Source organism: Opisthocomus hoazin, chromosome W (assembly GCF_030867145.1).
Source record: "Opisthocomus hoazin isolate bOpiHoa1 chromosome W, bOpiHoa1.hap1, whole genome shotgun sequence".
Classification (NCBI taxonomy): domain Eukaryota; kingdom Metazoa; phylum Chordata; class Aves; order Opisthocomiformes; family Opisthocomidae; genus Opisthocomus; species Opisthocomus hoazin.
The window spans coordinates 28,805,289-28,949,467 of NC_134453.1; the positions used below are offsets into that span (position 1 = coordinate 28,805,289).

General features: G+C 45.5%; 1 protein-coding gene and 2 pseudogenes across 1 annotated transcript; 2 read left to right on the plus strand and 1 right to left on the minus strand.

Moving 5' to 3' along the window:
* Positions 1-12,919: 12,919 nt before the first annotated feature.
* On the minus strand, positions 12,920-16,413 carry LOC142365477 (uncharacterized; annotated as a pseudogene).
* An 18,116-nt stretch (positions 16,414-34,529) lies between these two features.
* On the plus strand, positions 34,530-78,861 carry LOC142365478 (uncharacterized; annotated as a pseudogene).
* A 60,535-nt stretch (positions 78,862-139,396) lies between these two features.
* Positions 139,397-143,815, plus strand: LOC142365653 (uncharacterized). Its single transcript, XM_075446663.1, has 2 exons — positions 139,397-139,411; positions 142,203-143,815. The coding sequence occupies exon 2, from the start codon at positions 142,340-142,342 to the stop codon at positions 143,615-143,617; it is 1,278 nt and encodes a 425-aa protein (XP_075302778.1). The 5' UTR covers positions 139,397-139,411; positions 142,203-142,339; the 3' UTR covers positions 143,618-143,815.
* The last annotated feature ends 364 nt before the right edge of the window (positions 143,816-144,179 follow it).

Here is a 144,179-nt window from a genome sequence, read left to right on the forward strand (position 1 = left end):
TTTTGCCTATATATGGATTGGGGGTTTGACTAATCAGATGCTGTAATTGCTTTTCTATATAAACCTTGTTTTTGCTGACTAATAAAGGTGAACGATCATACTCATATTGGGGTCACATCGTTACAACGGATCCGTAACCCATGCCAACAAGGCATGATTTCCCCTTAGTGAATACGTGATGACTACTCCTGATAATCTTCTTTTCTTCCACTTGCTTGATGATGGCCTCCAGGATAAGCTGCTCCATCACCTTTCCCGGGATGGAGGTGAGGCTGACCGGCCTGTAGTTCCCTGGGTCCTCCTTCTTGCCCTTTTTGAAGATTGGAGTGACATTGGCCTTTCTCCAGTCCTCGGGCACCTCTCCTGTCCTCCAGGACCTCTCAAAGATGATGGAGAGTGGCTCAGCAATGACATCCGCCAGCTCCCTCAGCACTCGTGGGTGCATTCCATCGGGGCCCATGGATTTGTGGACGTCCAGATCGCTTAAGCGATCCCTCACACAGTCCTCCTCGACCAAGGGAAAGTCGTCCTCTTTGTAGGCTTCTTCTCTTACCTCCGGGGCCTGGGATTCCTGAGGGCCAGTCTTAGCACTGAAGACTGAAGCAAAGAAGGCATTCAGTAGCTCTGCCTTCTCCGCATCCTCCGTCACCAGGACAGCCGCCTCATTCAACAGCGGCCCCACATTGTCCCTAGCCTTCCTTTTGCTGCTGATGTAATTGAAGAAGCCCTTCTTGTTGTTTTTGACATCCCTTGCCAGCTTCAATTCCAGGTGGGCCTTGGCCTTCCTCGTCGCATCCCTGCATGCTCTCACCACGTTTCTGTACTCTTCCCAAGTGGCCTGCCCCTCTTTCCACATTCCATGGACCTTTCTCTTTTGCCTGATCTCCGCTAGAAGCTCCTTGTTTAACCATGCAGGTCTCCTGCGTCCTTTGCTCGATTTCTTTCTCAGGGGGGTGCACTGCTCCTGAGCATGGAGGAAGTGTCGTTTAAAGAGCCACCAGCACTCATGGACCCCCCTGCCTTCGAGAGCCCTGGCCCACGGGATTCCTCCCAGTAGCTCCTTGAAGAGGGCAAAGTCAGCCCTCCTGAGGTCCAAGGTTTTGATCCTGCTTATCGCCCTGCTTCCTCCACGCAGGATCCTGAACTCCACCATTTCATGGTCACTGCAGCCGAGTCTACCTCCGACCTTCACATCCTCCACCAGTCCCTCCTTGTTTGTTAGTACAAGGTCCAGCAGCGCGCCTTTCCTTGTTGGTTCCTCCACCACTTGCATCAGAAAGTTATCATCGATGCTCTGTAGGAACCTCCTGGATTGCGCTTGCCTAGATGTATGGTCTTCCCAGCTGATGTCAGGGTGGTTGAAGTCCCCCCATTTCCATATACTCCTCCCAGTTGCACTTGCGCAGTGCCTCCTAGTGGTTGTTGTCGGGGGTCCCAAGATGAAGGCCCATCCTCTTCATCACGGTGTCTGCTGATTGACCTTTGTTTCTGCGCCAACTCCGTTCTCTCCTGGCTCCCATCCATACAGCAGGGTCAATCTTGACTGGTTCTAGGCAACTCCCAGCCCCTATCAGGAACTAACCCCTTTGTATGGAGATGCAAGACTCACTGCTTCAGTTAATTTAGACAATAGATAAGCACTATCAGTTTTTTAGATGCACAGCAACTATTAGGTAATGCCACTTGTATTAAAATCCCTTTTAACCCCTTCATTCACCCCCCTCCGGCTCGCTGGAGGATGGGACAGTCACCTAGAAAAGGAGCAAAGGCTCCATTAAAAGATTTTACAGAAAATTTTGAAAGAACAAAGTCTTGCAGCTTAAAATCCCTGAGGAAATCATTACTTTGAAATTAGTGCATACAGCTTTAAATGCTTTTAAGCCCGCAGAAACTCTCCTACAAGCGGCTGCTACTCCTCCGCCGTTATCTCAAAAGCAAGGACAGAGCAGCAGTCTGTTGAAATTTAACCCTACATACGATGAAATTCCTAACCCAACACGAGAAATGTGGGAGGTAAATCCGCCAAAACCTCACGATCCTTTAAATCCATAAAAAAGGGAAGTGGGGTGCAAAGTCCGGCATCCTGAAAGTGCACAACAGGATCTCTCTACAGCAACTGGCATACCCGACCTGAGATCAAAACAAGGTGAATTCCAACATAAAACTGCACAGTCCCTCAGACGCAGTACAGCCGCTGCGCCAGCAGCCACCGTATCGGACGGGTCTGCAAACCTTACACCTGGTAGGGCACACGGCCCCCCCCCGGGCAACCAGCGGTGCGGCCCACGCCCCCCTTGCCGATCCCAGCGCGCCAGCCTGGCCTGGCCTAACCCACAAGTGGCGCGGCGAGAACCATCTTTCTGACATTTAATGCCTTGGTTGGGAAAAAGTGTGCATAATTCAGTTACTGCAGATGGTCTATCTAGATGATGTTCTTCACTCTGTTGAAAGGTGAAAATATTGACATTACGACTGAAGAGTTGTCCCGGCTATTTACTTTGTCAAAAAGGACTCAGATTTGTTATTTTCCTGAAGATCAATGCCAAAAGCAAAAACTGTTTTACAAAAGGTTTCAGATAGAATTGCCATTACCTTTACCTCCAGAATTAATGTTAATTTGCCAACAAATTTGTATATAATTTATGAGGTTTTTTGTTTTCCAGCCTTATCCTCTTTTAGATCGGTGATGTGCTGATGCGCAGGAGTTGAAGACTCTGGAATGGATCTTTTAGTATCATATGGCCAAGAAAATATTAACCACTTCTCGGAAATGTAATGATTATGTATGTTAGCATGGCATAAATATCTAGTAGGAGTGTCTTTTCGGTACACACATTTGGGTAGAACTATTCCCTGTGCGTTCAGTACCGCAGTAAAGAATGCCTGCTTTCTAGAACTCCAAAATTAAGTTTTAGGAAGTTAATTATTTTGCTGCTTTCTAGTAATAGATTTTGGGTACCCAGGTAGGACGCTGCTCTTGAACATCAATGGTCCGAGTGATCGCAGGACCTCCAGCCGGCACCAAGGGATTCTCGGGGAGAACCTCTGATCCCTGGACCAAAAAGTTCTGAGCGTGAACCATTAATAAGGCAAAGGCATTCTTCCAGTATTGTTTCTTGTTGCCTGCTTGTCAGTCGTAGTGAAAGCTTCAACATTAGGCTATATCCCTGACGAGAAGGGAAAATGCCCTTCCTAAAACAGAATTGAAAAGAGAGTACTCTTCCTGAAACTGAAGGTTGGGAATTTGTCTGTTAAATGTTGAATATTGTTGTAAGTCCTGTCTTTGCAACATTTGGATTTATGCTGAAAACTTGGTGTGCCTGTGTGTGTGTGTGTGGTCGCGACCATGAACGTGTGGTTTTATGTTACCGTGCTTGTATTTCTGTGTTCTGATGGATTTATTTGGTTTCTGTGATTTAATGGATTTACCTGGACTAAGTAACAGGTTTTGTGTCTTTCGGTTTGGAATAAGTTCTGCAGGTATTGATTATTTTCTGGTTTTCCTTTTTTGGCTTTAGACTCTTGTGTTTGGACTCTGATTTAGCAGGACTGCAAGCATTTGATGCAACAGGGGTTAGATGTGCCGATGTTTGCAGCTTTATGCTTTTATATACATTAATTTTAGCTATACAAGGTTAATGAATCGCTAGTTGATTAATATGGTTAGCCAATACTGAATATTAGGGATGTTTGTATATGTGATAAGTATACCTATAACCCAAGTGCAAATTTGCTGAGCTCATATTATTGATACACTGTTATTTCGACACCTGACGCAGTGAGATGCATCCCCGCCAATTGACAATAATGATATGTTATGGTCAGGCGGTGCTTTGGTCCCACCATCCACACAGGAAGAAAATTGGATGCAAGTAAATCCAGAAAGAAAATTGAATACAAGTAAATCAATCTACACCCATATGCTAGGTAACAGATTTACCATCAGTATGTACCATTCTCAGGTTAATTTGATCTTTCTTTATACCCAGCAGGTTATGGTATGCACTTCACATCGTCTCTATGTCTTCAATTGGCATTTGTGTTCTTATGTGTGTTTTTAGTATTGTAGTTTGTGTGGGCCTCTGAGAAAGTGGCAGCAAGCTGAAGGCCAAAATTATGTCAGCTCTCATCATCATCAGCAACCTCATCAGCATCAGCTGACCTGGCGTGTAAGCTGGCTACGGATTGGACAGAAGTACAACAGAGACCCTCGTGCAAATAGCTGCCTCATCGGGATAGAAAGTTCCCAGGAACTAATGTCCGGGTACATGATTGTCTGCACAAAACCATGTTCAGCTGGAACCACCTAACTCTTCCGGCGTCTCAAGAATTGCCTCCTATCCTAACTCATCTTCTGTCATTACAGAATGCTGATATACGACCTAAGGCAAAGGTGCTGGCACGGGATTTGCAATCAGGAGCTTGGACAGGCCCATGGGAACTATTAATGTGCGGCACGAATATGCTTGTGTTTCCACAGATGTAGGACCTAAATGATTCCCAGCAAAGTGCATTAAGCCAGCACTAGACAAGCAACAGACAACCACAAAAGACTCTGAAGTGCCTGCTGAAGCGTCAGAAGACATTTTGAGTGATAACACACTGTTTGATGGAAGTGATTCATTTGAGACTGTAAGGAGTGGTGTATCAGGCCTCACTAGGCCGCAGATGTCTATGTGTTTAGTCTGTAAGCGCTGTTGTGGATATATTATTGCACATGGTATATTTTGTAAAAGGCATTTGATTTATTTTAATGGTAATCAACACATTTATCGTACCTTAACACCATTGTGCATTTGCTGTAAAAGAATCGATACCGTAAGTAAGATCTATTCAATCCGCTGTTTTTGCTGTAACACAGACCGGTATATAAGATGGAAATTATAACGATCCTCTTAAGCTTGACTGGGTGTATGCAAGCAGTATGGGTGCCACCGCAACCAAAATGAGTGTGTGGGTCACGCTAGCAAACCTGACAAAACCAGATTCAATTTGCCTGTCTGTAGCATCTCCAGGGAACCCTCCTTTTTCCACATGCCTTGTTGGTGTCTTTTTGGATGCATGGCCCATACCATCGGCACTGACCAGTGTGGTCCCTCCAAACAACGGCACAGTCACTGATATGTGGGACCTATGGACTGTTCAACCGCCGTTGGCCTAGTTAGAGCCTCAAAAGATAGAGTTACTTGACTCCATACCAAAGGATTTTTGTTTTGGTTTTTAGCTATACAGGGAGAAATCAAACACATGCATGGAGCGTTGATTTCGGCGAAGCCACCGAGGTGAAAGGCTCCGGAGTGGACAACCGCGCCGGGGAACCCTTTCCCAAAGCGGCAGTATCATGCAGTCAAAAGTGCAGGGAGGGAGAAGGCATGCCTGCCCCTCCTCCCCCTCAGAGCAGGCAGGAGTCAGCTGCTAACGAGCAGGCAGCTCTGACTCAGCGGGGGCGGAGTCAGCGGTGACGGAGGCGTGACCCTCCTGAGTACAAGAGCAAACCCTAGGGAGCGCGAGCGACCAGGAGCGCGGCGAACAGGGTGGGCAAACAGGGTGTGGCACGTCAGAAGGGAGTGGCGTGGCAGTTTGCGTGGCAGTTCGTGCAGGCAGGGCGTGCAGGGAAGGAGGAGGCTCCCGAGGCAAGCTCAGGCAACTCATCTGCAGGAAGGAAGCCCAGCCATGGCACCCCACCGTCAGAAGGATGCATCTTCCCTGCTGGTCAGAAAGAAAGCTGCAACCCAGACTGAGGTCCCTAGAAAGCACGCAGCTGTCCAGGTCTCTGGCTGCAGCAAGTGCCACCAGCTAGCGCTGGAAACGGACAACAGCAAAGGGAATATCTGCATAAGGTGCAACTAGGTGGACTATCTACTCTGCCTGGTGGCAGAGCTAAGAGAAGTGGTAGATAGGCTACGGAGCATCAGGGAGGCCGAGCAGGAGATCAACTGGTGGAGCCGTGCCCTGACAATCCAGGAGTGTACCCAGGAACAACCTGTAAAAAAGGCCTGGGACCAAAGGGCACTAGTAACATCCCCCCATCGGGCTGAAGGAAGGGACGCAAAGGAAAACAGCAAGTGGAAGCGGGTCCGCAATCGGGGCAGGAGGCGAACCCTTCCCTTGCCCACCACATCTCCACAGGTGCCTCTGCATAATAGGTATGAGGCTCTAGATGTGGAGGACAAGGCAGTGGATGGTGCAGGGGTTGACTCATCCACATTGGAGGAGGCACAAAGATCAGAAGGACCTCCCTCTCGTGTTACTACCAGCTCCACAAGGAGGAAGAGACGAGTCATAGTTGTAGGAGACTCCCAGCTGAGGGGAACAGAGGGTCCGATATGCCGGGCAGACCCTCCTCTCAGGGAAGTCTGTTGCCTCCCAGGAGCACGGGTCAAGGACATTGCTAGGAAACTTCCTAGACTGGTCCGACCCTCAGACTATTATCCTCTACTGCTCTTCCACATGGGTGTGGACGAAGTTGCAGTAAGTAGCCCGAGGGTAATTAAAAAAGAATTCAAAGCCCTAGGACGATTAGTAAAGGAATCTGGAGCACAGGTTATCTTTTCATCGCTCCTTCCAGTGGTGGGCAGAGACATTGAGCGACATAGGCAGACTCAATCTATTAACACATGGCTCCGTGACTGGTGTCACCGCCACAACTTTGGGTTCTTTGACCATGGGACGACATACACAGCACCAAGCTTGCTGGCATCAAATGGGAAACAGCTTTCTCAAAGGGGGAAGAGGATCTTTGCCCAGGAGCTCGCGGGGCTCATTGACAGGGCTTTAAACTAGAGGTGAAGGGGGAAGGGGAACCTATCAGGCTTGCCAGCGACAGGCTAGGGGAGGATACACAATGGTTAGAGGGATGGGGGGCTAGTAGGAACCCTCAACCTGTTGCCCAGCAGCATGTGAGGGACACTGCAGCAATGTGGAAGTCTTGCGGAAGGGAGATGGAGGTGCCTGAGGTATCAGGTGCCAACAAGAAAATACCCATGAAACACCTCAAGGGAAAAAAGGGGTGCTCTGCTATGAAGGTAACGAGGCCGACAGCTCAGATGAAATGCCTCTGTGCAAACGCACGCAGCATGGGAAACAAACAGGAGGAGTTGGAAGCAATTGTGCTGCTGGAAAGCTACGACCTGATTGCCATCAGGGAAACTTGGTGGGATGAATCCCATGACTGGAATGTAGCTCTTGATGGCTACAGGCTGTTCAGAAGGGACAGGCGAGGAAGGAGGGGCGGGGGCGTTGCCCTTTATATCAAGAAAACACTACAGGGTGAAGAGCTGTCCCTGAAGAACAGCCACGAGCAGGTCGAAAGCTTATGGGTAAGGATCGGAGAGAGAGGCAACAAAGGGAACCTAGTGGTTGGTGTCTACTACAGGCCGCCAGATCAAGAGGAGCTGACAGACGAAGCGTTCTTCCTCCAACTCCAGGAGACTTCGTGCTCGCAGGCTCTCGTCCTACTGGGGGACTTCAACCACCCCGACATCTGCTGGAAAAGCAACACGGCAAGCTGTAGGCAATCCAGCAGGTTCCTAGAATGCATTGAGGACAACTTCTTAAGCCAGGTAATAAGCACCCCTACCCAAGGGGATGCGATACTAGACCTGGTGGTCACCAATGCAAGTGAGCTCATTGGGGATGTCAAGATCGGAGGTAGCCTGGGCTGCAGTGACCATGCGCTGGTGGAACTAATGCTACTGAGGGAAATGGGAATAACGAAGAGCATAGTCAGGACCCTAAATTTTACGAGGGCAAATTTCCAACTCTTCAAGGAGATAGTCAGAAGGACTCCCATGGAAATGGTCCTCAGGGACAGGGGAACAGAAGAGAGCTGGCAGGTCTTTAAGGATGTATTCCACAGAGTGCAAGAGCTCTCGATCCCCAAGTGTAAGAAGTCGGGTAGAGAAGGGAAGAGACCGTCATGGCTGAGGCAAGAGATGCTGGTCAAACTAAGGAAGAAGAGGGAACTGCACAGGCAGTGGAAGCAGGGACTGGCTTCCTGGGAAGAGTATAGGGAAGCTGCCCGGTTGTGTAGGGATGGGGTCAGGAAGGCCAAGGCACAGCTGGAGCTGAACTTGGCAAGGGATGCGAAAAATAACAAGAAGGGTTTCTACAGGTATGTCAGCCGGAAAAAGATGGTCAAAGGAAGCGTACCCCCGCTCATGAGCGAGACTGGCAAACTGGCAACAGCAGATGAGGAGAAAGCTGAGGTACTCAACAACTTTTTTGCCTCAGTCTTCACTGGCAACCTCTCTCCTCACCCCTCCCGAGTCGATGGATGGCATGAGGGGACCAGGAGGGTAAAATTCCTCCAGCTGTAAGTGAAGACCAGGTTCGGGACCTCCTGAAGAACCTAAACGTACAGAAGTCCATGGGACCTGATGAGATGCATCCCAGAGTCCTGAGGGAACTGGCTGATGTAGTTGCCAAGCCACTCTCCATGATATCTGAAAAGTCATGGCAGTCAGGGGAAGTCCCCAGTGACTGGAAAAAGGGAAACATTGAGCCCCTTTTCAAGAAGGGTAGAAAGGAAGACCCTGGGAACTACCGACCTGTCAGCCTCACCTCTGTGCCTGGGAAGATCATGGAACAGATCCTCCTAGAAGATATGCTAAGGCACATGGAGGCCAGGGAGGTGATTCGAGACAGCCAGCATGGCTTCACCAAGGGCAAGTCCTGCCTGACCAACCTAGTGGCTTTCTATGATGGTGTAACAACAAGGGTGGACAAGGGAAAACCAATGGATGTCATCTATCTGGATTTTTGTAAAGCCTTTGACACGGTCCCCCACAACATCCTTCTCTCTAAATTGGAGAGCCATGGATTTGCTGGGTAGACCGTTCGGTGGATAAGGAATTGGTTGGATGGTCGCAGCCAAAGGGTAGTGGTCAACGGCTCAATGTCCGGATGGAGACCAGTGACGAGTGGAGTCCCTCAGGGGTCCATACTGGGACCAGTGCTGTTCAATATATTTATCAATGACATGGACAGCGACATCGAGTGTACCCTCAGCAAGTTTGCAGATGACACCAAGCTGAGTGGTACGGTTGAGACACCAGAAGGACGGGATGCCATCCAGAGGGACCTGGACAAGCTGGAGAGGTGGGCCTGTGTGAACCTCATGAGGTTCAACAAGGCCAAGTGCAAGGTCCTACACCTGGGTCGGGGTAATCCCCGCTATCAATACAGGCTGGGGGATGAAAGGATCGAGAGCAGCCCTGCTGAGAGGGACTTGGGGGTACTGATAGACAAAAGGCTGGACATGAGCCAACAATGTGCGCTGGCAGCCCAGAGGGCCAACCGTGTCCTGGGCTGCATCAAGAGAAGTATGGCCAGCAGGTCGAGAGAGGTGATTCTGCCCCTCTACTCTGCTCTGGTGAGACCTCACCTGGAGTACTGCGTTCAGCTCTGGAGCCCTCAGCACAAGAAGGACATGGAACTGTTGGAGCGGGTCCAAAGGAGGGCTACAAAAATGATTCGAGGGCTGGAGCACCTCTCCTATGAGGACAGGCTGAGAGAGTTGGGCTTGTTCAGCCTGGAGAAGAGAAGGCTGTGCGGAGACCTGATTGCAGCCTTTCAGTACTTAAAGGGAGCCTATAGGAAAGATGGGGACAATCTTTTTAGTAGAGACAGCAGTGACAGGACGAGGGGTAATGGTTTTAAACTAAAACAGGGAAGGTTTAGGCTAGATATAAGGAAGAAATTCTTTACAATGAGGGTGGTAAAACACTGGAACGGGTTGCCCAGAGAGGTAGTGGAGGCCCCATCCCTGGAAACATTCAAGACCAGGTTGGACGGGGCTCTGAGCAACCTGATCTAGTTAGTGGTGTCCCTGCTCGCTGCGGGGGGGTTGGACTAGATGACCTCTAGGGGTCCCTTCCAACCCAAAACTTTCTATGATTCTGTGATTCTATGATTAATACATTGAGCATATCTAAATCGATTAATCAACCACTTGCTTTACCCCATGGAGTATTTCTCATTTGTAGGGACCATGCTTAGCCATCCATCCCATCCCATGTAAAGGGAGTTCTCTGTAGTCTAGGGAGATAAATGCTTTTAACACCAAATCAGACCATGATACTTGGCCACCGAAATACACGATACCGAGGGAAGAGAGCAATTCATGCCTTTACCTCAGATTGCAAACACAATATCAAATTTTGGAATAGCGGTGAAATAATCACTGCATCATTTTTAGCCCCCAGGATTGCAGCCTTTCAGGCTCTAGTTGCCCCGAAGGAATTGGAATGTGGGTTAACCAAGAAGACTAATGTTACTTCTTAGGCCTTAGGTAGTTTGTTTTTAAATGTTGATTTGGTTAAACACTCAACTTTACAAAATTGTGTGGCAATTGATTTTTACTTTTAGCACAAGGACATGAGTGTGAAGATGTTAAAAGAATGTGTGACCACTCAAAATCGATACATCAACAATTTAGTGAACTACACAAAAATTTGAACATTATAGAGGTAGAGTCAAGACTGACAGACGGGCTCAGTCACCTGGGCATCAGTAGGTTTTGGATCTGGTCAAACAGGGAATAGCGATGTTGATTATGATTCTGATCATGCTAGGCATTTTTGGATGTTTGATAAGTTGTGCCATAAAGGTGGTTAAGAAGACGTTTAACTGTATCTGGGTTGCTCAAAAACAAAAAGGGGGATTTGTAGGGTTTCTGGAAGAACAGGGACATATTGTGAGCAACCCAGACACTCTGAATATGGACTCGATCGGTTTGTAGTAGTGCAGGCTTCAAGCAGCACAGGCCTCAAGGCCTTTCTCAGGCCAGCTGTGGGAAAACAAACCTTTCTGAGGCCGGTTGCGGGAAAACAGACCTTTCTCAGGCTGGCTGTGGGAAAGACAGTCATTCTCAGGCCAGCTGCAGGTAAACAGTCATTCTATGAATACTGACCAATCATAGTTTGAGTATTGCTTATGTAACCGGGGTGTTTTATTGACAGATGTTTTTATGTATAGTGACCAATCATAGCTGAGTATTGGACCGAGTGTTTATGTATAGTGACTAATCATAATTGAGTGCTATCTATATAATCCAGATTCTTTACTAATAAAGATGACTGTTATGGATCATATTGGTCAAGTCCTTGATGCCTCCGCAACACCTGGACATGAAAGAAAATGAATACAGTGTTTGTAGAGAAAAAAACCACCCTTATTTCATTTTTCCATTCTCAATGCTGAGGAGAAATCTTACGTAAAACTGTTTTAGGACAGTGAATCTTGTTCTGGTTGCTGATGAGAGATTCAGCAGGCACATTTGCCTTTAGGTTTGGGTCAAATCAAACGGAAGAGAAACAGATTCCTCTTCTAAGTCCGGCATTTTATAATACCTGGATACTGGTGATTTCACAGAATCACAGAACCACAGAATCACAGAATCACAGAATCACAGAATGGTAGGGGTTGGAAGGGACCTCTGTGGGTCATCTAGTCCAACCCCCCTGCCGAAGCAGGGTCACTTACAGCAGGCCGCACAGGAACTTGTCCAGGTGGGTCGTGAGTATCTCCAGAGAAGGAGAATCCACAACCTCCCTGGGCAGCCTGTTCCAGTGCTCCGTCACCCTCAGAGGGAAGAAGTTCTTCCTCATATTCAGACGGAACTTCCTATGCTTCAGTTTGTGCCCATTGCCCCTTGTCCTGTTGCTGGGCACCACTGAAAAGAGTCTGGCCCCATCCTCCTGACACCCACCTGTCACAATAATTTGGCAGAAAATAAACCCCCTTGCTTTCTAACGCTCTTCACCGAAGTGAGAGGCTAGGTGCGGCTAGGTTTAAATTCTGAGTGATGTCCAATTTGCCACTACCAGTCCAGTCGCGTTTAATATGTATATTAAATAACCACGATACTGGATACACTAATAGCAGTCTGCACCTTCAGTCCAGTCGTGCTCATGAACTAGCACGGCCGCATTTGGTCGCGTTCAGTGAGAAACTGTGACAACTGGCTACTTAAACAGTGCAGTTTTATTTGTGCAACAGGTATATAGGTTTTTTGAATTGCCGGTGATAGTGACTGTCTGCAAGAAAGCACGTGCAAATATAAAACGCGTGAAAAGGTTATAAATAATACAGCCTGTCTATAAACATTAGGGAGTAACTATTCCCAAGAGAAAAGCGCTTAGTTTAAGTCTCACCCAAGGTGTCCCAATTGGGGAGAAGCAAGGCTCAGCCCGTCGGCCAATCCCGGCTGTCGGAGGCAGTCTGAGGTGGAGTTTCCTTTGACTTGCTGACAGTGTTATCTTCTTCTCCTCCAAAAGTCTACGGTGTTATCTTCTTCTCCGAAAATCCCCCATTTCCTTGGCTATTTTTATATCCTTTCTACCTTTAAGGTGGAGTTTGAGTGACTGTAGTCATACATACCTTTTATCATGACTGATGTAAAATTCTCTCGCTTCACATTTAAAGGTATAGTTTATGAAAAATTGAGAGCGCAGACTCGAAGAGGGGTGATCGCACCTCGGAGGCGGGTAGCCTTTGGGATGGAGGTGTGTTTTGGTATTAAAATGATATTAAAATGAGCAAAGTTCACAAGAGGATAGCACTTTGGCAAGGTTTTGAAAACCTGTTGGCTCACGGGGCCAGATGAGCTGCTTATCGGTTCTAGAGGACCATTTCTTCCCGCTTTATCATCATGGAGCAGGGCCATGGAGTTTCCACTCCATTCCATACTCTATGGTATGTTGCAGAGAGTTGCTGTGTGAGTGGATTCCTCGCATGCCTGCTGCAGCTGTGTCCCATCCTCAGAGCTCCTTTTGATTTCATGCTTTTCCTCAATGGGTGAACACTGCTATGTTTTTCATATAAACCTTAATTTTCAGATGTAAAACCTTAATTTTACTAATAATTCCACATATTCCACCCCGTGACTGAAGTCACTCACACTTCACCAGGTTTGGGACTAATGTGGAATGTCACACGTGTTCCTATGGTAAGGGTTGTCAAGTACAAAGCAATTTTGGGGAGCTAGCAAGCGAGTTAACTTTTTCATCATAAGCCAAAGTTTAACATACAAAGCAAGTGTTAAAACAAAGCACAATATGATGAGTATTAATAAAACAACAACGGGATGCAACATCTTGTTAAAGAGTCCTGTAGCTGTTGGCAACCATCTGAAAAGAGTGTCCCACCATTTGTGTTCTCCGTCCTTTTTGACTCTCTCCAGTACCTGATGTATTTCTTTCACATCATGATGGACAGTAAGTAGAGTCTTTTGTCCGTTTTCTTGGGCCTCCTTTAACAGTCATTTCAAGTCATTGTGTTGTAGCAGCTTTTTCACCAATGTGATGTTCATTCCAATGGGGACAGGTAGTAAATCGTGAATTAGTGTATAGTTGATCTGTAACAGTTGGTGAGACGTAACAGGAGTCGAATAACTGAAATCGCATCCAACAATGTTAGTGAAATTGCAAACACAAAAATTGAAACGATTATCAATATCTGTGGCCATGTTATCTATGAATATAAAATTACAAGGAGATCTTATGCAAACACATCCCTTCCCAATATATACAAGCACAGTGTTGGGGGCATCATTGGGATGTATCTCAAAATGACAAACGTTTTGTTCGGTGTCGAGACAAATGTCTTGCGCTTTAAGGGTATTACTCTCACAAATAAAGCCTTGTTGTTCTCGTGTGATACATGCATCGACGTCAACAGTTTGCCATTTGTCACCATCTCTTTTGGCCCACACTCTATGCTCAATAGGATAGAGTACCGTTCCATTGTGATTTAATCCTAATGCAATGATTGGGTCTATGGTATATACCGAGGCATTTTGTATCGTTAAGACAAAAGCAGTGGTATTACTCTCAGTGGGGTCATAGGTGAAATTAACTACGTACCACCAGGACTGAAATTTTTTCTCAAAGTCAATTGCATTATCCCATATCACTTTTTGAATTTCAGTAGGTAAGGTGCCTTCTTCACCTTCCCTTATAATTGCAGCAGTCATCAATTGCATCCAAAGCTGGGCTTGGATACAGCTGAGTGCTAAAGAAATATTGTTTGGGGCTGCACCAAGTGCATTTGCAATGAGCTGATGGTCCTTTTCACTTGTTTCTTCTCACTGAGGTAATATATTAGAAAAAAAGCCATTGATGCTTTCCCAGAATTAAAAGGGAAGACCGTAGGGGGTGTTCTAACCTATTCAAATCACCAGTAGTTGTGACTAGTTTGTTAGCAAGTACTTCAGCATCTATACTGTTTAAGACTCCCAAGCTTGTTCCTAAGATACCAGTTACATCTCTCTTCAATCGTTGTGAGGAGGCAAGGGTTCGTTCATGTAACCATGCATACCATCCCACATAGGATGTACCTAGGAAAGGTAAGCAAATAGGTTTGATGGCAGAGACATTAATCTGCATTGAAAGTTCCACTCGCTTGAGACAGTAGGTCGGGTTAAACAATATTTGTTGTTGACCGGTATTTTTGATAACGTAAGGACCAATGTTAAAAATGTAAGGATTTAGACTTGTGGGTGTCTGAATGGATTCATTCTCAAAATTTTGTTGGGGTGACATCGTGATTGGTACAGGTATAGCCGTAGTTGAAGTCTTTTCCTGTGATATGTCTAACCCAAATTTAAATGATAGTGCTTTGTTTCCTCTGTCAGTGCTTCCTAAACAGACAACAGACAGTAAAATTGAACCAACAAACATCAGATGCACAATGCTTCCTATCTATTGTGGGTTCTGTTTTTTGTTCTGGAAATTTCCTGATAGTAACTTGGGCTGAAGGAGAGAAATCTTTTCTACTACTAGCATTAAAGGTTCGACAACCTATGTGGATTGTTTTCCCTATATCGACCTTCCATCTATGCATCGAATGCTCCCATTCTGATTCATGTATTTGCAATTCCCTGTTGTCACGTATGATGACAGTTGCTAAACTCATTCATACGTTTAGAATGAGGGACAAAATTCCTTGGATGCACTCGAGGTTAGCATAAGCCAATGCATCCGTCCACGTGCAGTTCATCCAGGATTCCTGTGAACACAAAAGGGAAGAAAAACATGCTCAGTCTTTCGACCGACGGGGTTAAAAGGAAAGTGAAATCCACCGGGTGCTGATGCAGTGTGTCTTTCTTGAGCAATCTTTGGCTTCTCATGCATAGGGATTTTTAGGAGTGACTAGTATCATTGGCACTGCTCCAGTTTGAGGAATTTTTATCAGCACAGGTTGTCTTGCATAAAAACTTGTAGGGTATTTCACCACTTCAGCAATATTTGGAACTGCGGCAGTTAAGGGTGTAGTATTGGCATTTACTTCTTTTTTTTTTTTTTTTCCCAATTCTACTACCACCCCGTCAGTACCGGTAAGTGCTGTTGTTGGCAATGGGTATTGCCGAACATTAGTGATTTTAGAGGGGGGGTAACGGTATGGAGGTTTCTAGCAGACTCAGTGCCACTGTGTCTAGCCCCTTTTCATGTCCTGCAAAGCTCCACACAGTTCCATCGGGGAGTTTCCACACTCACCCATGCAGCAAATCAAATCCTAAAAGATTAGTGTGTGCAGCACCCACTAACACTTCTTTCCTGGTCATTCTCTGTTCTCCTGGTAACCCGAGGGTAATTTTTGCAGTGGGGCATGTTTTTATCACACCATCAATCCCCATAAATTTGACTTTGCGTCGGGTGGGTTTTATGCCCAAAAGTTGTGCTGTGTTATTAGTGATTACTGACATTTGGGCCCCGGTATCAATGAGAAATTCGGTTAATATTTTCCGGGGTCCAATGGGAAGGGCAATAATAGGTTCGTTGATTTTACCAGGGAGCCATTGAATCGCTAGTACCCGCCGGGCAGGGTGGCTCACTGCCCTCCCCGGGGATGGGAATTTTTTTGCTGGGACTCTGACAAATCAATCAAGTTAGATTCTGGTGCAGAAGGCACAACACTGTCATAACCGAGAGATTCTCCGGTTGGACGCTTTACCCCAACCGAATTATTTTTTCTAGTTAAGGATTGGACTAGTGCATGGAGATCTTCCGTAGGGACACCGTGCAGGAGCCGTCGAGGTACTCCCAAGTCCAGGGCTTTATGCCACAACTCATTTCGCTCCTTATCAGGTTTAAATCTCCCGTCAGGTTTAGGATTGTGAGTATGCATTCGATCAGATTTGGAGTCTTTTATGTGGACCTGGCGAATCCTTTGGGTAGGATCGGGGGGCTTTTCACCAGTTAGGGTAGCCCAGCACATTTGGCGTCTGTATGTGTCTATTTCCTGTACAAATTCATTCCAAGTGGGTATATGGTTAAGCCGACCCCGACCGCGGTTAGGGTTATCACGAATCTCCCGTATGCGATTTCGAGTTTCAACCATAAATGGCTTAAGGCAATCGGGGAGACCACGGAGGAGAGGGGCTAGTCGGTCTGGGTCAATAGGAGCTAGCATCGGGGATTTTCAAAACTCCTCCCGGTCACATATAGCTTGCAAACAAGCTGCTTTTCGTACTGCTGCAGACAGGTCAGAGTAACCCTTAGCTCTAATCTCTAGCGGCTCTCCCCTCTCCTGCGGATCCATACCGCCTGCCCAGTAGGCTGCTCGAGCGGTTAGGGAATAACAATGATCTCCTGGCACAGTGGTTAAAAACACTCCAGGTCCCCAGGTGTCTCCCGCTTCATCCTCACTGAACATAATTCTATCTCCGCCCTCAGCAGAAACTCGCCACACATACTCAACAGCTGTCTCGCTTGGCTGCCTGGAGTATTTCTCTTTTATTCTTTCCAACTCTGTTGGTGTCCACGGCACGGTACATGCAGTGGTATGGATTTCATCATCATCATCAACAGCAATTTCAGTTTTAACCAGAGGTCGCAAGGGTATCACTTGGGATTTAAAAGTCCCTTCGACTCCACTGACTTCCTCATCATCACTGTTACACCAATAACCTTCAGAATGCATTCCTGAGCTCGGGTAATGCATTAACTTATGAATCTGCTGGACCTGGGCAGAAGGCTGCATTTTATCTAAAAGTCCATTCATGTTTTCCAACAACATCCTAAGCTGCTGAGCCTCACCCCTGAGTCTATCATTTCGATATTCTAAATTTCTATTTTCCGCCAAGACCTCATCAACTTGGTTTGTATGTTTACTAACCTCAGTTTCTAATTTTTCTCCTGTCTCCTTCTGGAAAGCTAATGATGATTTCAGCACCTCATTTTCTGATTTTAAAGCTGCCTGTTCTATGGCAGAGACCAGAGTAGGAGCAGGGGCTTCCTTAGCTTCTTTTTGTGCACAAGATAAACAGGCGCCTAACACCGCACAAATCACTCCTTTACCTTTACCCGTTCAGAGCTTGTGTGAAACCTGACACTGTTTAACACATTCGACTACTTTCTTTTCGTCCTTCCAAAACTTCTGGGCCCACTCCTTCCCGGCTCGGGAAGGGGCACAACCACATTTTTGCAGCAGTTTATCCATGGCAATCCTGTCCGTGATGCCAATTTTCTGTTGCGTTAATTTGGCAGAAAATAAACCCCCTTGCTTTCTAACGCTCTTCACCGGAGTGAGAGGCTAGGTGCGGCTAGGTTTAAATTCTGAGTGATGTCCAATTTGCCACTACTAGTCCAGTCGTGTTTAATATGTATATTAAACTACCACGATTCTGGATACACTAATAGCAGTCTGCACCTTCAGTCCAGTCGTGCTCATGAACTAGCACGGCCGCATTTGGTCGCGTTCAGTGAGAAACTGTGACAACTGGCTACTTAAACAGTGCAGTTTTATTTGTGCAACAGGTATATAGGTTTTTTGAATTGCCGGTGATAGTGACTGTCTGCAAGAAAGCACGTGCAAATATAAAACGCGTGAAAAGGTTATAAATAATACAGCCTGTCTATAAACATTAGGAAGTAACTATTCCCAAGAGAAAAGCGCTTAGTTTAAGTCTCACCCAAGGTGTCCCAATTGGGGAGAAGCAAGGCTCAGCCCGTCGGCCAATCCCGGCTGTCGGAGGCAGTCTGAGGTGGAGTTTCCTTTGACTTGCTCACCGTGTTATCTTCTTTTTCTCCAAAGATCTACGGTGTTATCTTCTTCTCCGAAAATCCCCCATTTCCCTGGCTATTTTTATATCCTTTCTACCTTTAAGGTGGAGTTTGAGTGACTGTAGTCATACATACCTTTTATCATGACTGATGTAAAATTCTCTCGCTTCACATTTAAAGGTATAGTTTATGAAAAATTGAGAGCGCAGACTCGAAGAGGGGTGATCGCACCTCGGAGGCGGGTAGCCTTCGGGATGGAGGTGTGTTTTGGTATTAAAATGATATTAAAATGAGCAAAGTTCACAAGAGGATAGCACTTTGGCAAGGTTTTGAAAACCTGTTGGCTCAGGGGGCCAGATGAGCTGCTTATCGGTTCTAGAGGACCATTTCTTCCCACTTTATCATCATGGAGCAGGGCCATGGAGTTTCCACTCCGTTCCATACTCTATGGTACATTGCAGGGAGTTGCTGTGTGAGTGGATTCCTCGCATGCCTGCTGCAGCTGTGTCCCATCCTCAGAGCTCCTTTTCATTTCATGCTTTTCCTCAATGGCTGAACACTGCTATGTTTTTCATATAAACCTTAATTTTCAGATGTAAAACCTTAATTTTACTAATAATTCCACACCACCCTTCAGATATTTATAAGCATTTATTAGGTCCCCTCACAGCCTTCTCTTCTTCAGGCTAAACAAGCCCAGCTCCCTCAGCCTCTCCTCGTAGGAGAGATGCTTCAGTCCCCTCACCATTCTCGTAGCCCTCCACTGGACTGTCTCCAGTAGTTCCTCCTCTTTCTTGAAGTGGGGAGCCCAGAACTGGACAGAGTACTCCAGATGGGGCTTCACTAGGGCAGAGTAGAGGGGGAGGAGAACCTCCCTCGACCTGCTGGCCACAGTCCTCTTAATGCACCCCAGGATGCCATTGGCCTTCTTGGCAGCCAGGGCACACTGCTGGCTCATGGTTAACCTGTCGTCCACCAGGACACCCAGGTCCCTCTCCACAGAGCTGCTCTCCAGCAGGTCCACCCCAAGCCTTTACTGGTGTATGGGGTTGTTCCTCCCCAGGTGCAGGATCCTGCACTTGCCCTTGTTGAACCTCATCAGGTTCCTCTCTGCACAACTTTCCAGCCTGTCCAGGTCACGCGAATGGCAGCACAGCCTTCTGGTGTACCTACCACTCTTCCCAGTTTGGTGTCATCAGCAAACTTGCTGAGGGTACACTTTAACACTTGTCTCTCTCTCTCTCCTTTCACCTCTTTTTTCCATGCAGTCAGTCATCTACGAGTACATTTTGTTCAGTTAGCACAGGTGTGTGATTACAAATGAAATTGAGTATAACGTGCAGTGGCAAAAATGTATTATGCACAAGTATGTACCAAGATTGAAGTGTAATGCTGAATGGCAGAACTCAGAGGGTTGTCATCAGCGGCACTGAGTCTAGTTGGAGGCCGGTAACAAGTGGTGTCCCCCAGGGATAAGTACTGGGCCCAGTCTTGTTTAACTTCTTCATCAATGACCTGGATGAAGAGTTAGAATGTACCCTCAGCAAGTTTGCTGATGACACAAAACTGGGAGGAGTGGTGGATACACCAGAAGGCTGTGCTGCCATTCGACGAGACCTGGACAGGCTGGAAAGTTGGGCAGAGAGGAACCTGATGAGGTTCAACAAGGGCAAGTGCAGGGTCCTGCACCTGGGGAGGAACAACCCCATGCACCAGTAAAGGCTTGGGGTGGACCTGCTGGAGAGCAGCTCTGTGGAGAGTGACCTGGGTGTCCTGGTGGATGACAGGTTGACCATGAGCCAGCAGTGTGCCCTGGCTGCCAAGAAAGCTAATGGGATCCTTGGGTGCATTAAGAGGAGTGTGGACAGTAGGTCGAGGGAGGTTCTCCTTCCCTTCTACTCTGCCCTAGTGAGGCCCCATCTGGAGTGCTGTGTCCAGTTCTGGGCTCCCCACTTCAAGAAAGATGAAGAACTACTGGAGAGAGTCCAGCGGAGGGCTACGAGGATGATGAGGGGACTGGAGCATCTCTCCTATGAGGAAAGGCTGAGGGAGCTGGGCTTGTTCAGCCTGAAGAAGAGAAGGCTGTGAGGGGACCTAATATGTACTCACAAATATCTGAAGGGTGGGTGTCAGGAGGATGGGGCCAGACTCTTTTCAGTGGTGCCCAGTGACAGGACAAGGGGCAATGGGCACAAACTGAAGCATAGGAAGTTCCATCTGAACATGAGGAAGAACTTCTTCCCTCTGAGGGTGACGGAGCACTGGCACAGGCTGCCCAGGGAGGTTGTGGAGTCTCCTTCTCTGGAGATATTCAAGACCCACCTGGACAAGGTTCTGTGCAGCCTACTGTAGGTGACCCTGCTTCGGCAGGGGGGTTGGACTAGATGACCCACAGAAGTCCCTTCCAACCCCTACCATTCTGTGATTCTGTGATTCTGTGTTAAGACCACAGATTTTTTTTTCTTTCGTTAAAATGGGTTTCTGTTACACTGGATGTGCACATATCTCCACTGATTGGGACTGGTGATAGGTATATGAACTGTTCAGGGAAAAAAAATTACTTGACCAAGTGGTTTTACTTCTTCATAGCCCACCAAGATGTTGGGAGTGCTTAATGACGTGAAACAGTACTATTACCAGGGTATGCTCTGTCCCTCCATCCAGGTCACTGATGAAGAAGTTGAACAAGACTGGGCCCAGTACTGACCCCTGGGGGACACCACTAGTTACAGGCCTCCAACTAGACTCTGCGATGCTGATGACAACCCTCTGAGTTCTGCCATTCAGCCAGTTCGCAATCCACCGCACCGACCACTCATCCAGCCCACACTTCCTGAGCTTCCCTAGGAGGATGTTACGGGAGACAGTGTCAAGGCAGACAACATCCACTGCTCTCCCCTCATCTACCCAGCCAGTCATGCCATCGTGGAAAGGTATCTGACTGGTCAAGCATGATTTCCCCTTGGTGAATCCATGCTGACTACTCCTGATAACCTTCTTTTTCTCCACTTGCTTGATTATGACCTCTAGAATGAGTTGCTCCATCATCTTTCCTGGGATGGAGGTAAGGGTGACCGGCCTGTAGTTCCCTGGATTCTCCTTCTTGCCCTTTTTGAAGACTGGAGTGACATTGGCCTTTCTCCAGTCCTCAGGCACCTCTCCTGTCCTCCAGGACCTCTCAAAGATGATGGAGAGTGGCTCAGCAATGACATCCGCCAGCTTTCTCAGCACTCGTGGGTGCATTCCATCGGGGCCCGTGGATTTGTGGACGTCCAGATCACTGAAGCGATCCCTCACCCAGTCCTCCTCGACCAAGGGAAGGTCATCCTTTCTGCAGGCTTCTCTTATCTCCAGGGACTGGGATTTCTGAGGGCCTGCCTTCGCACTGAAGACTTCTTGGCCATGAGCTGGCGGGGCTCATTGAGAGGGCTTTAAACTAGGTTCGAAGGGGGAAGGGGATATTGCCCAGCTCACTAGGGATGAGCCTAGGCTTGGAGTGCCAAGGCCAGGGGTGAGATTGACATCCCAGCTCAAGTGTGTTTACACCAATGCACGTAGTATGGGCAATAAACAGGAGGAGCTGGAAGCCATTATACAGCAGGACGGCTACGACTTGGTCGCCATCACAGAAACGTGGTGGGACAACTCGCATGACTGGCATGCTGTCATAGATGGCTACAGACTCTTTAGGAAAGACAGACCAACAAGGAGAGGTGGGGGAGTTGCTCTATATGTGAGGGAGCAACTGGAATGCATTGAGCTTGGCCTGGGGGCAAGTGAAGAAGGAGTTGAAAGCTTGTGGGTTAGAATTAAGGGACAGGCTCACACAGGTGACATTACGGTGGGTGTGTACTACAGGCCACCTGACCAGGAGGAGGAGGTTGATGAGGCCTTCTACAGGCAGCTGCAAGCAGCCTCACAGTCACAGGCCCTGGTTCTCATGGGGGACTTCAAACACCCTGACATCAGCTGGGAAGACCACACAGCTAGGCAGGCGCAATCCAGGAGGTTCCTACAGAGCATCGATGATAACTTTCTGATGCAAGTGGTGGAGGAACCAACAAGGAAAGGCGCTCTGCTGGACCTTGTGTTAACAAACAAGGAGGGACTGGTGGAGGATGTGAAGGTTGGAGGTAGACTCGGCTGCAGTGACCATGAAATGGTTGAGTTCAGGATCCTGCGTGGAGGAAGCAGGGCGATAAGCAGGATCAAAACCCAGGACCTCAGGAGGGCTGACTTTGCCCTCTTCAAGGAGCTACTGGGAGGAATCCCGTGGGCCAGGGCTCTCGAAGGCAGGGGGGTCCATGAGTGCTGGTCGCTCTTTAAACAACACTTCTTCCATGCACAGGAGCAATGCATCCCCCTGAGAAAGAAATCTAGCAAAAGAGGCAGGAGACCTGCATGGTTAAACAAGGAGCTTCTAGCGGAGATCAGGCAAAAGAGAAAGGTCCATGGAATGTGGAAAGAGGGACAGGCCACTTGGGAAGAGTACAGAAACGTGGTGAGAGCATGCAGGGATGCGACGAGGAAGGCCAAGGCTCACCTGGAATTGAATCTGGCAAGGGATGTCAAAAACAACAAGAAGGGCTTCTTCAACTACATCAGCAGCAAAAGGAAGGCTAGGGACAATGTGGGGCCGCTGCTGAATGAGGCGGGTGTCCTGGTGACGGAGGATGCGGAGAAGGCAGAGCTACTGAATGCCTTCTTTGCTTCAGTCTTCAGTGCTAAGACTGGCCCTCAGGAATCCCAGGCCTCGGAGGTAAGAGAAGAAGCCTACAAAGAGGACGACTTTCCCTTGGTCGAGGACGACTGTGTGAGGGATCGCTTAAGTGATCTGGACATCCACAAATCCATGGGCCCCGATGGAATGCACCCACGAGTGCTGAGGGAGCTGGCGGATGTCATTGCTGAGCCACTCTCCATCATCTTTGAGAGGTCCTGGAGGACAGGAGAGGTGCCCGAGGACTGGAGAAAGGCCAATGTCACTCCAATCTTCAAAAAGGGCAAGAAGGAGGACCCAGGGAACTACAGGCCGGCCAGCCTCACCTCCATCCCGGGAAAGGTGATGGAGCAGCTTATCCTGGAGGCCATCATGAAGCAAGTGGAAGAAAAGAAGGTTATCGGGAGTAGTCAGCATGGATTCACCAAGGGGAAATCATGCCTGACCAATCTGATAGCTTTCTACGATGGCATGACTGGCTGGGTAGACAAAGGGAGAGCCGTGGATGTTATCTACCTTGACTTCAGCAAGGCTTTCGACACAGTCTCCCATGATATCCTCCTAGGGAAGCTGAGGAAGTGTGGGCTGGATGAGTGGTCGGTGAAGTGGATAGAGAACTGGCTGAATGGCAGAACTCAGAGGGTTGTCGTCAGCGGCTCTGAGTCTAGTTGGAGGCTGGTAACTGGTGGCTTCCCTCAGGGGTCAGCACTGGGCCCAGTCTTGTTCAACTTCTTCATCAACGACCTGGATGAAGAGTTAGAATGTACCCTCAGCAAGTTTTCTGACGACACCAAACTGGGAGGTGTGGTAGATACACCAGAAGGCTGTGCTGCCATTCAGCGTGACCTGGACAGGCTGGAGAGCTGGGCAGAGAGGAACCTGATGAGGTTCAACAAGGGCAAGTGCAGGGTCCTGCACCTGGGGAGGAACAACCCCATGCATCAGTACAGGCTTGGGGTGGACCTGCTGGAGAGCAGCTCTGCGGAGAGGGACCTGGGTGTCCTGGTGGACGACAGGTTAACCATGAGCCAGCAGTGTGCCCTGGCTGCCAAGAAAGCCAATGGGATCCTGGGGTGCATCAAGAAGAGTGTGGCCAGCAGGACGAGGGAGGTTCTCCTCCCCCTCTACACTGCCCTGGTGAGGCCTCATCTGGAGTACTGTGTCCGGTTCTGGGCTCCCCAGTTCAAGAAAGATGAAGAGCTACTGGAGAGAGTCCAGCGGAGGGCTACAAGGATGGTGAGGGGACTGGAGCATCTCCCCTACGAGGAGAGGTTGAGGGAACTGGGCTTGTTCAGCCTGAAGAAGAGAAGGCTGCGAGGGGACCTTATAAATGCCTACAAATATCTGAAGGGTGGGTGTCAGGAGGATGGGGCCAAGCTCTTTTCAGTGGTGCCCAGTGACAGGACAAGGGGCAATGGGCACGAACTGAGGCACAGGAAGTTCCGTCTGAACATGAGGAAGAACTTCTTCCCTCTGAGGGTGACGGAGCACTGGCACAGGCTGCCCAGGGAGGTTGTGGAGTCTCCTTCTCTGGAGATATTCAAGACCCACCTGGACAAGATCCTGTGCAGCCTACTGTAGGTGACCCTGCTTTGGCAGGGGTTTTGGACTAGATGACCCACAGAGGTCCCTTCCAACCCCTACTATTCTGTGATTCTGTGATTCTGAAGCAAAGAAGGCATTCAGTAACTCTGCCTTCTCTGCATCCTCCGTCACCAGGAAACCTGCCTCATTCAACAGCGGCCCCACATTATCCCTAGTGTTCCGTTTGCTGCTGATGTAGTTGAAGAAGCTTTTCTTGTTGTCCTTGACATCCCTTGCCAGATTCAGTTCCAGGTGGGCCTTGGCCTTCCTCGTAGCATCCCTGCACGCTCTGACAACATTCCTGTACTCTTCCCAAGTTGCCTGTCTCTCTTTCCACATTCCATGGACCTTTCTCTTTTGCCTGATCTCCGCTAGAAGCTCCTTGTTTAACCATGCAGGTCTCCTGCCTCCTTTGCTAGATTTCTTTCTCAGGGGGATGCACTGCTCCTGAGCATGGAGGAAGTGACATTTAAACAGCAACCAGCACTCTTGGACCCCCCTGCCTTCGAGAGCCCTGGCCCACAGGATTCCTCCCAGTAGCTCCTTGAAGAGGGCAAAGTTAGCCCTCCTGAGGTCCAAGGTTTTGATCCTGCTTATCGCCCTGCTTCCTCCAAGCAGGATCCTGAACTCCACCATTTCTTGGTCACTGCAGCCGAGCCTACCTCCAGCCTTCACATCCTCAACCAGTCCCTCCTTGTTTGTTAGTACAAGCTCCAGCAGAGCACCTTTCCTTGTTGGTTCCTCCACCACTTGCATCAGAAAGTTATCATCGATGCTCTGTAGGAACCTCCTGGACTGCATGTGCCTAGCTGTATGGTCTTCCCAGCTGATGTCAGGGTGTTTGAAGTCCCCCATGAGAACCAGGGCCTGTGACTGTGAGGCTGCTTGCAGCTGCTTGAAGAAGGCCTCATCAACTTCCTCCTCCTGGTCAGGTGACCTGTAGTACACACCCACAATAACATCACCCATATGAGGCTGTCCCTTAATTCTAACCCATAAGCTCTCCACTTGTTCTTCATTCACCCCCAGGCAGAGCTCAATGCATTCCAGTTGCTCCCTCACATACAGAGCAACTCCACCACCTCTCCTTGTTGGCCTGTCTTTCCTAAAGAGTGTGTAGCCATCCGCGACAGCATGCCAGTCATGCGAGTTGTCCCACCACGTTTCTGTGATGGCGACCAAGTCATAGCTATCCTGCTGTACGATGGCTTCCAGCTCCTCCTGTTTATTGCCCATGCTACATGCATTGGTGCAGATGCACTTGAGCTGGGCTGTCAATCTCACCCCTGGCCTTGGCATGCCACCCCTAGGCTCATCTCTAGTGAGCCTGGTTATATGCCCTTCCCCCTTCGAATCTAGTTTAAAGTCCTCTCAATGAGTCCCGCCAGCTCGTGGCCAAGAATCCTTTTCCCCCTTTGAGAAAGCTGCACTCTGTCTGTGACCATCAGGCCTGGTGTCCTGTAAACCTCCCCATGATCAACAAAACCAAAATTCCATGGACGGCACCAGACTCTCAGCCACCTGTTAATCAGGTGAGTTTTCCTGTCCCTTTCAGTGCTCTTCCCTGCCACTGATGGGATTGAAGAAAACACCACCTTGTGCCCCTGATCCTTCAACCAGTCACCCCAGTGCCCTGAAGTCCCTTTTGATGGCCTTGGGAATTCTCTCCGCGATCTCATCACTGCTAACCTGCATTACCGAGAGGGGGTAATAATCAAAGGGCCTCACCAGACCAGGGAGTTTCCTAGCAGCATCCCTAACCCGGGCCCCAGGGAGGCAGCAGACTTCCCTGTCTGGTCAGCATGTGGGGCCATCTGTTCCCTTCAGAAGGGAATCGCCTATGACAAATACCCTCCTTTTTTTCTTAGCTGAGGCAGTCATAATATGTGGGACTGACCGACTCATCCTAGGCAACCCCCTGGATGGACCTTCACCCACATCCTCATTTCTCTGGCCCTCACATTCCAGAGCCCCGTATCTGTTGCTTAAGGGCAACTGGGCAGGTGAGGGAGGCTGGGAGAGGATTCACTTGCTGCCCCGAGCAGGGACCCGTTTCCATTCCCCCCCATCTCTTAGGTCCCCTCTTTCTGCTTGGTGGAAAGACTGTAGGGGGTCCTCCACTTCTTGTGGAGCCTCCATCTGCTGCCTTGGCCTCAGGGAGGGCAGGGTGTAGTTCCACCAGTCGATCTCCCTCTTACACTCCCTGATGCTCCTTAACCTCTCCCCTTCCTCTTTCAGCTCTGCCACCAGGCTGAGCAGGTCATTTACTTGGTCGCACCGAACACAGCTGTTGTCTCTGCTGTCCTCCGGTACAAGCGCCAGGCTCAGGCACTCCCTGCAGCCAGAGACCTGGACAGCTGTGTGTTTGTGCAGGACCTCCATCTGGGTCCCCATGCTCCTTCTAGCAATGGCTTTTGCACGGATGGAAACCATAGCCAAAACATCTCCTGGCAGGGCAATGTCCACTCTTTGGGTTGCCAGGAGGGGGAATGCACCCTGCATGCACACCTTCCCTGCACACCCTGCCTGCACAAACTGCTGTGCAAACTGCTGCGCCGCACCCTGGCTGATGCACCACACCCTGTTTGCTGGCCCTGGTCACCCGCGCTCCCTAGGGGCTGCTCTCTTAAGTGAGGGGTTTTAGCTGCTGTCACACTCATCCCCGCCCACACCGAGTCAGAACTGCCGCCGTTAGCATCTCCCTCTTTCCCGCTCCGGGGTGTGGGGGGGAGGGGCTGGGCATGCGGTCTCCTCTCTCTGCCGGCACTTTTGCTGCCTTGCCGCTGCGGTTTTGCCACTTCAGGAAGGGTCCCTTGAAGTCAGCCTCTGCTCCAGAGCCCTCCGCCTTCAGTGACTTCGTGTTCTCAAGCAGTTTATCTATGAGAACCACTTCACATCTAGCCTGATTAAGGCCTGAAGGAGGTGGTCTCTACCAATCAATGTTTTCAGTTACTGATTTGATCATTTAATTCCTGCCTGCATGTAAGATTTAAAAAAAAACCAAAACCCTTCGTGTTCACACCTGTTTATACAGTTCCCTCCTGCATCATGTAGGTTTGCCCTGAGTGGCTGTTGAGGCAAGCACAGAGTTTGCCTTGCACTCAAGTTCATTCTCAGTTGTCTCCAGATGAGCCACAGTATTGTGGCCTCTCTCTACCTGAGCGTGCATGAAGACCCATTTCTCACCATCTTTGTGCATTTCTATATTTGCATTTTTTGGTTTGGAACTCTGGTTCATGCAATAACTGATCTTTGATGGTGGGTTTAACTTTTAGTAAAGCAGGAGCTATTACAGGAGGACTAGCTCTGAGGTTCAGTTTTATGATTAAAATTACAGGTTACAATGCAAATAATAACTAGAAAATGTAATTGTTAGTCAATGGGTTTGAGTATAACTAAAAGCCAATATCAGGCATGCCCAGGTCCAGCTGACTGATGCTGAAAATGGATTCTCATTTGCTAATCTTTGAATTAAACCAGAAAAGTTGCCAAGAATAGACATAGGCTAGTTCAGCAAGAGGGGCACAGAAGGTTATTCCAATGTCATTGGAGATACAGGCCACCATTGCGAATGGCACTGAGACCTCCGGCTCTCTGATGGGAAGCAGAGATTACCATTTGCCTGAACCTATGATCTGTAGATGATAAGATATTTAATATGTGCGCCACAGAGCCTGCGGGGAGATGCCAATTTGAGGAGATACTGCTAGCATCTCTACCTCGCCAGATCATATCAACCTATGTCTTCCTCCAGAGAAGGGTTCAAATGTCCAGCAGCCACTGTCCCAGCAGAGCCTACTGCTCGCCAGTGGTACGGCTCTAGCATGAGATCCCCACGTAAGTTCTTATGAACTGCATGGGGTTCAAGAGCCACAAGCTGTCCATGCCTGGCTTACTGAGACAAGCACTTTTCAAGATGAAAGAAATACTGAAACGTGAAAATCAGTAATGGTGGCATGCCTCCACACCTGTCATGCTGTGTTACAATTTCAGTCTTTGATTGTTGTTCCCATAAAGGTGTTGTTTTTTTCATGTTATTAAGGCAATTACAGTTATTATACTAAATTTGTCCTTTCTCAAGAAGCAAGAACAAATGAGGGAGGATTTGCATATAAATTGAGCCTGGATGTGGGGGGATATCAGAGCAGGCCTGTTCCGCAGACAGATGAGGCAGTGAGGAGACGTAAAGGAGCATGGGCAGGAGCCACCCTCCTTTGAGGCCCTTTGCAGGTGACCCTTTGAGGAATGTCTCCTAACTGTCTGGCAGATTCATTTGAATGAGAGACAGTTTGGTGCACTGTCATCCCAGGTAGATCAAAGCCCGCTCCTTGGTTGGCTGGAGGAGACATATGAAAGGCCTCCTCTTCCCCGGGGCAAGACCTTTCCTCCAGTTCACCACTCAGACTTACCTACTGCTTCTTTCAGAGAAATACCTCCATGCAACTCTCCCCCCTGCACTTTCGGGTGTACCAGGTTGACTCAGTAATGGGAGCACCTGTGTTTGAGCACATGGTGTTCCCCTTAGAGGCAGCAAGCTAGGCCCTGGGAAGCTACAGCCGGGCTGCACTGTGTGTTGCATCCCGGGAAGGGTGTCAGATTGCTGGTGCAGGTGTCTGTAGTTCAGAAGTGCAAGGCGATGCAGATGATAGGTTTCAAAGCTGTTTTAAGTGACAGTGGAGTTAGCTTTTGGGCATGGGAAGCCATTTGCAGTGTGCCAATTTCCCACCATGCTTACCCTTGTGTTTCTTTAACTACCAAGGTTAACCTGCTCTTGCTGTCTGGGGACAGGGAGAGGGTGCTTCTTGCTAACAAAAATGCTATCGAAAACTTAGGAAACATTTTGATTTTTTCCCCGGATCTGAGTTTTATGCTCCAAGTCACTGCTGTTCAGAGCGTGCTCCCATGAAGATCAGTGGAGTGAAGGAAACGTGAGCACGTGACCCTCTCCAGGGGCTTGATAAGCTCAGAGCTGTGCCACACATGTAGTCACCTACAGCCTTACAATTGCTCCTAAGTCCCTGCTCACCATCATTCTGAAGCAATACATCATTTTGACTTCAAAAGTGAGCATTTGTAAGGGGGGATAACACAGGTGTGAACAATGAATTCTTAAATATTATTCCTATCTCTGACCCTTGCTTCCTCAAATTTCTGAGCCTCTCCATGGATGTGATACTGTTTTGCTGCTGCTTTGGACATAGATATGGGGCTTTGGGGGTGCATTAACTTTTGTGAAGTGCTCACATACACCAGAATGTGGAATTTATGATAGCTATGGGGCTCATGCCTTTACTGACATGTAAAGATATAGCCTATAAACTTTGTGCTAGACGTCTTCCACCCAGAGATGTAGAGAGAAGTTTCTTAGTACTTTGGATATTCCACAGCTGCGTCTTTAAAAGAGAAACTACTGGGTAACATGGAAACTAGAAGTTAAGTGATTACCAGCTTTTTACTGGGGTATCTTCCACCATAGCTGCAGAAAAAAATAATTTCCTCTTTTGCGCTATGCTATTTAAATATGAGAAAACAATTGAAAAGATAAGGCGGCAGGAAAGTTAATTTTCCTCTTCCAGGCAATGAAGAGAAAACACTTGGCAGGTAAAACATCCTGCACTAGAAATTCTGGTGGACTCACTGATTTACAAAGATCTATTCAATTCTCACAGTTATTAAACTAGAAGTATTAAGATTTGGAAGCCATTGCCAACTGGTCTTAGTTACAATGGAAGTGTCACCGAAAATCTGGGAATAAAACCTCGTAACACCAATGTAGTGTTGAAAGGCAGGCATTCTTTATTGCAGCGCTGGATGCATGGGTGATAATTCCACCAAACGTGCATACCTTATACCTTTTCCGTGTAGTTTATATAGATCAAAAATATACATATTCGTTAGGTTTCCTAATCCATCTATACATATGCATAACCTATCCCTTTTATATTCAAATCAGTTCCAAGAAGTCATTTCCATATACTCCTCCCAGCTGCGCTTGCACAGTGCCTCCTAGTGGTGGTCGTCGGGGGTCCAAGATGAAGGCTCATCCTCTTCATCACAGTTTCTGCGCAAACTCAGTTTTCTTCTGGCTCTCATCCACACAGTGGGGTCGTCTTGACCGGTTCTAGGCGACTTCCAGCCCCTATCAAAAACTAACCCCTTTGTATGGAGATGCAAGACACTCTGATTCAGTTAGTTTACACAATAAATAGGTACTATAAATGCACCTGCAACTACTAGGTAAAGCTGTTTCTATTAAAAATCCCCTTCACTACTATTGTTTAACATTAATGGTTACCTAGAGACTAGACCCTCTGTTCCCAGACCTAATGTCCAGGTGGGTAGGGCTGTACAAGGGACATAGCAGCACTGTTCATGTTTATGGTTAACTGATTCCATCACCTTGGTTATGGAAGTAATCAAATTTCTCTAATGTCATATTTTTGATGACTTTTTAAAACAAATAATCAAACTTTTACTTCTGACCACTCCATGGGTCAGTAACCTAATAATACAGAAAATAGCTCAGGCTTCTGAAACTCAGTGATGTTTGTGAATATATTTTTACTTATACAGTATGTGATCTTTAAAGAATACAGAAATATTTTTCTCTTTTTTAATCCATATTTTAAAATGTTTTACTCGCTATATTCATTGCTAATTTTGCCTTGGTGAGATTTTTTTCATAGATTACTCTCATAGATACCAAAGACGCTAATTTTTGTATTGCAACTGTACGAACTTGTTCAGAAAGAATTTTCTGCTGCAATCTCTTCCATCAGAAACCTGTTTTATTTCTTTTCATCTACATTTGTTGTCCAGTACTAACCCTCATATTGTGCCCTCTCAAGCATTCCTATTGCATATAAGGTTCTCCAAAGCAAACTCTTTCAAATATGTTTCTGTGTTCCTAGTGAAAAAAAAAAGATTTCAGGATGTTCAAATAACATACTATATGTTTTTATTTAATGCAAATATGTTTTTAATTAATGCAAAGAGATGGAAGAAAAAAAAAGAATCACAGAATCACAGAATGGTAGGGGTTGGAAGGGACCTCTGTGGGTCATCTAGTCCAACCCCCCTGCTGAAGTAGGGTCACCTACAGTAGGCTGCACAGGAACTTGTCCAGGCGGGTCTTGAGTATCTCCAGAGAAGGAGAATCCACAGCCTCCCTGGGCAGCCTGTTCCAGGGCTCCATCATCCTCAGAGTGAAGAAGTTCTTCCTCATGTTCAGGTGGAACTTCCTATGCTTCAGTTCATGCCCATTGCCCCTTGTCCTGTCGCTGGGCATCACTGAAGAGAGCTTGGCCCCATCCTCCTGACACCCACCCTTCAGATATTTACAAGCATTTATTAGGTCCCCTCACAGCCTTCTCTTCTTCAGGCTGAACAAGCCCAGCTCCCTCAGCCGTTCTTCATAGGAGAGATGTTCCAGTCCCCTCACCATCCTCGTAGCCCTCCGCTGGACTCTCTCCAGTAGCTCTTCATCTTTCTTGAAGTGGGGAGCCCAGAACTGGACACAGTACTCCAGATGGAGCCTCACTAGGGCAGAGTAGAGGGGGAAGGAGAACCTCCCTCGACCTGCTGGCCACACTCCTCTTAATGCACAGCAGGATCCCATTAGCTTTCTTGGCGGCCAGGGCACACTGCTGGCTCATGGTTAACCTGTCATCCACCAGGACACCCAGGTCCCTCTCCGCAGAGCTGCTCTCCAGCAGGTCCGCCCCAAGCCTGTACTGGTGCATGGGGTTGTTCCTCCCCAGGTGCAGGACCCTGCACTTGCCCTTGTTGAACCTCATCAGGTTCCTCTCTGCACAACTTTCCAGTCTGTCCAGGTCACGCTGAATGGCAGCACAGCCTTCTGGTGTATCCACCACTCCTCCCAGTTTTGTGTCATCAGCAAACTTGCTGAGGGTACATTCTAACTCTTCATCCAGGTCGTTGATGAAGAAGTTAAACAAGACTGGGCCCAGTACTGACCCCTGGGGGACACCACTAGTTACCGGCCTCCAACTAGACTCAGTGCCGCTGATGACAACCCTCTGAGTTCTGCCATTCAGCCAGTTCTCAATCCACCTCACTGACCACTCATCCAGCCCACACTTCCTGAGCTTCCCTAGGAGGATATTATGGGAGACAGTGTCAAAAGCCTTGCTGAAGTCGAGGTAGACAACATCCACAGCTCTCCCCTCATCTACCCAGCCAGTCATGCCATCGTAGAAAGCTATCAGATTGGTCAGGCATGATTTCCCCTTGGTGAATCCATGCTGACTACTCCTGATAACCTTCTTTTCCTCCACTTGCTTCTTGATGACCTCCAGGATAAGCTGCTCCATCATCTTTCCCGGGATTGAGCTGAGGCTGACCGGCCTGTAGTTCCCTGGGTCCTCCTTCTTGCCCTTTTTGAAGATTGGATTGACAATTCCGTGTCAAACCCATGTTTACCTCTCTCTACAGTAAGTTTTCTCAAGAACATTGCAAAACACATGAGCTCCCTTGGCTTATCCAACCTTTTCAGATGCATCATTCTCCTGAGTAGCTAGACAGATGTAGAGTCAAGTGGGAATACTGATAAGCATGCTGGATACCACCACTGTACTGAGATATGGAGGCCTCCATAAGGTAAGGTAAATGCCATATTTTTTTCCTCATTTTAAATTTTCCTATGAGGAAAGTTTGTTGTTTAGCCCTGTCTGTGGTTACAGAACAAAGGAAAGAACTTTTCTGTATGCATTTTATAAAATAGCTTTTTCATTTAATCATTTATGGGACATTATAGCTGGAATACATAAAATGCTACAATATTTATTTCTCCTTCAGAATTGTTACGTTTTTTCTTCATCTATGGAAATTACCTGCTCTTACTGAGCAGTGTCTGATCTGCAGGTCTGTGTTCTGTGGTCACTTTAACACCACAGTATATCATATTCAGTTTTTTGAACTAAAAATATAGGAAATTCAGAGAGAAAAATATTACCAAAGTAACTTCATTAGAGTGCTGTAGGGAAGATCAATGTGCATGCTCAAAATGGCACTCAGAGAAAATGTTATGTTGAAAAACAATAAAATATATTACATTGACATTTCAGAGGATGTAAATGTCAGATTCTGTTATCAGAATTGCTTTTGTGTCAGATATACTTACCTACAACTGAATTTATTTTGAAACTTTGTCATCTAGCCTCATTTCCCTTTGTAACACATCTTTCCCAAACAGCACATGGTCTGGATTTCCTTCTCAGTAAAATTTCCTATCCTCCTGCAGTTATCCCCAGTGTCAAAATTAGGGCATAACTGGCCCACCTTCATGCTAAAGCAGTTGATCAACCCTCTTACAGTGACTTACAGCTCTTGGTTTTCAGAACTATGAGGACCACAGTACTGATGATCTCACAAAACATTGGGAATATAACTTTTCCTCTCCATCTGTGAATTCTCTTCATATCTGCAGCATTTGCACAGCATGTAATGAGTCTCCAGTGACCTTCAATGGATGAAAAGACAGAGCAGAAATATTTGGGGCAAGGGAGCATTTCCACAGCAGAGTGACTGAGTGCAGGGTAAACATGACAAATCCACACAAACTGACTAGAGGGGATGATGAGTATCACCTTCCCTTACTTAGGGCAAATGTATTTCATAAACAGATAATTAGTTTCCGGTTCTAGCACTTGCAAAACAACCCCCCGATCCTTGGTCATGGTGTCCTGGGCTTGGGCCTTGAACTCAGGTAGAAGGGGTGAATTTCTTCTCTCACTTTGGCCAGCCACATCTCTCTACTTGCCTCCTTAACCCAGGGCAGACAGTTTTATTTATTTTCATCTCAAGGCCATCATGCAATTCTCTGAGCAGTTAGGTCTAGTGCTCGCACAGAAACTTTGACTGGTTCAGAACATTGATACTCATCTATTCAGCTAAAAATGTAGAAACCTAGTAAGCTTTCATTAATGCTTCACTTCTTGATCTTCAAGACCCTAAAAAAAGTCTTAACATCCAAACCAAAGGACTGTACCACTTTATTGTACAGCCCTAGTAGCTGTGTGGGAATTTCGGATATGCTTGGGACTATCAAACCCTTGCTCTATTTTTGGTTTTCCTGAATGTGTCCAATTAAACCTTGGTGCAGGTGTAAATGCTGTGGAATTAATTTAGTTTTTTTAAGGTATCGCAATGCAAGGAGTGCAAATAAAACCTCCTCCCCCACCACAGCTACTGCAGCCTCCATGGCAATCACTACCAATAATGCTGCTCCTGCTACAGCCGCTGCAGCCACTCCACCTCCTGTAACAGTCCCTACAGCCACTCTACTTCCAGTAAGAGATGCTGCAGCTATTCCACCTGTGACAAGAGCCCCTGTAGCCATTCCACCTCCAACAACACCCCCTGCAGCCACTCCACCTCCAGTAACAGTCCCTGCAGCCACTCCATCTCCGGTAACAGACTCTGCAGCTACTTCGACCCTGATGACTGGCACTGCAGCTACACCAACCTTAGTGATTTCCTCTGCAGCCATTCAAACCCCCACAGCAGGTACCATGATTACTGAGGTGCCAGCGGTATCGGTCGCCCCTGCAGCCAAGAGGGAATACAAGGGAAAACCAGATCAGGGAGATGGCACATCACCATCATCGACAGAACCAAAGATAATTATCTGCTCCTTATCCCTGGAGGAGTTGCAAGATATAAAGAAAGATTTTAGCCGTCATGGAGGTGAGTCACTTACCACCTGATTGGTTCGATGGTGGGATAACGGGGCTGACTGATTGATAGTTTTGACTTAGACGGCAGTTAGGATCTCTGGCCAGAGAGGGTGGCATTGATAAGGTGATTGGGCAAAAGGCAGAAAATCAAAGCCTCTGGAGGAGAATCTCATGGGCAGTGAGGAGCAAGTATCCCTATAAGAGCGATATAATTTGCCGCCTAAGCAAATGGACCACCATGGAGAAAGGCATTAAGTATCTGAGAGAATTAGCTGTGTGAGAGATAATTCACAGTGACTCATAGACAATTGTAAATCCTGACCAAGTGCCATGCACCCAACCTTTATTGCAGAAGGTTGTGCAATGTGCACCATTGACATATGTCCATTTATTGGCAGTAATTAACTTACTACAAGAGGATGAGGAAGCAACTGTGGGTGAAGTGGCCAACAAATTGCGACGGTTAGAAGACAGTGTCTCTTCCCCCCTACAGGCCTGTGTCTCAGCAGTGGAAAAAATAACTATGGCAGTTGAGAAAAATGAGAACTTGTTACAAAAAATACTTGACAAACTCGACTTTCAATGTACAGGAGCCTGTGTCGGAGCCGTTAGGAGAAGACGCCCTTTTTTGGGATCAGCTCGAGGGAAACAGAACACGTCACGGGGTAACTTGTGGTTTTTCCTGCATGACCAGGGGGAAGATATGAGGAAACGGGATGGAAAACCTACTGCTGACCTAGAGGAACGAGCAGGTGAGTTAAAAATGAAAGTGCCCAAAAGAAAAGTTACTCGGGTTTCCAGTGGGCAGTTGTCCAGATAGGGTAGGTGGAATTCCTGTTCCTCCCTAACAGACTCGAATAAAAGGTATTAGAGGGGCCCTGCCTCTAGCGAGGAGGAGGAGAGGGACAACTGAGTTTATTGGACTGTGTGGATTCGATGGCCTGGTACGTCAGAACCACGTGAGTATAAAGCTTTGGTAGGCACTGGCGCACAGTGTACTATAATGCTATCGAATCATAAAGGAGCAGAATCAATCAGTATTTGTGGAGTGATGGAGGGATCTCAAGAATTATAAGTATTAGAGGCCGAAGTGAGCCTAACTGGAAATGAATGGGAAAAGCACCCTATAGTAACTGGCCCAGATGCTCTGTGCATCCTTGGTATAGACTACCTCAAGAGAGGGTATTTTAAGGACCCAAAAGGGTATTGGTGGGCCTTTGGTATAGCAGCTGTAGAGACTGAGGACATTAAACAGCTGTCTACCTTGCCTGGCCTCTCGGAGGACCCTTCTGTTGAAGGGCTGCTTAAGGTCGAAGAACAACAGGTGCCAACTGCTACCACAACAGTGCACCGACGACAATATCTCACCAACCGAGACTCCCTGATCCCCATTCAAAAACTGATTTGACAACTACAGAACCATGGAGTGATCAGCAATACTTGTTCACCCTTTAACAGTCCAATATGGCCAGTGCGAAAGCCTGATGGAGAATGGACACTGACAGTAGACTATTGTAGCCTAAGCGAAATTACACCGCCATTAAGTGCTTCCGTACCGGACATGCTTGAACTTCAATATGAAATGGAGTCGAAGGCAGCCAAGCGGTATGCCATCACTGACATTGCTAATGCTTTTTTCTCTATTCTTTTAGCAGCAGAGTGCAGGCCATAGTTTGCTTTTACCTGGAGGGGTATCCAGTACACCTGGAATTGATTACCCCAGGGGTGGAAACACAGCCCCACCATCTGCCATGGACTGATTCATACTGCCTTGGAATAGGGTAAAGCTCCAGAACAGTTGCAGTACATTGATGACATCATCGTATGGGGTGACACAGCAGCAGAAGTCTTTGAGAAAGGTGAGAAAATAATTTAGATCCTTTTGAAAGCTGGTTTTGCCATAAAAAGAAGTAAGGTCAAGGGACCTGCACAAGAGATCCAGTTTTTAGGAATTAAATGGCAAGATGGGTGTCGCCAGATCCCAGTAGAAGTGATTAACAAAATAACAGCAATGTCTCCACCAACTAACAAAAAGGAAACACGAGCCTTCTTAGGTGTTATAGGTTTTTGGAGAATGCACATTCCAGATTATAGTCACATAGTGAGCCCTCTCTATCGAGTGACTCGTAAAAAGAATGATTTTCAATGGGGCCCTGAACAATGACAGGCCATTGAACAAATTAAACGAGAGATTGCGCATGCAGTAGCCCTTGGACCAGTCCAGTCAGGAAAAGATATCAAAAATGTGCTCTACACCACAGCTGGAGACAATGGCCCTACCTGGAGCCTCTGGCAAAAAGCACCAGAGGAGACTCGGGGTTGACCCTTAGGTTTTTGGAGCCGAGGATATAAAGGCTCTGAGGCCAACTATACTCCAACTGAAAAATAAATATTGGCAGCATATGAAGGAGTCTGAGCTGCTTCAGAGGTGATCGGTATTGAAGCACAGCTCCTCCTAGCACCCCGACTGCCAGTACTTGGCTGGATGTTCAAGGGAAAGGTTGCTGCTACTCACCATACAACCGATGCTACCTGGAGTAAATGGACTACACTAATCACATAACGGGCTCGAATAGGTAACTCCAATCACCCAGGAATCTTAGAAGTAATCATGGACTGGCCAGAAGGTAAGAATTTCACAGTGTCACCAGAAGAAGAGGAGGTGACGTGTGCTGAAGGAGCCCCACCATATAATGAAGTACTGGAGAACGAAAAGCAGTATACCCTGTTCACTGACGGATCCTGCCGCCTTGTAGCACAACATGATAAGTGGGAAGCGGCAGTAGGGAGACCTATAGGACAAATGATAGAGGCTGATGAGGGACAAGGTGAGTCAAGTCAGTTTGCAGAGGTAAGAGCCATACAGCTGGCCTTAGCCATCGCTGAACGGGAAAAGTGGGCAGTACTTTATACTGACTCATGGATGGTGGCCAATGCCTTTTGGGGGTGGTTAAAACAGTGGAAGTGGAGGAACTGGCAATGCAGAGGCAAGCCCATCTGGGCTGCCCCATTGTGGCAAGATATTGCTGCCCTGCTAGAGAACTTGCCTGTTAAAGTGCATCATGTGGATGCTCATGTCCCTAAGAGTCGGTCCACTGAGGAACATCTAAACAATCAGCAGGCGGATCAGGCTGCTAAGATTAAAGTGGCTGAGGTGGATTTGGACTGGCAACACAAAGGTGAACTGTTTCTAGCTTGGTGGGCCCATGATGCTTCAGGTCATCAAGGAAGAGATGCAACATACAGATGGGCTCGCGACTGAGGGGTGGATTTAACCATGGACACTATTGCACAGGTTATCCACAATTGTGAAACATGTGCTGCAATCAAGCAAGCCAAACGGTTAAAGCCTTTGTGGTACGGGGGTAGAGGTTGAAATACAAATATGTGGAGGCCTGGCAGATTGACTATATCACACTCCCTCAAACCTGCCAGGGTAAATGCTATGTGCTTACAATGGTGGAAGCAACCACCGGATGGCTGGAAATGTATCCCATGCCTCATGCCACTGCCCAGAACACTATCCTGGGCCTTGAAAAGCAAGTTCTGGGGTGACATGGTACTCCAGAAAGAACTGAGTTGGACAATGGCACTCATTTTGAAAACACCCTCATAAACAACTGGGCTAAAGAACGTGGCATTGAGTGGCTATATCACATCCCCTATCATACACCAGCCTCTGGGAAGATCGAACGATATAATGGATTGTTAAAAACTACCCTAAAAGCAATGGGAGGTGGAACTTTCAAATACTGGGATAAACATTTGGCAGAAGCCACCTGGTTAGTTAGCACCAGGGGATCAATCAATCGACCTGGCCCTGCTCAGTCAGACCTTTTACATACCGTAGAAGGGGATAAAGTCCCTGTGGTGCATGAAAGGAACATGTTGGGGAAAACTGTCTGGCTTATTCCTGCTTTGGGCAAAGACAAACCCATTCGTGGGATTGTTTTCGCTCAAGGGCCTGGATGTACTTGGTGGGTTGTGGAGTCCTGGCTGGACGAGAGGGGACATAGCTTGGTGCGTTGAGCAACCCAGGTTCCGATCCGGAAGTGAGCCTTGGGAGCGGCTGACACGGAACCCTGCTGGGAAGGCAGAGCGACGAGCTCGGGACACTGGAGCAGGGGGAACGTCACAGTTTCCTGCCACACTGTCACTTCCTTCCTGCCACGCTGTCGTTTCCTGCCACAGTACTGTTTTCACATCGAGATGCAGCTCTGCACCAATCACAACGAGTTGCAGTAGTTTTGCCTATATATGGATTGGGGGTTTGACTAATCAGATGCTGTAATTGCTTTGCTATATAAACCTTGTTTTTGCTGACTAATAAAGGTGAACAATCATACTCATATTGGGGTCACATCGTTACAACGGATCCGTAACCCACGCCAACATTTGGTAGCAGCGGATGGATGGTTTCCCTGCAGAAGTCCCTGAGTCTGCAGTGAGCAGCTAGAGAGGGGGCGTGGGAACAACGGCTGGGAGGGTCCTGCCTGGGTGCAGACGCGCAGGGCAGACACGGACGGCCGACTCCCAGGAATTTTCGAGCCACACTGGGGCTGCCTGGCGCAGCTAAATTTTAACGTGGAGGCCGTGGTCGCAGGCATGGAGGTGGATGCTGCGGCAACGTTGCTAGTCGGTATTCTCTCTAAGAGAGGAATAGACGCAACGGCAAAGCAACTGATGAAGTTGATTAAACTGGGGCAGCGATGGGGTCACTTTGCGGATACCCCACTACTGTTTTCCATCTTGGAATGGCAAGAGTTAGGAGAGACAATGTGGGAAAGCACAATAACGGGGGAGGAAAAGGAAGAAAAGGAGATAAAAGCCGTCTGCGAGCTCTGGCGAACAGTATTACAGACCTTAAAAGCCATGAAAGCTGAACGAGAGGTGGCGTGTGCTGCAGCTCAGATGCTAGCTCTGGAACCCGCGAAAGATCACGCGCCTAAGCCTGGGACATTAGCACGGGTTTTCGGGCTACCTGCCGTTAGAGGGATGGCTGGGATCACTTGTGACACAATTGCCGAGATTCGGGTCAGTGCGGAGGGTGGTTCCGGTCTGGGCGCAGAGGGGGGTGGCCCACCAGAAGTTGCCGCTAGAGAGATCAACTTGAAATGCGAGCCGGATGCGGTAGTACGACCGCCCCTGGGGAGAGGGGAGGAGTCGGGCGTGGAAGTGCGACTGTCTTCCGGAAGAGGGGAAGAGCGGCTAGTACCACCCGCAGAGGGGGAGGGAGAAGGGGTGCGGCTTACGACATCGGCCCCTCCTGGGGCGCGGCCTGCAACATCGGCCCCTCCTCTCTATCCACCCTTGCCACCTTCCAGTGAGGTGTCTCCACTCCCGACGCCCTCTGATGGCGGCCAGAGCGAATTGCAAGGAGAAACAGCGTGTGATCTTTTGCAGTCAGTTTTGCAGAGTCTTCAAGACATGAGCTTGCAGTTCCAGCATATGTCAATCGTTGCCAACCCCCCCCACCGGGACAATGAGGCTTCCTCTCCGAAATGTTTAGCTGGGCCTCCGGCACCGATCACACCTGCCCGCTGGAGCAGTGTTATAAGAGATGCCATCCTAGATGGATAGTGGAACGTTGCCACATGTATGGGAGGTACACAAGCCTTAGCCTGTCCTGTGGTACAGGTTAATGGACAAAGCAAATGGGAACCACATGACTGGAAGATTTTGCAATAGGCCCGTAGCACCATAACACAATATGGGGTGAAGTCTGAGGCCACTCGACAAATTGTTACCTGGATTTACTCCACTGACCTGATGTGTCCACATGACTGTTGAAGTTTAATGCGATTGTTACTCACCCCTACTCAGTTCTTGTTGTGGGGAGCAGCATGGGCACAACGGGCTATGGATGAGGCGATGCGACATCAGGACCAGCAAGATTCTTATCATGGAGTAACAGTGGACATACTTACCGGACAAGGAATTTATGCTAGCCTGGAACGGCAATTGACCTTCCCCGCCCATGTGCTTCAATTGTCAGCACGTCTTGCCCTGGAAGCTTTCCTTGCACTGCCTGGTTCGTCCGCTCCATCTTTCGGAACTGTAGTGCAAGGAGCCACTGAAACTTACAGCAACTTCATCGACCGGCTGTATAATGCGTTAATGAATCATCCAGATTTAAATGAGGAAAGCAAGCAGCAAATGTTTCGTGTGTTAGCCTTTGACAACGCCAGTAAGACTACAAAACAGCTTCTGGCAGGTCTGCCGCGAGGGGCAGGAGTTGAAGATATGCTGTCCAGGGTCGAGAGGGCTGGAGCACAAAAGCAACAGGCGACGGTCGCTGCTGCCGTGCAAGGCGCGGTCAGAGAAGTTGTCCAGCCACTTGCAGCTGCAGTGCAACAAAACAGTCCTCTGCAGGTGCAATCGTCAGTCCGCCATATTTGCTATCGGTGTGGGGCAAAGGGGACGTCAGACGTTGCTGCCATGGCGCCGTCTGGTGTGAGAACTGTCAAAAGGATACCCATGCCACAAAAGTATGTTCGGGAAACGAGAGGAGGAGCGCGGACAGAGGCCGCGTGTGGAAACAAATCAATCCTCCGAGCAAAGCAAGAGCTTTTCACAACAGCCTCAGGCCGCAACCAGAGGCAGCTTGGGAATCGACTTGGAGACCACAATAGACGTTGTCCTTAACGACACAACCGTACATGAGATCCCTAGCAATGCAGTCGGGCCAAGGATTAATTCAAACGGCAGAATGAAAGGTCTTTTAGTGGGACGTTCTTCTGCCGGCGTTAAGGGACTACTAATTGTTCCTAAGGTTATTGATGTAAACTATGTGGACCAGATTCATATTATGGTTTATACTCTTTGTCCTCCTTTGTTTGTTCCAAAAGGCAGTAAGATAGCGCAGGTTCTAGTGATAGGCAGCTCAGTCAACCATTCTTTAGCAAAGACTTCCCGTGAAAACCGAAGTCTTGATTCCACAGACCCTGCAGTTTGTTTCACTACGAAGATGGACGATCGGCCTAATATGCGCGTTGTGTTGAGTCAGAAAAATGCATCAGTACAAATCTATGCCATGCTAGACACCGGAGCTGACATCACAATCGTAAGTATGGGTGTTTGGCCGGAAGAGTGGCCACTAAGTGTTCCCACAACGGCTATCGCAGGTGTGGGGGGACACTCTGCTCCCATGATGAGCCAATACCCTGTGCAAATAACCTTTCCTGAAGGGCAGGAGGTCAGTTTAAAGGTCTATGTCATGCAGCTGCCCGAAACTCTTTCAGCCCTAATTGGCTGCGACGTTTTGAGTCAAATTGGAGTTGTACTAACTACTACCCCTTTTTAGTTATGGGCACTGGTGAGCAGTCGCCCAACCCACCGCTAACCTGGCTTTCCAACGAATCCGTGTGGGTTGACCAGTGGCCCATGACGGAAGAGCGACTGCAAATAACAAGGCAATTGGTAGCAGAACAACTCGCTGCAGGCCACATCAAGCCTTCAGTCAGCCCATGGAATACCCCCATTTTCGTCATTCCGAAAAAGAGCGGCAAATGGCGCCTCTTACATGACCTATGTAAGATTAATGAGCAGACGCAACCCATGGGAGCCGTACAACCTGGAATGCCATCACCTGCTATGCTTCCGTCGGGTTGGCAGGTGATCATTGTTGACCTAAAAGACTGTTTTTTCACTATACCTTTACATCTGCGAGACACTCAACGGTTTGCCTTTTCGATACCGGTAACCAACAAAGCAGCACCTTCAGAGCGATATGAGTGGGTTGTCTTGCCACAAAGCATGAGAAACTCACCCACGCTGTGTCAACTTTATGTGGCTTGGGCCTTAGCTCCACTCAGGGAGCAATGGCCGAATACAATCATTTATCAATACATGGATGACATCCTCTGCTGTCAACAGGAAGCATTCAATGACGATTCCTTGACACAGCTGAGTACTGTTTTAGCCAGCAAGGGCCTTGTTATTGCCCCGGAAAAGGTTCAGCGATCTGCACCATGGAAGTATTTGGGGTGGCGCATCTCTGACACTAAGATCCAACCACAAAAGGTGGAGTTAGCGACAAATTTGCGCACACTGACTGATGTACAGACTTTACTTGGAGATATCCAGTGGGTGCGCAACTGTGCTGGTATTTCCAATGCTGACATTGCACCATTGACATTACTACTACGTGGCTCACATCCCAGCACAGCAGTCACCCTATCACAGACGCAGCAAGCAGCTTTGCAACACATCGTACAGAAGCTTCAAACAGCCTGGACTGCTAGGCGATTGCTAACCCTACCTGTCTCCTTGCTTATTTGTAACCCTGCTGAGTCACCATATGCCCTTGTTTGTCAGTGGCAAAACAAGAAGGGGGAGACTCATTCCTGTACAGCATCGTTGAATAGTCCTGATTTTGCCACTGACAAGCCTATTAGGGGCGATGATCCATTTTACATACTAGAATGGGTGTTTTTAATTGTGCAGCCAAAGACTAGTACACAGACACGATCAGAAGCTGTGGGAGAGCTAATCAGAAAAGGTAGGACGAGGATAGTGGAAATAGCAGGGGAAGAGCCGCAGGACATCAGTATACCGGTCAAAGCAGCAGATTTGGAATGGTGGTTGAGGCATGCTCTACCCATACAGGAAGCTCTGTTAGGCTATGGTGGGAGGATACATTCCCGACAGCCGCAAGGGAGATTGTGGCAGTTCTTGAAGCATAATCTATGGCTTGAGAAATCCAGAGTTCAGGAGAAGCCGCTGGCTGAAGGAATCGCAGTGTATACAGATGCAGGCAGGAGGCTGCGTAAGGCAGTTTGTGTTTGGCAAGAAGGGGGCCAGTGGTGTCATCATACGATACAAGGACAGGATGGAGATTCGCTGCAAATTTTAGAGTTGACTGCCGTGGTCTGGGCTTTAACTAATTGGTTAAATGAGCCTTTAAATGTTGTAACTGACTCCCTTTATGTAGCCGGGATAGTGCCTCGAATACCGGATGCCTCGCTTAGGGAGGCAGTCAATCCTAGATTAGGCAAGCTGTTTATCCAGTTGCGGACCGTACTGTCTCAACGGGCCGTACCTTGTTGTGTCATTCATGTACGTAGCCACCAATGGGATCTGGGACTAGGGCACGGCAATCAGATTGCTGACAACTTAGTCAGTCCCGCATGCCCTATGCCTCCAGTAGACAAGTTTCAGCAGGCCAGACAGAGTCATGAGAATTTCCACCAAAATGCGAGAGGTCTGCGAAGGCAATTTGGACTGACAGAGAATGAGGCTCGTTATATTGTACAGGCCTGTCCTAAGTGTGGAAACCAAGGACCAGGTATAGGCCAAGGGGTAAATCCAAAAGTACATGCATGTCACAATAGACACCTTTTCAAAAATGGTATGGGCCACTGCTTTACCTGGGGAGAAAGCGCAACACGTTTGTAAACATCTGCTTTTGTGTTTCGCAGTGCTGGGGGTCCCTGAAGAAATTAAGACCGATAATGGACCTGCCTATGTCAGTCAAAAGCTGAGATCATTCTTGTTGACGTGGGGAATTAAGCACACCACGGGAATTGCGCATTCTCCGACAGGGCAAGGCCTCATAGAGCGCACTCATCGTGTGCTGAAAGACTACTTAGATAAACAGCGAGGAGTTGAAACAGAAGCGCAATCAAGGTTGCATCGAGTTCTTTTTACTTTAAACTATTTGTGCCTTATGGGTGATCAGGAGGCACCGCCTGTTGTGGTGCACCACCTGAACTTAAAATTCAATAGTGCAACGACTTTACCGCGGTTTAAAGTGATCTATAGAGACCCGACTACTGGAGAATGGGCTGGACCCGTACCAGTGATATTTAACGGTCGAGGTTATATGTGTGTTTCCACAGATCGCGGTCCAGTCTGGGTGCCTAGCCGAGCCGTGAAGCCTGCTTTGAATCAGCAAGACAAGTTAGCCGAGGAGCAACAAGCAGACTCTCACGAGCAGAGCAATCAAGTAGAAATAACCTGAATAGAGGGAAGAGTATATGAGTGGTTACCAGGAGGTACTTGTCACCGATACCGCCTGTGATGTTTTGTAAGATCTGTAAGCCTCGGGTTTTATGTAATTGTTACACTTGCTAACCATAGCGGCGGCGGCGAATATCGTTTGCGAAGCATCGGTGTGATCAGTGCCTTTAATAGGGCGCAGCGTAGCTCGCGCTTTAATTGTTACAAAGGTCAAGACAAAAGGGAGCGATGCTTATCTCTGTAGCCGCTCGAAGTGGGTAAGGTTAGCAAACCAGAGAGCTAAAACCGTAAGGGTAAGTAGTTCTTTTAATATAGCCAAAGTAAGTTAGTGCCTGCTGTTTGGACCGTCCCCAAAGCGGAGGGGGAAAGACGAGAGTGCGATGCTTACATCAGCTTTGAAGGGAATGGCGGGAAAACGAGTGGTTACCCTGTTAGCCGTACTGTTTACATGTTGTCAGATTATGGTAGGCGAAGAAACCCTTTACCGCATTGAGCCCCGACAAAATCTATGGGTTACCTGGGCGAACAAAACGGGCCAATCAGCATTCTGTTTGTCTCTTGCTTCCACAACAGAACCTTTTCGCACCTGTCTAATAGGAGTACCTAGCTATAATGTTGCTCATTTTGCTAATTATAGTGCAGGCAGATGTACAAATGAGATTCAGGTGAGTAGTTGCAGTGCCAAACTCATACAAGGTCTGAATCGCACATTGCCCTGGGATCCTCAAGAGTTGAACTTGCTAGGGTCGATGAGGATAGGTAACACGACCAAAAACTGGACTCAAACTTGTTTTGTATTTGCAGGGCCTGCTATTGCTAGGCCTAACCATCGCCATTTCTTCAACCAGTCAGTGTGGGCCAATGTCACTCCTGTTGCTTCTTATTATGACTATCAGGGCCACTCTAGAGCTGTCACCTTCTGTGGTACCAATGATACGAACAAAAGAAGCCTCCAAAGTCTGGGTGCCTACGGGATGGAAGGTGGTTCTCCCTTGTGGAATAATGCTACACCTAAAGCCTTGCCTCCTGACGTGTTTTTAATCTGTGGTGACAGGGCATGGCAAGGAATTCCTCGTAACGTCTATGGCAGCCCATGTTACTTAGGTCAGCTGACATTGCTAGCTCCAGATCAATAGTGGTGGAAGAAGGCAACAACTCGTCCCAAACAAGGTGTTATGGGTCTTCCTCCTAACTGCGATGATCGAATCACTCTCCCAAGTACCACCGAGCGAGTATTTCTGGCATTATTGGTGCCCGGTGCCGCCGCCGGTGCAGCGTTAAATCAGCTAGGGAAATTGACATGCTGGGCAGAGAAGCAAGCCAGTGTTACCACAAAAGTCTTGCAATCCCTGCTAGAAGATCAGAGTAGTCTACGACATGCGGTATTGCAAAATAGAGCCGCAATTGATTTTTTACTGCTGGCCCAGGGACATGGTTGTGAGGATTTCGAAGGCATGTGCTGTATGAACTTGTCCGATCATAGTAAGTCCATCCACAAGCAATTACAATGGCTCGAACAGCACGCCAATCAAATACAACAAAACCAGGGATTTTTTGATGGATTGCTCACCTCGCTCTTTGGTAATCTGCCCGCTTGGTTTAACAGTTTAATTATAGAAATTTTGCGCATATGTATCGTGTTACTTGCTGTTGGAATTATAATATGCATTTGCTTTAGCTGCCTTAAAAAGGCTCTCTCCAAGATGACGAAGCAAACCGGGCTTGCTCAAAAACAAGAAGGGGGAATTGTGGAGTCCTGGCTGGACGAGAGGGGACATAGTTTGGTGCGTTGAGCAACCCAGGTTCCGATCCGGAGGTGAGCCTTGGGAGTGGCGGACACGGAACCCTGCTGGGAAGGTAGAGCGACGAACTCGGGACACTGGAGCAGGGGGAACGCCTGCCACACTGTCACTTCCTTCCTGCCACGTTGTCGTTTCCTGCCACAGTACTGTTTTCACATCGAGATGCAGCTCTGCACCAATCACAACGAGTTGCAGTAGTTTTGCCTATATATGGATTGGGGGTTTGACTAATCAGATGCTGCAATTGATTTGCTATATAAACATTGTTTTTGCTGACTAATAAAGGTGAATGATCATACTCATATTGGGGTCACATCGTTACAACGTTTCCGTAACCCACGCCAGCAGTGGGTGATGCTGAAGGATGGTGAAGTCCGATGTGTACCTGAAGGAAATCTAATTCTTGGCGAGATTACTCAGTTTTGAACAGTATGATGCTAATTGCTGTATAATACTAACAGTGTTCAGTAAGTGTCTTCCAGATTAATGCGGTGGTGATGAAACCTGAGCTAGCTTCATTGAAACCTGAGCTAGCTTCAGTCTTCATTGCCAAGGCTGACCCTCAGGAATCACAGGCCTTGGAGGTAAGAGAAGAAGCCTGCAGAAAGGAGGACCTTCCCTCGGTTGAGGGGGACTGTGTGAGAGATATCTTAAGAAATCTGGACACCCACAAATCCATGGGCCCCCCAATGTGATGCACCCATGAGTGCTGAGGGACCTGGCAGATGTCATTGCTGAGCCACTCTCCAACATCTTTGAGAGGTCCTGGAGGACAGGAGAGGTGCCCGAGGACTGGAGGAAATCCAGTGTCACTCCAATCTTCAAAAAGGGCAAGAAGGAGGACCCAGGGAACTACAGGCCAGTCAGCCTCAGCTCAATCCCGGGAAAGGTGATGGAGCAGCTTATCCTGGAGGTCATCAAGAAGCAAGTGAAAGAGAAGAAGATTATGAGGAGTAGTCAGCATGGATTCACCAAGGGGAATTCATGCCTGACCAATCTGATAGCTTTCTACGATGACATGACTGGCTGGGTAGATGAAGGGAGAGCCGTGGATGTTGTCTACCTCGACTTCAGCAAGGCTTTCGACACAGTCTCCCATGATATCCTCCTAGGGAAGCTGAGTAAGTGTGGGCTGGATGAGTGGTCGGTGAAGTGGATTGAGAACTGGCTGAATGGCAGAACTCAGAGGGTTGTCATCAGCGGCGCTGAGTCTAGTTGGAGGCCGGTAACTGGTGGTGTCCCCCAGGGGTCAGTACTGGGCCCGGTCTTGTTCAACTTCTTCATCAATGACCTGGATGAAGAGTTAGAATGTACCCTCAGCAAGTTTGCTGATGACACCAAACTGGGAGGAGTGGTGGATGCACCAGAAGGCTGTGCTGCCATTCAGCGTGACCTGGACAGGCTGGAAAGTTGTGCAGAGAGGAACCTGATGAGGTTCAACAAGGGCAAGTGCAGGGTCCTGTACCTGGGGAGGAACAACCCCATGCACCAGTACAGGCTTGGGGCGGACCTGCTGTAGAACAGCTCTGCTGAGAGGGACCTGGGTGTGCTGGTAGATGACAGGTTGACCATGAGCCAGCAGTGTGCCCTGGATGCCAAGAAGGCCAATGGGATCCTGGGATGCATTAGGCGGAGTGCGGCCAGCAGGTCGAGGAAGGTTCTCCTCCCCCTCTACTCTGCCCTAGTGAGGCCCCATCTGGAGTACTGTGTCCAGTTCTGGGCTCCCCAGGTCAAGAAAGAGGAGGACCTACTGGAGAGAGTCCAGCGGAGGGCTATGAGGATTGTGAGGGGACTGGAGCATCTCTCCTACGAGGAGAGGCTGAGGGAGCTGGGCTTGTTCAGCCTGAAGAAGAGAGAGCTGCGAGGGGACCTAATAAATGCTTATAAATATCTGAAAGGTGGGTGTCAGGAGGATGGGGCCAGATTCTTTTCAGTGGTACCCAGCGACAGGACAAGGGGCAATGGGCACAAAATGAAGCATAGGAAGTTTTGTCTGAACATGAGGAAGAACTTCTTCCCTCTGAGGGTGACGGAGCACTGGAACAGGCTGCCCAGGGATGTTGTGGAGTCTCCTTCTCTGGAGATATTCAAGACCCGCCTGGACAAGGTCCTCTGCTGCCTGCCCTAGGTGACCCTGCTTTGGCAGGGGTTTTGGACTAGATGACCCACAGAGGTCCCTTCCAACCCCGAACATTCTGTGATTCTGTGATTAAGATGTTTTGTGCGATATCCTTGCAATCATGTGGTGTGAGCTCAGCGGTAAATATTGAGCGTAATTGTGACTGAGCATACGGGGATCTTAAGCCATGTTGCATGCATGTCGAACGCAATTCCTTGAAGACTCCCCACTGAAAAGGTTCCCATTCTGCTGCTGCATAGTTGGCCCGAGAAACCGGATGAGCGACTACTTCCCCCCCCATTGCCTTAGCTGTTTCAACATCTCCGTCGTCCCAGGCCTGTTGGCATAGGCGCTTCCAGAACTTAGCTGGGTCAGGACCAGCGGTAGTTATGCATACGGGGCAGACACTACACAACTCAGAAATCCCAGGTACCCTGGCCCTATTAATACAACATTTATGTTCCATCCCAGTACCCCCCGTATCAGACAAGTCAATCAGTGGAGGCTCAGGTAATGGGGAATGACGAGACTCAGGGAGAGGTATTGATGCAGCATCGACCAATTCCCCCGCATTCTGTTGAGCTCCTTCAGTAGGGGGAAGTTGTGGTGCCGTGGGCATGGGGAAGGTAGAAGGCGACACTGGCCAAGGAGAAGGCTCGGGGTTGGTAGCACTTGCAGCAGCAGCTTTTGCTTTTTTATCCACCCACAGCTGAGCTAGTGAGTCTTTAACCAATTGCCACATCGTCAGAGACTGGGTTGCAACCTGATCCCCTTCAGAAGCAGCCTCAAACAGTTTTCTTCCTGCTTCCTCCCATGTCTGTATATCAAAGGCAGTTTTAGCAGTAGCAGGCAGCTCATTACGCTTACACCATAGCAAAAGCGTGTGCACAGCTCGTTCTTCATACTTAATGCCCCGCTTTTCGAGTATACGCATTAGTATGTTCAGGATAGACCTTTCTTCTACAGAAATTTGCGCGTGCACCTCTCCAGGTGTCAAAATTGCCAGCTGGCTGCGGACTCTCCTCATCCATCCAATAGCTTCGTTGGGCTCTGCCGTCACCACTCACCCACCCCGGTCAATGCCTCAGCGAGATAGCCTCACATGGGACACCATTTGTGGCAGCACGCCGCAATAAGTTACGGCAGTCACAAAGCAAGCAAAAGCAAGCAGCAGCAGAAGCACTTTATTGGTTAATCATAACATTTTTATATCCCCTTGTCCCCCACCCCCAGAGTCTCATTGGTGAGGGTCTTTTGGCATGCAGCTCCTTTGTTCTTCTGATTGGTCATCATGCGTCCATTCACTTGACCTTCACGCTTATCGAAGAGTTGGATTTTCCCATCCTGTTTCTTCATTCTTTTCCTCCTGTTTTTCAACCACAGGTGCACACAATAATTAGCTCAAAGATATGGCTCTAATCCATCAAGACCGTCAAGGCTGCCTGCGGCCCAGCCAACCCCCACAGGTGGCAGCACACTTCTTCCAAATATTTTACTAGTTTGTCAGGATTCTGCACTTGTGCAGGGGTGAGTTTCAAAAACATCGGGGGTGCCCACTGTCCTAGATACTTCCCCATGCTATCCCACATACCCAGCCACTCATAGCTATTTAGCCCCAGGGCAGGTCTCTGGGTGATGTTTTTGATGAGTTGTTTAACCCTAAACAAGATCTGAAACTCATTCAGGAGACAGAACAATAGGAACATGCTGGCTTGCCCATCCCAAGCTGTTACGACCAGCCTGAAGGAGAGAGGAGGGGTGAAAGAGTGGGGGAAAGTATCCCCTCCAGTTTTCCCCACAGAGTGGGTTTGATTATTAATAAATTCTGAGAGATAGCACCCGAGGTACGGTAATGACTGCAGTGTTGCTCACAAATATAAGCCTAACTTCATGTCCAGTGACGTTATCATAAGTCGATATTACAGAGTACAGCAAAATCACAGTCCTGATCCTTTTCCCAGCAATGATGCACAGCACCGCAGAGAACACATACTGCAAGTAAGGGTTTACATACCACAACCATGTGACCAAAGACAGCAACATTTTGACTGGTGACTATTTAACTAATACAATAAATGTGTATAACAAATTATAACATATTAGAACAAAGTTGTTTTAACACACTCTGCTCAGCCCTGCTATTATCCCTACCCCATGTTGGGTGCCAAATTAAATGTTTGGCCGTGGATTGGCAACAAAGGGCCACGCGGTCGCTCTATTGCCCCTCCCCCCGTTGGTGTGGGGAGGAGAATGGAAAGAAAAAGGCAAAAAACTCGTGGGTCAGGATAAGGGCAGTTTAACAGAACAGCAAATGTAGCAAACAGCAACAAAAACATGATTGATAAGGAAAATATGCAAAACAAACAGCGAAATGCACAGAACAACTCTCACTGCCCGATGCCCCGCATGCTCCCGATCCTTGACCACTTCCCCCCCGACCAGTTTCCCACCCCACCCCCGGAACCCAGCATGATGGCACATGGTATCAAATACCTTGTTTTGTTTGGCCAGTTTGGGTCAGCCCACCCGGCTGTGTCCCCTCCTGGATTCTGGTGAAAATTTACCCTGTCCTGGCAGAACCCAGGACAGCTAGAAAAATAAGTTCTAGCTTCTAGGGATGAGGAGTACAATAATCGCTTCATCTAGATTTCTGTTCTAACTCCGTTGTGTAGGCAGGTTGGCAACATAGCAGAATTTGGTCTTCGGATGGTCATGCTGAAGGTGTGATGTTAAAGTCATAGCCTTCTATGCCAGATGGCATAAAAAGGTTCACTGCAATTTACCCATCAGTATGTTTTATACTGTTCAGAAAGCAGCATAAAAGATTGGACAAACTACAGTAGGGACCTTGCTCAGCTTTGTAAGATGTCACTCGCCACCTCCTATTATCCTCAGTCTTGACGCTTGGAGACTATAGGACACTTTGTTTTTTGCTTCCAGATGTAAAAAATCTTAAATCTACTTGTGGAACTAGAGGTTGAGTCAGCTATTTTTGGAGGAAGAACAGTAATTCCTACTAACCCAGCTCAGTCTATATGTTCATCTGCACCTTGATGGTGCTGCTGTGCACACAGCAATAGGAAACCTGTTCTTCCTAAAACATAAAAAATGCTGAGTAGGGCTAAAAGTGTTTTTCCCATGTATTATGAATTCCCTGCCAAACATACTGACTGACCAAAACAGATCTGTTATTTAAGAAAGGATCAGTCTTGTAAAGCCACCATGAACCAACCTGCTGAAGCTAATATGATATCCATTCCCTGAGCAGAATTGTGCAGATCCCTTAAAAGAAAAAGCATCTATATATCCTTATTTGTTATTGACTCATTAACATCTTTTTGGAGTTACAGCTCAGCTGTGGATAAAATGGGATGGGATGTAGAGAGAATACCCAATGCTGGTTAACAGTATGCAGACGTCAAACCAGCTGGATGCCCTCAGGGAAACATTTGAAACATAAGCTTATTTATTAAGCAGCATTTCAATCTTTATTTGTCTAGATGGTATGCATCACTTCTTATGACTGGATTAGTATTTGCAAGGTACCAACAGTGAAATATATAAACACTCACTCAAAGGAGACCAAATTGTTGCTTCTCCTACATTTGCTGTTTTATAAAAAACTACTTGTGCAATAAATCTTTACCTGTTGTGCATATGCAATATGTGCACAGTCAGAATACTTAATTCAGAGCTGTTAGATGGTCTTCATTGGAGTCCCAGGTATTTCCTTCACTTATAAGTCTGTTAAAAGCTTTATAATAGCAGGGTACTGCATACAATACAAAGAACAGTTAATTTGTGGAAATAATTCAAAGGAGAGAGAAAAGGTATCATGTATTTTACTCTTGGACATGACTCAGTGTCTGACTGAAGATTATAGTACCATTTTATCAAAATAAGCATACATCCTAGACTTGTTCCACAGGGAGCAGTGTTTCATATATGCATAAACAGGTGGCATAGCGCATACTCCAAAGATGAGAGTATTTCCAAAAGAAACTGCAGAAACTTTTATGGAGTAAATCTTTATCTGACTGGGGAGAAGGTTCTCATTTAGCTGTTAATGCAGAGTATTTGCATTAGCAATCCATATGGATTAGTTTTGGGAGAAAATGTGCAGCATTGCTTGCAAAATGGTTTGTTCTTTTACTCTTTCAACAAAGCCAGTCACCTCAATCAGGTTGTCAATTTTTTGGTAAAATTTAAGTCATCAAAAAGTGTTCTAACATATACAATATAAGAAGACTTTTTAAATGGTATTTAAGTGATTGACATGGAAGTCTACAAATATTTTAAGGAGCAATTTTACTTGGGGATTAAGGTAAAGTGGACCACTATTGATTCTCAAGAAGCAAAATTGAAATGCTCATAAAAGGTCCTATATTCACACAAAGATAATTTAAGTAACAAAAATAGTGAGTCAAAAAACAGTCCCCATTCATTTCACCTACAATACTGGAAAGGAAGGGTTCAATAACTGCAGAGTACACACACAGCAATTTTTTGAGACTATAACAAGCTGGATGGATTGCTGGTAAATACAAAGAACTCTTCAGGTTTCAGGGAAACAGGAGGAGAGCTTATTTGGATGAACATACATAAGACTGTAAATTTTATCAGCATCACTGCAGGCGAAGGTTGTGAGAACAGCCTTAAGTATACTGTAACAGGATCCTTGCACCAGATGTGCTAGAATGTTTTAGTCTCTGAAACAGGATGTCAGGCCAGAAATTCTTGCATATAACAAAGGCAAAATCTGGCTTCAAGAGAAATGGACGTGCCCAATGGCACATGACTGACTATTCTTAGATCCAGGCTTATTACTGTCCAAGGATTTCTCTAAAATTGAAACAAGTTTTACTGATTCCTGTTGATGCTCTGAAATCCAGAGTTTTCAAATTCAATTCTGCAGGATCACATTGGAAATTATATTTCTTTTTCATTCTAAGCCAAAATTTATCAGAGTTTGAGAGGCAGCATATTCTGTCTGTGATCTGGCAAAAAAGATACTCTAAATTAACTGGAAGCAAGTGGGGAAATACTATCTCTGAGGATCTTGCCTAGAAATAAAACCTGGAGCTTTTGAAGTCCCTTGCAAAGAAAAATTATAAAGAGCAACAGAGAAACAAACTAGAGCAAATAGCAGTCACAGCAGCTACCTAGGATACACAAGATCCAGATTCAAGTTCTGACTCCAAATCAGACATTAGGGCCTGGTTCATTCACACACGAGATGAATACCCTAACAGTATCTAGAGTCGTTGCCAGCTTCAGTCATTTCTTTGGAGCAGTCCTATTCTGTGCAGATAGCTGTGTATTAGTTGAGCCAGAAAAATGGAGAGGAATTCCTTAGCCTAACAGTTAGGGAATTCACCCAGGATGTAGCAGCAGCAGGTGCCAGTCCCTCAACTGTGCTGTCCCAGATATTGTACTTTCCAGCTATTGGCTAGTCTCATGCAAGTTCAGTATTTTTTATCTGAAATTATGCCTGGACTGCAAAATATTTCAAAACTAATGTTTGCTTAAGAAAGAATTTTCCCACAAATCACAATGATTTCAACAAATCAACATTTCCCAATATTACTTAATTTTTTACAGAGTATTTTCCAAGCTGCTAAGACTCGGAGAACTTTTTATGTTGCTGACAACTCAAACAGCAGGACTCTAATAGGTTAAAAATAATTCAAAAACTAAGCCCAAAAATAAAACCTTTTTGAGCTAGCCTAGTACTAGATTAATTATATGCCACAGATAAAAAGATTTTAAGCACCTAGACATGACTAGCAATTCTAATCGTAGGTGAGACAGTTGGCTGCCCTCTGCCATTTTATGCCCCAGGAGATGGTGAAGGTCACTCAAGTGCACAGGTATAGGATGCTGAGTCTACTGGCCAAAGAAAGAAATTCCAAACTCCAGAAAACATAGCACCAAGATGGAACACACACAACCACATTACTCAAGGACTGACTGTCAGTCTTTAAGGCAATGCCTATGGAAAAGAATAAAAGGCCAAACAGGTGTCAAGTAAGAATTTTTTGTTTCTGTGACACTATTTGTTTTCTATTATGGATATTTACATCTTAGGTTAACATTCCTCAGAGATAAGACCTCATATCTGATAACATTCATCCCCAGGCCAGGCCACAGATCTATGTCCCTGGCACCATAGAACTACTTCTGTCTGGAATCCAAAATACTCCCAAGAATCACATCACTTTGAGTTTCAGTTGTTTTTTTGTACAGAGACCCGGTCAGAAAAATTATCCGGGAAGAGAAAAATGAATAATGATCCTGAAAAGAGACCCTGAACATGTATGAAAGACCATATGGTAACGATCAAAGTTGACGATAAACAAAAAGATGCTTTCCACCTGCAAAACAGAATTGTCTGAAGATAGTGAAATGGGAATGCTTTGAAAATAAGTTATCATGCTATGTGGGAAAAGGAGGCAAGAAGCGAAACCTGATATTGAGACAATTTCCTAAGGTCCAGTCTGATTGGTGAGTGGGGGAGCCGTAAAAGTCAGCAGAAAAAGTGCTAATTATATTTGTTACCTGCTTTTCCTCATAACTTGCCTTCCAGTGGATAGAATTCAGGCAGGGGAGGAACTGAAAATGATCTCAGTTCTTTAAAAATATTTCAGGTAGTCAGTCATCTCCTCTTCCTGAAATGGGATTCCTATATTGACTTCCATGGTCTTCTCCTGTCTCTCTTCAGGAAGATAAAGGATGAAGTTCAAGCACGGGCTCTGCAATTTCTCTCTCCTGTGCTGCTTAATCGTTCTGAAATCTGAAGATAGGCAGTGATGGGAAGCGAGGATGCTTTTTTTGAGGTGACATCAAGAGAAGTGAGTATACCTAACTCTCTCCACTTCTCTATTACACTCACTGGTAGCATCTATGCCTCCTTCAGAAAGTATATGCAAGCTTGAGACATAGGCAGGACTTCGATACTGAACCAAACTATTAGTCTGGAGAAAAAAAAGTAAAAAAGGCATTTCTTAGCCATTCTTTGTAGCAGAGATGGCTGCTTCAGCCATCTTTTTTAAGGGACACAGAAAAAAACCTGGAAGGAACTTGAGATAATACGACAAAAAAAAAAAAAGAAGTCTGTAATTCAAACTTAAACTGTGCAAAGCATGGAGATTCAGATCTAAAGATATCACTTCAACAGTTTCAACATCCCTTGGTTAGATGATATTTTACTGATCAGAAATTAATCATATCTCAGACATGAAGAGTGGTATTGACGATTCAACTTCAGATGTTTACAGTGGAGATGGCAGCAGCCTAACTAGTCTCTGTTTATAGTCATATAAGTGGTTGTAAGAACATTAAGGTGGTTATAGTGGCTCCATGTAGCCCAGGTCCTGTTTCTGATGGGGAGAGCAAAATGTAGGCAGCCATCTAGCTCTTTAGGGATGCCTGATGAGTCACATACCTTCGAGCACTCTCACAGCCTCCAGCCATTTGTGCTTTAGGGACTTCTAAGCTGGAGGTGGCTTCTATGTGTTTAATAACCCTTAATGATTCCCCCCCTCCCCCCAGTAACTTGTTTAGTCTCTCTTTTGAGACATGAACATTCAACATTCACATTACACCTGTGGCAGTAGATAAAAAGATACTTCTAACAGTGAGTGCATCTCATCTCTTCAGATGTCTACACTAGCTAAATGAATCAAAAATCCATCAGCTATTAAAGGAATCCAGTTTAAGTGTGGATATCCACATTGTGGACAGTTTTCACATCCCTTCACTTTAAAGCAGATACCGTAGGATGTTGGCATTTGCAGTTTTACACCAAGTTAGCAAATGGGCTGTGGAAAAGTTGTTTTGAATTTACTGTTATTTTTAAAATTTGTGTTATATTCACAGTGGCAGGTTTTTCTTTTTTATAGCCTAGTTATTTAAAGTGATTTTTGTTTAAATAATTTTGCTTATATAGTTATTACACTTGCGCAAGTTACTAGCTACTGCACATTTTCAGTGCTGTGATTCAGTACTCCCTGTTAAGGCAAATGTACCTTTTGCTCCCTTGAGTTCTGTTTTATGTAGAGCTGCAAAGAGCAGTTGCAAACTAAGGATCGTGAAAGTGGAAATTAAAGAAAATTTATTTAGTTGAAGTGGTAAAATATTTAGTGACTTCTTTTACAGTGTTTCAGCAAAGCTTCTTCATTTGTTATAAATCAGATTTTATGTATGTTCTAGCTGTCGGATATTTGATATGTTTGAAGGCTATATTTTAAGGATATTGTATATATTTAAAGGCTATACTTTAGGATGTTGACTGGTAAAGGAACTTTGCTATCATTACCCTGGTAATAAACTGGAAATCTGTCTTGCTAGAGAAAAAATGCATCAGAAAGCTAAAAAATGCCATGCAATATGTTGATGAGTAAGACGGTCTGCAACGTGAAGGGTATGGTAACTGCAGCGTTTTCCCCAGCCATGTGTAACAATCAAAAACATTTTCTTAAGCACTGTGCAGACAACCTAAATGAGGCAATAAATGTGGTCAGGTAGGGGCAAAGGGGAAGGAAGCAAAAATAAGTTTTTTTTCTGAGCAGCTTCACAATTTTGATAAAACACCTATTTGTTAACAACATATCAGATCATCTGTAAACCGAAATGGTGAAACATCCAAGAACTGATCAGAAAAGGTGCTGTAATAAGCAGAGAATCTATTAGGGACTGCTTCTAGTAAATGGCTTGTTCAGGTTTTAAATTTACAGTATTTGTCAGTTTGGTATTTTACTTCCCTTAGCTGGTTAAGGCAGAAGGCAGCATATACAAGCTTGCATTCGATTAGAAAAATCATCTCAATAGACTGACTACAACTTTGCACACACATTCCTGTAACGGACAACCAAGGCATGCTAAAAGACAACTGCTTTACTTGATAGACATGTGAAGAATTTTCTCATCTTCTCTACCTAATACAGGAAAAGTAAAATGTCTTCCAATATTTATTGACATAATATTTGAGTAAACAATATCTTCAAGTTTTCTTCACTTCTTAGCAATACCTTTTTAAGAATAATAGTACTTATTTATACTGGAATGTTTTAGGATATGCAATATTAAAATAATTAATCTTAATTTAAATATTTCTGCAGTCTTTCTGAAATAATTTTGAATCTGTGGAATTTAGCCACGCATAGGTATCTGAGTATGGTAATATGTTCTAAAAAATCTGATGATCACTGATGATCATGATGGTCAGTAGTAAATCTCCACCAGTTTTGAAGTGGAAATTGTGGTCGTGTCTTCACTCTAAAGAATGTATTTAAGTAGTCATAAAACACTAGCAAACACAATAGCATGAAATGTTTGAATGCTATACTGGCAAAGAGTGCTAGGAAAAGCCATTCTGTGCTAGATCAGGATATCCACCTGAACAAACCCAGCTTTGGCAGTGGCTAATAGTGACCGCCAAAGAAAGACTATAAAAACAGGGCAAACTTCTAATGAGCTACTCCAAGGATACCCTTTCTCAGCTGTCAGCAGCCTTTAGCTCAAGGATTTTTCTGAACAGGATACTATTTTATATTTAATGCAATCTTTTATCACATGCATTATATTTGTCACCTTCTGTTATACAGTTAGAGAAAGTTTTAAGCAAAATGATTAAGCCAAAGATAATAGTTACACAATTTCAAATTTTAATTCCTTTAGGACTCTTACAAGACTACTGTCTGGCCTTTATATATATATTCTAATCAACTTGTCCAAAAAGGTTTTCATTCAGATTTTCTGTGTAGGAAGGTTTCAAGACAGGGACCTTTCTATGATCCCTCATGATTAACATGGATGTGAAGAACTGGTATTTTAAATCCAGTTGAAATCCACACTTGAATATAATTTCAAAATAATTTACTTTTTTATTGTTCTTGTTTTTCTGTATGCACATTTATTTCAGAAGTCTTCTGAGTGATATACTCTAGCATTAATCAAGTACCAATTATAAACAAATCCCTCTCAGAATGTAGGAATAAGAACAAGGAGTTCTCAAAGCAAGCTGCCTTACCAGACCTACTATAATTTACTATACAACTATCTAAATTTTTTTTATATATATTTTTTTAGGTTATTTCAGGTTTCTTCATTTGCACTTTTGTTCTTTTTGGAATAACAAAATATTCTGGAATGCCCAATACGAAACATAAGGTCAGATAACTGTATGTCTGGCAAAACCAAACTACACAAGTTCCTGGTGTGAAATTACAGGCAAAAGCTAAAATTAGTCCAAATTAGCTTCTTCTTTTCTACCACGTAACAAAACTTTTCAGATAAGGATAATTAATTTTTCCACTTTATAATATCATTTAATAGTCTGATTTGTTTTAAATTATCCATCAAACTGCACAGTTAAGGAATACACTGCTAGAAATTTGAAACAGCTTCCTGACAGTCTTTAGGTTCCATTACAACATTATGATTTTGAGAGTTGCAGGGCCTTTGTTATAATAAAAAAATTGTTTGTTGTAATTATGAATGCTAACAATCTTCAAAATAACTTAGTACCTCACAAATTTCATTACATGAGAACTATGCAAAATATATCAACGTATATGCAGATATGCACCCTCATCTTCCAGGGAGTCCAATACTGCAAAGGGTGTATTAGATAGTTATCTCTAGTCAAGCAATAGGATGGGGATCATTTACTTCCAGCATTTCAATTTGGCTTAGGTAAGAGAAATGCCATAAAAGATAAAGATTAGGACCATTCTGAGCATTCAGAAGACAGCTAAATAGGGTTGATTTTGGTTTTGTTTTTCTGTGGATCATCATCATGTGTCACTGAATTGATGTAAACAGGCATACATTTAACAGAACATAATTAATTGCAAGGAACTTGGAGAAAAGATGACAGAGCAGGGGAAATGCAAATGCAGGGTAAATGAAAAAAGTTGAACTCATTAGTAAAGTTAAAATTACACCAAAACATTTCTGTTTTTAAAGAGAAATTATAGTATTGGAGTGGCCAACTTTCCAAAACCCGTGTATCAAAATTTTCATATGGTCAAGAGACACACAAAAAAAAGATATGTGCCACATACCTTGTAGAGATGATGGAAGTAAAAGTAGTAGCGTATGGGAGGAAAAAGATTATATGTCTTCCTGCATGGCTCAATTTCTTCAGAGATTGTTTCTGGCTTGCAACAACACACATCTTTGGGACCACTAGTATCTCAGACAGCTCCACCAAGGTTCAGAGGAGATTATCTGACAGACACCAGGAGTTATGTGGAAAACTTTGGGAAGTCTGGAATTCTATGTATCCCTATGCCCACAAAATAAGACATACAAACACATGTAAGGCCACATGCTACTCCAACAGTTACACAAATGTCCGTGTCCAACCAGTGTATGTACACAAAATAATGAATTCCAAACTTTCTTAAAAGAAGGAACTTTCACCCAGACTTGATAGGAATAATTCAGATGTCATTGTGACATGTAGCTTGCTGAGACAGCAATGACAGATAATAACCTGTTTTCAGAAAACTGGTGATACAATGGACTAATTTTCTAAAACTGGGAAAGGACTTTGTCAAGTAGCAGAGTTCTGCCTCCAGAACTCCTTCACACAACAAATTACACAAGTCCAAGTTTAAACTACTTCAGATCAGCTCCTGTTAGTTTTTTGCATAAGGCTTTCCACAATAATGGAAGCTATAGAGCTGCAAGGAAAACAATATCTCAAATCTACACAGCTCAATATGAGAATGTAACCGTAATGTTGGGGTCGATGTAGTTTGAGAGTTAGCATGACTAGGCTGCTTAAGCAAAACAGTTAGCATAGCTGGACAGGCCGCTGGAAAGGACAGCTAAGAATAACAATTGAGAAAGTTCTGACAGTGTACATAATGTGGGTTAGCAAAAACAAGATGTATTCAAGGACGTGGAGGTGGTCTGTTGCTATTAGAGTTAGTGCATAGTTACCAATCATAAGGGAATGTGGGGTGCGTGAACAGCGCGTGATTGATTTCTGTAGCCTATCCGAATAAGCGTGATCGCGTGTACAGATATGAAAAATGTATATAACCACGCAAGCAGACCAATAAAGGGGAATCGGCTGTGCATTGTATCAATGTGTGAGAGTCATTCCTGTCCCTGCACGGATGCTGAAACTCAGCATTGTGGTGACCCCGACGTGATATCACAGCCGAAGAAGGCAGGGGACTGCCGACCGGCGAGGTAAGCCGGGCTGCCCGAGAGAGGCAGGAGCGGACCCGCGGCACGCCGGGGGGGTGTGAATATCGGCAGTATGGGTTCCACTGTATTAGTGTTGGAAAAGGCGGTGCAGAAAAGCCTGCCGGAATTGGCGGATCGAGCCAACGTGAAGTTAACTGAAGGAGAGATATTGGGACTATTATTGTGGTACCGCTGACGAAAGCTGATAGCAATGACAGATCGGTTGTTTGACTTGGATGTGTGGCAGAGAATCGGGGACTCTGTGCAGGTCGGCAACAAAGAGGAGCGACAATTAGCCCCTGTTTTTCGAGCTGTCAAAAGCATGATCAGCTGAAAGGAACGAAAGCTCCACTTAAAGATTTTACACAGAATTTTGAAAGAACAAAGTCTTGCAGTTTAAAATCCCTGAGGAAATCATTACTTGGAAATCAGTGCATACAGCTTTAAATGCTCTAAAACTCGCAGAAACTATCTTACAAGCGGCTGCTACTCCTCCACCGTTATCTCAAAAGCAAGGACAGAGCTGCAGTCTTCTGAAATTTAACCCCACATACGATGAAATTCCTAACCCAACACGAGAAATGCGGGAGGTAAATCTGCCAGAACCTGACGATCCTTTAAATCCAGAGAAATGGGAAGTGGGGTGCAAAATCTCGCACCCCGAAAGTGTACAACAGGGTCCCTCTACAGCAATTGGCTTACCCGATCTGAGATCAAAGCAGGGTGAATTCCAGCACAAAACCGTGCAGACACAGCACAGCCTGCAGCACCAGCGACCACCACACCAGATGGGTCAGCGGACCTTACACCTGGTGGGGCACACGGACCCCCCCCCGGGCAACCGGCGGCGTGGCGCGGACCCCCCCAGGCCCCCCCCTCCTCCCCCCCCCTTCCCCAATCCCAACGTACCGGCCCGTCCCGGCCAGCCCAGAAGCGGCACGGCAAGAACCATCTTCCTGACATTCAAGGACTTGGTTGGAAAAAGTGTGTATAATTCAATTACTGCAGTAGAATTCCTTGTATCCTTATCGCTGCAAACTGTTCTAGCTGATTAGGATATTAATGTATGCTAATGAGTTCTCGAGAGTGCCTGCTTTCTAGGGCTCCGGAGTTAAGTTTTGGAGAGTGAATTATTTTGTTGCTTTCTGGTAATAGATTTTGGGTACTCAGGTAGCACCCTGCTCTTGAACATCAATGGTCTGAGGGATTGCAGGACCTCCAGCCGGCACCGAGGGATTCTCGGGGAGAACCTCTGATCCCTGGACCAAAAAGGTTCTGAGCACGGACCATTAATAAGACAAAGGCATTCTTCTAGTATTGTTTCTTGTTGCCTGCCTGTTAGTTGCCTGCTAGTCACAGTGAAAGCTTCACAGCATTGGGCTATATCCCTGGGGAGAAGGGAAAGTGCCCTTCCTAAAACAGAATTGAAAAGAGAGTACTCTTCCTGAAACTGAGGCTTGGGAATTTGTCTGTTAAATGTTGAATGTTATTGTAAGTCCTTGTCTATTCATAAGTCTTTGCATTGGAAAAAAAATCATAAGTCTTTGCAATATTTGGATTTAAGTTGAAAACTTGGTGTGCTTGTGAGTATGCGGTCGCGACTATAAATGTGTGATTTTATGTGTTTGTTGTCATAGTGTTTGTACTTCTGTGATCTGATGGATTTATTTGGTTTCTGTGATCTAACAGATTTGTCTGGACTAAGTAACTGCCTTTGCGTCTTTGGTTTGGTGAGTTCTGCAGGTATTGTGGATGGTTAATGAGTTATACCCTTAGATACATTGATTTTAGCCTAGGTGATTAATATGAATACAGGTTATGGTATGCACTTCACATCTATATATCTTTTTATTAGCATTTGTGTTCTTCTGTTTGTTTTGAGTGTTGCACTGTAGCGGGGCTGTTACTGGACCATAATGCCAATAGTGATGCTTAGGTGTGTCAATGTAGCACTTGCTTTAAGTTCATTAAATAAATAATGGGGAGATGTAGAGGAAGCAGTGATTATATTGGTTCTGTGTATAATACGCATAACACAAAAGGCACTAGAGGCAACTGTAAAAAAAAAAATTTTGTGATGCAACTAACACCAACTGAGTAAATATTTTTAAGGCAATGATAAGATAGCTTAGCTTTTTTGAAAAGAAAAAGGGGGAGATGTTGGGGTCGATGTAGCTTGAGAGTTAGCATGACTAGGCTGCTTAAGCGAAACAGCATAGCTGGAGAGGCCGCTGGAAAGGACAGCTAAGAATAACAATTGAGAAAGTTCTGATAGTGTACATGATGTGGGTTAGCAAAAACAAGATGTGTTCAAGGACGTGCAGGCGGTCTGTTGCTACTGGCGTTAGTGCATAGTTACCAATCATAAGGTAATATGGGGTGCATGAACAGCACGTGATTTATGTCTGTAGCCTATCCGAATAAGCGTGATCGTGTGTGCAGATATGAAAAATGTATATAACCACGCAAGGAGACCAATAAATCGAATCGGCTGTGCATTGTATCAATGTGTGAGAGTCATTCCTGTCCCTGCATGAATGCTGAAACTCGGCACCGTAACATCTATGTAAGGCTGCTTTACAGCGCTGGCATGCAATTGCCTTGTAATTCTTTAATACTCAACTCTTTTGGGTTTTATTGCTTTATAAGGTTGTAAGCTACCTCAGATATTGCAAAACCTGTTGGGTAAATGTCACGTTTTATTTGTTTGGGAACTTTACATTTTTTCTTTCCCCATGAAGGAGTTTGATACTTCCAGTAGTTTGAAATATTACTACGAGAAAAAGCTTTGATAACACACAGCTACATCTACCACCAAGATGACTGTCTAATCTCATTCAGCATTCATATTAACTTTGAGTCCTCAAAAACCACTTTAGATTTCAATATTTAAATCTATGGTTGAGGATACTAAATAAACTAATCATGGTAGTTTACCTGTTATGTCTGATTTTGACATATTCTAGAACTGGGAGCAATTTTATCTGTCATAACACACTATAGTTTAGATAAAAGCTAGAGTTCACAACTGAAACATTCACTTCTGAAGACACTTGACTAAAGATGGTCAGATCGTCTTGTACAATTTCAGTTCAAGCCTAGTGCTGTGGTATTCTGATAAGTTAATGAAAGGAGAATGATGTTTGATATATAGTAGATTTTTTGATCTCTAAAATATATTCCTATTGGCACTGATCTTTTGTCTTCTGCAAGCTCTTGCGTTATATTTCACTTCTAGGGTTTAAAGACTATAGTGACGATAATCAACTCTTCCACTGTCAGCATGCTCATTCTCAAGAAGCCCTACATCCAACAGCAGAAAAAAATCCATATCTGATGAATGGGCTCGGAGGAAAAGAAGGTCTAGGACTTAACAAATTCTCCTTTGAATATTTCCATTATCTTAGCTGGACAAAAAAACCAAAGAAACTGTGCTCTATGTGAAATTGATTCTAGTTACAAGAAGTATAGATTAAATTACAGCAAATTCATATATTAGATGTCCAAAGATAGTGATAGATATCTAATTGTGATAGTGATAGCTATCTAATTTGACGGTTGGACTTGATGATATTAGTGGTCTTTTCCAACCTATGATTCTATGATTCTATGATTAATATTTATCAGTCATTTCCCTGGACTATGTAATTTCAAAAATAAAGCTGTGCATCTGCTGCATTAGATACCAAAGCACTTTTCAATTTTAATGTTGGCAGCTATCTAACAAAGCTTTAAGACCATTGAAGTAAGATCTTGATGCTCTTCACTTGAAAAAGATGAACGAAAAAAAATAGCTCACTGGTTTTTCTTATTACTGTCTCCTTAGTAAGATCAGCATATTAAGCTTAGCTGGAATACAAAGAGATGCAGTAGATTCTGGACTGTTAAGTTTCCAGTCTGGTGCACTTTGGTGTTCCTGGAGAACATTAGGCTCCACTGCACAATGAAACATTCAAAATTCAATAGGAAGATGAATTGGAATAACAGTTCTTTTCTGTGATAGGAAAATAGCAACATCAGCCAACTGGTTGATTACAGTGAAACTGGGTCAAAAACAATGCTTTAAAAAAATGTTAGCCAGCATATAGGGCAGCTGGTCAAAACTGAAACAAGAATATAATCAAATCTGGGCAACACAAAGTAGTTTTATGCCTTCTTTTAGCTAGAATTCAGTGCATAGCACATATACCATTCTTGTGATACCATTCTCCCCAGTTCAAGAAAGATGAGGAGCTACTGGAGAGAGTCAAGCGGAGGGCTACGAGGATGATTTTCAGTGGTGCCCAGGGACAGGACAAGGGACAATGGGCATAAACTTTAGCATAGGAAGTTCCGTCTGAACATGAGGAAGAACTTCTTCCCTCTGAGGGTGACGGAGCACTGGAACAGGTTGCCCAGAGGGGTTGTGGAGTCTCCTTCTCTGGAGATATTCAAGACCCACCTGGACAAGGTCCTGTGCAGCCTACTGTAGGTGACCCTGCTTTGGCAGGGGTTTTGGACTAGATTTTTTGCTTTAACACCTCGGCCCCCTTTCCCCATTTGCATGGCAGGTCATAAAACAGTGGCTATAGCAGCCGCATGTATTCTGGCCTTCTCTCTTTCCTCCGCTAAGCGAGGTAATCGGGAACAAGTCTCCACGTACTGACTAAGGGTAGACCCTCTAGGCAGGGACGCAAGTATCTGTTGACATTGAGTGTTGGCATTTTGAAAAGCTAAATCCTTTCCTACTGCACCTTTTGCTTCACTTGGCAAATTAGGTGCCGCATCTAACGCTTCCTTTAATCGGTCTATAAAGTGCATGTACGGCTCATCAGGACCCTGACGAATCTGCGTATAAGGTAATACAGGCTTCCCAATCTGTGGTAACTCAGTTAAAGCGGCCAGGGCTAAGCTCTGTGACTGTTGCAGTATTCGAGGGTGTAGCGCTGCTTGAGCCGCCCCGTCGCGGAAAGCGCCAGTACCCATGAGCTGGTCTAGTGTAACTACACGCAAAGGATCATCAGCACCTAGGTGAAGGTTTTGCATCATTGCAACCTCACATTTATCCCGCCACTTATCCTTCCACAACATAAAGGCAGTGGGGGGCAACACCAATTCTAACAAGGCTCGGGCATCAGCTGGCACTAATATCTGATTTTTGTAAAAGGTGGTAACCAGCGTCATAACTTGCTTGTTACCCAAACCACAGTTCATTACGGTTTTTTGTAACTGACTCACTGTTTTCCAATCAAAAGCAGCCCATATCCGTTGATTCCCCTGCGTAAACACCGGGAATGCTGTTAAACTGTTTGGTAGCATTTGTCCTTCAATTACAGCATTTTCTATTACCCCTCTCCATCGTTGTCCCATATTAAAACTAGGGTCGCGTATCGGGGGCGTCCCGTCTCCACTCCGACCTCCAGCGGCCACACCCCTCCCCCTGTACCGCCGGGTCCCTGCAAACCACACCCACCATGCACGCAATCAGGCTTTTGAACACCGGATGCCCCCCCTCCATGCTCTCTCCACGCCCCTCTTCCACGCCTCACGTTCGTCATCCCCCACCCCCTTACCGTATTTACTGTGTAAATAGTGATCAGCATCAGCTAAGCTCATTTCCCCGTCTTCCAGCATTAGCCTAACCCAGCACCGTTGCGAATTTTCTGGCGGTGCACTTTCGTTAATGCTTCCATTATTTGACCCCCCTGAAATCACCTCCCCCATCCCGTCCGACTCCCCACATATGTGCTGCTCGACCGCTCGCAAACCGTCCGTTATGGCCTCGTGAGCCTTTCAATATGCCTGTTTAATCATGGCGTTACGGGATCCTTTATCTAGTCGTTGCATCTCGTCCAGCAGCTTTGTCATTTGATCCTGTTGCTTTCTCAATGTGTCCGTAAGTTCACTTTTATGAATCTTTGGGTATAATAGCGATGTTGCTCCTTCGGGCAAGTCAGTATCCATTTCTTGGAGTTGCACATTCTCCGGCAGTGGTGGGGCTGTAGGTGGGGCCGGTGCCGAGTCCCACAGTTCTATACACGGTCCTTCCCAAAACTCAGTTTCACTGGAACGAACGGGGTACTTGTGCGGCGCCGTACAGGGATCTTGACACTCTCCTGCGGGTTGACTGATTGCATAAACAGCTCTCGCGGCGGCTGCAGCCACAGTAGCATCGCCCTTCATATCGGCAATCATATTTTTAACAGTTCGGAAAACAGGGGCTAATTGCCGTGCCTCTTTGTTTCCGACCTGCACAGAGTCCCACAAGTCCATTCCAACTCTGTGCCACGCATCCGGATCGAACAGCTGATCCATTGTTATCAGCTTTCAGCTGCGGCACCATAATAATAGTCCCGATACGTCTCCTTCAGTTAACTTAGCGTCGGCTCGATATGCCAATTCCAACAGGCTTTTCAGCACCTTTTTTTGTGACACTGATACAGTGGAACCCATGCTGCCGATGTTCATGCTCCCCCCAGCGTGCCGCGGATCGGCTCCTGCCTTTCTCGGGCAGCCCGGCTTACCTCTCCAGCTGGCAGTCCCCTGCCTTTTTTTTCTCTGGCTGCGATAATAAATCCGTAGGGTCACCAAAATGCCGGGTCTCAGCATCTGTGAAAGGACGGGAACGACTCTCACACGCATTGGTAAGATACACAGTCGGAATACTTTATTCTCCCGCTTGTGCAGTTATATGCATTTACCATATCTGTACACACGATTACGCTTACATCGGATAGGCAACAGACATAAATCACACACTGTTCACGCACCCCACATTCCCTTATGATTGGTAACTATGCACTAACGTCAATAGCAACAGACTGCCTGCACGTCCTTGAACACATCTTGTTTTGCTAACCCACATCATGTGCGCTATCAGAACTTTCTCAATTGTTATTCTTAGCTGTCCTTTCCAGCGGCCTATGCTATGCTAACTGTTTTGCTTAAGAGGCCTAGTCATGCTAACTCTCAAACTACATCGACCCCAACACGTGTGAAAAGGTTATAAATAATACAGCCTGGCTATAAACATTAGGGAGTAACTCTCTAGAGAGATTTCTAAGATTCCCAAGAAAAAAGCGCTTAGTTTAAGTCTCACCCAAGGCATCCCAAGGAGGAGAGAAGCAAGGCTCAGCCCGTCGGCCAACCCCGGTTGTCGGAGGCAGTCTGAGGTGGAGTTCCCTTGACTTGCTGACAGTGTTATCTTCTTCTCCTCCGAAGATCTTCTCCTCCGAAAATCTACGGTGTTATCTTCTTCTCCGAAAATCCCCCATTTCCCTTGCTATTTTTATATCCTTTCTACCTTTAAGGTGGAGTTTGAGTGACTGTAGTCATATATACTTTTTATCATGATTGGTGTAAAATTCTCTCACTTCACGTTTAAAGGTATAGTTTACGAAAAATCGAGAGTGCAGACTCGAAGAGGGGTGGTCGCACCTCGGAGGCGGGTAGCCTTCGGGATGGAGGTGTGTTTTGGTATTAAAATGATATTAAAACGAGCAAAGTTCACGAGAGGGTAGCACTTTGGCAAGGTTTTGAAAACCTGTTGGCTCAGGGGGCCAGATGAGCTGCTTATCAGTTCTAGAGAACCATTTCTTCCCGCTTTATCATCACGGAGCAGGGCCACAGAATCTTCACTCCGTTCCGTCCTGTATGGTACATTGCAGGGAGTTGCTGTGTTAGTGGATTCCTCGCATGCCTGCTGCAGCTGTGTCCCATCCTCAGAGCTCCTTTCGATTTCATGCTTTTCCTCAATGGGTGAACACTGCTATGTTTTTCATATAAGCATTAATTTTCAGATGTAAAACCTTAATTTTACTAATAATTCCACAGATGCTATCACATCTCTTGTTAGGCAACAGGAAACCTCAAGTCAGATATACATGCAACTATCAATACAAAAAATAGAATTATAAAATCAGTATATGCTGATGCTCTGTGAGGCACTCGACACTTCTGACAATTTGTGAATATTTAACTGGCTTTGTTTCACTTATGAAGAGCATCACAGAGAAATAATTGCAATCTCGATCTTTTGGACTAAACCTCCCACATTCAACACAAAAAACAGTGGTTTCTATTCGAGTCATGAATGCTTCTGGAATAATGAAAATATTAATTTGGACAGGAAGGAACTTATACAGCATGCATTTATACAGAATAGTCTAAGTTATACTCGAATGTTAAGTTTTGTATATCATACTTTTCTCTTCAGTTAACAAACTTCTCTTGTATATAAAAAGAAAGAAAAGAACCCAGCTTCTTTTGAGAGAATTTGTATACGCCAGGCTGACAAGTTTAAACAAGATAAGTGCCTCCAAAAGAGATTCGCAACTGCCAGCACAATGATGTGGCCATAGCTATCCTAAATCCACAAAAAAAATAAATCCAGAAAAGTAGTTACATCCAACTTTCAATTGCAAGATGCAGCCATATGTGATAAGGTTTCACACTCTGCAACAGCCTCCTTGAGTTAGGCACCTTCAGTTGTTCATGACAGAGAGCAGAGGTCACTTTTATAAAAAAGTACCACAAAGGTGAGGGAAGTTATTCTTGCCCAGAACCCTGCCATACAAGCTAAGTGGATAGAAAGCAGATTTCATCGCCTCTGGAAGAACACCCTCATCACCTGACTAAAGGTTCTTGTGGAGTAGAAAAACACTGCATCGTTGTTGTTAAAGCTGTATGGTTTTTAGTAACTACCTAAGTGGAATTGGACAGGACAAAAAAATAATTTAAGTCCACAGGATAAACTTTTAATTTCATCCAGTTACAAGTGTTTCCTCCTTGTTTTGACTTCAGATCATCCTCAGCTGTCATATTTTGGACAGAGGTCACTCCTGTTACTGTATTCAGTGCTGTTACTACTATGTTAGAAAACACATCAGAAGGGACAGACAGAAAGATAGCTTGCCTCAGGTTCCTGAAGTTCTTAGGTGAGAAAGAATTGGTAGGTTTCCCAATTATATCAAAACAGGTGCAATATCTAGGATTTGCAGAAACATAAGTTGTATTTCTTAATAATTTTGTTGTGGAAAACCTGGATGGTTCATACGAGTGAAAATTAAGTGCATATTGAACTAATAAACATTAATACTAAGTCACAGCCTGTAGAATTATTAGTAAAATTAAGGTTTTACATCTAAAAATTAAGGTTTATATGAAAAACCTAGCAGTGTTCACCCATTGAGGAAAAGCATGAAATCAAAAGGAGCTCTGAGGATGGGACACAGCTGCAGCAGGCATGCGAGGAATCCACTAACACAGCAACTCCCTGCAATGTACCATAGATGACGGAACGGAGTGGAGACTCCGTGGCCCTGCTCCGTGATGATAAAGCGGGAAGAAATGGTTCTCTAGAACTGATAAGCAGCTCATCTGGCCCCCTGAGCCAACAGGTTTTCAAAACCTTGCCAAAGTGCTACCCTCTCGTGAACTTTGCTCGTTTTAATATCATTTTAATACCAAAACACACCTCCATCCCGAAGGCTACCCACCTCCAAGGTGCAACCACCCCTCTTCGAGTCTGCACTCTCGATTTTTCGTAAACTATACCTTTAAACGTGAAGTGAGAGAATTTTACACCAATCATGATAAAAAGAATGTATGACTACAGTCACTCAAACTCCACCTTAAAGGTAGAAAGGATATAAAAATAGCAAGGGAAATGGGGGATTTTCGGAGAAGAAGATAACACCGTAGACTTTTGGAGGAGAAGAAGATAACACTGTCAGCAAGTCAAGGGAAACTCCACATCAGATTGCCTCCGACAACCAGAATCAGCCGACGGGCTGAGCCTTGCTTCTCCCCTCCTTGGGACGCCTTGAGTGAGACTAAACTAAGCGCTTTTTTCTTGGGAATAGTTACTCCCTAATGTTTATAGCCAGACTGTATTATTTATAACCTTTTCACGCGTTTTATATTTGCATGTGCTTTCTTGCAGACAGTCACTATCACCGGCAATTCAAAAAACCTATATATCTGTTGCAGAAATAAAACTGCACTGTTTAAGTAGCCAGTTGTCACAGTTTCTCACTGAACGCGACCAAATGCGGCTGTGCTAGTTCATGAGCATGACTGGACTGAAGGTGCAGACTGCTATTAGTGTATCCAGTATCGTGGTAGTTTAATATACATATTAAACACGACTGGACTGGTAGTGGCAAATTGGACATCACTCAGAATTTAAACCTAGCCGCACCTAGCCTCTCACTCCGGTGAAGAGCGTTAGAAAGCAAGGGGGTTTATTTTCTGCCAAATTAACGCAACAGAAAATTGGCATCACGGACAGTATTGCCATGGATAAACTGCTGCAAAAATGTGGTTGTGCCCCTTCCCGAGCCGGGAAGGAGTGGGCCCAGAAGTTTTGGAAGGACGAAAAGAAAGTAGTCGAATGTGTTAAACAGTGTCAGGTTTCACACAAGCTCTGAACGGGTAAAGGTAAAGGAGTGATTTGTGCGGTGTTAGGCGCCTGTTTATCTTGTGCACAAAAAGAAGCTAAGGAAGCCCCTGCTCCTACTCTGGTCTCTGCCATAGAACAGGCAGCTTTAAAATCAGAAAATGAGGTGCTGAAATCATCATTAGCTTTCCAGAAGGAGACAGGAGAAAAATTAGAAACTCGGGTTAGTAAACTTACAAGCGAAAATGAGAAATTAGAAAACCAAGTTGATGAGCTCTTGGGGGAAAATCAGCAGCTTAGGATGTTGTTAGAAAAGATGAATGGGCTTTTAGATAAAACGCAGCCTTCTGCCCAGGTCCAGCAGATTCGTAAGTTAATGTGTCACCCGAGTTCAGGAATGCATTCTGAAGATTTTTGGTGTAACAGTGATGATGAGGAAGTCAGTGGAGTCGAAGGGACTTTTAAATCCCAAGTGATACCCTTGCGACCTCTAGTTAAAACTGAAATTGCTGTTGATGATGATGATGATATCCATACCACTACACATACCGTGCCGTGGACACCAACAGAGTTGGAAAGAATAAAAGAGAAATACTCCAGGCAGCCAAGCGAGACAGCTGTTGAGTATGTGTGGCGAGTTTCTGCTGAGGGCGGAGATAGAATTATGTTCAGTGAGGATGAAGCGGGAGACACCTGGGGACCTGGAGTGTTTTTAACCACTGTGCCAGGAGATCATTGTTATTCCCTAACCGCTCGAGCAGCCTACTGGGCAGGCGGTATGGATCCGCAGGAGAGGGGAGAGCCGCTAGAGATTAGAGCTAAGGGTTACTCTGACCTGTCTGCAGCAGTACGAAAAGCAGCTTGTTTGCAAGCTATATGTGACCGGGAGGAGTTTTGAAAATCCCCGATGCTAGCTCCTATTGACCCAGACCGACTAGCCCCTCTCCTCCGTGGTCTCCCCGATTGCCTTAAGCCATTTATGGTTGAAACTCGAAATCGCATACGGGAGATTCGTGATAACCCTAACCGCGGTCGGGGTCGGCTTAACCATATACCCACTTGGAATGAATTTGTACAGGAAATAGACACATACAGACGCCAAATGTGCTGGGCTACCCTAACTGGTGAAAAGCCCCCCGATCCTACCCAAAGGATTCGCCAGGTCCACATAAAAGACTCCAAATCTGATCGAATGCATACTCACAATCCTAAACCTGACGGGAGATTTAAACCTGATAAGGAGCGAAATGAGTTGTGGCATAAAGCCCTGGACTTGGGAGTACCTCGACGGCTCCTGCACGGTGTCCCTACGGAAGATCTCCATGCACTAGTCCAATCCTTAACTAGAAAAAATAATTCGGTTGGGGTAAAGCGTCCAACCGGAGAATCTCTCGGTTATGACAGTGTTGTGCCTTCTGCACCAGAATCTAACTTGATTGATTTGTCAGAGTCCCAGCAAAAAAATTCCCATCCCCGGGGAGGGCAGTGAGCCACCCTGCCCGGCGGGTACTAGCGATTCAATGGCTCCCTGGTAAAATCAACGAACCTATTATTGCCCTTCCCATTGGACCCCGGAAAATATTAACCGAATTTCTCATTGATACCGGGGCCCAAATGTCAGTAATCACTAATAACACAGCACAACTTTTGGGCATAAAACCCACCCGACGCAAAGTCAAATTTATGGGGATTGATGGTGTGATAAAAACATGCCCCACTGCAAAAATTACCCTCGGGTTACCAGGAGAACAGAGAATGACCAGGAAAGAAGTGTTAGTGGGTGCTGCACACACTAATCTTTTAGGATTTGATTTGCTGCATGGGTGAGTGTGGAAACTCCCCGATGGAACTGTGTGGAGCTTTGCAGGACATGAAAAGGGGCTAGACACAGTGGCACTGAGTCTGCTAGAAACCTCCATACCGTTACCCCCCCTCTAAAATCACTAATGTTCGGCAATACCCATTGCCAACAACAGCACTTACCGGTACTGACGGGGTGGTAGTAGAATTGGGAAAAAAAAAAAAAAGAAGTAAATGCCAATACTACACCCTTAACTGCCGCAGTTCCAAATATTGCTGAAGTGGTGAAATACCCTACAAGTTTTTATGCAAGACAACCTGTGCTGATAAAAATTCCTCAAACTGGAGCAGTGCCAATGATACTAGTCACTCCTAAAAATCCCTATGCATGAGAAGCCAAAGATTGCTCAAGAAAGACACACTGCATCAGCACCCGGTGGATTTCACTTTCCTTTTAACCCCGTCGGTCGAAAGACTGAGCATGTTTTTCTTCCCTTTTGTGTTCACAGGAATCCTGGATGAACTGCACGTGGACGGATGCATTGGCTTATGCTAACCTCGAGTGCATCCAAGGAATTTTGTCCCTCATTCTAAACGTATGAATGAGTTTAGCAACTGTCATCATACGTGACAACAGGGAATTGCAAATACATGAATCAGAATGGGAGCATTCGATGCATAGATGGAAGGTCGATATAGGGAAAACAATCCACATAGGTTGTCGAACCTTTAATGCTAGTAGTAGAAAAGATTTCTCTCCTTCAGCCCAAGTTACTATCAGGAAATTTCCAGAACAAAAAACAGAACCCACAATAGATAGGAAGCATTGTGCATCTGATGTTTGTTGGTTCAATTTTACTGTCTGTTGTCGTTTAGGAAGCACTGACAGAGGAAACAAAGCACTATCATTTAAATTTGGGTTAGACATATCACAGGAAAAGACTTCAACTACGGCTATACCTGTACCAATCACGATGTCACCCCAACAAAATTTTGAGAATGAATCCATTCAGACACCCACAAGTCTAAATCCTTACATTTTTAACATTGGTCCTTACGTTATCAAAAATACCGGTCAACAACAAATATTGTTTAACCCGACCTACTGTCTCAAGCGAGTGGAACTATCAATGCAGATTAATGTCTCTGCCATCAAACCTATTTGCTTACCTTTCCTAGGTACATCCTATGCTGGATGGTATGCGTGGTTACATGAACGAACCCTTACCTCCTCTGCCGAGTTTCAGCATCCATGCAGGGACAGGAATGACTCTCACACATTGATACATGCACAGCCGATTCCCCTTTATTGGTCTGCTTGCGTGGTTATATACATTTTTCATATCTGCACACGCGATCACGCTTATTCGGATAGGCTACAGACATAAACACGCGCTGTTCACATGCCCCATTTCCCTTATAATTGGTAACTATGCACTAACGCCAGTAGCAACAGACCGCCTGCACGTCCTTGAACACATCTTGTTTTTGCTAACCCACATCATGTACACTATCAGAACTTTCTCAATTGTTATTCTTAGCTGTCCTTTCCAGCGGCCTCTCCAGTTATGCTGTTTCGCTTAAGCAGCCTAGTCATGCTAACTCTCAAGCTACATCGACCCCAACATCTCCCCCTTTTTCTTTTCAAAAAAGCTAAGCTATCTTATCATTGCCTTAAAAATATTTACTCAGTTGGTGTTAGTTGCATCACAAAATTTTTTTTTTTACAGTTGCCTCTAGTGCCTTTTGTGTTATGCGTATTATACACAGAACCAATATAATCACTGCTTCCTCTACATCTCCCCATTATTTATTTAATGAACTTAAAGCAAGTGCTACATTGACACACCTAAGCATCACTATTGGCATTATGGTCCAGTAACAGCCCCGCTACAGTGCAACACTCAAAACAAACAGAAGAACACAAATGCTAATAAAAAGATATATAGATGTGAAGTGCATACCATAACCTGTATTCATATTAATCACCTAGGCTAAAATCAATGTATCTAAGGGTATAACTCATTAACCATCCACAATACCTGCAGAACTCACCAAACCAAAGACGCAAAGGCAGTTACTTAGTCCAGACAAATCTGTTAGATCACAGAAACCAAATAAATCCATCAGATCACAGAAGTACAAACACTATGACAACAAACACATAAAATCACACATTTATAGTCGCGACCGCATACTCACAAGCACACCAAGTTTTCAACTTAAATCCAAATATTGCAAAGACTTATGATTTTTTTTCCAATGCAAAGACTTATGAATAGACAAGGACTTACAATAACATTCAACATTTAACAGACAAATTCCCAAGCCTCAGTTTCAGGAAGAGTACTCTCTTTTCAATTCTGTTTTAGGAAGGGCACTTTCCCTTCTCCCCAGGGATATAGCCCAATGCTGTGAAGCTTTCACTGTGACTAGCAGGCAACTAACAGGCAGGCAACAAGAAACAATACTAGAAGAATGCCTTTGTCTTATTAATGGTCCGTGCTCAGAACCTTTTTGGTCCAGGGATCAGAGGTTCTCCCCGAGAATCCCTCGGTGCCGGCTGGAGGTCCTGCAATCCCTCAGACCATTGATGTTCAAGAGCAGGGTGCTACCTGAGTACCCAAAATCTATTACCAGAAAGCAACAAAATAATTCACTCTCCAAAACTTAACTCCGGAGCCCTAGAAAGCAGGCACTCTCGAGAACTCATTAGCATACATTAATATCCTAATCAGCTAGAACAGTTTGCAGCGATAAGGATACAAGGAATTCTACTGCAGTAATTGAATTATACACACTTTTTCCAACCAAGTCCTTGAATGTCAGGAAGATGGTTCTTGCCGCGCCGCTTCTGGGTTGGGCCAGGACGGGCCGGCGCGCTGGGATCGGGGGAAGGGAAGGGGGGGGGGGGGGAGAAACCGTGCCGCCGGTTGCCCGGGGGGGGGTCCGTGTGCCCCACCAGGTGTAAGGTCCGCTGACCCATCTGGTGTGGTGGTCGCTGGTGCTGCAGGCTGTGCTGTGTCTGCACGGTTTTGTGCTGGAATTCACCCTGCTTTGATCTCAGATCGGGTATGTCAATTGCTGTAGAGGGACCCTGTTGTACACTTTCAGGGTGCCGGATTTTACACCCCACTTCCCATTTCTCTGGATTTAAAGGATCGTCAGGTTCTGGCAGATTTACCTCCCGCATTTCTCGTGTTGGGTTAGGAATTTCATCGTATGTGGGGTTAAATTTCAGAAGACTGCAGCTCTGTCCTTGCTTTTGAGATAGCGGTGGAGGAGTAGCAGCCGCTTGTAAGAGAGTTTCTACAAGTTTTAGAGCATTTAAAGCTGTATGCACTGATTTCCAAGTAATGATTTCCTCAGGGATTTTAAACTGCAAGACTTTGTTCTTTCAAAATTCTGTGTAAAATCTTTAAGTGGAGCTTTCGTTCCTTTCAGCTGATCATGCTTTTGACAGCTCGAAAAACAGGGGCTAATTGTCGCTCCTCTTTGTTGCCAACCTGCACAGAGTCCCCGATTCTCTGCCACACATCCAAGTCAAACAACCGATCTGTCATTGCTATCAGCTTTCGTCAGCGGTACCACAATAATAGTCCCAATATCTCTCCTTCAGTTAACTTCACGTTGGCTCAATCCGCCAATTCCGGCAGGCTTTTCTGCACCGCCTTTTCCAACACTAATACAGTGGAACCCATACTGCCGATATTCACACCCCCCCGGCGTGCCGCGGGTCCGCTCCTGCCTCTCTCGGGCAGCCCGGCTTACCTCACCCGCCGGCAGTCCCCTGCCTTCTTCGGCTGCGGTATCACGTCGGGATCACCACAATGCCGAGTTTCAGCATCCGTGCAGGGACAGGAATGACTCTCACACATTGATACAATGCACAGCCGATTCCCCTTTATTGGTCTGCTTGCGTGGTTATGTATATTTTTCATATCTACACACGCGATCATGCTTATTCAGATAGGCTACAGACATAAATCACACACTGTTCACGCACCCCATATTCCCTTATGATTGGTAACTATGCACTAACGCCAACAGCAACAGGCCACCTCCACGTCCTTGAACACATCTTGTTTTTGCTAACCGACATCATGTGCACTATCAGAACTTTCTCAATTGTTATTCTTAGCTGTCCTTTCCAGCGGCCTATCCTAATTGTTTTGCTTAAGCGGCCTAGTCATGCTAACTCTCAAACTACATCGACCCCAACACTCCTCACAACGATTGAAGAGAGATGTAACTGGTATCTTAGGAACAAGCTTGGGAGTCTTAAACAATATAGATGCTGAAGTACTTGCTAACAAACTAGTCACAACTACTGGTGACTTGAATAGGTTAGAACACCCCCTACGGTCTTCCTTTTTAACCCTGGGAAATCACCAATGACTTTTTTCTAATATATTACCTCAGTGGGAAGAAACAAGTGAAAAGGACCATCAGCTGATTGCAAATGCACTTGGTGCAGCCCCAAACAATATTTCTTTAGCACTCAGCTGTATCCAAGCCCAGCTTTGGATGCAATTGATGACTGCTGCTATTATAAGGGAAGGTGAAGAAGGCACCTTACCTACCGAAATTCAAAAAGTGATATGGGATAATGCAATTGACTTTGAGAAAAAATTTCAGTCCTGGTGGTACGTAGTTAATTTCACCTATGACCCCACTGAGAGTAATGCCACTGCTTTTGTCTTAACGATACAAAATGCCTCGGTATATACCATAGACCCAATCATTGCATTAGGATTAAATCACAATGGAACGGTACTCTATCCTATTGAGCATAGAGTGTGGGCCAAAAGAGATGGTGACAAATGGCAAACTGTTGACGTCGATGCATGTATCACACGAGAACAACAAGGCTTTATTTGTGAGAGTAATACCCTTAAAGCGCAAGACATTTGTCTCGACACCGAACAAAACGTTTGTCATTTTGAGATACATCCCAATGATGCCCCCAACACTGTGCTTGTATATATTGGGAAGGGATGTGTTTGCATAAGATCTCCTTGTAATTTTATATTCATAGATAACATGGCCACAGATATTGATAATCGTTTCAATTTTTGTGTTTGCAATTTCACTAACATTGTTGGATGCGATTTCAGTTATTCGACTCCTGTTACGTCTCACCAACTGTTACAGATCAACTATACACTAATTCACGATTTACTACCTGTCCCCATTGGAATGAACATCACATTGGTGAAAAAGCTGCTACAACACAATGACTTGAAATGACTGTTAAAGGAGGCCCAAGAAAACGGACAAAAGACTCTAGTTACTGTCCATCATGATGTGAAAGAAATACATCAAGTACTAGAGAGAGTCAAAAAGGACGGAGAACACAAATGGTGGGACACTCTTTTCAGATGGTTGCCAACAGCTACAGGACTCTTTAACAAGATGTTGCATCCCGTTGTTGTTTTATTAATACTCATCATATTGTGCTTTGTTTTAACACTTGCTTTGTATGTTAAACTTTGGCTTATGATGAAAAAGTTAACTCGCTTGCTAGCTCCCCAAAATTCCTTTGTACTTGACAACCCTTACCATAGGAACACATGTGACATTCCAGATTAATCCCAAATCTAGTGAAGTTTGAGTGACTTCAGTCACGGGGTGGAATATGTGGAATTATTAGTAAAATTAAGGTTTTACATCTGAAAATTAAGGTTTATATGAAAAACATAGCAGTGTTCACCCATTGAGGAAAAGCATGAAATCAAAAGGAGCTCTGAGGATGGGACACAGCTGCAGCAGGCATGCGAGGAATCCACTAACACAGCAACTCTCTGCAACATACCATAGAGGATGGAATGGAGTGAAGATTCTGTGGCCCTGCTCCGTGATGATAAAGCGGGAAGAAATGGTTCTCTAGAACTGATAAGCAGCTCATCTGGCCCCCTGAGCCAACAGGTTTTCAAAACCTTGCCAAAGTGCTACCCTCTCATGAACTTTGCTCGTTTTATTATCATTTTAATACCAAAACACACCTCCATCCCGAAGGCTACCCGCCTCCAAGGTGCGACCACCCCTCTTCGAGTCTGCACTCTCGATTTTTCGTAAACTATACCTTTAAACGTGAAGTGAGAGAATTTTACACCAATCATGATAAAAAGTATATATGACTACAGTCACTCAAACTCCACCTTAAAGGTAGAAAGGATATAAAAATAGCAAGGGAAATGGGGGATTTTCGGAGAAGAAGATAACACCGTAGATTTTCGGAGGAGAAGATCTTCGGAGGAGAAGAAGATAACACTGTCAGCAAGTCAAGGGAACTCCACCTCAGACTGCCTCCGACAACCGGGGTTGGCCAACGGGCTGAGCCTTGCTTCTCCCCTCCTTGGGACACCTTGGGTGAGACTAAACTAAGCGCTTTTTTCTTGGGAATAGTTACTCCCTAATGTTTATAGCCAGGCTGTATTATTTATAACCTTTTCACGCGTTTTATATTTGCATGTGCTTTCTTGCAGACATTCACTATCACCGGCAATTCAAAAAGCCTACATATCTGTTGCACAAATAAAACTGCACTGTTTCAGTAGCCAGTTGTCACAGTTTCTCACTGAACGCGACCAAATGCAGCCGTGCTAGTTCATGAGCACGACTGGACTGAAGGTGCAGACTGCTATTAGTGTATCCAGTATCGTGGTAGTTTAATATACATATTAAACACGACTGGACTGGTAGTGGCAAATTGGACAGCACTCAGAATTTAAACCTAGCCGCACCTAACCTCTCACTTCGGTGAAGAGCGTTAGAAAGCAAGGGGTTTATTTTCTGCCAAATTGACGCGACACAGCCCAACCAGTTCCCTAGGTCTATGGACCATCCCTCTAAAATCTCCGTTGAGTTCATTTAATCCATGATGTTGCACTCCATCTGTCATAACAGATTTTCAGGGCAGGAGAGGTTATGTGTGGTGTTGGATGGTTGCATGCTGCATCCAGAGCTCGCGGCTGGTGAATCTGGTGCTGCCCATGCCCACTGTCTGTGGGTTGAAGATGTTGATCTTGAGGTAGTGGCTGGACACCAGTTGCTGAAGCCAGGTCCAGTCCCTTCACTGCTGCACTTTGATCGTTTTATCAAAGTTCATCCTTCATTAATTTGGGTGATTCTTACTGTAAATACCACGGACAAAGCATATAACAACCATAGTAGTGATGAGAGACAGTGACAGGGTTATTTAGCAATTAACATCATACAGTTTAACTTACTGGCTATTCTCACCCAAAATCAAATCCCCATGAGGTACACATCGGACTTCCCCATCCTTCTGCATCACTCACCAAGTGCATCCAGGTCCTTGAGCAAAAGCAATCGTGCGGACAGGTTTACCTTTGCCCAAGGCAGGACTAAGCCAGACTGTCTTCCCTAGTGTATTCTTCATGTGCGCTACAGAGACTTTATCCCCTTCTACAGGACATAGAAGTCTTGATTGGACAGGGCCAGCCCAGTTGGTGAATCCTCTGCTGTTAACTAACCAGGTGCCCTTTGCTAAATCAGTATCCCAGTGTTTGAAGGTCCCACCACCCATTGCTCTCAGAGTAGTTTTTAGCAGTCTGCTGTATCGTCCAATTTTCCCGGAGGCTGGTACATGACAGGGGATGTGACACACCCACTCAATGCCATGCTCTTTGGCCCAGGTGTCTGCAAACTGATTCAATTCACCTTCTCCTTCAGCAGCTTCCGCGACTTGTCATGTAGGACTCCATATAGCAGCCTTCCACCTTTGATGCTTTCCTACAATACAACAGGACCAGGGCATATCGCTTCTCATTTGCTGGCAGTTTATTAGACAGTGGAGCCTCTTCAGCACACGTCACCTCCTCCTCTAGCGGTATTCCAAAATGTTTACCTTCTGGCCAGTCCATAATCACTTCCAAGATTCCTGAGCAAATGGGGCTTCCCATTTGGGCCCACTGTGTGATCAGTGCGACCCACTTACTCCACGTAGCATCGGTGGCATGATGTGTAGACGGGACCCTCTCTTTGAACATCCAGCCCAGGACCGGCAATCAGGATGCTAGCTGTGCTTCAGTGCCAAGCACTTCTGAAGCAGCTCAAACTCCTTCATATGCTGCCAGAATCTCTTTTTCAGTGGGAATATAGTGTGCCTTGGATCCTCTGTATCCCCAGCTCCAAAACCCCAGGGGTCGACCTCGAATCTCCCCTGGTGCTTTCTGCCAGAGGCTCCAGGTAGGGCCATTCTCCCCAACTGCGGGAGTCCTGACCGGACTGGACCAAGGGCTACTGCATGAACTGTTTCCCCTTTAATTTGTTCAAAGGCTTGTCGTTGCTCAGGGCCCCATTCAAAATCATTCTTCTTCTGGGTCACGTGATCGAGAGGACTTACAATCTGACTGTAATTTGAGCTATGCATCCTCCAAAAACCCACAACACCTAAGACGGCTTGTGCTTCCTTTTTGCTGGTTGGTGGAGACATAACTGCTTTTTTGTTGATCACATACATTGGGATCTGACGACGCCCATCCTGCCATTTTATTCCTTAAAACTGGACCTCCTGTGCAGGTCCCTTGACCTTACTTCGCTTTATGGCAAAACTGGCTTTCAGGAGGATTTATTCTATTTTCTCCCCTTTCTCAAAAATTTCTTCTGCTGTATTGCCCCACACAATGATGTCGTCAATATATTTCAGATGTTCAGGGCCATCAACCTTTTCCAGTGCAGTCTGGATTAGTCCATGGCAAATGGTGGGACTGTGTTTCCACCCCTGGGGCAGTCGACTCCAGGTCTACTGGACACCCCTCCAAGTGAAAGCAAACTGTGGCCTTCACTCTGCTGCCAAAGGAACTGAAAAAAACACATTGGCAATGATGTCAACTGTAGCATACCACTTGACTGCCTTCGACTCCAGTTCATACTGAAGATCTAGCATATCTGGCATGGCAGCATTCAGCAGCAGCGTGACTTTATTCAGGCCACGATAGTCTCAGTCTCCACTGTCCATCAGACATTTGCACTGGCCATATGGGACTAATAAAGGGTGAGAAAGTCTTGCGGATCACTCCTTGCCTGTCCAGTTGATGAATCAGCTCATGGATGGGGGCCAGGGAGTCTCGGTTTGTGCGATATTGCCGTCGGTGCACCGTTGTGGTAGTGATTGGCACCTGCTGTTCTTCAATGCACAGCAACCCCACAACAAAGGCATCTTCCGAGAGACCAGGCGGGGTAGATAGCTGTTTGATCTTCTCTATTTTCACAGTAGATACACCAGAAGCCCATTGGTACCCCTTTGGCTTCTTGAAATACCCTCTCCTGAGGTAGTCTGCACCAAGGATACAAGGGGCCTCTGGGCTGATCACGATGGGTTGCTTTTCTTGGGGCATCCCTGACACCTGAGGTGCTGCCCAGTGGGGATGAGGAGGTGCAGAGTTTTTCTTCAAAGTTTTGGAGCCAAGAAGACACTCTCTCCACAGTTGGTGTATGCATATCTTCCTTGAATGGGTATCTTGCCCTCACACTTGAGAGGAGCTATTTTCAGAGACTGCAAATTTTTGCCTCTTTTCCAAGTCCTCTCTCAATTCCCCAGTTTCTAGCAAGGGATCCCAGCTGTTGGGCTTCTTTCCCTTCCAGTTGCTGACTATCGGCCCCGTTATCCCAGCATTGGAGAAGCCAGGCAGCAGTCCACTCACCTGGCTGGCGGCTGTAATCTTTTCACACGTCTCAAAGTTCTCCTGAGGTCAGGGACTGGGTAGTTGCTGCTTCCTATTTGAGTTCTCTCACTCCTTCCTCCAATTCCCTTGTCGAAGGACCAGCTTCTTGATCAAATCTTTCCCTTTCTTCCTCTTCCCTTACTAATCAACGATATGGACCTGTTGTTCTCCTTGTCCACTGTTTCTTTTTCACTAGTGGGGCAATTACTGTAGTTGTTGTTGTTTGGGTCCCTGCCTCAGCCACAGTCCTCTGAGAGTACTGAACTTTGGCTCAATAGGCACAGGCCAGATCCCAGTACAGTGCTAGAAGCTGTTGGTTTTCATTGGGGTAAGCAAGGCACCCTTCTATCAGGTGGTGTGTCAGTTTGCCTGGGTTGTTTGCCTGTTCAGTGCGGCATATGATGGCACGGACTCAGCTTGTGATGCAAGCGAGACAAAGTTTATTTTGCAAGCAGTGCTTTATACATCTTTACCGGGACGTTAGTTCCTGGGAACTTTCTATCCTGATAAGGCAGCTATTTGCATGAGGTTCTCTATTCTACTTCTGTCCAATCCATAGTCATATCACACACCAGGTCAGCCAATAAGGTTGCTGATCACGTGCTGTCCATGCGCTGGCTGACAGTGCACAACTGCTGTTTTGTAACTCCTTAGCATGTACTCAGTTCCTTCAGCACATCCACAAGTCCTGCTTACTTCAGCATTTTTCTCTTCTGTTTATTACAGCAATCTGCTTTTGTCCCCTTCCTCTACAGTTCAGGTGTAAAATCCCAGGCTATGGGAGGTGACAACCATACCAGGAACCTGCCCAGATCCTTCCACACACCCTGCCACCCAGGGACTGGCCACTTCAGGGCACATTTCAATATCGCCTCACCCAAAATTTGTTTTCTCTTACACCAGGACAAGATCACATTCCACAAAATCCATAATATGCTAACACTATTAATTAGTAATATTAAAGAGCTCACGTAAGGGTGAACAAGGACTTCAGGAACCTGCATAATAAAACCATCCACATCAATCCTAGGTAGGGAGAGGGAGATGTATTCCCTCATCCTCTCCACAAGATAGCTTCCCCAGCACAGCAAGGCTGTCAGTTCCAGGACAAAGAACATAGCCATTGTGTGTACTAACATATTCCCAAGTTGCTTCATCCACCCCACAAAATAGCTTCCCCAGCAAAGTAAAGCTGTCAATGCCAGGGCAAAGCACAAAGCCATTATTTGTATTAACGTGTTTCCCAGCTCAGCAAAATAAAGAGATAAGCAGTGCAGCCAACAAACTGTGTGACCCACACAGGAGCTTACCACTTAATGATACCATAAGTCGGCAAAAACAAAGACTCTCTAAAACTCATTTGGGAATTTTAGAAAGCAAGCATTCTTTATTACAGCACCGGATGCACAGGGGATAGTTCCTCCTAGCGTGCATACTATGTATCAAAGCAGGCATTCCTTTATTCAATTTCTTATCACAGAATCACAGAATCACAGAATAGTAGGCATTGGAAGGGACCTCTGTGGGTCATCTAGTCCAACCCTCCTGCTGAAGCAGGGTCACCTACAGCAGGCTGCACAGGACCTTGTCCAGGCGGGTCTTGAATATCTCCAGAGAAGGAGAATCCACAACCTCCCTGGGCAGCCTGTGCCAGTGCTCCGTCACCCTCAGAGGGAAGAAGTTCTTCCTCATGTTCAGACAAAACTTCCTATGCTTCATTTTGTGCCCATTGCCCCTTGTCCTGTCACTGGGCACCACTGAAAAGAGCTTGGCCCCATCCTCCTGACACCCACCCTTCAGATATTTATAAGCATTTATTAGGTCCCCTCGCAGCCTTCTCTTCTTCAGGCTGAACAAGCCCAGCTCCCTCAGCCTCTCCTCGTAGGGGAGATGTTCCAGTCCCCTCATCATCCTTGTAGCCCTCCGCTGGACTCTCTCCAGTAGCTCCTCATCTTTCTTGAACTGGGGAGCCCAGAACCGGACAGAGTACTCTAGATGAGGCCTCACCAGGGCAGTGTAGAGGATCCCATTGGCCTTCTTGGCATCCAGGGCACACTGCTGGCTCATGGTTAACCTGTCGTCCACCAGGACACCCAGGTCCCTCTCCGCAGAGCTGCTCTCCAGCAGGTCCACCCCAAACCTGTACTGATGCATGGGGTTGTTCCTCCCCAGGTGCAGGACCCTGCATTTGGCTTTGTTGAACCTCATCAGGTTCCTCTCTGCCCAACTTTCCAGCCTATCCAGGTCACGCTGAATGGCAGCACAGCCTTCTGGTGCATCCCCCACTCCTCCCAGTTTGGTGTCATCAGCAAACTTGCTGAGGGTACATTCTAACTCTTCATCCAGGTCGTTGATGAAGAAGTTGAACAAGACTGGGCCCAGTACTGACCCCTGGGGGACACCACGAGTTACCGACCTCCAACTAGACTCAGTGCCGCTGATGACAACCCTCTGAGTTCTGCCATTCAGCCAGTTCTCAATCCACTTCACCGACCACTCATCCAGCCCACACTTCCTCAGCTTCCCTAGGAGGGTATCATGGGAGACTGTGTCGAAAGCCTTGCTGAAGTCGAGGTAGACAACATCCACGGCTCTCCCTTCATCTACCCAGCCAGTCATGTCATCGTAGAAAGCTATTAGATTGGTCAGGCATGATTTCCCCTTGGTGAATTCATGCTGACTACTCCTGATAACCTTCTTTTCTTCCACTTGGTTGATGATGGCCTCCAGGATAAGCTGCTCCATCACCTTTCCTGGGATGGAGGTGAGGCTGACCGGCCTGTAGTTCCCTGGGTCCTCCTTCTTGCCCTTTTTGAAGATTGGAGTGACATTGGCCTTTCTCCAGTCCTCGGGCACCTCTCCTGTCCTCCAGGACTTCTCAAAGATGATGGAGAGTGGCTCAGCAATGACATCTGCCAGCTCCCTCAGCACTCGTGGGTGCATTCCATTGGGGCCCATGGATTTGTGGACGTCCAGATCACTTAAGCGATCCCTCACACAGTCAAATATCAATAAGTTTCAGCCCATGGGGCAGTCCCATGTTGCTGATTGGTTACATCATTTACATAACACTTGGTCAGCATTTTCACACTGTGCATTTTCAGTGAGTAGGGCTCTGGGGGTCTTTCCCCCAGGGGGTGTGATTTTTAGTGTTATAATATATTATAATGAAGGATCGGTTACTTTCGGACACTACTTTTCGGCCAGAAACAGCCAAAACTAGCCAAGCACTAAGAAGAAGTCTTCTAAGGGTGTTCTTACCTCCTTCAAGGAGAGTTCTCTTGATTTAAAGGCTCTTCTTGGCAGCTTGAAGGCAAAGGTTTCAAACACATTCCTGAATCTTATCCTAAATAAGCAACAAAGTCTTGCTATTCTAACTATACTGAGGCCTTTATGATAACATTAGTAACTAATATATCTATAGCACGCTTAATACAAATGTGCCATTTTCTCGTGCCCCACATTGGGCGCCAAAAAGGACTGTAATGATTTAGCCCCAGGTGGCAACAAAGAACCACGGGGTCACTCTCTCACTCCTCCGTCTTCTCCGGTGGGATGGGGAGGAGAGTCAGAAGGAAAAGACAAAACTTGTGTGTTGGGATAAAAACAGTTTAACAGAACAGCAAAGGGAGAAGAAAATAACAACAATAATACCATTAAAAAGAATATACAGCAAGCAATGTTCTCACCGCCCGATGCTCAGCTTGCTACTGAGTAGCAAATCACCCTGCTCCAGGCAGGTCCCCCACTTAAATACCGAGCATGACATCACTTTGTGTTGAATATCCCATTTGATTGGCTGGTTTGGGTCAGCCCAACCGGCATCTTGTGAAAATTACCCTATCCCAGCCGAACCGAGGACAGTGATAGAGGATGAAAAAAAGTAGGGTTCCAAACATGAGTCTAGAACACTTTTTGAGAAATAAGACACTTGTTGTAGCAGCACAATGATTAGATAATGCTTTCCTGAGACAACACTGCACACGAGCCTAAGAGACAACTGGGAAGACAAGACCAAATTGCAACAAACTATTGAAGGAGCTGCCTTTCAACTGTTCTCTCTTTGAAACTAGAAGGGTAAATGAAGAGAAAAAGCAACCAAAGATACATTGAACTCTACAATAAAGGACAAAGCCTGTGACTGGTGGAGGGGGAGGGGAAGAGGGGGAATCTAGCTTCCAGCAAAGACAACGATGTAATTTTATCTGATATACACATGGAAAAATGGACTTCACTGTATATCCAATATATTCCCCAATAAAAAAAACCTAACCAAACAAACCAGGGTAAAGGCAGAAATTACACTTTCACAAGGCACTAAGGTGGAGTCTCTTAAATACATTTAAAGATTTATCTCATAAATGGAGTAATGAGAATTAGGAACTGAGAATTAGGAACTAAGAATTAGTCCATGGCATGATCAGTGGAGAATCAAGCAACTGAAGTATGTGGCAGCATTGAGGCAGCTTTTGCTTATTGTTCTTCTCTTCCACCATTGGAGTTGGAAAAATCTACTCAGTGCTGCTAAGTGGGAAAAAAAAGAAGCTTAAGTCTGAGATCCAGTGAAGGACTGGTACCTGTTCAGTACTGCGAGCTTGGTGAAAACCTTCCAGGACAGAGGCAGCTTGGAAACTAGGACTGTGCAGAAATGATTTGTTCTGTTTTCATGTGGGATCATCTTTCATCCAATTTAAATACAGCTTTTTGATTTCTTTCCGTAAATGAGCTATCCATGTGTTTAAGTTTGTGATAATCTGTGAGCAAACTCTGGAGTTCAGAATGGCAAGGATGATGTCCTGATAGTGTTGTTATTAACAGTGCTGTAGGATTTCCTATGCTCTAAACTATCTATCAGTCACTACAAACTGGGATTTCACATTTTGTTCTCTTATTAGATCCTTTATAATGGAAACCGTGCATTTCCCATGTTTCTTTGCTATGAGGGTTGTGAGACACTGGAACAGGTTGCCCAGAGAAGTTGTGGATGCCCCCTCCCTGGAAGTGTTCAAGGCCAGGTTGGATGGGGCTTTGAGCAACCTGGTCTAGTGCAAGGTGTACCTGCCCATGGCAGGGGAGTTGGAACTGGATGTTCTTTAAGGTCCCTTCCAAGCCAAACCATTCTACGATTCTATGATTCTTTGTTTACATTTTTATATTAAAAGATGTACTCAAGAACTATCCTTAGGCATTCCTGTAATGAAAGTTCCCAATCAAAAAAAAATGCCATGCGTCCATGTTATTTAGATCTACAAGTGGTTAATTTACGCTTAAAAAAACTATATCCAAGAAGAGATGACAACAAATATAGCAAAAAAAAACAAAGGAGACTGTAAAAAGACAGAAATATAGCAAAGACATACAGGTAAATAAGAGTTCAGAGCAAAAGAGCTCTGATCCCTAGCCCCTAAAGGGCTCAAATCCACTAATCCCACTACATTATTAAAAAGTAAGTGGGAAAACTTCTAAGAATTGTTCTTTGCAGAAATTAAATCTGAAGAGAAGAAACTATTCTTAGGGTGTTGAACAGTAATTTGAAATCACCAGAATGTCCACTAACAGTTCTTGCAAGAATTCCTTGAAAAACAGAGAGATACAAACTAGTTTATAAAATTCTTGACCTAGCTATGTCAATTCTCGACACAGCACTCACTTTTGGCCTATCTGGAGCTTGCTTACACAGGAATTATCCCTTTCCCTAGCTAAAAAAAAAAAAAAAAAAAAAAAGCATAAAAACATGCAGGGATGGATTCTTTCAAAATAGCCATTTTAAATTCCCCCAGTAAGCTCACTCCAGGACAATTTAACATACAGGTGAGTCCTCAATACCATGGCTCATTTTTTAAGGTAGTTTATTTAGCACAAATGGTTATAATTTGTCTAGGGAGGTTGAAGGCATCCGAAAAGCAAAAGGGGATTAGAAGAAAATTTAAATTCAACCTGAACTAAAGCAAGTGTTACTGGCACCTGCTATAGTATTATAATCTGTGCAGAGGTATAAATAGACCACACTTCAGTGTCTAGACACTTTGGGGGGCACACAAGACAAGAGGGAAAGGTGTATTGCTGGTCAACAGTCTATCATTTAATTAACTTAGGCCATTGTGAAACAACATGGTCATTACTTGCGAAATGTGGTACCTACTTGCATTAGTCAAGTCATCCAAGCCATACATGTATTAAATCATTGAAGTCTTATCCTCTGAAACAAATATGCTTAAGATGAAAGGGCGAAAAACCCTGGGACCTGCTTAAGATGAGGTCATTGTTATATATAGGTTTAAAGCTTTAAAACAAGTATTTTAACAGGCTGTTTTAATACAATTAACATTTTCATTCCTATTCAGTATTTTTTCTCATCTAATGATAGTTGAGTTTGGCTTCCCTAATTCCTTTGCAATATCAATACAACTGAGATATTACAGGTTGTGAGCCTCCTCAATTTTTTAATGGGAAACAAACATAACAGAAAGACTTGATTTCAGAGTTATTCTGAACTAAGATTTCAGGATACATTTAAGAAAAAAACAAAATCATTCTATGACCAGATTTAGAATAAATCTCAAAAAATGCTTCCTGAACATATTTCATATTTAAGGTTTTTGGTTTTTTTCATCAGAATTTTGTGTTATTTGATCATAAGTGCTAATATGATTACAGCCAGACATTTTCGATAAGCACACTTTATCCTTTCTGAAGTTTGAAAAATAATCTCCAGTGGTTAATTTTTGTTTATGTAGAATAATTAACTTTTCTGAATATGCCTCAGACAAGACAACTTCAAATCAAAATTACAATACTGTCAGGAGAATTGCTGGCATAGTCCTCACAGTTTACAGGCATTCTAAGCACGCTGTAAGTAGAAGAAAGAAAAAAAATTAGCTGCATCTAAGTTATACTTGCATCTCCAAATTATAGTTAGCTAAGATTAGTACTTTTCTGGATTTGGGCACATTTAAGATTTTTTTGCTACCGATAATAGCAACATTGAAACAAACAGTGTAATATTTTAAATAGCTCATTTTTTAAAAAATTAGTTATGTCTCCTCATTTCAAATCTTCAGGATATTTATAAAACTTTCTAAAAAAATTCCAGAAGCTAAGTTTTATGTTTAACCAGATTTAAAACATGCAGCTGAGAGCTGAGAAGGATTTACTGCTTCAGTTACCTAATAACCTTGTTTCCCTGATGCTGTCATACAAGAACATCACCACAAATGTAACAGTTGAAATTTCTAGTTGTTAACACTTTTTTTCAGACTCTTCCAGATGATTTTGTGAGCTCAATTGCTGGGGCGAGTAGCTCCAGTGCTGGTACGATCCGCAACAGAGCGCTGTAGCATGGAATACAGGGGGCTTTCCTGAACTGGGGAAACCTCAGGGGAGCGGAGAGACCCGCCAGGAGGCCACAGCTCGCATGAGAGTGACTGACAAGACCTGGACGGGGCCAAGCGGCCAAGCCCCCAGACCTATAAAAGAATCACAGAATCATAGAATACCAAGTTGGAAGGGACCTCAAGGATCATGTGGTCCAACCTTTCTTGGCAAAAGCATGGTCTAGACAAGATGGCCCAGCACTCTGTCCAGCTGAATCTTAAAAGTGTCCAATGTTGAGGAATCTACCACTTCCCTGGCAGGCTTCCCAGTCCTTTGATCATCTGTGTGGCCCTTCTCTGGACCCTCTCCAGCCTGTCCACATCTTTTTTTGGATAGCAGGGACTAAAACTGAACAAAGTATTCCAGATGTGGCCTGACAAGCACTGAGTAGAGTGGGATAATGACTTCTTTATCTCTGCTGGTGATGCCCTTGTTGATGCAACCCAGCATCCTGTTGGCTTTCTTTGTTGCAGCATCACACTTTTCACTCATACTGAGCTTGTGAAACCCTTAGGGAGCGCTAGCAGCCAGGAGTGCCATGAACAGGGCCGGCAAACAGGGCGTGGTGCATCAGCAAGGGCATGGTGAGGCAGTTTGTGCAGGAAGGGTGCTATAACTCTGCCAGCTCAATCAGGGAGCAATGGTATCTACCCAGCAGAAGGTCATGTCCTCTCTAAACTCTGCACTCGCCGCAAATGATGTAGCTTTGCAGACAGATCTCCGATGGGAACACACTGCTACCCAGGAGTCAGGCTGCAGGGTGTGCCCTACTCTTATGCCAGTACCGTATGGCACCTGCGGGAGGCGTGCCCAGGTGGAGGAACTCCTCAGCTTAGTGGCAGAGCTCTGGGAGGAGGTGAGTAGGTTGAGGAGTATTAGGGAGTCCAAGAGGGAGATAGACTACTGGAACCACACCCTACCATTCCTGAGACAGACCTGTCAGACAGACAGGACACATGATACAGAGGATTCCCTGTCCTCTCTCCACCTGGCAGAATGCGGTGACTTAAGGGATAGGGGGCAATGGTGACACGCTCCTGCCCGGCACAGCAGGCACATCTCCTCTGTGGCTTCCCCACCTTCCCAGGAGCCCTTGTATTGTTCCACTCTGCAAGTGGAACTAAACAGTGACGAGGATGATGGTCCATCTAGCTTGGAGGTGTCACCAGGGTTAAGTCGACTTATGCCCTGTGCCAAAACCACTTCCATAAAGAAAAAAAGATGGGTCATTGTCATAGGAGATTCTCTTCTGAGAGGAACAGAGGGCCTAATACGCTGACCTGACCCACTTCTTAGGGAAGTCTGCTGCCTCCCTGGGGCCTGGATTAAAGACGCAGTGAGGAAAATTCCTACCCTGGTACAGCCCTCGGATTATTATCCATTATTGATTTTTCAGGTAGGCAGTGATGAAGTTGCAATAAGAAGTCCAAGGGCAACCAAAAGAGACTTCAGGGCCTTGGGATGACTGGTTAAAGGATCAGGAGCACAAGTGTTTTTTTCCTCTATCCTTCCAGTTGCAGGGAATGATGTTGGAAGACACAGGAAGACCCAGCAGATCAATACCTGGCTCCAAGATTGGTGTCACCAGCAGAATTTGGGTTTTTTTGATCATACATGACACCAGGCATCCTGGCAACAGATGGGGTACACCTGTCTGAAAGGGGGAAAAGAATCTATATGCAAGAGTTAACAGGGCTCATTGACAGAGCTTTAAACTAGATTTGAAGGGGGAAAGGGATAAAAACTCGCCAGAGATGCCTGGGGGTGGCATGCCAGTGTTTGAGGGATGGTGTGCTAGCGAGGTCTTTCAGTCTGCTTCATGATGTGCTGAGTACACTGGAACACATTTGAAATGTCTCCATACTAATGCACAAAGCACCTTAGCCATCTCAGAGGGATGGGGGGGTATGAAGCGGAGATCCACGTGGCAGCAAAGACATAAGGGTTGTTGATGTGTTACTGTCCTGGGTTTGGCCAGGACAGGGTTAATTTTCACCAGAATCCAGGAAGGGGCACAGCCAGGTGGGCTGACCCAACCCCAATCTGGCCAAACAGAGCCGGGTATTCCATACCATGTGCCGTCATGCTGGGTTCTGGTGGGGGGGGCGGCACAGCGGGAACTCACTCGTGGCTCGGGAGGGCTCAGCAGCGGTTTGGTCCGAGAGAGCGATTCTGTTCTGCGGGTTTGTTTTGTATTTTCTCCTTATCTGTATCATTGTTGTTCCTGTTCCCTTTGTTTGCTGTTCTGTTAAACTGCCCTTATCCCAACCCACCAGTTTTCTGCCTGTTTCTTTCCATTCTCCTCTGCACCCCGGCGGGGGGAGGGGTGGCCGTGTGGTGCTTTTGTTGCCGGCGGCAGCCGAAACCAAAACAGTTACAAACCACGGAAGCACCTGAGAACAGTCACATAGGAATCAGGGCTTCTTCCCAAAACAAGGTGGCAGGATCAATGGCCCAACTGAAGTGCATCTACACCAAAACATGCAGCATGGGTATCAAACAGGAGGAGTTGGAAGCCATTGTGCAGCTGGAAAACTGATACAGTTGCAACCACGGAAACGTGGTGGGATGACTCACACAACTGGAGTGCTGCAATGGATGACTATAAGCTCTTCAGAAGGGACAGGCTAGGAAGGAGAGGCGGTGGGGGTAGCCCTGTATGCTAGGGAGTGTTTTCATTGTCTAGAACTTGACAATGGTGATGAAAGGGTCAAGTGTTTATGGGTAAGAATCAAGGGAAAGGCCAACAAGGCAGATATCATGGTGGGAGTCTGTTATAGATCAGCCAACCAGGATGAAGAGGCAGATGAAATTTTCTATAAGCAGCTGGGAGAAGTCTCACGATAGCTAGCCCTTGTTCTTATGGCGGACTTCAACTTACTAGATGTCTGCTGGAAATATAATACAGTGGAGAGGAAACAGTCCAGGAGGTTCATGGAGTGTGTGGAAGATAACTTCCTGACACAGTTGGTGAGTGAGACAACCAGGGAAGGCACCCTGCTGGACCTGTTGGTTGCAATCAGAAAGATTTGTGGGTGATGTGATGGTTGGAGGCCATCTTGGACACAATGATCATGAAATGATAGAGGTTTTGATTCTCGGAGAAGTAAGGAATGTGGTTAGCAGAACTGCTACCTCGGACTGCAGACTTTGGCCTGTTTAGGACACTGGTTAACAGAGTTTCTTGGGATGCAGTCCTGAAAGGCAAAGGAGTCCAGGAAGGCTGGACTTTCTTCAAGAAGGAAATCTTAAAGGCGTAAGAGCAGGCCATCCCCATGTGCTGAAATATGAGCCGGTAGGGAAGAAGATTGAACTGGCAGAACAGAGAGCTTTGGCTGGAACTCAGATAAAAAAAAATAGAGTTTATGACCTTTGGAAGAAGGGGCAGGCAGCTCAGGAGGACTACAAAGGTGTCGTGAGGTTATGCTGTGTTGGGGTCTATGTAGCTTGAGAATTAGCACGACTAGGCTGCTTAAGCAAAACAGCATAACTGAACAGGCCGCTGGAAAAGACAGCTAAGAATAGCCATTGAGAAAGTTCTGATAGTGCACATGGTGTGGGTTAGCAAAAACAAGATGTGTTCAAGGACGTGGAGGCAGTCTGTTGCTATTGGCGTTAGTGCATAGTTACCAATCATAAGGGAATGTGGGGTGCGTGAACAGTGTGTGATTTATGTCTGTAGCCTATCCGAATAAGCGTAATCGCGTATACAGATATGGAAAATGTACATAACCGCACAAGTGGAATCATAAAGGAATCCGACTGTGCATCGTATCAATGTGTGTGAGAGTCGTTCCCGTCCTTGCACGGATGCTGAATCTCGGCAATGCTGGGAGAAAACTAGAAGGGCCAAAACCCAACTAGAACTTAATTTGGCTACCGCGGTAAAAGACAACAAAAAATGTTTCTGTAACTACATTGGCAACAAAAGGCGGACTAAGGAGAATCTCCATCCTTTATTGGATGCAGGGGCAAACATAGTGACAAAGGATGAGGAAGAGGCTGAGGTACTTAATGCCTTCTTTGCCTCAGTCTTTATTAGTAAGATGAGTTGTTCTCTGGGTATCCAGCCCGCTGAGCTTGAAGACAGAGACAGGGAGCAGAATGAAGCCCCCGTAATCCAAGGGGAAATGGTCAGTGACCTGCTACACCACTTAGACATACACAAGTCTATGGGGCCGGACAGGATCCAGCCAAGGGTACTGAGGGAGCTGGCGGAGGAGCTGGCCAAGCCACTTTCAATCATCTATCAGCAGTCCTGGCTAACAGGGGAGGTCCCAGATAACTGGAGGCTTGCCAATGTAACACCCATGTACAAGAAGGGCCGGAAGGAGGATCCCAGAAACTACAGGCCTGTCAGTCTGACCTTGGTGCTGGCCAAGATTATGGAGCAGATCATCTTTGCCATCACACAGCACATACAGGACAACCAGGGGATCAGGTCCATCCAGCATGGATTTATGAAAGGCAGGTCCTGCTTAACCAACCTGATCTCCTTCTATGACCAGGTGACCCACCTAGTGGATGAGGGAAAGGCTGTGGATGTTGTCTACCTGGATTTTAGTAAGGCCTTTGACACTGTTCCCCACAGCATCCTCCTGGAGAAACTAGCTGCTCATGGCTTGGATGGGTGTACTCTTCGCTGGATGAAGAACTGGCTGAATGGCTGAGCCCAGAGAGTGATGGTGAATGGAGTTAAGTGCAGCTGGCAGCCAGTCACGAGTGGTGTTCCCCAGGGCTCCGTTTTGGGTCTGGTCTTGTTTAACATCTTCATCAATGATCTGGATGAGGGGACTGAGTGCTCCCTCAGGAAGTCTGCAGATGACACCAAGTTGGGTGGGAGTGTTGATCTGCTTGATGGTATGTTCTGGTTTCGGCTGGGATAGAGTGAATTTTCTTCCCAGTAGCTACTGTGTTTTGGATTTAATATGAGAAGAATGTTGACAATACACTGATATTTTTAGTTGTTGCTGTCGGGCCCTATTTGGTAGCTGCCACGTTAAACCACAACAGGGTAGAAAGGCTCTACAGAAGGATCTGCACAGGCTGGATCGATGGGCTGAGGCCAATTGTATAAGGTTCAACAAGGCAAAGTGCTGGGTCCTGCAATTCAGTCACAACAACCCCATGCAACGCTACAGGCTTGGGGAAGAGTGGCTGGAGAGCTGCCCGGTGGAAAAGGACCTGGGGATGTTGGTCGACAGCTGGCTGAACATGAGCCAGCAGTGGGCCCAGGTGGCCAAGAAGGCCAACGGCATCCTGGCTTGTATCGGGAATAGTGTGGCCAGCAGGAGTAGGGGAGTGATCGTGCCCCTGTACCCAGCACTGGTGAGGCCGCACCTGGAGTACTGTGTTCAGGTTTGGGCCCCTCACTACAAGAAGGACATTGAGGTGCTGGAGCATGTCCAAAGAAGAGCAACAAAGTTGGTGAAGGGTCTGGAGCACAAGTCTTATGAGGAGCGGCTGAGGGAACTGGGATTGTTTAGTCTGGAGAAGAGGAGGCTGAGGGGGGACCTTATTGCTGTCTACAACTACCTGAAAGGAGGTTGTAGTGAGGCAGGTGTCGGTCTCTTTTCCCAAGTAGCAAGTGACAGGACGAGAGGCAATGGCCTCCAGTTGCATCAGGGGAGGTTTAGATTGATATGATTAGGAAAAAATTCTCCACCGAAAGGGTTGTCAAGCATTGGAACAGGCTGCCCCGGGAAGTGGTGGAGTCACCATCCCTGGAGGTGTTCAAAAGACATATAGATGTAGTGCTTAGGGACATGGTTTAGTGGTGGATTTGACAGCGTTAGGTTAATGGTTGGACTCAATGATCTTAAGGGTGTTTTCCAACCTTAATTATTCTACGATTTTAAAATCTGCTTTTAAACATAACAGATCATTAATCATATGACTAATAAACTCAACCACTTACTGTAAGCTCTGTTAAAACACAAGTAGATTTACAGATAGAAAGGACATTTCAAACTTAAAATTTACATGACTAATAGGAGCCAAATATAGAAGAAAAGTATTTCCACATTCAGTAACTAATAATGTAGATGCTCAACCAATTAAAGGATTCTCCCAGCACTCCCTGTTATCAAATTCCATCTTCCATTTGTTTGTATTGTTAACTCCTGCCTGCATTGCATTATGTGTTGGAACAAAAAAGTGAACTTTTCTTGTTTTGATGTGCTCATCTGGAACATCATTGTCATGGTTTAACCCCAGCCAGCAACTAAGCACCAGAGAGTCACTCGCTCACTCCCCCCTCAGCGGGACAGGGAAAAAGAAATGGAAGGGTAAGAGTAAGAAAACTTACTTACTGGATTGAGATAAGAACAGTTTAATAATTGAAATATAATAATAATAATAATAATAAATGTAATTAAAAGAAAAATAACAGAGAGAGAAATAAAACCCAAGAAAGACAAGTGATGCAAATGAAAACAATTGCTCACCACCAACCAACCAATGCCCAGCCAGTTCCCGAGCAGTGCCCCCCCCCAAAGTCCCCTCCAGTTTTATTGCTGAGCGTGATGTCATATGGTATGGAATATCGCTTTGGTCAGTTGGGGTCAGCTGTCCCAGCTGTGCCCCCTCCCAACTTCTTGTGCATCCCCAGCCTACTCACTGGCAGAGCAGTGTGAGAAGCAGAAAAGGCCTTGACTCTGTTTAAGCACTGCTCAGCAATAACAAAAAGATCCCTGTATTATCAACACAGTTTTTAGCACAAATCCAAAACATATCAGCATATAAGCTACTATGAAGAAAATTAACTCTATCCCAGCCAAAACTAGCACGACTGGTTAAAGAAGTGATATACTATGAAAAAATAAAATGGAACTTGTTAAAAAAGGGTTCACGTTAAAAGGCTTGTAAAATAATAGTGCTTATGCTTTTTATATAATTTCATGCTTCACTTTTATTTTTTAAATTACAGTTAAAGGAAAGCTTTTTTTATTAGTCCAGTTTTATAAAACTGAAATTGATTCATGTTGAGGCTGCTATCATCCTGCTTCCCCTGGCTGAATTAGATTTTGCATGAATCAGTTACCTGAACCTGCTACACAACTGCTAGTGCCAGAGGAGGGACAGGACACTCCCTCCCATACTCTGACCATAGCTGCAAAGTCAGGACTGCTCCAACTTACACCAGCTAAAGCAGCTGTGGAAATGTATCATAAGTTCTTCTTTCTCGCTTAAAGAAAATATTAGAGCACAGACTGAAACATCAACAAATCCCGAAATTTTACGTTACCATTAAGGAGCCTAAACTTCATATGAACAAGACTATTCACCAAAATCCTAGCCAGCCAACTATGTGCCTCAGTATAAATGTTTTCACTTGGGCTTAAACCTGCATATAATTAAAAGACACCAACATCCACATTGACTCGAGGAGCTATGCTTAGCATGAAGGAAGAGGCAGGAGGTTATCTTTCCCACAATAATCGACTGATTATTTGAGACTGCAGAGCAGGTACTAGAATTCAGCTCTCCTTTCTCTAATCCTTAGTTATTACATAAAATTGACCCCCTCACCTTTAAATTATAAGGCCAGGAGTGTTTCAAGCTATGAATATCAGCTTTTGAGAGTAAATTCTTCTGTTGATGATCGAGATCAAGAGAGGAACATTTGATACTGGTAGCATTCTTGGGTATTTTTGTGAAGGACATAAGGATTCAGGAGATACCAGCCTGAAAAAAAAAAGAAAAGGATTATAACATTTTATGTAGTCAGTAGTAGGATACTCTCCTCTACTAAGGCTTGGCTTGTGATCCGTCAACAAATAAACCTAACAAAGATAAAAACTGAAGGATCACAAAAACAGCCTAAAAATATTAGTTGACTTGAACGAGGAATAAGATAGGGAAAAACCTCACAAGAATTGCTATGAAAAACTACTCTCAGCAGCATCTGATATAATTAAATTGAACTTTCTCTCTAAAAACTAAATTACATAAAATTAACCTGTCAGTTCACCCTACTATAGTAGAGAGAGTGAAATCAAGCATCAAATCCTTCTCTAAGGATGCTAAACTACTCCTGCTCATTACATAAAAGGCCAGTGGGAGCTCCTTGGTCTCCCTCCTTCCAGGAACAAATAGTAAACTGGTAAAAGTCAAAAAAAGTGCAGCAGAACTTCGGACATATTGAACTCATCTCATCAGTAGTGGCATGACTTGAATGAAAAGGCAAAGAAACAAGTTTAAATAAAACACTATGGCTTTACATGTCTGTAACTATTAACTTTATGGGATTTTGTTTTGTGGCAAATTTAAAAGCTCTTGGTGCTGTCACCAGATCATCCTTTGTAATGAGGCAAGTCTCATTTTTTGTTTTACTTCAGAAAATAAACTTTGGGAGGTAAATGCCTCAGAACTGCACCAGGGAGCAAGCTTAAAGCATTTGACTTGTATTTGCAACTGGGATGGCACAGGGCAAACACGCACACTAATTTTCCACCTTCTAAAATTTCTACCCAGACTACCAAAAGGAAACTGTCAAAATATCTTAACAATTTCATTATAAATGCTTTCATTAGGACCAATTAATGCTTATTTTTAATATGAGTCTAGCAATGATATGAAAAAGAAGCAACATTCCAGTAACTGATAGCGTAACACGTATGTAAAACACCTCCTGACGGACTGGCATTTCTGACTGCTGAAGCTTAAATCACGGTTTTAGAAGGCAATAGCTTAAAGTTTTCTTATTTGAATTGGCAAACTGCTTTGTTTAACAAAAAGGGGCTTTTTACCTGCAGTAAAAGTTTGGTGGGGCTTCAATGTTTCAGCTTGCCTGTTTATAGGAATGGGCTACTATGTTATCCTTTATTTCTGTATTTAACAAACATGTCTATTGAGAAAGTGTAAGAATATTCACCAAAAATTTCTTTTCCCCCTCTGAAATAATCTGGGTCCTGCTACACGCAAAGATTCCGAGTTTGTTATCATCAAATACCTCCAAACATGCAAGCTTCAGAACAGCTCAAAATAATGAGGAAAAATATTTTTTTATTATTCTCAGTAACTCATATGTCCATTATGAATTTTATGCTTCAGATTTAGAGGTTTTTTAGTTGTTCCAGAATTATCTTGGACTAAAATTAAATACTATGTTAAATAACATTATGGACATATTAAATTTCCTCTTTTGAAGCCTCCACACCAGAGAACCATAAAAACACTATATATTAGTGCATATAGAAGACAATCTAAAAATATTATTAAAAAACAGCAAATGCTATATTTATGAGGTAACTGTAGTAAAGAATTGCCTTGACTTGTTCATCTGGATGAGAATAAAACCAAAAAGCCAGACAAAAAAAAAAAAGCAGCCGGCAACTAGGACCATGCAGTCGCTTCCAGGTACTTACGATCACACAGTCGCTCACTCACTCCTCCCCCCCCTCCAAGTGGGATGGGGAGGAGAATGGGAAAAATTAAAAATCATGGGTTGAGATAAAGAAAGTTTAATAAGACAACAGAGGAAATAATAATAATAATAGTAATAGTAATAGTAATAGTAATAGTAATAGAATATGCAAACCAAACAACACACAATATAATATTTTTCTCACCTCCCAATGACCAATTGTACAACCAGTCCCCAAACAGTGATCGTGGAACTCACAGATTTCACCAAACTCGTGGAAAAAGACCAAACTCACGGAAAAGTAAAAGTTCGAACTCACAGAGAAGAGTTCTTGCCCCTTGACCAAACCTCTCGGTCTTTTCTTCAGGCTAAACAAGCCCAGCTCCCTCAGCCTCTCCTCATAGGAGAGAGGATCCAGTCCCCTCATCATCCTTGTAGCCCTCCGCTGGACTCTCTCCAGTAGCTCCTCATCTTTCTTGAACTGGGGAGCCCAGAACTGGACACAGTACTCCAGATGGGGCCTCACTAGGGCAGAGTAGAGGGGGAGGAGAACCTCCCTCGACCTGCTGACCACACTCCTCCTAATGCACCCCAGGATGCCATTGGCCTTCTTGGCAACCAGGGCACACTGCTGGCTCATGGTCAACCTGTCATCCACCAGGACACCCAGGTCCCTCTCCGCAGAGCTGCTCTCCAGCAGGTCCACCCCAAGCCTGTACTGATGCATGGGGTTGTTCCTCCCCAGGTGCAGGACCCTGCATTTGCCTTTGTTGAACCTCATCAGGTTCCTCTCTGCCCAGCTTTCCAGCCTGTCCAGGTCACGCTGAATGGCAGCACAGCCTTCCGGTGTATCAGCCACTCCTCCCAGTTTGGTGTCATCAGCAAACATCCTGAGGGTATATTCTAACTCTTCATCCAGGTCATTGATGAAGAAGTTAAACAAGACTGGGCCGAGTACTGACCCCTGAGGAACACCGCTAGTTACAGGCCTCCAATCAGACTCTGTGCTGCTGCTGACAACTAGAGCTCAATGATTGTGATGACAAGGTTGAATGCTTATGGGTAAAGATGAGGGGGGGAAAACCAATAATGCAGACATCCTGCTGGGGGTCTGTTATAGAACACCCGGCCAGGATGAAAAGGTAGATGAAGTTTTCTACAAGAGGCTGGCAGAAGTCTCACAATCACTAGCCCTTGTTCTCGTGGGGGACTTTAACTTACCAGATGTCTGCTGGAAATACAAGACAGCAGAGAGGAAACAGTCTAGGAGGTTCCTGGAGTGTGTGGAAGATAACTTCCTGACATAGCTGTTAAGTGAGCCTACCAGGGGAGGTGCCTCGCTAGATCTACTGTCTACTAACAGAGAAGGACTGGTGGGAGATATGGTGGTCAGAGGCTGTCTTGGACTTAGATAAACTTCTTGGTTCGAAGTGAAGTTAAGAGGGGGGCCGAGAACTGACCCCTGGGGGACACCACGAGTTACAGGCCTCCAACTAGACTCAGTGCCGCTGATGACAACCCTCTGAGTTCTGCCATTCAGCCAGTTCTCAATCCACCTCACCGACCACTCATCCAGCCCACACTTCCTGAGCTTCCCTAGGAGGATGTTATGGGAGACTGTGTTGAAAGCCTTGCTGAAGTCGAGGTAGACAACATCCACTGATCTCCCTTCATCTACCCGGGTCGTCATGTCATCGTAGAAAGCTATCAGACTGGTGAAGCATGATTTCCCCTTGGTGAATCCATGTTGACTACTCCTGATAACTTTTGTTTCTTCCACTTGCTTGATGATGACCTCTAGAATGAGCTGCTCCATCACCTTTCCCAGGATTGAGCTGAGGCTGACCGGCCTGTAGTTCCCTGGGTCCTCCTTCTTGCCCTTTTTGAAGATTGGAGTGACATTGGCTTTTCTCCAGTCCTCGGGCACCTCTCCTGTCCTCCAGGACCTCTCAAAGATGATGGAGAGTGGCTCAGCAATGACATCCGCCAGATCCCTCAGCACTCGTGGGTGCATTCCATTGGGGCCCATGGATTTGTGGACGTCCAGATTGCTTAAGCTATCTCTCACGCAGTCCTCCTTGACCAAGGGAAGGTCATCCTTTCTGTAGGCTTCTTCTCTTGCCTCCAGGGCCTGGGATTCCTTAGGGCCTGCCTTAGCAGTGAAGACTGACGCAAAGAAGACATTCAGTAACTCTGCCTTCTCTGCATCCTCTGTCACCAGGATACCCGCCTCATTCAGCAGCGGCCCCACATTGTCCCTAGCCTTCCTTTTGCTGCTGATGTAGTTGAAGAAGCCCTTCTTGTTGTCTTTGACAGTGTCAGGGTGGTTGAAGTCTCCCACGAGAACTAGGGCCTGTGACTGTGAGGCTGCTTTCAGCTGCCTGTAGAAGGCTTCATCAACTTCCTCCTCCTGGTCAGGTGGCCTGCCTCCTTTGTTTGATTTCTTACTCGTGGGAGTGCACTTGTCCTGAGCATGGAGGAAGTGATGCTTAAATAGCAACCAGCTCTCTTGGACCCCCCTACTTTCTAGAGCCCTTACCTGTGGGTTCTCTGTCTTTGCTGTTCTGTTAAATTGTCTTTGTCCCAGAACACTAGTTTTGCCTTTTTCTTCCAATTCTCCTACCCACCTCACTGGGAGGGGAAGTAGCAATTGAGCGACCGCGTGGTTCTTTTTTGCCAGCTGGGACTAAACCATGACAGTCCTTTGTGTTGCCCAATGTGGGGCATGTAGGGTCAGGATAACAGCAAGGCTGATCAGAGTGTGTTAAAACAACTTTGTTACAGTTTTTTATACGCATTTTTTATATTAGTTACATAGTTGCTGGTCACAGTGTTGCTTTGTTTGGTCACATGCTTGTGATATGTAATTCCTTACTTGCTGTATGTATTCACTGCAGTGCTGTTCATCACCTCTGGGAAAAGGCTCAGGGTGATCGTTTTGCTGTATTGTGCAATATCGTCTTATGATATGATAACAGCACTGGCTGTGAAGTTAATCTGGTCTTTGTATGTGGCATTGCTGTCATGCCCATACCTTAGGCGCTATCTCTCGGAATTTATGAAAAATCATACCCAATCTATGAGGAAGACAGGGGGAGATACTTTTCCCTGCTCTTTCACCCCTGCTTTCTCTTTCAGGTTAGATTCAACCACTTTTGAGAATTTTGCATATCCTTGGGATGGTCAAGCCAGCATGCTTCTATTTCTGTCTCCTGAAGATGCTTCAGGTCTTTTTTAGGGTTAAGCAACTATTTCAAAATATTGCCCAAAGATCTGCCCCAAGGCTGGATAATTATGAGTGGCAGGGCATGTGGGATAGTATGGGCAAGTATCTAGGACAGTGGGCACTTCCGGTGTCTTTTAAACCTCACCCCTGAACAAGTGCAGAATCCTGACAAACTAGTAAAATATTAGGAAAAAGTATGCTGTCACCCAGGGAATTCCAGGGAGACACAAATTACCGCAATGTGCTGGGGCCTGGCCCATGCCTACCGAGCCACCCTGTGGAATGGGGAGGAGAAAGGAAAAAAGTAAAACTTCGAATTGAAATAAAGACAGTCTAATAAGACAACAAAGGAAGGAATAATAATAATAACAGTAGAATATGCAAAACAAGCAATTCACAGTCCATTTTTTTCTCACTGCCTGATGACCGATTGCTCAACCAGTCCCTGAGCAGTGATCACAGAACTTTCAGATTTTGCCAAACTCACGGAGAAATACTGAACTCACGGAAAAGGGTTCCTGCCCCCCGGCTAGCCCCCATTCATAAACCGAGCATGACATCTATGGTATGGAATATTTCCATTGGCCAGTTTGTCTTAACTGCCTGGCTATGCTTCCTCCCAGATCTTGTATACCTGCTCATTAGCTGAATATAGGAAATTGAAATAAAAGTCCTTGATTTCTTAGCAACAACTAAAAATATCAGTGTGTTATCAATATTCTTCTCGTACTAAATCCAAAACACAGCAGCTACTGGGAAGAAAATTAACTCTATCCCAGCTGAAACCAGGACACATCTCCTTTATAAAGGAAGTGATTTCTATAACAGATCTTTGTCACGAAGTAACAGGTGGTTTGAGACACAGGGGAGAAAACCGGAAGAAAATCCTCAGTCAAGAAATGTAAATTTAGAGCAAAATCCCTGTTGGTGTATGCTTTTTAGAAGAAAAGTTGCATTTAAGAAATTACAAGGAAGCCAGAACTGTTAAAAACTGTCCCTTACCCTAATGCAAGATGTAATGCTTCTATATAACATGCATGGACTTTAAAAGTTGAAAGCAAGTGCTAAATATTGTACACAGTTTCCATACACAGCAGGCAGTGAAGCAAGAAAAGAACTGACATAGTTACCCTCATGAAAGAGATGCACAATAGACAACTGTTATGCAGTGTTAGCATACTGAAGGTCTATGCATCAGGGATGTTGCGGCTATTAACAGCTTAAATGTTCACTTTATTTTGTTAATTAGCACATACAGCTTTAAGCCTTAAATGTGTTTTAGAGGAACTTTTCTAACAGTAACACAGTCGTTATTCCCTGGTGGGGATGGGAAGGGTTGATGAGGCTTCAAATATTTAATCATAATCAATAAAATATGTGGCTGAATACCACTGGACAAAAGCTGTGACTTTAAATTTATCTATATGGCTAGTTAAAATGGAAGCTTTCTACAGTCTCCCTCTAAAAAGCTGCAACAAATTTTTAGCTTGCTCTATTTGGAAGTCTGTCTTTGTAATTTGTACTTTGGCCTTTATATGCTTGGCCTTTAAGGTTACTTATAGGACAGTGTCCTGGGTTTGGCCAGGACAGGGTTAATTTTCACCAGAATCCAGGAAGGGGCACAGCCGGGTGGGCTGACCCAACCCCCACCTGGCCAAACAGAGCCGGGTATTCCATACCATGTGCCATCATGCTGGGTTCCGGTGGGGGGGACGGCGCGGCGGGAACTCACTCGAGGCTCGGGAAGGCTCAGCGGCGGTGCGGTCCGAGAGAGCGGGTCTGTTCTGCTGGTTTGTTTTGTATAATTCCCCTTTTCTGTATCGTTGTTGTTCCTGTTCCCTTTGTTTGCTGTTCTGTTAAACTGCTATTATCTCGACCCACCAGTTTTCTGCCTGTTTCTTTCCATTCTCCTCCGCACCCCGGCGGGGGGAGGGGCGGCCGCGTGGCACTTTTGTTGCCGGCAGCAGCCAAAACCAGAACAGACAGAAATCATGGTCTTATACTTTCTGATAAAAAAACTTGGTATTCAAATTCAGTAATTTAACTTGATACACTACATCTTTCCTTTCAGTTTTCTGTTACTGTGGGGGGAAGAAAATAAATCAAAAGGAGACTACAATGTTTACTAAACAGTGATAAAACGGAAAGACTTTGTTTTGGAAACAGACATTAAAGAAGAAGATTTTAAACTTCTGACTTATCAGAGAAACAGAATTAGTTGACCCAAGAATACTTTCAAATAGAGCAGGCATGGCAGCAAATATGCAGTCACTTAAGATAAAATGTTGTGAACAATAGAATAAAGAATAAAATACTAGTGTCTACTACCCTTTTAATCTTAAAAAAAGCTTCTTCCTGGTTAACACGCTACTCAGTGAAATCTTTAAAATACATGATTTGATGATGATGTTGGCCTATATGGAAAAATACTGTTATTTTTTTTTACACATGAATGTATGAGCGCGTACATAAAATGAGTCTGTAAGGAAATACTGTCCATCCCTTCAGATGTTATAATCAGAATTATTCATCATATTCTTAATGTTTTCTTAAAAACATTTGCAACGAAATTATAACATCTTTTAAAAAATGCAGTATTCATTATTACTTAGCAGCACTTTGTAGAAATTCCTTATAGCTCAGCTTCTTCTCACTTGTTAACCCAATGTCAGGCTAACAGGTAACAGGATAAAAATTATTTCCCCATCAAGCAAAGATTTTCTTTTGCACAAAAGGTAAGCCAATGGGCTTTATGGATTGAATAGAACTGAGTATGCCAAAAAGATACATAAGAGATTAAGCATTTTCCCTACAGTGCATGCTTTACAATACAAGAACTAGACTGCATATTAAAACTCTGTGGATCTGAATATCATATGCTCTCTCCATGGTCCACATCCTCACTTAACACAGGTTAACGTTCTTGATTTGAGAAAGCAGCCATGGAAGTAGTTCAAAGGTACCTAACAAACAAGTCGTCAAGAATTGGAAGAGCATCTGGTTCCATTTCATCATTGATCTTCTGAGTAGAAACAGATAGTGCTGAAGAAGCACCAAGCTCTCTTGCAGCATGACCAAGATGCTCAAGGATTCCCATAGGATTAATGAGCTGCAGCTTTCCTTTCCATACAAGGAAAGCTTTTCCTTTCTGACTTAATAAAATGATTCAGCTAGAACTTCATGACTTGAAACAACTTTCAAGTCTGTACACAGAACTTTCTCAGACAGTAAGCAGTTCGGCTAGGATTTGTGTCTTAACTCTACAAATTGGATTTAAACAAATGCAGAAAGTGACATTGTATTGAAGAGGAAATCAAGGGTTCTATAAGGAATTGTTTATTCACTATTCCTGACAGCAGGAGAAGAATTAATGCTATTTATAGAAATATTTCATAACAAGGGATACAAACTTAGGTGTTCTAGAAAAAGCTCAGGTAATGGCAATATTTTAAGAGAACATGAAAATACTATCTGGTCTTTAAAAAACAAAACTACTAAATAAAACAGCTCCACAAATGAAGTTACTTCTTACTCCCGTTGATTACTAGACTGTATCAATGGCTTAATTTATTCTTTCTAGTGGATTAGAATGCTTGCATGTTTAGACTTACAAAACCAAACAAGTATTTGCATGTTGAATAACCCTTTGGAAACCAGACAAACTAAACATGGCACAATGATAGTCCTTTAATTTGTTCTGAGCAGCCATCATAGCAAGCTCTTAAAAAACAGTATTTTTGATATAAAATGAAATACTATGTAATGAAACAAAAAAATTGCCTGCATACACTTCAAAGACAAATATTCTTTGACCCAGTGCTCCACACTAAAACCTTGAAATTTTTGCACAAGAATGCTGCATGAAGGAAGCCCAGACAAAACAGACACTCAAGATGTTAGAAGGCTGTGTAACCTCAATCTCAGACACTCCTCCTTCCAATACCCAGAAGAGATAGCACTACCAGGTACCAAAAGAAAAGGCTCTCAAAGGAAGAAATCCAAATCCTTTACTGTTATGGTTTGGCTGCGGCCAGCAACAAAAGCACCACGCAGCCCCCCCTCCCCCAGCCGGGGTGCGGAGGAGAATGGAAAGAAAATGGCAGAAACTGGTGGGTCGGGATAAGGGCAGTTTAACAGAATAGCAAACAAAGGGAACAGTAACAAAAAAAGGCTCCATGCATCCTTGGTATAGACTATCTTAGGAGAGGGTATTTCAAGGACCCAAGGGGGTATCGGTGGGCTTTTGGCATAGCTGCTTTGGAGAAGGAAGAAATTAAACAGCTGTCCATTTTGCATGGTCTCTCGGAGGATCCTTCCATTGTGGGGTTGCTGAGGGCTGAAGAAGAACAGGTAACAATCGCGACCATAACGGTGCGACAACAATATCGCACTAACCGAGACTCCCTTCTCCCCATTCATCAGCTGATCTGCCAGCTGGAGAGTCAAGGAGTGATCAGCAAAACTCGCTCACCCTTTAACAGTCCCATATGGCCAGTGAGAAAATCTACTGGAGAGTGGAGACTGACAATAGACTACCGTGGCCTGAATGAAGTCACACCATCGCTGAGTGCTGCCGTGCTACACATGCTAGAACTTCACTATCAGCTGGAGTCAAAGGCAGCCAAGTGGTATGCCACCACTGACATCGCTGATGCATTCTTCTCCATCCCTTTGGCAGCAGAGTGCAGGCCAAAGTTTGCTTTCACCTGGAGGGGCATCCAGTACACCTGGAATCGACTGCCCCAGGGGTGGAAACACAGTCCCACCATTTGCCATGGACTAATCCAGACCGCACTGGAAAAGGGTGAAGTCAAATCCCAATGGATGTCATCAACAAAATAGCAGCTATGTCTCCACCAACCAGCAAAAAGGAAGCACAGGCCTTCTTAGGTGTTGTGGGTTTTTGGAGGATGCACATCCCAAATTACAGCCAGAATGTAAGCCCTCTGTACCACGTGACCCGGAAGAAGAATGATTTTGAATGGGGCCCTGAGCAACGCCAGGCATTTCAACAAATTTAACGGGAGATAGTTCATACTGTAGCCCTTGGTGCAGTCCGGTCAGGGCAAGATGTTAAAAACGTGCTCTACACCGCAGCCGGGGAGAATGGCCCAACCTGGAGTCTCTGGCAGAAAGCACCAGGGGAGACTCAAGGTCAACCCCTGGGGTTTTGGAGCCGGGGATACAAAGGATCCGAGGCCCGCTATACTCCCACTGAAAAAGAGATTCTGGCAGCATATGAAGGCGTTCGAGCTGCTTCAGAAGTGGTCAGCACTGAAGCACAGCTCCTCCTAGCACCACGATTGTCGGTCCTGGGCTGGATGTTCAAAGAGAGGGTCCCCTCTATGCATCATGCCACCGATGCTACGTGGAGTAAGTGGGTCGCGCTGATCAGCCAGCACACCCGAATGGGAAACCCCAGTCGCCCAGGAATTCTGGAGGTAATCATGGACTGGCCAGAAGGCAAAGATTTTGGAGCATCACCAGAGGAGGAGGTGACACGTGATCAAGAGGCCCCACTGCATAACAAGCTACCAGCAAATGAGTATGCCCTGTTCATGGATGGGTCCTGTTGCATTGTGGGGAAGCAGCGGAGGTAGAAGGCTGCTGTATGGAGCCCTACACGACAAGTCGCGGATACTGCCGAGGGAGAAGGTGAGTCAAGCCAGTTTGCAGTGGTGAAAGCCATCCAGCTGGCTTTAGACATTGCTGATCAAGAGAAGTGGCCAGTACTCTATCTTTACACCGACTCCTTGATGGTGGCCAATGCCTTGTGGGGGAGGCTGCAGCAATGGAAGAAGAACAACTGGCAGCGCAGAGGCAAACATATCTGGGCTGCCCCATTGTGGCAAGAAATTTCTGCCCGTCTGGAGTAGTTGTTTGTAAGAGTCCGTCACGTGGACGCCCACGTCCCTAAGAGTCGGGCCACTGAAGAACATCAAAACAACCACCAGGTGGATCAGGCTGCCAAGATTGAAGTGGCTCAGGTGGATCTGGACTGGCAACATAAGGGTGAACTCTTTATAGCCTGGTGGGCCCATAACACCTCGTGCCACCAAGGAAGAGACGCGACATACAGATGGGCTCGTGACCGAGGGGTGGACTTGACCATGGACACCATCGCACAGGTTATCCATGAATGTGAAACATGCGCTGCAATCAAGCAAGCCAAGCGGGTAAAGCCTCAGTGGTATGGAGGATGATGGCTAAAATACAAATATGGGGAGGCTTGGCAGATTGACTACATCACACTGCCACAAACACGCCAAGGCAAGCGCTATGTGCTCACAAAGGTGGAGGCCACCACCGGATGGCTGGAAACCTACCCTGTGCCCCATGCCACTGCCCGGAATACCATCCTGGGCCTGGAAAAACAAGTCCTGTGGCGACATGGCACTCCCGAAAGAATTGAGTCGGACAACGGGACTCACTCTTGTAACAGCCTACTAGACACCTGGGCCAAAGAACACGGTATTGAGTGGGTGTATCACATCCCCTACCAGGCACCAGCCTCGGGAAAGTTCAAACGGTACAATGGGCTGCTAAAAACCACTTTGAGAGCAATAGGGGGGTGGGACTTTCAAAAATTGGGATACTCCTTTAGCAAAGGCCACCTGGTTGGTTAACACCAGAGGGTCCACCAACCGGGCTGGTCCTGCCCAGTCAAAACCTCAGCGCCCTGTAGAAAGGGATAAAGTCCCCGTAGTGCACATGCGGAACATGTTAGGGAAGACGGTTTGGGTTAGTCTTGCCTCGGGCAAAGGCAAGCCCATCCGTGGGATTGCTTTTGCTCAAGGACCTGGGTGTACCTGGTGGGTAATGCGGAAGGATGGGGAAGTCCGATGTGTACCTCATGGGGATTTGATTTCTGGTGGCAGGGCATACTCTTTCTTCTCTTTTTCCTGACTAAATCCCCTTTTGTGATTGTTTCACCTCGCAACTCACGCACTTGTGCCTCTAGACTTGAGGTAGGTTTTCCATCCCACTTCCTCATGTCCTCTCCGTGTTCACGCAGGTAAAACCACAGGGTGCCCTGTGGTGTGTAGGCTTTGTATTCTCTCTCCTGAGCAGAGAAATGCTTGCCCCTAATAGCTGAGATTCTGGTCCATACAGGTGGGGAGTAGGATCTATTCTCTTTGATTTGCTGGACCTCCCGGGCCAGTTTCTCCACAGCTGAGACAAGGGAGGAAGAGAGACTTTCCTCATATTGCCAGAGTCGGACAGCCACCTCATCCACTGTTGGTGCCTCCTCACCTCTGCAGTCTACTACTGCCAGTGAGTTGACATATGAGGATGGTGCGCTCCGCACAAACTTCCTCCACATGTGTTGTGTACAGTGGACTTCATCTGGGTCTGTGGGTACCTGCTCATTGTCTGGTTCATAGTAAACCAGCTCCCGCACAGCTAATTCCCTCAAGTACTGAATACCCCTGTCCATACTGGTCCACTTGCCAGGATAGCATACAAAATCCTCACTGAAGGGGTACCTCTCCCTCACGCCTGACAGAAGTCTCCTCCAGAGGCTGAGGACTTGTTCCTTCTTCCCAATGGCCTTGTCAATGCCCCCTTCCCTGGCCAGGGATCCCAGCTGCTTGGCTTCCTTGCCCTCTAATTCCAAGCTTCTGGCCCCGTTATCCCAGCACCGCAGCAGCCAGGTGGCAATGTGCTCGCCTGGGTGGCGGCTGAAATCTTTCTGCATGTCTCGCAGCTCGCCCAGGGACAGGGACCGAGTGATGATCTCTGTCTCTATCTCCCGCGATGACCCTGGCTCATTGTCATCCTTCCCGGAGCGATCTGATTTCTTCGCATCTTTTTTTACAGGGGCGACTGCTACCGGCACAGGTTGGTCATTGGGCTCAGTCGCGATGACTGCAGCCAGAGCTGGGGCTGGAGCCGCTGCTGTTCCTGCCGGGCAAACCAGGGCCGCCCCTACGGATGTGGCAGCGGCAGCGGTGTTGCCGGTCCGGGCGGCTGTGACTGCCTGCTGGGCTGGAGGGGCTGCAGGGCCGGCTGGGGGGGCAGCACCAGTCGCAGTGCCTGCCGCTTCGTTCCCCCCCCTTTTTCTTTAAGGCACTGAACAGTGTTGAACAGGGCAGCTCAGTAGGTGTGGGCCAGACCCCAGCACATTGCTGTGATTTGTGTCTCTCTGGAGTTCCCAGGGTGGCAGCACACCTTTTGCAGATATTTTACTAGACTGTCCGGATTCTGCACTTGCTCAGGGGTGAGTTTCAAAAACGCTGGGGGTGCCCACTGCCCTAGGTACTTGCCCATGCTGTCCCACACACCCAGTCACTCACAGCTCTCCAGCCCCGGGGCAGGTCTCTGCATGATGTTCTTAACTATTTGTTTAACCCTAAACAAAACCTGCAACCCATTCAGGAGGCAGAACAATAGGAGAGTGCTGGCCTGAGCATCCCATGGGTACTCGAAATTCTCAAAAGCCGTTAGGACCAGCCTGAAGGAGAGAGGGGGGGCAAAAGAGTGAGGGAAGGTATCCCCTCCGGTTTTCCCCACAGAATGGGTTCACTTATTAACAAATTCTACGACATAGGATCCGAGGTACAGAAAAGACCGCAGTGCTGCATGCAAATACAAGCCTAATTTCATGCACAGTGATGTTATCATGTCATAAGTCGATATCGTACAGTACAGCAGAATCGTCATCCTGATCTTTTACCCCGCGATAATGAACAGCACGGCAACGAATACATAAGGCAAGTACGGGTTTAAATACCATAGCCACTTGATCAAAGTCAGAAACATTTTTTACCAGCGACTGTTTAACTAACAAAATAAATGCGTATAACAAAGTCTAAGAAAGCTGTTTCAACACCCGCTGCTCAGCCCTGCCGTTATCCCCGCCCCATGTTGGGCACCAAATTTAACGTTACGGTTTAGCTGCGGCCGGCAACAAAAGCGCCACATGGCCGCCCCTCCCCCCGCCGGGGTGCAGAGGAGAATGGAAAGAAACAGGCAGAAACTGGTGGGTCGGGATAAGGGCAATTTAACAGAACAGCAAACAAAGGGAACAGTAACAACAACAATACAGATAGGAGAAAACACAACACAAACCGCACAACAGAGCTGCTCTCACCACCCGCCACTCGTGCTCCTGAGTCCCGAGTGAGTTCCCGCCACCCAGCTCCCCTCCAATCAGAACCCAGCATGACAGCACATGGTATGGAATACCCTGCTCTGTTTGACCAGGTTGGGTCAGCCCGCCTGGCTGTGTCCCTTCCTGGATTCCGGTGAAAATTAACCCTGTCCTGGCCGAACCCAGGACATTTACCCTATCCCTAAAAGCAAATAAACCTACAGAGGGATGAGAGTGCAATTGCAGCTCATTAATTGAACTATGTATCACTTTATACTAGGTCTGGGTTACTTGAAAAATGTGCAGTTTCCCAAAATGAAAAACAAAATTATCTCAAGCTGCAATTTAGTCACATAGCAGTATTTATTGCTTTTAAAAGACAGCTAAAGGTGATGACAATTTCTTTACTTGGACTGTCAGAGTTATAGAAAAATTCTTTGTCTTGGGGAGTAACTTGTTGACTGCAGACATTCTTACAGAAAGCTTTTTATCGGTATCCAGCCAACCGGGTTTCCTAAACCAATGCAAGCTTCATCAAACTACAATTGCTTACAAAAACAAGTTGTAGCAAGCAGTATAGGCTGAATTGAGCTAGGATATTCCAGTTAAGGAGGGATTTAATTGCCAAATAGCAAAATATAGTGAATTTGCAGTGCTGAAAATGTGTATGTAGCTAATCTTAACTACACACACCCCTACACCTGAGCTTGTACTGTATTTAAGATCAAATACTACTACCAGACAAAACTACAAAAGAAGAAACTGCCAAATTGTTTAAAACATAAATCACTGTTTAGAAATAAAAATATGCTCTGGTAGACCAGTGTGGTGTACACGAAGTGAGAAGAATTATCACTGCCCCTGAAACATATTTAATTTCATGTTAGCTGCTTGTCAAAGTTACCCAAGACAGTTTTTTCCTCCCCAGAGCAGTATTTTTTAGGCTTGGGGGAGGAGAAGAAGAACAAGAGAACAAGTTTTTAATAGATTATGGTTTGCAGCAAAAAACACAGACACACAAGTAAACTATCAGTGACCATAAAAAAAGGCCTTTAAGTATTTAACTCTATGCAAGTCCACACTTACCTTAGATACTTATAATTAAAGTAGATATATATGTATTTTTACTTGCAAACAGTTTTTTGTTTGAATATTTCACTTGTATTGAAAGAGTGCATTTAATTTTGAAATAATTCTTGAATGTGATTTTTATACCTTAAACATCTTCTACACTGGAAACTAATACCATTCAAGTGTCAAACATCACAACTGCAGATGACCAAATGCAAGCTAAACACTAAGTATCGAGGACAAGACACACTGTACTAAAGATTTTATAAACCACCAGCAGACAACTTTTCATTTATCTTGAATCCAGAGTACAACACATAGTTCAAATAACTTGGACACCTGTTTACTTGACACAACTGTGATGGAAGAAAGCACTTCTCCAAGCCACAGGTCTCTCATAAAAAGCCACTTTGGCCAAAGCTAGAAGCTGTTTCTCAAAACATGCCTGCAAAGAAAAGGCTGGAAAAAACACTTTTATTAACCTCATTTTATATAACAGGTTTAACCGTACATTTTAAATCATTTTTCATTATTCTGAAGTAAAATGTAAGCTGCTGATCTAATTGAGAAAAAAATTTAATAGAAGGAATACAGTCTACAAGAGAGAAGTTTGGGGCTAGGGGAAGGGAACAGGCGGTGGTGGTAACACTATCTGAACCCCCAAGCAGATTTCCATCCTGGGACCTCGTACCCTTTGAATATGACAACTCCTTGTCACAGAGCCTTACATATAAGGCACACAAAAATTTGTAAGCGACATTCCTCATCTAAAGAGGAATGCTGTCCTGAACTGAATCCTTTATGGCAACCAGTTGAATAAATACTGCAAGTAGAACAGATTAAACAAAGAAAAGATTCTAAATTCTTTTATCCCATTAAGTTACTTTAGGAACATCTTGAACTCACCCTCAGGGAACAACCAATGAGGAGTTAACAGCATTTTGAAAAACCAAAACATAGAACATTCACTATATCTTTATTATCTAACAAACACAGTGGTAATGCTTGGAGAATTCTTAGCTGAATAGTAATTTCAAGAAAAGGAAAGCCAGTAAGTCTGTCTTTAATAAATGCATACTTTGCCAAGTGTTTCTCTTCACCAAGTTGCAAAAACAGCTCCTATACACAGTCTTCAAATGCAATGTCACACTGTCTCGTGCAATTTTATGACACATTACTGCTTTGTTTTTCAGAGTAAAGTATATTATATACTCTCGGTTCTTGGGAAAGGCTGCTAGCAATGATCACACTTTGAAAAGCACGTTAAAGCTTGATTTGCTGTCCTTTGTTTCATAGCACCACAGACTATCAGACTGAGATCTGAAGAAGGTTCATCGTTCTAGACTATTTTTCACTTGTCTGTATATTATATTTTGAGCTGCAGTATTATCACTGTTTATTATAGTTAAGTGTATGGTTCTCTAATCAATCCAAGATTATACAATTTCACTATTTTCCAAGCCTAGACAAAACTTGGATTTCGATGAAGGTGAACAAACTATGATTCAATCCTGAAAACACTGTGTGATGCAGTCTTCTAGAAAAAAATGAACTGGAGTGTTTCTGCAACATTTTGCTGAAAAAGTTCAGGTTCCGAGAATCCTTTTAATACACTGCTACTCCCAGATTCTCCAGTAGTAAACACTTACAACAGGCACTAACTTCTACCCCTGAACAGCCAAGAGGAAGCAGCTAAGACTCTTGATGCTGATTTCACAATAGTTATTAATCAGTTTTGGCCTAGGCTGCTGCAGTATGCAGCATTTACTGCTACTCTTGAACACCATCTGAAGAGTACGAACTGCTCATCCCCAAAAAGGGGTTCAGATTTTCTGCACCAAATTCAATGTATACTGCAACAAGTTATCTTTAATGAGGTATGTAGAAGTTTGTCTACAATCAGATGGAAATTGGCTCTCTACTGAGTTTCAGTACTGAGACTTCTGAACCATTACTGAAAAAAGCTTAATTAACAGTATAAACAAAACAATTTCAGGGTAGCAGCTGAAATGTCAAGAGCATCATTGTAGTTAACCTGTCATGCTTCTAATAGATTCTGTCCCTATACGGTCTCACAATGCTGCAAAATCTACTTTAGTACCATTTTAATTGCACTTGATAGCACTGCTCTTGAATGCTTAACTGTGTAGCAACTCACTGTATTTTATCTTGGTCTGATATAGAATAAAAACATCTGTGAGATGGCTCCAACTAATACCTGATCCTTAACCACAGTTCCACAATGTTTCTAGTGTCTCCCCAGTGACCAAACTCCACAACTGCTCTTGCATTAATTCTTGCTTTGAGCTACAGCATATACATTATCAGTGGAATGTTCTGCTTTAGAGATCCAAAGGATATTTTCTGGCAGTTGTTCAAATTTTGAAACATTCTTGGAATATCGGTATCATTTAACCACTACAAAAAGCCATTTTATTGGCAAATTTTGGGGGGTAATTTGGTATGGCAGCTTCCAATTGCAGATAGCAACTTTCACAAAAGTGTCTAACATGTAAAAACTCAAAAAAAAGTTTTGTGCATCTAGAATGTGCACCTAGATGCACAATATTGCAGGAAAATACTATTCAGTCTGACATACTTGAAAGAACTGAGGATAAAATAATCATTTAGTTTGCATGTATCAAAAGATGGCAAGCAAACAATGGAAGTAAACAAAACGATTCAATGGATGCTAGCATCAGATCTCTGTTATGGTTTAACCCCAGCCAGCAACTAAGCACCAGACAGCCGCTCTCTCACTATTTTTCCAATAGCCTGCTAAACTTCAACTGTCTCAACTTGTAGTTATCATTACAAATGTTCAATTTCCAAATACAATTTCAAAATATTTCTTATTTAGTTAATATAGCTTCAGAGATATAAGAAAGTACATATAATATGAACTGTCTTGTACATATGATGGGAATATGTACAAGACAGTTCATATTATATGTAATATAATATGAGCCCTGGAACAGGCTGCCCAGGGAGGTTGTGGAGTCTCCTTCTCTGGAGATATTCAAGACCCGCCTGGACAAGATCCTGTGCAGCCTACTGTAGGTGACCCTGCTTCGGCAGGGGGGTTGGACTAGATGACCCACAGAGGTCCCTTCCAACCCCTACTATTCTGTGATTCTGTGATTCTGTGATTCTGTGATATGAAAACCAGTTAAAAGCATGCTTCTGCTGCGACGCATTCTCCCAGAAGTCTTACAAAAATTATGCTGTTGAATAATGTAAATGTAAGTGTCAGGTTGCATCTAGAGTAACAGGAAACAGACCACACATTATGGAAGAACTTACAAGAAAAGATTGACCAATTTCTGATTTGCTACTGATTAGCAGAAGAATGTTATGCATTTGTTCCTAGCTGTAATCTAACCTTCATGCATGTTCAAAGGCTAGAGTATATGTGCGTAATAACAATAACCTTGCACGATGTTTCTTTACACACTTTCTTCAACAATATGGGTCCTAATGAAGATAATTTCACGAAGCTGGAAAATTCTGTAAAATTTTACTACACAGAAATATACCCAGATTTCAAAAACCACAAACTTGTTATAAATTACAGCTCATACAGGTCCTTGACAACAATATAATAATAATAAACAAGGTACTCATCATTTTATATTGCTTAATACTTTAAATGCGTATTTCCTTCACATACTTATGTTATACTAATGTTCCCCTTTTAGAAAAATATGAAGGACTGTTGATTTGTACTTCACATTTATACAGCTTTCCGAGAAGAACGCAGAATGCCATCCTGAATGCCTATTGTGTAGAAATAACCCTGAAAGCTGTATCACAGCAGTATGCAGGAAAAAACTATTACAAATTCTTATCAACTGCAGTGAGTTGTGTGTCTTGAATTTCATCACAGAATCACAGAATCACAGAATGTTAGGGGTTGGAAGGGACCTCTGTGGGTCATCTAGTCCAACCCTCCTGCCGAAGCAGGGTCAACCTACAGCAGGCTGCACAGGACCTTGTCCAGGCGGGTCTTGAATATCTCCAGAGAAGGAGACTCCACAACCTCCCTGGGCAGCCTGTGCCAGTGCTCCGTCACCCTCAGAGGGAAGAAGTTCTTCCTCATGTTCAGACGGAACTTCCTGTGCTTCAGATTGTGCCCATTGCCCCTTGTCCTGTCTCTGGGCACCACTGAAAAGAGCTTGGCCCCATCCTCCTGACACCCACCCTTCAGATATTTGTAAGCATTTATAAGGTCCCCTCGCAGCCTTCTCTTCTTCAGGCTGAACAAGCCCAGCTCCCTCAGCCTTTCCTCATAGGACAGATCCTCCAGTCCCCTCATCATCCTCGTAGCCCTCCGCTGGACTCTCTCCAGTAGCTCCTCGTCTTTCTTGAACTGGGGAGCCCAGAACTGGACACAGTACTCCAGATGGGGCCTCACTAGGGCAGAGTAGAGGGGAAGGAGAACCTCCCTCGACCTGCTGGCAGCACTCTTCATAATGCACCCCAGGATGCCATTGGCCTTCTTGGCAACAAGGGCACACTGCTGGCTCATGGTCAACCTGTCGTCCACCAGGACACTCTGGTCCCTCTCCGCAGAGCTGCTCTCCAGCAGGTCCACCCCAAGCCTGTACTGGTGCATGGGGTTGTTCCTCCCCAGGTGCAGGACCCTGCACTTGCCCTTATTGAACCTCATCAGGTTCCTCTCTGCCCAACTCTCCAGCCTGTCTAGGTCTCGCTGAATGGCAGCACAGCCTTCTGGTGTATCCACCACTCCTCCCAGTTTTGTGTCATCAGCAAACTTGCTGAGGGTATATTCTAACTCTTCATCCAGGTCGTTGATGAAGAAGTTGAACAAGACTGGGCCCAGTACTGACCCCTGGGGGACACCACGAGTTACCGGCCTCCAACTAGACTCAGTGCCGCTGATGACAACCTTCTGAGTTCTGCCATTCAGCCAGTTCTCTATCCACTTCACCGACCACTCATCCAGCCCACACTTCCTCAGCTTCCCTAGGAGGATGTTATGGGAGACAGTGTCGAAAGCCTTGCTGAAGTCGAGGTAGACAACATCCACTGCTCTCCCCTTATCTACCCAGCCAGTCATGCCATCGTAGAAAGCTATCAGACTGGTGAAGCATGATTTCCCCTTGGTGAATCCATGCTGACTACTCCTGATAACCTTCTTTTCTTCCACTTGCTTGATGATGACCTCCAGAATGAGCTGCTCCATCATCTTTCCCGGGATGGAGGTGAGGCTGACCAGCCTGTAGTTCCCTGGATCCTCCTTCTTGCTCTTTTTGAAGATTGGAGTGACATTGGCCCATTGGTCCTGTGCCAGCCGCCATGTGGAAGTGCTCAGTGACCCGCGGTGCGAGACTTGAAGTTAAAAAATATTATGTGCAATGCGAAAACAGAGGCAGACAAATCTGACATTAGCAAGTTACTTTTTAACAATATCCATCTTGTGAAAATATTGGAGAGAGAGAGATGAGGGCACAAAAATCCCTTTTCTCCCCAGTTAGTTCTGTCTGGTGAGTTTTTGGCAGACTCCCACTTAGCAGTTCACAACAGGCTGCACTTTATGTCAGACTACAGGCTCTTGGTCACACAGAGACTGCCAGTGGCAAGGACTGTACTGCTCTATATGAATGTACTGTATCTGTTTTTTTCACAGACAGACAGAAAAATACAAGGCTGCTGCAAGCGTTCTGGAGCTTTGATCCTTAAAATGATGGCATCAGAGGAAAAATATCCTAAATCTATTTATTATGGTAAAGCTCCAGTTCTACACTTTAAAAACAGAATATTAACAAATTAAGAAAAAAACAACAACAAACAAACAAAGCAAACCCTAAGCTGATAATTCTTTGGGAGGGCAAAGCTCACAGCTGTTTTGCTTCATTTGTAAATCAGTGTGAGTCAGCTTATTAGCTTCCAAGAAATACGATTAATCTTCTTCCTGCATAATTACTAAACTTGTAAGGTATAGATGGAAACATGGAACCCAATCCCATGTCACTGAATTGAGATGTAAAATTTGCCCTTAATTTGCATTATGTCACTAATGTCAGGATTGGGCCCTTTGAGTGCAAATCATATTTTGGCAAAAAAAACACAACAGCAAGTGAAACAAGCCAAAAAGTCCAGTTCTCTAATAGTGTGCTTTATGTTTAATTAAGGTCATTTTAAACAAATGAGGCACTAAAGTGCAATATACACAACTAAACAGTAAGAGAGACTGAGCCACTTGCCTTTCAACTGTTCTTCAGAAGATTACCTAATTTTAGAAGCCAGACATACTTGCAGAAGAAAATTAACTTTGAGATTTTGCCTATGGGATGCTTACAATCACACTTCTAGTAATTGAACACTATTGGTAATGTTTACCTAATTTTTGAGGAAACAATCCATAAGTTCCTTCAAAAAGCACCACAGCTTTTAAAGCAGAATTCCAAGACTTTCAGAAAATCTGCAATACTGTCTAAACTAACCCCTACACAAATAAATGACAACTGTTAAAGAGTCAATAATGCAAACAGTATCAGGACCAGATAACTTGCACACACTCATTCAAAACCAGTAGAATTAATACAGTGTATCTTATATCGCATTCTACTAAGACATGAGAACATGGAAGACATAACTGGGCAAGCAGTCCCTGTAACACACGCATCTACATGTGTCTTCTAATCTTAAATCCCTCTCCAATTTTTGTTGATTCTGGTGAGAATGCATTTGAAGATATGCACTTGATCATTTGGAAATACAATAACTAATAATTCTAATGAATATCAGATTAGCTGTGCTGGCTTCAACACATTAAGTAATGTCTCTCGTCCTACTGGGAGACTTCAGCCTCTCCGACATCTGCTGGAAAAGTAGCACGGCGACCTGTAGGCAATCCAAGAGATTTCTAGAATACATTGAGGATAACTTCTCAAGCCAGGTAATAGACAGCCCTACCCGAGGGGATGCAATACTGGAGCTGATGCTCACCAACACAAGGGAGCTCATCAGTGATGTCAAGACTGGAGGCAGCCTGGTTCCAGCCCCCCTTCCTTGGGCAGGGACATCGTCCATTAGACCAGGAGCTCCATCCAACTTGGCCTTGAACACTGCCAGGAAGGGGGCAGCCACAGCTTCTCTGGGCAACCTGTTCCAGTGTTTCACCACCCTCATGGTGAAGAATTTCTTCCTAGTATCTAATCTAAATCTGCCCTCTTTTAGTTTAGAGCCATTCCCCCTTGTCCTATCATTAGACACCCTTGTGAAAAGTCCCTCTCCATCCTTCCTGTAGGCCCCCTTCAGGTACTGGAAGGCTGCTATAAGGTCACCCCAGAGCCTTCTCTTCTCCAGGCTGAACAGCCCCAACCCTCTTAGCCTGTCCTTGTAGGAGAGGTACTCCAGCCCTCGGATCATCTTCGTGGCCCTCCTCTGGACCCGCTCCAACACATCCATGTCCTTATTATGTTGGGGGCTCCAGAGCTGGACGCAGTACTCCAGGTGGGGTCTCATGAGAGAAGAGTAGAGGGGCAGAATCACCTCCCTCGACCTGCTGGCCACTCTTCTCTTGATGCAGCCCAGGGTACGGTTGGCTTTCTGGGCTGCAAGAGCACATTGCTGGCTCATGTTGAGCTTCTCATCCACCAGTACCCCTAAGTCCTTCTCCTCAGGGCTGCTCTCAAGCCACTCTCCGCCCAGCCTGTACTTGTGTTTCGGATTGCCCCGAGCCACATGCAGGACCTTGCACTTGGCCTTGTTGAACTTCATGCGGTTCACGCAGGCCCACCTCTCCAGCCTGTCCAGGTCCCTCTGAATGGCATCCCTTCCCTCCAGTGTGTCAACCACACCACACAGCTTGGTGTCGTCGGCAAACTTGCTGAGGGTGCACTCAGTCCCACTGTCCATGTCGCCAACAAAGATATTAAACAGCACCGGCCCCAGTACCGACCCCTGAGGCACACCACTCGTCACTGGTCTCCACCTGGACATCGAGCCATTGACTGCAACTCTCTGAGTGCGTCCATCGAGCCAGTTCTTTATCCAACGAGTGGTCCATCTGTCAAATCCATGTCCTTCCAATTTAGAGACAAGGACATCATGCGGGACAGTATCGAATGCCTTGTACAAGTCCAGGGAGACGATGTCAGTTGCCCGCCCTTTGTCCACCAATGCTGTAAGCCCATCATAGAAGGCTACCAAGTTGGTCAGGCACGATTTGCCCTTGGTGAAGCCATGTTGGCTGTCCCCAATCACCTCCTTGTTATCCATGTGCCTTAGCATGGTTTCGAGGAGGATCTGCTCCATCATCTTGCCAGGCACAGAGGTGAGACTGACTGGCCTGTAGTTCCCCAGGTCTTCCTTTTTTCCCTTTTTAAAAATGGGGGTGATGTTGCCCCTTCTCCAGTCAGTGGGGACCTCTCCAGACCGCCACGACCTCTCAAATATGATGGAGAGTGGTTTGGCAACTTCGTCCGCCAGTTCCCTCAGGACCCACGGATGCATCTCATCAGGCCCCATGGACTTGTGCACCTTCAGGTTCCTTAGGCAGTCTCGAACCTGGTCTTCTCCTACAGTGGGCGGTTCTTAATTCTCCCAGTCCCTGCCTTTGCCTTCTGCAACTTGGGCGGTGTGTCTAGAGCACTTGCTGGTGAAGACTGAGGCAAAAAAGTCATTCAGCACCTCAGCTTTCTCCACATCCCAGGTAACCAGGTCTCCAGCTTCCTTCTGGAGAGGGCCCACATTTTCCCTAGTCTTCCTTCTATCACTGACATACCTACAGAAGGCTTTCTTGTTCCCTTTGACATTCCTGGCCAGATTTAATTCTGTCAGGGCTTTAGCTTTCCTGACTTGCTCCCTGGCTACTCGGACAATTTCTCTGTATTCTTCCCAAGCTGCCTGTCCTGGTTTCCATCCTCTGTAGGCCTCCTTTTTCTGCTTGAGTTTGGCCAGGAGCTCCTTGTTCATCCATGTAGGCCTCCTGGCGTTTCTGCCTGACTTCCTCTAGGTCAGGATGCATCGCTCCGGAGCTTGGAGGAGGTGATCCTTGAATACTGACCAGCTTTCTTGGGCCCCTCTTCCCTCTAGGTCTTTATCCCATGGTATTCTACCAAGCAAATCCCTGAGGAGGCCAAAGTCTGCTCTCCTGAAGTCCAGGGTAGCGAGCTTGCTGCGCACTCTCATTGCTGCCCTAAGGATCTTAAACTTCACCATTTCGTGGTCACTGCAGCCAAGGCTGCCCTTGACTTTCACATTCCCCACCAGCCCCTCCTTGTTGGTGAGAACAAGGTCCAGCATAGCACCTCTCCTCGTGGGCTCTTCTGTCATGTTGAGGAAGAAGTTGTCCTCAGCACATTCCAGGAACCTCCTGGATTGCCTGTGCCCTGCTGTGTTGTCCCTCCAACAGATGTCGGGGTGGTTGAAGTCCCCCATGAGGACCAGGGCTTGTGAACGTGAGGCTTCTCCTATCTACCTATAGAGGGCCTCATCCGCTCGCTCGTCCTGGTCAGGTAGCCTGTAGCAGACTCCCACTGTAATGTCGCCCAGCCCTGCCCTGCCTTTAATCTTGACCCATAAGCTCTCTGTGGGCTCCTTATCCAGTCTCAGACGGACCTCCATGCACTCCAGCTGCTCTTTGACATAGAGGGTGACACCTCCTCCTCATTTCCCCTGCCTGTCTTTCCTAAAGAGCCTGTATCCTCCCATCCCAATACTCCAGTCATAGGAGCTGTTCCACCATGTCTCCATGATGCCGATGATATCATAGCCCCACAGATGTGCACACATCTCTAGTTCCTCTTGTTTATTCCCCATGCTACATGCATTTGCATAAAGGCATTTGAGCTGAGCCCCCAATGAAGCTGCACCATTGCTGCCGCACAGGTCCCTGTTCCATACCCTTACTGACTCAGCAGAGTGAAAGTCCTCACTAGCATACCATCCACTAACAGCTGAGTTACCACCCCCAGGCTTTTCACTGGCTAGCCTGGTTTTATCCCCTTCCCCCTTCCAATCTAGTTTAAAGCCCTATCAATGAGCCCTGCTAACTCCTGAGCTAGGATCCTCTTCCCCTTTTGCAACAGGTGTACCCCATCTGTTGCCAGCAGGCCTGGTGCCATGTAAACTGACCCATGATCAAAGAACCCCAAATTTTGCCTATGACAGCAGGCTTGGAGCCAGGTGTTGATCTGTTGACTCCTCCTGTTTCTTCCCTCATCTTCCCCTGCAACTGGAGGGATAGAGGAGAACACTTCTTGTGCTCCTGATCCCTTAACCTGTCGCCCCAGAACCCTGAAGTCCCTTTTGATTTCCCTTGTGCTTTTGTCCCTAACCTCATCATTGCCAACCTGAACAACTAAGGGCGGGTAGTAGTCAGAGGGCCATACCAGACCAGGGAGTTTCCTAGTGATATCTCTCACCCGGGCCCCGGGGAGGCAGCAGACTTCCCTGTGGGATGGATCCAGTCGGCATATATAATATAACTTATTCTGTGGACAAATAATCTACTTAGTATGGTAATAATTTATAATCATCCTTAACTGTGTGACTGTTTCTGTAATTATTTTTTTTTAAAGAGTCTGTGAACTTTAAGCATGTTTGAAAACAGTGGTAGGTGTAAGGTAAATTTCTGGAGATACAAAGGCAATGTCACTACTCAGTTCTGTCTGGGAGTAGCACACACTCTTGTTCATAAATATTATGTTTTATCTAATTCTTTGTGGTACAGGAAAATATCTATTCTTAAACTTGTGCATTTTTTGTTATTTAAAAATGAACCATGACTGTTTCCCCCTCTTTTTTCTTTTTTTTTTTTAATTAATTGTTACCATAGGGCCTGAAATTAAACTTTTAGTATTCTGAGAAACACAAGAAATTAAAGATATCCCATTCCCCCAGCAGCTGTTGATTTTTCTGCTGTTGACCAAATTGTTTGTTGTAGATTAAATTGTCTGTTGTAAGAGACTGAAATGCTGAGAGGCGTATATAGTTAGCAGGGAAGCTTGAACCTACTCGCAAATATTTTAAAAAAACCTCCCAAGTTTAAAAGAAAAAATCTTCTTTTATACAAACAGTTTCAGTAAATTTGTATAATCCTTAAGAGCTTATTGTATTATGTTCTATCCATGTACATGTTTTCATTCTCATGACAATACAGTGGATTTTGATATGCTTTTTAATTTTTTATAAGAATTTCATTCTGAGTTTGTTACAAAGTATACCTCCACACTATCTTAAGATCACATCCTTTACTGTTTCTAATTAAACTAGCAGGAGGCAAGCTGAACAGTTAACGTTACCTTCTTTATAATGCATATTTCCTAAGAAATGAATGGCATACTTCTGTCTGAATTTCAAAGTGCAGTTGTTCCCTCCTGGCAAGTATAACAGTATGTTTAGGTACCGTTTTGTTAATGAGCCACTTTATAGCTGCAGTAATCTGTGTCTGTCTTAATCTTCCCTTGACCTGTGACTGATGTTGAGGAAGTAAATTAACTTTTGACTCGACAGACTATAGGCAGCTCCAGAATGCGTGTGGGCAAACACTTCTTGCAGCTGCTTATTCTTGGAGTGTTAACATGAAAGATTTCTTGAAAAGCTTCTATTCATTATTTTTTAAAAATTTGGTTTGATGTATTTTATATAAAATATTTGAAGACCTGTCTTTTATGAATGTATACTCAGTATGTATATACTTCTGATGTTGTCATTTGCTATCAGTCTAACAAAGTAATGTCCTACTATATGTTAGTGATGCCATTTTGTATTAAAGTCCAAACCAAAATTTTGTTGCACAGCATAACTGTTTAATTTTTCATCTTATTTCAGTTGGTTTAAGTAGAGATTTTTATGGATGTTGCATCTGATCTCAATAATGTTCAGAAGTACCATCTTTCATTATAAAACTAGAGATGTGTTTTGTGGTTATTTAAAGACCCAACAATAAAGAAATTGTTTACTACTTTCAATAGAACAACTATATTTTAATTTAAGGAAAATAAAGACCTCTTCATGCATTAGCTTTAACTGATCTGTCACGTATTCAAGGAGTGCTTGTATGTGCTGTGTAAGTTATCTGAAGGGAAATTCTGCAGCAGTGATGTTTTGCATATGTCAGTGTTGATTTTGCCTACCAGAGAATGAGATAAATAATCTGAATGATTTTGTCTGAACTGGAATTCAAGAATAAAGTTTGCATTTGAAGCACCAATTTTGCCTTAAGGATTTATTTAACTTTAGAAAAGAGTGAACAATATCAAGGCTAGTAGTCTCCTTTCAGAGAGCTAATAGCTGCTCAGATAGTAAAAATATGAAAAGAGACTAGCAAAAGGAAAGAATAGTACCAGTGGAGAAGGAGAGGATCAGTGTATAAATAAGAGTACAAGAGAAGACACAAATATGGTAGCCGATGAAGTTATTTTTATTCTCAAAGGTGAGTTCTCCAAAAATGCTTGTAAGGTGTGTTTATGCTAATAAAATAGCTGTAAATTAAAGAAAATTAAGGTAATTATGGAACAACAGGGCAGTCAAGCTTTCTTTTAAAATACATTTCATTTAAGTAGCTTGGTAGCTTCATTGTATTACTCTTGTAACACACAATAATTTATCCCTCATCAATTTAAAGAGTTGTTGTCCCTATACTGCAGATGCTTATACAGTATTCTCTAGAATTAACTACTTTTTTTTTTCTAAACTAGTGCTATGCAATTCTTACTTGCACTTGCGTTTAGAATAGCATTTAAATAGCATTTAAAGTTTTTGTGTGATAATTTTTTTAAAACATTGGTTGGAGACACATAGGTTGCTTATGTTGCAGCCAACCATTTAACCTCAAGACAGATGTGTATTGTAAAAGCTAATTAATTACACTGGTTCCCACAACAAAAAAAACCTGTGGTTATTATCTTTTTAAAAAGATAAGATTTAAAATTGTTCATTATAGAGAGACTACATAAAAATTAAGTCCTATGCTTTGATTGCAAATAATGAGGCTCTAAAGTGCAAATATACTGCATGCACTTGATGAAACTGAATTTGATAGGAATTAATGACTAGCAATGTGTCATGGAGCAGCAAGGACTGGCTGATCCTGAAGTGAAGGCAAGCTGGAAGCTGAGAGTGATCCCAGCAGGGACAGTGCCCTCACCGACCAGGAAACAGTTCCACAGCATCTATACATGAGGAGAGCTGGGTAATGGTAATAGGGTCCATCGGCAGTCCCAGACACAGCAAAGTCATGAGCCAGGTCCAGGGTCCATCCGGGTAATCCAGTCAGGAGGAAAAGGAACCAGAGACAGGTTTGGAGACAAACTACAACATGTGTCTGAAGTCCATCCAGGCAACAGGGCCTAAACAGGACTGGAGTCACACTGAAGCCTGGGTGAGGGTTCTAGCCAGGCAGGAGCCAGAGGCGGGGCTGGAGACGGGTACACTTAATGATATCGCTCAGGCAAGGACTGTAGACCCTCCTCATAGGGAAGTCTGCTGCCTCTCAGGAGCCTGGGTGAGAGACATCACTAGGAAACTTCCCAGCCTAATGCAGCTCTCGGACTACTACCCATTACTGCTCTTCCACATGGGTGGGGACAAAGTTGCAGTACGTAGCCCAAGGGTGATCAAAAGAGACTTCAGGGCCTTGGGAAAGCTAGTGAGGGAATCTGGGGCACAGGTCACTTTTTCCTCACTCCTTCCAGTTGTGGGCGGCAACGTTGCAAGGAACAGGGGGACCCAATCTATTAATACATGGCTCTGTGACTGGTGTCACGGACACAAAGTTGACTTTTTTGACAACGGGATGGCCTACACAGCACCAGGCTTGCTGGCATCAGACGGGATTCACCTTTCTCATAGGGGAAAGAGGGTCTTTGCTCAGGAGCTTGCGGGCCTCATTGGCAGGGCTTTAAACTAGATGTGAAGGGGGAGGGGGAACATAGCAGGCTTGCCTGTGACAAACTGTGGGGTGATACACAATATTTAGAGAGATGGAGTGCTGGTATGGGCCCTCAACCTGTTGCCCAGAGGCGTGTCAGGGACACTGCAGCACATCCAAAGTCTTGCAGAGATGAGCTGGGAGCTCCTGAGGTAGTAGGAGCCAACAAGGAAGCTTCTGTGAAACACCCCAAGGGAAAAAAGGGGCGTTCCTCTATGAAGGTGACACAGCCAACAGCCCAGATGAACTGCCTTTACACGAACGCACACAGCGTGGGAAACAAATAGGAAGAGTTGGAAGCTACCATGCTGCTAGAAAGCTATGACCTGATTGCCCTTACTGAAACTTGGTGGGATGAATCTCATGACTGGAGCATGGCTATCAATGGCTACAGGCTGTTCAGAAGGGACAGGTGGGGAAAGAGGGGTGGAGGCGTTGCCCTCTACATCAAGAAATGGATACAGTATGAAGAGCTGACCATGAAGAAAAGCCACAAGTAGGTCAAAAGCCTATGGGTAAGAATCAGAGACAGAGGCAACAAAGGGAACCTGGTCACGGGTGTCTACTACAGGCCACCTGATCAATGGGAGCCTACTGATGAAGCCTTCTTCCTCCAGCACCAGGAGGCTTCGTGCTCGCAGTCTCTCGTCCTACTGGGAGACTTCAACCTCCCCGACATCTGCTGGAAAAGTAGCACGGCGACCTGTAGGCAATCCAAGAGATTCCTAGAATACATTGAGGATAACTTCTCAAGCCAGGTAATAGACAGCCCTACCCGAGGGGATGCAATACTGGAGCTGATGCTCACCAACGCAAGGGAGCTCATCAGTGATGTCAAGACTGGAGGCAGCCTGGGCTGCAGTGATCACGCATTGGTGGAGTTCACAGTCCTGAGGGATGTGGGAAAGGCAAGGAGTATAGTCAGGACCCTGAATTTTAGGAAGGCCAACTTCCAGCTCTTCAAGGAGTTAGTCAGCAGCACCCCCTGGGAAACGGTCCTCAGGGACAGGGGGGCAGAACAGAGCTGGCAGACCTTTAAGGACTCTTTCCAAAGAGCGCAAGAGCTCTCAGTCCCCAGGTGTAAGAAGTCAGGCAAGGAAGGGGAGAGACTGTTGTAGTTTGGCCGTGGCCGGCAACAAAGGGCCACGCAGTCGCTCTACCGCCCCTCCCCCCACGGGGGCAGGGAGAAGAATGGAAAGAAAAAGGCAAAAACTCATGGGTCAGGATAAGGGCAGTTTAGCAGAACAGTAAACGAAGCAAACAGTAACAACAACAATACAGATAAGGAGAATATACAAAACAAAATAGCGAAATGCACAGAGCAACTCCCACCGCCTGGTGCCCCGCGTGCTCCTGAGCCGCGACTCCCTTCCCTCCGTCCAGCACCCCCCCAACCGGAACCCAGCATGATGGCACATGGTATCGAATATCCTATTTTGTTTGGCCAGTTTGGGTCAGCCCGCCCGGATGTGTCCCCTCCTGGCTTCTGGTGAAAATTAACCCTGTCCTGGCCAATCCCAGGACAGAGACCAGCATGACTGAGTCCAGACCTGCTGGTCAAACTAAAGGGCAAGAGGGAACCGCACAGGCAGTGGAAGCAGGGACAGGTATCCTGGGAAGAGTATAGGGATGCTGCCCGGTTGTGTAGGGATAAGGTCAGGAGGGCCAAGGCGAGGCTGGGGCTGAATTTGGCAAGGGATGCAAAGAATAGCAAGAAGGGCTTCTACAGGTACGTCAGCCAGAAAAGGAAGGTTAAAGAAAGTGTACCTCCCCGATGAACAAGAATGGTGACCTAGTATCAACAGACGAGGAGAAGGCTGAGATACTCAGCAACTTTTTTGCCTCAGTCTTCACTGACAGCCTCGCTCCTTGCCCCTCCCAAGTCGATGGACTGCAAGATGGGGACCAGGGGGGCAAAGCCCCTCCCACTGTAAGGGAAGACCAGGTTCATGGCCACCTGAGGAACCTGAACATACATAAGTCTATGGGAGCTGACGAGATGCATCCCAGAGTCCTGAGGGAATTCGCTGATGTCATTGCCAAGCCACTCTCCATCATATTTGAAAGGTCATGGCAGTCAGGCAAAGTCCCTGGTGACTGGAAGAAGGGAAACATTGTGCCCATTTTTAAAAAGGGTAGGAAGGAGGACCCTGGGAACTCTCGACCTGTCAGCCTCACCTCTGTGCCTGGGAAGATCATGGAACAGATCCTTCTAGAAGCTATGCTAAGGCACATGGAGGACAGGCAGGTGATTCGAGACAGCCAGCATGGTTTCACCAAGGGCAAGTCCTGCCTGACCGACCTAGTGACTTTCTATGATGGCGTGACTAGATCAGTGGACAAGGGAAGAGCTACGGATGTGATCCATCTGGACTTCTGTAAAGCCTTCGACACAGTCCCTCACAACATCCTTCTCTCTAAATTGGAGAGATAAGGGTTTGGTGGACGAGGAATTGGTTGGAAGGTCGCAGCCAGATGGTAACGGTCAACGGCTCAATGTCCAAATGGATGCTGGTGACAAGTGGTGTCCCTCAGGGGTCCGTACTGGGACTGGTGCTGTTTAACGTTTTCGTCAATGACTTAGCAAGATTGAGTGCACCCTCAGCAAGTTTGCAGATGACACCAAGCTGAGTGGTGCGGTTGACACACCTGAGGGATGGGATGCCATCCAGAGGGACCTGGACAAGCTCGAGAAATGAGCCTGTGCGAGCCTCATGAGGTTCAACAAGGCCAAGTGCAAGGTCCTGCACCTGGGTTGGGGCAACCTCCTCTATCAGCACAGGCTGGGGGAGGAAGGGATTGAGAGCAGCCCTGCCGAGAAGGACTTGGGGGTACTGGTGGATGAAAAACTAGACATGAGCCACCAATGCGCGCTCGCAGCCCAGAAGGCCTGAAGGAAGGGGTTAAAAGGGATTTTAGTAGAAGTAGCATTATCTAATAGTTGTGGTGCATTTAAAGAGAACTGATAGTGCCTATCTATTGTCTAAATTAACCGAAGCAGAGAGTCTTGCATCTCCATACAAAGGGGTTAGTTACTGATAGGGGCTGGGAGTTGCCTAGAACCGGTCAAGACCGACCCTGCTGTATGGATGGGAGCCAGGAGAGAACTGAGTTTGCGCAGAAACAAAGGTCAATCAGCGGACACCGTGATGAAGAGGATGGGCCTTCATCTTGGGACCCCCGACGACCATCACCAGGAGGCACTGCGCAAGCGCAGCTGGGAGGAGACTATGGAAATTACTTCTTGGAACTAATTATAATACGGAAATTATTTCTTGGAACTGATTTTGATATGCAATGAGGATAGATGCATATGTATAGGTGTATTGGGAAATCTAATGTATATGTAATATTTGACTGTATAAATTGAAGAGACACGTTGCTGCTCGGCGCGCACGACTTTGGTGGGACTACCCCCCGTGTCGCCCGGCGCTGAATAAACATACCTACTTTACAGTCTTACAGACTGTGGAGTCTGCTTTCCGCATGTCAGTTTTGGCGAGCCAGCCAGGAGATCTCTACTCGACCGTGGGAGCGACTGTGGAGCGGACGCTCCTAGGCACTCCCCGAGCGCTTTCCTCGGAGGAGCCTCCGCTGCCGGCCTCTCACCCGGAGAGCAGACAACAACCTCCTGAAGCCATGGATATAAACGGTATGTTTTGTAGGGAAGGGCCTGTAAGTCATACGCGTGGCCGGGGCTGCTGGTAAATCGCACTGAGACGTCTGGCGTGCAGCATAGTCCCCATGGGGAAAGGGTGCCCTGGTAAGGAAGGGGGGGTTTGCTGACCGATAGAGCGGCCGCTAGCGATCTTGAGGGTAGATCGAGCAAACCTGAGGTTACCGCTGCATCCCAGTGCCGGGAGCCAGGACGGACCTGCTAATGTTTGGAAGGGTAAGCGGACCTCCGTGCAATTGCGTTCGGGTGGTTTTTGTATGAATGCTAACTGTAACTGCGTTTGGGTGGTTTTTGTATAAATGTTAACTGAAGTGATAATGCTATAATTTGAATACCCGGGGATTTTATGTTAAAAGTTTTGTCTTCGTGCGTGTGTATGTGTGGTTGAGACACAGCATTGCTGTGAAGTGAGTGGGAGTCCCGATCTGCGGTTCCGTAACTCTGCGAGGAGCACGACCAGAGACGGACAAAGCGCTTGGAATAATTATAAAGCTTGTAAATTTTTAATGTGCAACTTGGGCTGCCGTAGTGCCTAATCACTCTCCTAAGTGACGGGGAACGGGAACTGGTTAATTATTAAAGTGGCAGAGCAAAAGAAATCACTCCTTAGGTGGTTTGGGCTCGAACCTTGGGAGTATTTGAATGAGGGGGGGAATTGGATACAAAGGGGAGAAGAGAGATTTTATTTGAAAGGGGCATACGTGACTCCCGCAGGGTGAGAGGTAGCCCTAGATTGGGAACAACCTCCAGAAATCCTTATAAGTCCTGGGGTTGGTGGGCAAGTAGGAATAATTCCCTGCTTCGCATGTGGGCTAGCTCCTAGATTATGTAAGAATTGGCACCAAGCTTGGGTCCTGTTGAAGTGTAAATCTTGTGATAAAAAGGGGTACTGTGCATCTAGGAGGCGAGGAGCGCAGTGTCCTAGGTGCCTTCCCCGGACCCCACGGTTTTATAGTTGGGAAAGAACTCACCAAGAAATTGAGGCAGTGAAGCTGGTGTGTGGAAGGGAAAATTTGATTCCGGAAATTTGGGAGAAAGATTGGGAAGAAACTATAACGAATTGTAAGAAGCGATTTGCGTGGAAACTTATTAAAAGAATAGCAAAGGGCAAGTTAAAAGGGCAATAAGTCGCGAAATGGGTAACAATCAGGGAGGAATTTTGAAAAAGAGTCCTTTAGGCTGTGTGCTCGCTCACTGGAAAGACATTGTTGGGACCGGAGGCATAGAAAGTAAAAGGACCCTTATCAAATATTGCAATCAACGGTGGCCTCTATATAAATTGGAAGATGGGGCCAAGTGGACATTAAACGGGTCAATAGATTATAATACTCTCTTGCAATTAATGCTGTTTTTGAGGAGAGAAGGAAAATGGGATGAGGTTTCATATGCAGATACGTTTTTCACCGTCCAAAACCATCCAGAGTGACAAAGGGACTGTGGAATGATACCACCACAGGACCCCATGGTACTCGCACTTGAGCCAGAAAATAATAAAGAACTCAGAGGTAAATTGAGGCGGTGTTGTTCAGCATGTAGCATTGGGCAAAGATGCACTAATCTAACTGACTTGTTTAAGCCTCCCCCTCGACCACAGGAACAGGATGCGAACTCGGATGAAATCCCCACTCCTCCAGACAGCCCTGTATCTTCCCGGACTAGGATTTCCCCCTCCAAGACCCAAAGTGGGATGCTGTTGGCGTGGGTTACGGATCCGTTGTAACGATGTGACCCCAATATGAGTATGATCGTTCACCTTTATTAGTCAGCAAAAACAAGGTTTATATAGCAAAACTATTACAGCATCTGAATGGTTAAACCCCCAATCCATACATAGGCAAAACTACTGCAACTCGTTGTGATTGGTGCAGAGCTGCATCTCGAAGTGAAAACAGTACTGTGGCAGGAAACAACAACGTGGCAGGAAGGAAGTGACAGTGTGGCAGGAAACGGTGACGTTCCCCCTGCTCCAGTGTCCCGAGCTTGTCGCTCTCCCTTCCCAGCAGGGTTCCGTGTCAGCCGCTCCCAAGGCTCACCTCCGGATCGGAACCTGGGTTGCTCAACGCACCAAACTATGTCCCCTCTCGTCCAGCCAGGACTCCACAATTCCCCCTTCTTGTTTTTGAGCAAGCCAGGTTTACTTCGTCATCTTGGAGAGAGCCTTTTTAAGGCAGCTAAAGCAAATACATATTATAATTCCAACAGTAAGTAACACGATACATATGCGCAAGATTTCTATAATTAGACCGTTAAGACCAGCGGGCAGATTACCAAAGAGCGAGGTGAGAAATCCATCAAAAAATCCCTGGTTTTGTCGTATTTGATTGGCGTGCTGTTCGAGCCATTGTAATTGCTTGTGGATCGACTTACTATGATCGGACAAGTTCATACAGCACATGCCTTCAAGATCTTCACAGCCGTGTCCCTGGGCCAGCAGTAAAAAATCAATTGCAGCTCTATTTTGCAATACCGCATGTCGTAGACTACTCTGATCTTCTAGCAGGGATTGCAAGACTTTTGTGGTAACACTGGCTTGCTTCTCTGCCCAGCGTTCCGTGTTCGCCACTCTACTTCTGTAGCAGTGTTCCGTGTTCGCTACTTTCAAGGTCTATCTCCGTTACCAAGCCTGGGTTGCTCAACAGCACCAAACTATGTCCCCTCTCGTCCAGCCAGGACTCCACAATTCCCCTTTTTGTTTTTTGAGCAAGCCAGGTATAGTTGATGAGGTTGTTGATGATGATGAGAGCTGACATAATTTTGGTCTTCAGCTTGCTACCACTTTCTCAGAGGCCCACACAAACTACAATACTAACAGATATAAGAACACAAATGCTAATTGAAGACACAGAGATGTGAAGTGCATACCATAACCTGCTGGATATAAAGAAAGATTAAATTAACTTGAGAATGATACATACTGATGGTAAATCCGTTACCTAGCACATGGGTGTACATTGATTTACTTGTATTCAATTTTCTTGCTGGATTTACTTGTACCCAATTTTCTTCCTGTGTGGATGGTGGGACTAAAGTACTGCTTGATCACAACATATCATTTTTGTCAATGGGAGGGGATGCATCTCACCGCGTTAGGCGTCGAAACAGCAGTGTATCAATAATATGAGCTCAGTAAATTTGCACTTGGGTTATAGGTATACTTATCACATGTACAAACATCCATAACATTTAGTATTGGCTATCCATATTAATTACCTAGGTTAAGATCAATGTATCTAGAACTATGACTCATTAACTATATAGGATAAAATTAATGTACATAAAAGCATAAAGCTGCAAACATCACCACATCTATTCCCTGCTGCACCAAATGCTTCCAAAATCCTGATAAATCAGAGTCCAAATACAACAGTCAAAAGTCAAAAAAACAGAAATAGTCAATACCTGCAGAACTTACCAAACCAAAAGACACAAAACTGTTACTTAGTCCAGACAAATCCGTTAGATCACAGAAACCAAATAAATCCATCAGAACACAGAAATACAAGCACGGTAACATAAAACCACACGTTCATGGTCGTGACCACACACACACACACAGGCACACCAAGTTTTCAGCATAAATCCAAATATTGCAAAGACAGGACTTACAATAATATTCAACATTTAACAGACAAATTCCCAAGCTTCAGTTTCAGGAAGAGTACTCTCTTTTCAATTCAGGATTAGAAAGGACGCTTTCCCTTCTCGTCAGGGATATAGCTCAATGCTGTGAAGCTTTTAGTATGACTAACAAATAGGCAACAAGAAACAATACTGGAAGAATGCCTTTGCCTTATTAATGGTTCGTGCTCAGAACTTTTTGGTCCAGTGATCAGAGGTTCTCCCCGAGAATCCCTCGGTGCCGGCTGGAGGTCCTGCAATCCCTCGGACCATTGATGTTCAAGAGCAGCGTCTTACCTGGGTACCCAAAATCTATTACTAGAAAGCAGCAAAATAGTTAACTTTCTAAAACTTAATGTTGGAGTTCTAGAAAGCAGGCATTCTTTACTGCGGTACTGAACGCACAGGGAATAGTTCTACCCAAATGTGTGTACCGAAAAGATACTCTTACTAGATATTTATGCCATGTTAACATACATAATCATTACATTTCCGAGAAGTGGTTAATATTTTCTTGGCCATATGATATCAAAAGATCCATTCCAGAGTCTTCAACTCCTGCGCATCAGCACATAACCGACCTAAAAGAGGATAAGGCTGGAAAACAAAAAACCTCATAAATTATATACAAATTTGTTGGCAAATTGACATTAATTCTGAAGGTAAAGGTAATGGCAATTCTATCTGAAACCTTTTGTAAAACAGTTTTTGCTTTTGGCATTAATCTTCGGGAAAATAATAAATCTGAGTCCTTTTTGACAAAGCAAATAGAGGGGACAACTCTTCAGTCATAATGTCAATATTTTCACCTTTCAACAGAGTGAATAACATAATCTAGATAGACCATCTGAACCTTGGAAAGATAATAAAGTCCAGCTGTTTGTTCACAAGAAATTCTACTGCAGTAATTGAATTGTATACATTTTTTTGTAACCAAGTCCTTCAATGTCAGAAAGATGGTTCTCGCCGTGCCGCTTCTGGGCTGGCCGGGACGGGCCGGCGCGCTGGGATCGAGGGAAGGGGGGGGTGAAAAAAGGGGGGGGGGAGGTTACCGTGCCGCCGGTTTCCCGGGGGGAGCCATGTGCCCCACCAGAATCACAGAATCACAGAATCACAGAATAGTAGGGGTTGGAAGGGACCTCTGTGGGTCATCTAGTCCAACCCTCCTGCTGAAGCAGGGTCACCTACAGCAAGCTGCACAGGACCTTGTCCAGGCGGGTCTTGAATATCTCCAGAGAAGGAGACTCCACAACCTCCCTGGGCAGCCTGTGCCAGTGCTCCGTCACCCTCAGAGGGAAGAAGTTCTTCCTCATGTTCAGACGGAACTTCCTGTGCCTCACTTTGTGCCCATTGCCCCTTGTCCTGTCGCTGGGCACCACTGAAAAGAGCTTGGCCCCATCCTCCTGACACCCACCCTTCAGATATTTGTAAGCATTTATAAGGTCCCCTCGCAGCCTTCTCTTCTTCAGGCTGAACAAGCCCAGCTCCCTCAACCTCTCCTCATAGGGGAGATGCTCCAGTCCCCTCATCATCCTCGTAGCCCTCCGCTGGACTCTCTCCAGTAGCTCTTCATCTTTCTTGAACTGGGGAGCCTAGAACTGGATGCAGTACTCCAGATGAGGCCTCACCAGGGCAGAGTAGAGGGGAAGGAGAACCTCCCTCGTCCTGCTGTCCACACTCTTCTTGATGCACCCCAGGATCCCATTGGCTTTCTTGGCAGCCAGGGCACACTGCTGGCTCATGGTTAACCTGTCGTCCACCAGGACACCCAGGTCCCTCTCCGCAGAGCTGCTCTCCAGCAGGTCCACCCCAAGCCTGTACTGATGCATGGGGTTGTTCCTCCCCAGGTGCAGGACCCTGAATTTGACTTTGTTGAACCTCATCAGGTTCCTCTCTGCCCAGCTTTCCAGCCTATCCAGGTCACGCTGAATGGCAGCACAGCCTTCTGGTGTATCTACCACACCTCCCAGTTTGGTGTCGTCAGCAAACTTGCTGAGGGTACATTCTAACTCTTCATCCAGGTCGTTGATGAAGAAGTTAAACAAGACTGGGCCCAGTACTGACCCCTGGGGGACACCACTTGTTACCAGCCTCCAACTAGACTCAGCGCCGCTGATGACAACCCGCTGAGTTCTGCCATTCAGCCAGTTCTCTATCCACTTACACCACAAGGTGTAAGGTTTGCTGACCCGTTCGATGCGGTGACTGCTGGCGCGGCGGCTGTACAGCGTCTGAGGGACTGTGCAGTTTTATGTCGGAATTCACCTTGTTTTGATCTCAGGTCGGGTACGCCAATTGCTGTAGAGAGACCCTGTCGTGCACTTTCGGGATGCCGGATTTTTACACGCCACTTCCCATTTCTCTGGATTCAAAGGATCGTCAGGTTCTGGCAGATTTACTTCCCGCATTTCTCCTGTTCGGTAGGAATTTCGTCGTATGCAGGGTTAAATTTCAACAGACTGCTGCTCTGTCCTAGCTTTTGAGATAACAGTGCAGGAGGAGTAGCAGCTGCTTCTAAGATAGTCTGTAAGTTTTAGAGCATTTAAAGCTGTATGCACTGATTTCCAAGTAATGATTTTCTCAGGGATTTTAAACTGCAAGACTTTGGTCTTTCAAACTTCACTGTAAAAGTTTTTTGATGGAGCTTTCGCTCCTTTCTAGGTGACTATCCCATCCTCCAGCGAGCCAGAGGGGGGAACAGACCCAGCCCCTGCTCACGGCTTTCTTCAGGTGGTACATTTGCAACAAAAGGACTTTTCTGAATGACTCTGGCCACTTTTTGTTTTTTTCTTTTTTTCTTTTTTTTTCTTTTTTTTTTTTTTTTTTTTTTTTTGGAGGAAGTGGAGGATACCGCGGTACAGGATTTGGGGACGTGGGACGATCGGAAGGGGCAGCGGCGGCGCCCGGCCGACCTGCGGGCGGTGGCGCCTCAGCGAATCCCTCTCCGCGGCGCAATGGCGGTGGCGGTGACTCTGGAGGTGGGGGTGGAAACCCCTGTGCCAGTGGGTCTCGCCGCGCGTACTCCTTTTCCTGGACCGCAGGTTTCCCTGCCTCCACGGGCTGCCGACTCGGACCCCCTCCTGCTTTCACAGGTGGTATAGGGAGGCTAGGACCCTGAAACAGCAGAGTTATTGCCAAGCAGGTCCCTCCCTCGGGTGTTAATGTAGCGAAAGCAGAAGTAACGGCTTAAGTCCTTTCTCCGTGCAGCAGCAACAGAAACTTCAAGGTAGCTGAGTCATATTGTAACCCTCTCACGGAGAGGATGGGTTGGAGGAGCTTAACCACTGCTGACTCTTTCTATATCAGTGTGGACCCCATCTCCTCCCCGGCCCAATCACCTTCACAAGTTGCTTTGCCGTTGCGTCTATTCCTCTCTTAGAGAGCATACCGACGAGCAACGTTGCCGCAGCCCCTATCTCCGTGCTTGCGACCACGGCCTCCACGTTAAAATTTAGCTGCGCCAGGCAGCCCCAGTGTGGCTCAAAAATTCCTGGGAGTCGGCCGTCCGTGTCTGCCCTGCGCGTTCGCACCCAGGCAGGACCCTCCCAGCCGTTGTTCCCACGCCCCCCTCTATAGCTGCTCACCGCAGACTGAGGGACTCCTGCAGGGAAACCGTCCATCCGCTGCTACCAAATGTTGGCGTGGGTTACGGATCCGTTGTAATGATGTGACCCCAATATGAGTATGATCGTTCACCTTTATTAGTCAGCAAAAACAAGGTTTATATAGCAAAACTATTACAGCATCTGAATGGTTAAATAAACCCCCAATCCATATATAGGCAAAACTACTGCAACTCGTTGTGATTGGTGCAGAGCTGCATCTCGAAGTGAAAACAGTACTGTGGCAGGAAACAGCAACGTGGCAGGAAGGAAGTGACAGTGTGGCAGGAAACGGTGACGTTCCCCCTGCTCCAGTGTCCCGAGCTCGTCGCTCTGCCTTCCCAGCAGGGTTCCGTGTCAGCCGCTCCCAAGGCTCACTTCCGGATCGGAACCTGGGTTGCTCAACGCACCAAACTATGTCCCCTCTCGTCCAGCCAGGACTCCACAGGATGCTAACAGGTCTGCTCACACGGAGAGATTGCAGGCATGCCAAGAGTGGATTTCTAAAGGAATGAAAAAGGCCATTCCCAGAACCATAAATTGGTCAGCTTTATATGCAGTTAAACAGGGTCCTTCCGAGTCTCCATCCGAATTCCTGGATCGATTGAGGGATGTAATGCGCCGTAACATACTGCTGGACCCTGGGTCAGAGGTAGGGATACAACAACTAGTCTCCCTATTTTTGGGTCAGTCTACGGGAGACATTAGGCACAAACTCCAGAAGTTGCGTCCTACAGAAGGTAGGAACTTGGAAGTCCTGCTGGATGAAGCATGGAGTGTGCTTAGCAATAGAGAAGAGGGATGCAGGCAAGGGCAGAGAATAGTGACAGTTGTTAGGGAAGAGGAAGGAAGAAGGCCTAGACGGGAATTGTCCCGGTTGGGTAAAGACCAATGTGCGCTGTGTAAAAGATTTGGTCATTGGAAAAGGGAATGTCCAAAAAATAAGGAAAAGGAACAAGGCCGCCAGATAGAAAAAATAGCCCGTGTAAAGGAAGATTGACGGGGATCTGGTGAATCCACCCTAGTGGATCCACTGGTTATAATGAAGCTAGGGAAGGAACAATGAGGGGTAGAATTTTTGGTTGACACGGGGGCAACATACTCAGTTTTGAATCAAGCCTTGATGCCCCTGGGGGGTGACTATATCATGGTAAAAGGGGCAACTAGCCAAAGTGAAAAGGCATACTTTTGTAAACCTTTGAAGTATAAATTAGGAAAGCAATGGGGCATCCACAAATTCTCGTATATGCCCAATTCCCCAAAGGCACTTCTGGGAAGGGATTTGTTGGAACAATTGGGTGCAAAAATTACATTTGAAAAAGGAGAAATTACTCTGGAGGTAAAGGATCGACAATATATTCAGGTACTGAGTCTATTTCTAACCAGTCCTCCCACAGAAGGAAAAATTCCCGAGGAGATCCTAAACCAGGTATACCCTGGGGTATGGGCCACTGATGTCCCTGGAAGAGCGAAGAATGCTCCACCTGTTGAAGTTAGACTCAAAGAAGGCCGGCAACTGGTAAGAGTTAAACAATACCCCCTAAAACAGGAAGATAAGGAAGGAATCCGGCCAGTGATAGAATTATTGAAAGAGTGCGAGTCAGATTTTAACACCCCTATACTACCCGTCCGTAAATCTGACGGGTCGTATCAGGTGGTCCAGGATTTTGCGAGCCATAAACAAAATAACAGAGGACCTCTACCCAGTAGTAGCAAACCCATATACTTTGTTGACCGTATTGGCTCCCGAATTAACCTGGTTTACTGTTTTAGATCTGAAAGATGCCTTCTTTTGCCTCCCTCTCCATGAAACCAGTCAGAAATTATTCGCATTTGAATGGGAGAACCCCAAAAGTAGTCGAAAGACTCAGCTCACTTGGACGGTGCTGCCACAAGGATTTAAGAACAGTCCTACTATCTTCGGCAATCAACTTGCAAAAGACTTGAAGTCCTGGGAAATCCCGTCTGAAGAAGGGAAGTTACTACAGTATGTGGATGACATCCTGATTGCCACCAAAACAGAAGACGGTTGTATCACTTGGACGGTGAGTCTACCAAATTTCTTGGGGCTCCAAGGGTACCGGGTATCTAAGAAGAAGGCCCAGATAATGCAGCGCGAGGTGATTTACTTGGGCTATGAGATTAGTGCTGGACAAAGAACTTTGGGACAGGCCCGTAAGGAGGCAATATGCCAAACTCGGAGACCTCAGACAGTGAAAGAGTTACGGACTTTCTTGGGAATGACCGGGTGGTGCCGGCTGTGGATTTATGATTATGGACTACTTGTTAAACCACTATATGCACTAACAGCTACTGGACAAAATCACCTTGAATGGAACAAAAGGACCATGCAAGCCTTTGAGCTACTGAAAAAGGCTCTGATGTCGGCCCCTGCCTTAGGGCTCGCAGATGTGAGTAAGACGATTTTCCTTTTCTCTCATGAAAAGCAGGGGATTGCTCTGGGGATACTAGCACAAGATCTGGGTCCATATCGACAAGCAGTTGCTTATCTCTCCAAACAACTGGATGCAACTGCGAAGGGTTGGCCTGGATGCCTGCGAGCGGTTGCAGCTGTAATATTAAATATACAGGAAGCCCGAAAATTTACCTTGGGCCAGAAAATGACTGTCTTGGTGTCCCACACGGTATCCGCAGTATTGGAAGCAAAAGGAGGACACTGGCTTTCTCCACAAAGATTCCTGAGATATCAGGCCATACTGGTAGAACAGGATGATGTGGAGATTATAGTTACTAACATTGTCAACCCAGCTTCCTTTCTCAGTGGAAACACAGGAGAACCGGTGCATCATGACCGCCTGGAGACCATTGAAGCAACCTATGCAAGTCGCCCGGATTTGAGAGACAGCCCTATGGAAAATGGAGAAAACTGGTTCACAGATGGAAGCAGCTATGTTCTGAGTGGTAAGAGACACGCGGGGTACGCTATTACCACCAGTCAAGAAATCATAGAGTCAAGACCTTTGCCCATAAACACCTCTGCGCAAAAGGCAGAGATAATTGCTTTAACCCGTGCCTTGGAATTGGCCCAAGGCAAAGTTATGAATATATACACAGACTCGAAGTATGCCTTCGGAGTTGTGCATGCGCATGGAGCGATCTGGAAGGAAAGAGGATTATTGAACTCTCAAGGGAAAAACATCAAACATGCAGAAGAAATTTTGAAACTACTGGAGGCAGTTCAACTCCCCGAGGAAGTGGCAATCATGCATATTAAGGTGCACCAGAAAGCGAGCTCAGAATTGGAAAAAGGAAACGAGCTGGCGGACAGAGAGGCAAAACAGGTGGCTAAAACAGAGGTAAAAACTGAAAGGGTTTTAATCCCTGACGGACGAATCCCCCTAGAAGGTAAGCCAGAATATACTAAGGAAGATCAGAAACTTATCACAGATTTAGAAGGGTCATATAATGAGGAGGGGTGGGCTCAAACCCCACAGGGAAAACTAATCATTCCCTCCTGTCTGATATGGCATCTGGTAAGGGAAGAACATAGGAAAAGGCATTGGGGGACAGAGGCTCTGTATAAACATTTAATTAGAGAGATTGCGGCCAGAAATTTATACACCACGGTGTGACAGGTGACTCAGCAGTGCGATCTTTGCCTCCAGACTAATCCGAAAAATAACCCTAAACCAGAAATGGGTCAGATTGGAAAAGGTAATGGGCCTGGGCAGCAATGGCAAATTGATTTCACGGAACTCCCAAGAAAAGGGGGGTACCGATATCTATTGGTATTATTTTCAGGTTGGCCGGAAGCATTCCCGACCAGGACGGCTAAAGCTCAGGAAGTGACTAAAGTATTAATACAAGAGATAATACCACATTTTGGGGTTCCAGCAACTATGTCTTCTGATAGGGGACCACATTTTGTTTCAAAAATAGTACAACAAATTAGCCATCACCTGGGTATAGATTGGCAACTCCACACCCCATACCGCCCTCAGTCGAACGGCCAAGTGGAGAAAATGAACCACTTAATCAAGCAACAAATTGTGAAATTAGGGCAAGAAGCAAATTTGGCATGGCCTCAGTCCCTCCCTCCAGCCCTCTTGCGTATACGGACAAGGCCAAGGGCAAGAGAGGGACTGAGCCCCTTTGAGACCCTGTATGGACGACCCTACGGGATACAGAAGGGGATATCCACGCAAATTGGGGATGAAATTATGACTTCTTATTTAGTGGCATTGAGCAAACAATTAAACAAAATCAGGAAACATGTGGTTGGGACCCGGGGGAGGGGTCTAGATGGACCTGTACATAATATACACCCTGGAGATTATGTATATATAAAGTCTCTTGCAGAAAAAACTTTAGAGCCACAGTGGGAAGGACCATATCAAGTACTGCTCACCTCCTTCACGGCCATCAGGATCAAGGAACAGAACGCCTGGATTCATCACACCAGAGTCAAAAGGGCACCTAAACTACCATGGGCATCACGAGAAATTGGACCCTTGAAGCTCAAAGTATCAAGGCATTGATAAAAATTATATTTTTAGGATGGACGTTACCTAGAGGGGAAGCCTGGAGCCAAAACACCTATTTACAAATAACTGAAAATATGTCAAGAATATTGAACTTATCTGATTGTTGGATGTGCAATACTCTCCCTCGGGGTGGGCTAGAACTCCCTTTAATAGGAATACCGACTAGAAATTGGACCATTTACACTAACGGAATGAACATGAATGGATCATGTGTGTATGGGAAGGGGAATACAAGAGTAGGACCAAGTTTTGACCTAGACCTCCCGCTCTCAGAAAAGGTAATGATTTTGGGTCATTGTTTAGGATTCGAAGACAAAACGTGGATAGATATGAAAGATTGTCCTACTGCCAAAGATTTAGGGACTTTTGATGTGGAAAGATTGAAACAGATAGGATTAAACTTGACTTCAAGTTTATACCTCATTCAAACACCAAGAAAGGAAAAAGGTAGGGAAAATGGTAGAGAACAGAACAAGGGTCCAAGATGCAACATGGGACCTGGATATTGGTGGCTTTGCGGTGACGGGAGGGCTAGAATGAGCTTACCTTTAAGCTGGAAAGGACATTATACTAGAGGGTACCTTATGCCTGGAGCAAGCATTCACGAAGGTACCTCCCCTCTTACGGGACTTTTAAGAACTCCCTGGATTCGTTTTAAGAGAGCGGAGAATCCATTGGTAATTCGAGGTACTGGCTTTCATAGCTTTGTTCGATGGTTAATCCCCTCTTTGGGAGTAAGCGAGTTAGAGAAAGCTATAGTTAATATATCGGCTACTGTTGAAACTCTGGAAAATTTAACATTAGATGCCATACGAGGAATACAATTAGAAGTAGAATCCTTAAGCAAGGTGGTAAAGCAAAATCGAATGGGATTAGATATGCTTTTAGCTAAGGAAGGAGGATTGTGCATGGTTATTAATCAAACCTGTTGCACCTATGTAAACCAGAATAAAAGAATAGAAACAGATTTGAATAAAATCTGGGAAAAGGCCAAGGTGTTACATCAAGTTGCCCAAGATGATACATCCTGGGGTTTCTCGGAAATATGGGAAAAACTCACCTCTTGGTTACCTAATTTAGGATGGCTGAGGCAATTATTTGTTACAATGCTTTTGATCATAATGCTAGGTATCGTTTTGTGTATTTTGATTAGGTGTAGCCTTTGGTGTTGCAGGAGTACGGGAGATTCTTATAGTGAATGGAAAAAGAACCAATTATGACGAAAGCTGGAGTCCAATAAGTATTTTGAGAAGATGCTGAATGATGATGTACTATAATAGAACTAAGAGTAGTAAAAGAATTTACTAACCTTTTTGAAAAGGGGGGACTGAAGGAAGGGGTTAAAAGGGATTGTAGTAGAAGTAGCATTATCTAATAGTTGTGGTGCATTTAAAGAGAACTGATAGTGCCTATCTATTGTCTAAATTAACCGAAGCAGAGAGTCTTGCATCTCCATACAAAGGGGTTAGTTCCTGATAGGGGCTGGGAGTCGCCTAGAACCGGTCAAGACCGACCCTGCTGTATGGATGGGAGCCAGGAGAGAACTGAGTTTGCGCAGGTCAATCAGCAGACACCGTGATGAAGAGGATGGGCCTTCATCTTGGGACCCCCAACGACCACCACCAGGAGGCACTGCGCAAGCGCAGCTGGGAGGAGACTATGGAAATTACTTCTTGGAACTAATTATAATACGGAAATTATTTCTCGGAACTGATTTTGATATGCAATGAGGATAGATGCATATGTATAGGTGTATTGGGAAATCTAATGTATATGTAATAT

Bases quoted from the DNA above. Each gene is read 5' to 3' on its own strand.
- LOC142365653 (XM_075446663.1), top strand. From the start codon at position 142,340: ATGGGCATCACGAGAAATTGGACCCTTGAAGCTCAAAGTATCAAGGCA.